Raw genomic sequence first — 136,621 nt, 5'->3', positions numbered from 1 at the left:
GAATGATCTTGGTGATGAAGATGACTAGCGAAATTAAGAGAGAAACACGTTTCTCTCTCTTCGTGCTCAAGCTAAGCCGTCCGTTCTTGTTTTTAAAAATAATATAGAACATGAATAATTGAATAATCCCTAAAAATTCAGCCATAAGGCTTTTAATAACATCCTTCTCTAATAAATTGCTACTGCATCCTTAACTATTTAAAAATATTCAGTTTGCCCGGGAAAAAGTTCTCATATAGCACATTCAGTCCAAAAGTTGCTTTCCTTTTTATGTGAAGCTTTCCTTTGCTGTCCACAGGTCCCCAAAGTGCTGAAATCTTCCGCATTAGTACCTGAAAAGCATGCTAATCACATAGGTCAGCTCACTTAACTAAAAATAGACTAAAAGTGAAAGACTTATGTATTTTATTCTCAAAACTTAGCTGAAACATGGGTAAGTTATGGTGCTTAGACGTATAAATACGCCTAACATCACCACCCCACACTTAAAGCTTTGTTTGTCCTCGAAAAAAATAGGACATCCATGCGAATACCTAACTAAACTTCACAAGAGCAACACAAAATTTTCAACAAGACATACACGACAATTATTAACAAAGAGTTGATTTCTTGATCATTACTAGAAACAACTCACCCTCCAACATAGACTTATTAAGTTGGTTAATTCGTATACACAAGTTAAGCCAAAGAAAATCATATAAAACTCCCCAACAATCATCAACCATGTGCGCTCACACAAAATGTTACCCATAATCACTCATAGCTTTGCATTTTTCAGAAATATGGGTATAAGAACTTGCTTGCTCTCACTCTCACAAAGAATTCTTAGATTACAACTGATGACCATATGCTTGCCCTTAGTGTAATGCTCCACTAATATCAGAATGCTAAGGTTAGGATCAAATAGGTCTTTACGGGTTGTAATGTAGGCTAAAAGGACAGGTAGGACTATTTTGGCCAGAAATGGTGACTATGTTCCCTAAGCGCTTTAATACACTACATTATACCATTTACAGTAACTTTTAACAACCACTCTACCTTCCTTTCATCTACCAACCCCCTTTCACCCATTTTGTTACCCAATCAGAAACATAATGATGGGAATATACAACTCTTTTTTTTCTCTCTTTTTTTTTATTATTTTTTTTTACTAAGCATCCCTATGATAGCCACCCTCGATCACAATATTTTTATGTACCAATAACTAGACTTTGGGGCATCACTTTCACCATTTTCCTCTTATTTTGTCACACTCTTTACTCAACTTGATTCTACAATTTAAAGCGCTTAGAAGCTTTTGGATTAAATTATGGTCTTTTCAAAAAAATGGATTAGGCTACATATGAGGTTGCCAAAGAAAATAGCTAAAGGCTCAAAGGGTGTTCACTAGGACAACGTACAAAGGTAGGTAAAAAGAAGATAAACAAAATCAAGGCTGCCAAAGAAATGCCTAAATCATCTCCTAAACTCACAATCTTTATTTCGCTTCACACACACACTAGGCAAGTTCTAGCATCAGTCGCAACAAAGAATATACAATAACCTTACACACACATGGCACATGGTCAACTTAATTAGGAGCATTATAGGTTCTTGACCCAACAAATAAATGAATTAAACCACAAGCAATTATCACAACATGAGTCACAACTTAGAGCCTAAATGTTTCAATAGTAGTGATTCAGCACAAACTCCTGTTATAATGCCATGCCGTCTATAAGAACAATTTCATGCAAAAATCTGACTAATTACAACTAACTAACTACGACTAAATTAAAACAACTATAGAATAAATGCAGGCAAACAATACGCAATACAGCAGACAAGGCAATCCGCAAATATATACCCGCACCCCACACTTATACGGAACACACTGCCCTCAGTGTAAATAAATAAGCAAAAACCTAGTTAGTCAGACTCCTCTACATCCGGGGTCATACCCCCTGTGTTAGAATCATCATCAGAGTCTTCATCATCAGAGTTGTCCTCCACATCAGATTCTAGCAGTCAGTGATCATCGTCTGTCGGCACATCATCATCTAGAGGTTCCTCAAAATTTCCCCCCACTCCACACATGGCCCGAGCATGCTCATTAAGCGGGTAGTCATAGTCCAACTGCCGAAGCTTTGCATCAGTCGGCATACGACCCCCATTCATCATAGTAAACCTAGTCATGCCATACAAATGGCAAAAAAAAACTCTCATCTCGAGCATGTCTCTCAGCAGTGGTGAGGTTGATGCCTTGACCAATTTCTGGATCTTTGATTTTCGTGAGATGTACCTTCTTCGGGTTATGTGGCAACTTATGGTCTGCTGGCTCCTCCTCAATGTGCTCTTTCCTTAAGATTGCAGTCAACAAATTACCAAAACTGAAATGGGACCTTTTGTGCACCCTTGCTTTTCACATCGACATTCGTATAACTGCACCAATATTGATGGAAACATTTGTCATTATAGCATACACCAAGTAGACACGATCACGCGTGACCTTAGTTTATTGTGTCCCAGGAATCAAGCAGGAGTTGACTATTCTTAACCATATGCGAGCTTCTCTGTTCAAACAAGCATATGGGTAAGTATTGTGACGACCATTATCTTTGTGACGAGTCCACCGGGTCATGGACCTTGATCCACACAACGTATGTCTGATGGCTCTGTAGGGAGGTCTATTGTAGAGCTCCTTGAGTGGTGATGGATCCACACTTGGAGTTCCCAGGAAAGAGTTGAAGAAATCAGCGTTCAATTGCAAGACTTGCCCCTAAATCTTTACTTCATTTCTCGTAGTCCTTGGGGACCAGTTGGCATAAAACTTTCGAGTCAAATCAAGATTACATTCGCCTATGTCTCGGAAGATAAAGTCAAGATTTAGTGCCATTATCTTTGCCAAAATGCGAGGGAAATTCTTTGCTAAACTTTTCTTCTGCATCAAATCCACATGTACATATTTCTTCACCTTTTTGTTTCTATACCATTCCTTCCCTTCCTCCTCCAGAACCCATTTGATCTCAAAAGTGTGTTGAGGCACTTGATGAGAGTAGGAATCAGCCTGGTCCTTTCTTGACCGTTTTTGACCTTTTTGTAAGGTGGATGCATTCTCCTTTCCCTGTCGTCCTTTTGGAGCCATGTTACTTAGTGATAAACTCGTGATGAATCGGGAAGGTGAGCCTGCAGGATTAGATGAGAAAAGAGAAAAGCTTGGAGAGGGCAAGGGTGCTTGGGTGGCGCTTAGGTTTAAGAAAAATTGAGTGGTGTTCAAGTGTAGAGGATATATTTAAAGGATGAGCCATGGGTCGGGTTTGGTCCATTCACAAACGGCTTAGAAGTCAACATTTACGGTGATAGGCGGCGCCTATAGCTTTGCCTAGGCATAAGTAGGCGGCGCCTAACCTATTGCCTATATTGGCATAGGCGGTGCCTAGACTATCGCCTATGTGAGGAAGTGAGCATAGGCGGCGCCGAACCTATTGCCTATGTTGGCATAGGCGGCACCTAGCCTATTGCCTATGTGAAACAGTGAGCATAGGCAATGGCATAGGCGGCGCCTAATCTATTTCCTATGTTGGCATAGGCGGCGCCTAACCTATTGCCTATGTTGGCATAGGTGGCGCCTAGCCTATTGCCTATGTTGGCATAGGTAGTTGGAAAAACGGAGCACTCTTGGTCGAAAAAGGTCCATACCTCGGGGTCACAAAAAAAAGTCGCACCGCGAAGCTTTTTCTTTGGGTCGAACCTATATAACTCAAGGCGCGACTCTAATGCAAATCATACCTGAACCTTACACATTTGACCACTTCCACTTACCTGTATTGTTCCATCATTCCTAGACTTACCACCATTGACATGACTCACTTCCAAATCAAAATTGGGTTTAATCTCCGCCTTTGTACTTCCTGCTCCTACACTTAATCAAAACCAACAAAAATGATTAAAAGGATGGGTTGCCTCCCACCAAGCGCCTTAGTTTTGGTCGTGGATCGACTCTTCTTTTTGAATTTTTATTTACCAAAAACAAAATACTAGTAAAATGATGGGTTGCCTCCCATGTAGCGCTTGATTTATTGTCGCGGCACGACATAGTTATCTCGATTACTCAGACTTCATCGAGATATATGGTGGCTATACATTTTATCAAGTCAGTTGGACCGATATATAGATTCACTCTTTGGCCATTTACCTTAAAGACACCACCATCATTGTTTTCTAACTCCACTACTCCAGATGAGTAAACTATGATGATTCTGAATGGACCAGACCATTTAGACTTCAACTTACCTAGAAATAGCTTCAGTCTGGATTTGAAAAGAAGTACCAAATCACCTTTCTGAAAGTTTCGTTGGATAATCCTCCGATCATGGTACTTTTTCATCCTTTCCTTGTAAAGATCTACTCTTTCATATGCATTTAGACGAAATTCATCCATCTCGTTCAGCTGTCCCAATCTCATATCTATAGCATCATCCCAGTTCAGGTTAAGCTGCTTCAGTGCCCACATTACTTTATGTTCTAGCTCAATTGGCAAGTGACAAGCCTTCCCATAAACTAGTTGGTATGGTGACATCCCAATAGGTGTCTTAAATGCGGTCCTATATGCCCATAAGGCATCGTCTAGCTTTCTGGACCAATCTTTCCTGCTGGCATTCACAGTCTTAGCAAGGATCAGCTTGATTTCCCGACTTGAAACCTCCACCTGCCCACTAGTTTATGGGTGGTACGGTGTAGTTACCTTATGTTGCTTAACCCCATACTTTGCCAATACGGCTCTGAACAACTTGTTGCAGAAATGTGATCCTCTATCGCTTATGATGGTACGAGGTACCCCAAAACGAGAGAAGATATTTCTCTTTAAGAACGCCACAACACTCTTACCTTCATTATCAGCTAGCGCAACTGCTTCGACCCATTTGGATACATAATCCACAACAACTAAGATATATTTCATCCCAAATGAGCTCACAAATGGACCCATGAAATCAACAACCCAGATATCGAATAACCCTACTTCAAGCATTTTGGACATGGGCATCTCATGGTGCTTTGAAATAGAACCTTGCCACTGACACTGATCACATCTTTTTACAAAATCGTAGGCATCCTTGAATAATGAAGGCCAATAATAGCCACTTTGCAGTACTTTCTTGGCCGTCCGATCACCTGCATGGTGACCTCTAACTTGGAAAGCATGGCTTGCTTCCAGTATGCTAGGCACCTCTACATCTGGGATGCACCGCCTAATAATACCATCAGCACATCGTCGAAAAAGATAAGGCTCATCCAAGAAGTAATGTTTCACATCATGCATTAACTTTTTCTTTTGATGAAAGGAGAGATGCTCAGGAATCACTTCGCTCACCACGTAGCTGGCATAATCTGCATACCACGGTAAGTTTTCCACCATAGTTGCTAGAATCTCTTTGTCGGGGAATGCATCATCAATATCAAGGTCGGTCTGCACTGTGTGCTCACTCTCAAGTCTAGATAGATAATTAGCTACTTGGTTTTCATAACCTTTTCTATCCTTTACCTCGAAATCAAATTCTTGAAGCAGTAACACCCACCTAATTAGCCTTGGCTTAGCATCCTTCTTTGCCATTAGATATCTTAGAGCTGCATGATTTGTATGAACCACTACCTTGGTTCCCAACAAGTAAGCACGAAACTTTTCAAAAGCATAAACAACTGCTAGAAGCTCTTGTTCAGTGACGATATAGTTCTTCTGTGCTCCATTTAAGGCCTTGCTCGCCTAGTAGATTGGATGAAATAGTTTTTCTCTTTTCTGACCAAGTACAGCACCCAAGGCTACACCACTTGCATCACACATAACTTGAAAAGGTAGAGACCAATCAGGTGCTACAATAATATGGGCTTCAACTAGCTTCCCCTTGAGGCATTCAAATGCCTTCAAGCAATCTACACCAAAGTGAAACTTTGCTTCCTTCTCCAAAAGTTTGCATAATGGGTTTGCAATTTTGGAGAAGTCTTTAATAAACCTCCGATAAAAACCAGCATGACCGAGAAAACTACAAACCCCCTTCACAGAAATTGGAGGTGGTAGTCTCTCGATAACTTCAATCTTGGCTCGATCAACTTCAATTCCCTTTTCAGAGACTTTATGCCCGAGAACAATACCTTCCTTAACCATAAAATTGCACTTCTCCCAATTTAGCACCAGATTAAATTCAACACATCTCTACAAAGCCATACTCAGATTTGCCAAGCATGATTCAAATGACTCACCTACAACCGAAAAGTCATCCATAAACACCTCTAAGGTGTCTTCAACCATATCAGAGAAAATGGACATCATACATCGCTGAAAAGTGGCAGGTGCATTACATAGCCCAAATGGCATTTGTTTGAATGCAAAAGTACCACATGGGCATGTAAAAATGGTCTTCTCCTGATTTCAGGAGCAATGCAGATCTGATTATATCCGGAATAACCATCCAAGAAACAGAACCATCCTTTTCCTGCCAATTAATCAAGTATTTGATCCATGAATGGCATTGGGAAGTGGTCCTTTAATGTCCATAAATTTAGCTTCCGATAATCCATGCACACCCTCCACCCTGTGACAAGCCTGAGTGGAATTAGCTCATTCTTCTCGTTTGCTACTATTGTTATGCCCCCTTTCTTGGGCACACATTGTACAGGACTCACCCATTTACTGTCTGAGATTGGATACACCAACCCTGCATCTAATCACTTTATGATTTCTTTCTTCACTACCTCTTGCATAGGTAGATTCAGATAACGCTGATGCTCAATAGTGGGTACGCAATCTTCTTCTAGCTGAATCTTGTGCATACATATGCCAGGAGGGACACCAATTATATCAGCAATAGTCCAACCAATAGCTCTCTTGTACCTCTTCAGAACAGAGATGAGAGCCTCTATTTGTTGTTCACTTAAATTAGCAGCAATAATAACCGCCAGTGTATTTCCACTACCCAAGAATGCATACCTTAGATGACTGGGTAGTTCTTTCAATTCTAGCACAGGTGGCTCTTCAATGGATGGCTTCGCCGGTGGTGAAGGTCGATTCTTAAGGTCAAGGTCCAGCTTCTTAGGGGCATATGAATACGACCCATTCCTTTCAAAGCACAGATATTTTTTTCGTGCTCTTCAACATCCTCATGCTCAAAGTTCAAAAGCACAGCAGCCAATGGTTCAACATTAAGTTGCTTCTCTAAAGATAATTCTTTCTCATCCTCATAATAAACATCAGCTATAGAGAACACATTCATATCTTTGGGCTGCTTCATTGATTTGTATACATCAAAATGCACCACTTCATCATTCATTCAAAATAGAAGCTCATTTGCTCGTAAATCAATAAGCACACTTCCTGTTGTGAGAAAAGGTCGACCCAAGATTATGGGCACCTCAAAATCTACCTCGCAATACAAAATAACAAAGTCTGCAGGAAAAATGAAGGTAGAAACCTTCACTAATACATCATACAAGATACCAACAGGTCATTTTACCGACCTATCTGCCATTACAAGCCGCATGTTGGTTGGGGTAGGATCGCCCAACCCCAACTATTTATAGATGTCTAGTGGCATCAAATTAATGCTAGCCCCTAGATCACATAAAGACTTAGCAAAGTCTAAAGATCCAACCGTGCAAGGAATAGTGAAAGCACCCGGATCTGCCTTCTTCTGTACCAAAGACCTCGTGGCAATGGCACTGCAATGATGAAAATTATCTGCCAGTTCATAGCTCGCTGCCCTTTTCTTTGTCAAAAGGTCCTTCATGAATTTGGCGTACCCTGGCATTTGCTCCAGTGCCTCCACCAAAGGCACATTTATAGTCAGCTACTTCAGCATGGTCATGAATTTACTGAACTTGGTGTCATCAGCCTTCTTTTTCAGTCTCTGAGGAAAAGGTGGTGGTGGATTTGGAAGAGTTTTCTCCATCACTTCCTTTTTATTGTGCTTCCCATTATCAATCTTTTCAGACTGCTGACATCTAGGTGTAGTATCGTGAACGATCTCATCCTGATTTTCAACTTCTACAGAATCATCACAATCTGCTTCAATAACATTCTCTTCTATATTATCAACCACAGGCTTGCCCTTGGATGGATTTTCCAACACTTTACCACTCCTGGTTGTAATAGCCAAACATGATCCATTATTCCTTGGATTTTGGACAGTGTCACTCAGTAAAGTGCCAGCTTTTCTTTGATTGAATGCCGCTGATAGTTGACTCATTTGTTGTTCCAGCTGCTTTATTGAAGTGGAATGCGAGTCAACCAATTGATTTATTAAGGAAAAATCATTTTTTACCTCAGTTACTCCCGTGTTAGTTGCCTCCACTCCTTTCAACAGCTTAGCCATCATGTCCTCCATGGATATTTTCCCAGAACTAGGTGCAGCAGCTTCACGATTTCCAGGAAGGACGTACAAACCGCTCCTGTCATTCTTATTCTTCCAATTCCCTTGGTCTCGGTCCTTGTATCCTGATTTTTCATAATAGTTCCGACCTTGGTTTCCTTGGGCATTGCCTCGGAAACCCCCCTGATTGTTCAAGTAATTTGCTTCCTCCTCAGAATTGGAGTCATCTCTTCCTTATGATACAACAGCCTTGACCTTTTCTGTCTTTCCTGATAATAAATGCGTGGTAAGAAGGTCCATCTGCATTTTTATGTGAGCCATATCCTGGTCACGTTCCTCTTTTCTTTGCCTCTGTTCTGTCGTCATGCCACTAGATACAGTAGAGCTTGCTACCTCAGAATCCCTGGTATGCCAAGCTCTACTCTGCTTTGTCATACGATCTAGCATATCACATGCCTCAATAAAATTAAGGTCCATGAATGACCCACCCGTAACATTATCTACCACTAGCTTAGTCACTGAGTTCAAAGCCCTATATAATATTTCCATCAAGTGGACATTGGTCATCTGATAATTTGGGCACCGCATAAGCTTCTTCTTGAACCTCTCCCATGTCTCGTGGAGAGCTTCAATTGGAAGCTGTCTGAAATTGCTTATCTCATCTCTTAATTGTGCTCTCTTGGATGGCGGAAAGAATCTTTCTAGGAAAGATTCTTTCAGTTGCCTCCAATTAGTAATAGAGTCAGGAGTTAGCCCGTTTAACCATAGAGTTGCCTCTCCAAATAGAGACAATGGAAATAAGCGCAGCCAGATCATATTCTGTCCAACCCCTGGATTGTCAAACAATTTGCATATTGAGATAAAATTAATCAGATGCACGTTCGGGTCGTCGCCTGCAAGTCCACCAAATAACCCTTTGAGTTGTAATAGCTGGATCATGGTGCTAGTGATATTGAACTTGGCTCCTGGTGCCAAGGGCGGAGGAATAATATCCCCTGTGGCACCATCCCCATCCAAGTCATCATCATCATCATCAAATGCAACCTGCACAGCTCGGCGTTCAGGTCTCATTCTAGCTTGACGATCTTTGTTGACATTCCTGTTCACTGGTCCAACCACATCATTTGCACGCCTTGGATTTAATAACTCATCATCACCCAGGTCTTCATCCTCAAGCTTTGGTACCCGACCTGGGTTATCAGCATTCTGTTGATTTACTTGCGCAGCTGCCAATGCAGCTAATCTAGCCTGCTCATATTGAGTGGCCATCCTTTCAATGTCTCGTTGTGCATCCATTCTGCCAATGAGTTGTGGTGCAGGATTTATAGGTAATAGTGGCTGACCAGATCTTCGTGTATTTGGCATGCACTCCACCAAACCTGAACAAAACAAAAACAACAAACAAAAAGTAAAATTTGAGAATCTTTGACCAAAGGGTCTATTAACTATCACAAACTTAGTTGACAACCGTATTCCCCGACAACGGCGCCAAAATTTGATACGCCCAAATTACAACTCTCGTTAGAAAGTGTAAGCGGTCGCTGTCAAATATAGAACCCAACTGGATTAGGTGTCAAATCCCACAGGGAATACTATGGTCACTAAGTATTGCGATTATTATTAGACTGTTGATCGAAGGTTCCAAGATAAGGGGGGTTTTGGTTTAAGTGCACAATAATATTATTAATGTAACGAATGAGAAGATATGTGTAATAATATTTGATCACAGAGAATGATAAGTTAGGGTTATGTCCACCTTGTAGCTTCTACTTCTCTATTAACTATGAGTAATACAGATTTTATGCATGCATGCACTTATAGAGAGACGTATTCTAATTCTAAATCCAAGTGTTTTTCAACCATCAAGGATTTATTCATCTTAGTTCTTTCGAATCTAAAGTGTACAACAAATTGTACGAACTCTCAAAGAAGTTAATCCTGCTAGGGCGTTAACGTGTAAATTAGAGGTTGGAAACCCTAATTTCTTGTCACACTCTCTTTTCCAAATAGTAACTTTTCTATCAAACAAGTTATTGCTATAATGGCGCATTCCCTATGTTTGTAACCACGAGAATTCAATCAAAATGAAGAGAGTAATGATATAAGTGGCGTGACATATCATAAATTCAAAAAAAAAACATAGCAATAGAGAGTATACTACAAGGTTTCCATAACCCTAACAAATGAGCTTAGCCACTCATGAATAAAACAAAAATCAACATAGAAATATTCATCATACCAAAACTTAGAATGATCTTGGTGATGAAGATGACTAGCGAAATTAAGAGAGAAACATGTTTCTCTCTCTTCGTGCTCAAGCTAAGCCGTCCATTCTTATTTTTAAAAATAATACAGAACATGAATAATTGAATAATCCCTAATAATTCAGCCATAAGTCTTTTAATAACATCCTTCTCTAATAAATTGCTACTGCATCCTTAACTATTTAAAAATATTCAGTTTACCCGAGAAAAAGTTCCCATACAGCACATTCAGTCCAAAAGATGCTTTCCTTTTTATGTGAAGTTTTCCTTTGCTATCCACAGGTCCCCAAAGTGCTGAAATCTTCCGCATTAGTACCTGAAAAGCATGCTAATCACATAGGTCAGCTCACTTAACTAAAAATAGACTAAAAGTGCAAGACTTATGTATTTTATTCTCAAAACTTAGCTGAAACATGGGTAAGTTATGGTGCTTAGACGTATAAATACGCTCAACATCAAGTATCACAAAGTCATTGTAAGAGAAAAAATATCAAAAGTAAGTAACATAATAAAAGAATAATCCAAGGGTATTTATAGTATCAAAAACTAACAAAGGAAATCTAATTAAAACAAAATAAGAAAGCTTTATCGATGGTGGTTACGCCTCTAGCAATGAGTCGTTAGGTCTGATTACGACTCATTGCTTAGGTCTAATTACAAATCATTGCCTGCTGTCATAACTCTCTTTAGGCTTTAGTGGCTATAACTTGTAGTGTCACCCTACGAGTCATATGCTGCTAATCATAATTATTCCAGTAGCTTTTCGTCTTTAGTGCTCTTGATTCTATTATCATTATGACTTTTTACGATGAGTCGTAGTCAGTACTTATGAATTGTGGTCTTCATTCGTCACCACTGGAGTGTCATCCTTCAGGAATTTATACACTTCTCTCATCTTCACACTTAGTCTGTTACGACTCATAGTCTTCTATTACTTAGATCCCACACTTAGCTTTTACCTCTGGTCATATTATGATTGCACACCATGAATCATAATCACCCCTATGAGTTGTGGTCAGTCTTTACTTATCTTCTCCAGTTTAGCATTTGCTACTGGTATCCTCACGAGTTTGGATATGAGTCATAGGGTGACTTAACGACTCATAGCTTGACCAGTACTTCAACTTTTTAGAACTTTCTTTTCTCCTTTTTTGTTCAGGTCCACTTTTGACCTAGTTTATCTACAAAATACATAAAACACACATCATATCCGATAAAATGACCTAAGTCAATACATAATTTCACCATTTTAAGAATTGAATGTGTCATGTTTCCTTGGAACATCATGGCAATCGCACCAGTATATGCAGGGTGAGTAGTGAGATTGCACTAGAGGGTGTGGCGATTGCCACATCTTTTTCTGAGACCAGGCTGTGTGATTGCACACTTGGGTGTGCGATTGTAGCACCTGATTACCTGGAAAGGGTATAAGAAGAACCCTTAGGTCATGAATTGGCCCATTTTCACCCATACCTTGCGAGCAAAAACCTTAAAGAGTGTAATAACTCAAAAATGAAACTTGTGGATACATGGGAACTTGATTAACATTTATTTTTGCAAGTATCTTCGAACCTTTTCTTGCTGGATTCTCACCTTTTCTTGGTGGATTTTAGTGATTTCTGGACTAAAACCACAATAACTTGAGGGATTGATTTTATTCCCAATTTAGCTTGGTTTTCACTCATTCTTGAGAGTTATGGTTCTTTGCCTATGTATGAATATTGGGTTGGCCTCGAAAATGTGATTTCCATTAGTAAGGTCTACTTGGGGGTTTTGATGTCATTTTTGGACCCAAAGTACAATGGTGAAATATGGGTATTGTTATTCTCATATTGACATGTAGAATATGATTTTGATAGCTTGGCATTTTGAGGAGGTTTCTCGATATGGAAAAACAAAGGTTTAGCAGTTCATAAGTATTCTTCGACAACGAGGTAAGCTAGGTTCATCCCTTGTTAGATTGAGCTATATCATAGTATAATTGTGATATCTTGTTAGATTGGGATGGATTTTAGGTGTTGGATTAATAAAACTCAAAACTTAGGATAAGTTGGATGAATTAAGTTATTTGAGACCATAGAGTTGGAATGCTTAGTTTGTTGCCTTAAACCCTAGTGAATTAGACATAATGTCTCTTGTTTAGCATGAGAATGCTTTAGGTTTCTCAAGTTAGATGGAATTACTTCGAAACATATTCTTATGGTTAGATTGGCCTTAGTTGCTTATACTAGTAAAGTTTGTCGTAGTTCCAATGGACTAAGTTGTAATGCTTCAGTAGAATTTCAACCTTAGGGATAAATGCGGCTTGCAATACATATAAGAGTTGATTTAGATACCTCATCCTAGTCTGGGGTAGAGTTTGACTTAGAATATACTTCGAGGATTTAGAAGTGGGTTCTTTGACCCACCTTAAGCCAAAATTTGATACAGTTTCCTTGAAACTATTATATGTTGCTAAATGCTTAGAGGATGACATTTTAGGCAAGGTTGAGGAATCCTTGGTACTTATTAGTTATGATGAATAAATTTAGAGGAGATGCCTAAGTGATTGTGCCATATATATGAGTAATTGGGTAAGCTCATGATGTGTCATTGATTATGATACTGTTTGATTATTGATTTAGTCTTTCAAATATACTATTGAATGAGGCCTTGACTAAGCCATAAATTATGTTATTAACTATGCTATGAATGAGCTATGGATTATGCTATGGATTAGCTATTGCTCAAGTTATTGATAAACTATCTTTTTGCTAATGATAGGCCATTGAGTACACTAATAATGGGTCATTGCTCATGATATTTATTACAATATTCATTATGCTAAGAAAGTATCCCAAAAACCATGCTTGAAAACATTTCTTTTGATGATATTTTAGAAATGGTTCTATGAATTATGTTAGAAGTCATCTTATTGATTTTATGGGAAGTAGTGTTACTAATTATGCTTAACATCATAATATTTTGTTTTATGATTGCATATGTGATTGATGTTGCCACCGATTATGATTATGATGATATAATTATACCAGATAAGGTCGGAGGATATTGTGATGATGTTAATACCCGGCAAGGTTGGCGGATAATTATGATGATACCCGACAAGGCCAGAAGATATTGTGATGATGTTTATACCCGACAAGACTGGAGGATATTGTGATGATGTCGATACCTGGAACAGCCGAAGGATGATTATGATGATTCCGACAAGGCCGGAGGATTATTATGTTGATACCCAGAAAGATCGAAGGATGATTATATTGATGTTCCTATCTGTATATCTACCAGTTCGAGTACGTCTAGCCCTATGTATTGAAATTACATGCTTATGTATATACTTATGTGTAATTTTGGTATGTTGTTGTTAATAGGTTCGAACACTCAGGTTCCTGACCACGCTTAGCCAGATTCAACCACTAGTAGCAGATTTAGCAGTGAGTCCTCATCTATCGAGGATATGCTTTTATTTTGATACTTCAGCTTAGCAATATTTTAGTAGATGAAGTTGTTGGGAGATTGTCCCATCAACTCCACTTTCAGGCAGATTCAGTTAGAGGCTTTTTGGACTAGATTTTCAGAAAGTATTTCAGATTCAGATGTTATTATTCATTATTAGTATTTTAGATGTTTTGAACCTTATGGCATTTCAGCCTATTATTCCACAATTATTTCAGTATTATTGTTTAGTGCTCACAGCAGATAGCATTCATGGGTTAGCTTGAGGTACTTCGGAGTCGCAAGCACCGTGTAATGACTAGGGGGTAGTCTCGGATCGTTACAAACTTGGTATCAGAGCCTAAGGTTCAATAGAGTCCTAGGGAGTCTGAAAGTTGCATTGTGTAGAGTATTATGCATGGGTGTGTAGCGCGCCACACTTATGGACAGGAGGCTATGAGATCTTTTAGGAAAAGTTTCCCTTCTTTCAGTATTCATGTCGTGCGAGTGAGCATGAGCTCAAGTTAATCTCTCATCTAATCTGCTTCTTTCTTTTATTTACAGAACATGCCTCCCAAAAGGAATAATGAAAGAAGAACCGAAAACCAGTCAGCCCCTCAGCCCGTTCAGGCAGATCCCCTGGATGAACATTTCTCTCACGCAGAATTCAGAGTTGTATTCACTACTCTAGCCAATTCAGTCGTAGCTCAAAATGAATGGTCAGTTATTTTTTCGGCCAACCCAGTGGCCAATACGGCTGCAACTAGAATTCACGACTTCACTCGAATAAATCCTCTTTCCTTTACGGGATCTAAGTCAGAAGAGGATCCACAATAATTCCTCGATTAGGTTCAAAAAGTCACAAACATCATGGGAGTAACTTCCAGTGAAAGTGCTGAGTTAGCCGCCTATCAGTTACAAGATGTAGCCCATACGTGGTTTAATTAGTAGAAGGTAGACAGGGGTATAGATACAGAGCCCATACAGTGGGAAGAGTTTGCTACTACCTTCCTAGACAGATTCTTCCCCTTAGAGATAAGAGAAGCCAAAGTGTTAGAGTCCATCAATCTCAAACAAGATAGTATGGCGTAAAAGAGTATTCTCTCAAGTTTACTCAGTTAGCCAGGTATGCTCCCATGTAGTAACAGACAATAGGTCCAGAATGAGCAAGTTTGTATCTGGGGTGTCAGATAGTGTGGTTAAGGAGTGCAGAACATCAAAGTTGATTAAAGAGATGGGCATATCTAGGCTTACGGCCCATGCTTAACAGATTGAGGAGTAGAAGCTTAAGAAGAAGGAGAGAGAGAATAAAAGGGCTAGAACAGGTAGCTTTAATTTCAGTCAGCCTAAGTCTGAGGGCGGTAATAGTTCCCAATTTCGTCCAAAGTCTTTAGTTCCAGCTCCATCCACAGCCCGTGCTACAGTCCCTAAGTTCAAGAAATGCAATCATGATGAGGCGCCAAGCTCCAAAACCCAGGGCAGTGTGAGCAGTGGTCGTACCCATCTGCTTTGTGAAAAGTGTGGTAAAAATCACCTCGGTGTGTGTAAAGCAGGCAACGAAGTGTGTCTTAGATGTGGTAAGCCAGGCCACAAGATGCGGGAAAGTAGAGTAATGGCTCAGAGGGGAAAATTTTGTGTCAGCAGGGCGCCACTTCTAGTACCACTAGTGGTCAACGCCAGAATAAATTTTATGCACTCCAGTTTCGCCATGATTAGGGAAGTCTTCCTGATACAGTTACGGGTACGTTATAAGTCTTTCGTCTTTATGCTTAGGCATTGTTAAATCTCAGGGCTTTACTTTCTCTGTAACCCTTATATAGACGTCAACTTTGGTGTCAAACCCGAAATATTAGCACAGCCCTCCTCCGTGTCTACCTCAGACTCTAGAAGTAAGGTGGTGACAATTTAGTTTGGGGTTTACTAGTGATCCGCATATTTAGAATAATGATCTTAAGCTAAGGGGAAGATGGTAGAACAAGTAACCAAGTCAGGCTTTCAGATTTTAGTAGTAATGTTAGTAATGTCAGTACTCATGCCTTACATGTCAGTTCTATAATCATATTCGTGCACATTATCGAAAATCATACATGCTTACAGTTCCTAGTATAAGGAGTCCCAATTCACTTAATACAGTACTCAGTTCCAGTACAGTCTCAGTCACAGTCTTAGCCCAGCAATCAGATCAGTACCTCCGTTTACAAACTATTTCAGAATCCCGTTATACGCTTAGTCTTGCATTCTTAAATAATATCGTTCTCATGAATTTATGCTCAGTTATCTCATGTTACTCAGTCCGTCTCTTCCTCATATTCATAATATTCTATAGTTTCAGTTTAGTCTTACACGCCCAGTATTCCGCTATTAGCTATTAAGTTAATCAGACAAGTTAGTATGTTTAAGCATTCGTGCTCAGCGCTCATAAATATTTTCAGTGGTCGCAAGCAAAGTGTCATGCCGAGATAAGGTGTATTGTTGAGAGAGTATTCGAGGAATATGTCTAAGTTTGAAAATTTGCCATTACAGTGCATATGGCTTAGTCACTATTTTAAGAGGGTGTTTCATAGGATTCATCTCATGTTACAGAATTTTAGCCAAGCTACGAGTTCAGCCCAGTTTATATGCGCCTTAGAATTTGTTCTAACAGCATGATAAAAGTATTGCACATCTGGCAGAAAAAGAAAACGTTAATCTCATTTCACATCGCCTCAGCTGCGACAGTTGGAAGGATCAGAAATCGTGAACTCATTTGAAGCATGTAAGAAGCCAATGTTCTAGCCTTTGCTTGTTCATATTTTACTCTCTATTTGGTGTCTATCGTGGTCCATGGAGGGTAAACAAAAAAAAAAAAGAAAAAAATGGGCATTCCATATCATGTGAATTTCAGAACAAAACAGCAGGATACCAAGAATTTAGAAGACAAAATAACCCCTTTTCCTGTCTGCGTCAATTTAACAGCACCATTAAAAGCTTGACACGGGAGGAGAGCATTGAGGTAAATGGTAAAGTTGTTGCCATGTGAAGGTCACGAGTTCAAGCCATAAAACAACTTCTAATAAAAATGCAAGGCTACGTACACTACACCCTTGTGGTGAGATCCTTCTCCGGACCCTGCATATAACGGAAGCTTTACTGCATCGGGCTGCCCTTTTTTATTAAAAGCTTGACACGGGCTTTTTTACTAGTAAAGGAACCTGTAAGCTGATCATAATTTTCGCAAAACAAGTTTTTATTTAATACAACAATTTGGAGGAACCTATCTTCTAACAAAATTATACAATGGACATAGGATGAAAAAGAGTTTTTCCAAGATTATTCTGGGTATACACAACGACTCGTGAAATATTCTTGGACAAACTATCAAACCAGATAAATCAGCACTACAAACAAGCAATTCTTTTTGGCACTTCAACAACAACAACAACAAACCCAGTGTATTCCCACATAGTGAGGACCGGGGAGGGTAAGATGTACGCAGTCCATACCACTCCCTCCGGAGAAGTAGCAAGGCTGTTTCCGATAGACCTCCAACTCAAGATAAGTTATCAAAAACGTACACAAAGCATGGAACAATATGGCATGACATAAATACGCCACCTATAAGGAGTAGTAAACAAAGAATAGTAAGCAATCGTAATGTAGCATAACAAGAATACTGCACCGGCCAAGTAAAGCCCTATCCTACCTACCGAAAAAGTCACTAGTCTTCTATCCTAATACGCATCCTCCAGATCTTTCTATCTAGAGTCATGTCCTCAGTAAGCTGTAACTGCTCCATGTCCCGCCGAATTTTTCATTTTCTGGGGAAAACCTCAAACAAGCAATTGCAGGGAGAAACCTCTCGGATCAGAAGTTCACCACTAACAGATGATAAAATCACACACAGGGAAAGGCTCCTCTGACTAGGATGATTATGTGGCTTTATCTCCCACGATTCAGATTCTTCTGCTGCTTCTGGAAGGATGAAAGGCAAAGAAATCTCTCGGATCATAAGTTCACCACAAAACGGGCAATCATTGGCTACAGCATCATCCAGCTGTGAACGGATCTGCAGCATCCAGTGTGGCAAACTATCAAATACGGAATGACAGAAACTAGGGCTACATTTTCTAGATGAATCAACATGGAGTGAACTCATATGATTCGTTTAGTCTCCGACAAGATCCTTACAAATTTGAAACTAACTAGTTGAATCAAAAACTAAGGCATGCAAAATGACTGGAAAAGACCTTTTATAATTACATAGCCACTTTAAGGGAGTGAGATTTTACAAGCATAAGACAAACCTTATGCATGGGTGTCACGCTAGCTAGCGGTTCTTCAGACAAGCCACCATTTGACACATTCTTAGGTTCAGCACCAAGTAAAGTAAGTTGCTTCTGCAGATCCAAAATGTATTCGACCTGCAGTATCATTTCAAGGAAAACGTTAAGAGACTGTCAACTAAAGCAATCACCAGAAGCAAAGACACTTCTTCCGAAGACATAACAGATGGTATCGGAGGACATATATGTTTCCCTATCAAGAATATGTAAAACTGCAAGTATCAACTGCAAGATTATGCATATGCATATTACTCCTGTCAGTAAAAGAAGAAGAATTAACAGGCCATTGCCGAAAAATAGAACTGCCATAGATCTCCTTTCCGTTAACATTTGTTAGAAGCATAGATAACTTTTTCAAACCAAAAAAGGTTGCAGATAATATCTGAGAACATTATATTTGGGATTGGCACCACCACGATCAACTTATCACAGCCAAGATTTTTTCATATACGATATTTTTCAATAATTGAAGAAGAGAAATTGGCTCATTGCTTGAAATGAGAACAGGAAACTAATAAATAAAACAATGAAGCCTGACAGTATCTTTACATGCAGTGCTTTTTAAGGAGAAGAGAGCGAAAATCCACGAGGTACGTTGGTCTTGAAGGAAAAAGTGAGAAGCGAAGTGCACACTTCTTTAAAATGAAGCACACAATTTGTGGAAAATTTAAAAATATCAAACATGTACGACTTCATGTAACCCAACAATATTTATATACTTATTAATTGTGAGATTGGAGAATTAATTTAGTTTGTGAATATTGGACCAAAAATATTACACAACCTTTTTTTTGAGGAAAAGGCAACTGATATTCACAAAATTTCATCACCCAAACAGTGATGAAAATGAGCACTTACATCCCATAGGGCAAAACCCAGAAAGCCACAGGAACTAATCATGGAGCTTTACAATTTCCCTATAAAATCAACAAAAAGTTCAATACCCCCCACCATATCCTGCTTACACCAAAAATATAGAAGACTCAGGCAGTTCATTTTGATCTTTTGAATATTGTTGTTTTTATCTTCAAAGCATCTTGCATTCTCTCTCCTTACACAATGTCCAGCAGATGCTTGCAAGAATCAATTCCCACCAGTCCTCTTCTGATTCTCTTCTTCCAATCTCTTTCCAGCAGTCCATCATACTCTTAGTAGTTTTAGGACAACTCACTCCAAGTATATACAAGAACATGTTCCACAGATTTGCAGCTATTTTACAGTGCAAAAACAGATGACTATTTATTTCAGCATCCCGGTTAACATAAAACATCTTGAGTAAATTTGTCTACCTCTTCGTTGTAGTACTTCATGAGTCAAACAAGCTTTCCTGCAAACTAACCACAAAAAAACTTTCAGGTGGACTTTGGCTTCCAGATCAGCTTCCGAGGCCATTTCCTAATCTGTAGTTGACCAGTATTCCTCATCCAACAGCATGACTTCACAGTGAAGGCACCCTTGTTGAGAAGTTTCCACACTAGTCTGTCAGGTGTATTGGTAAAACTCCACTGAAATCAATTATCACCATAAGCAAATTTGCAACTCTTTGAACTTCCCAATCATTTAGGGCCCTTCTAAAGTTGAAGTTCCAACCTAATGTGCTCCACATCTAAGCTATAGTGGTCCTAGCAGAGAAGGAATAGATGAGGGAAGAGAAGTTTCAAGTTCTTTTCACCTACACAATGTTCATTCCATAACTCAATCTTCAGGCCATTACCCACCTTGAGTTAAATATTTTCTTGAAACTGGGGCCACCGTCTCCGAATAGTCTTCCAAACACTTATCCAGTGACATCCTTGTGGGTAGCGCAGCTACCTGGCATCCAAGATTACTTGCTAATATCTCCATATTATCAACTTTGTTCACCGGGTAAAGACAACTCTTTCATCATCTCTACGTCCCTACAACTGAGCTTGGAAGCCCTTAAACAAACCATTTGCCTTTGCACTCCTAATCATGTGGTTGAGCCCCTCCAACGCTAAGATAAACAAAAAAGATGATGAAGGATCCCCCTGCCTCAACCCCCTCAGAAACGAAAAGAAGCCTTCATTATTGTCATTTATAATCAGAGAGAACTTTACATTCCAGATGCAGAAACATATCTAGTTGATCCATTTTCCACCAAAACCCACGTCTTTCAGCACCTTCAATAGAAACTTCCTGTTGACAGGGTCATATGCCTTCGCTAGGTCAAGTTCGCATAAGATTCTTGGAGCTTTGTGTTTCACTCTATAATCCACCAATTCATTGGCTAAGAGAGCAGCATCCTAGAAAAGCCATTTGGTGTTCTTTTACTAGTTTCCCCATAATTGACTTCAATCTTTCAGTAATAAGCTCTATATTAGCGGACTAATAGGAAATCCTTAAGATCCTCAGCTCCAGCTTTCTTCGGTATTAAGGCTATAAAGGTGGCATTGAAAAACTTCAAATAACTCTTTCTAATGGAAATTATGAACAGTTTCTAATAGATATACCTTCACAGTGTCCCAACAAAACTTGAAGAAACTCATTATCAAGTCAAAACCTAGCCTCCAATAATCTGGCTCAGTAAAGTCTTTTATAAAACTCAACCATAGTAGTACTAATTTCATCAGGTTCTACAATTTCTTCTCCTCTAGCCACTAATCTGTCAATAGTGTTAAATTTTCTGTGAGCAGTTGCCATTCTTCCACAACACTCGGGATTTTTGCCTCCATTTTGCCTCCTCATATTTAGCCATATCTTAGAATTCAACTACAATGGTAGCTCTTACCATCATTTCTTCCGCGGATAGATTTCTACTTTCCATTATTGATCAATTTCTGTCAGTTCCTCTGGTAAACTGTTCTTTCTGTTGGTCATTGCCCCAAAGGTGGTTCCACTCCAATGTATTAGCTTCTGTTTGTGCATTTTGAGTTTAACATTTATCTTGGTAGCTTGGACGATTAAAAGCATGACTCTTGCTTTCCAATTGACTGTTTTTGCATTAATTGCTACTTCATTAATCTTATTGAGGATGGTCAAGTAACAAAAATGTTGTATTTTCTGGTACTTCCTTATGGATTGGATTAGTCTTTCTGGTGGGTATCCTTAATTCTCTCATCTCTTGAACCTATTCGTCGCAGACCCAAAATGAGCTCCTAATTTTGCTCGGTTGTGAGACACATTAAATTTGAATCTAAGTCCCCAAATGATGTAGCACAATGTTTAGAGGAACTCTCTAATGTGTTAAATAAAGTAAACCACACAATTTGTTGAAGGAACAACTTCAACGTGTTGTAAGATAACGCTTTAAAGACAATCCGAATCCACGGATAACAAGAACTTAATCCAAAGCTCTTAAAATACAAAGATCTAATCCAAGATTTTAAAAGAAAACACAAAGTTTCATTAATAGAAGAGCTGAACTAAAACTACATAGCTAGAGGTCATTGCCTCTATTTATAGGCTTCAAAAGTCTTTGTACAACTCATACACAACTCATTGACAACTCATTTTCTTAATAGCTAAGTATTCTAGAATTATGTAAAAGATAAACTTGACAACTAGTAGCAAAATTCAAATTGACTTTCTCTTTCTATAAGTAGCAAAATTGATTTTTGATTCATGAAGGTTCTGGATTAGGTTTAGAATTTTAATGTTTCTCATCATTCTCCTCTACTTCTTTGAAACTCGACCTCGAGTTTTCTTCGTAAAGTGTTTGCTCTGGATGATAGAGTGATAGGTCAGCCACATTAGAAGTATTTGAAATATTCATCTCACTTGGCAAATCTACCACATAGGCATTGTCGTTGATCTTCTTTAGAATAGCGTATGGGCCATATTTCTTTTGCCTTAATTTTCCGTGAACACCAGTAGGCAATCTCTCCTTTCTAAGGTATACCATTACTTGATCACCAACTTGGAATGACATTAGCCTCCTATTCTTATCTACCAACTGTTTGTATTTCTTGTTTGATGCTTCTAATACATCTTCAACCTCTTTAAATAATTCCGAATAGTTGTCACCAAAGGTCATAGCTGATCTTGAATTCTCCTTTGTTGGTAGCTTCACTAAATCAACCATATGTCTTGGAACTCTAGTGTACACAATGGAGAAAGGGCTATGACCCGTAGACCTATGCTTAGAATTATTGTAGGCAAACTCCGCAAGGGATAAAGCTAAATCCCATTGTCCTTTCATACCTCCACAGATGCATCGAACTAAATTTCCTAGAAATTTATTCACCACTTCTGTTTGGCCATCTGTTTGTGGATGGGCAGTGCTTGAAAACTTCAATTATGTATTGAATTGTTTCCATAAAGTAAGCCAAAATGCAGCAAGAAATTTGATATCTCGATCTGAAATAATTGATCTTGGAACACCATGTAGTCTGACTACTACTCTCAAGAAAAGATTAGCTACATGATGGGCATCCGTTGTCTTACGACAAGGGATAAAATAAGTCATTTTAGAAAATCTGTCTACTATCACGTAAACAACATCATGTCCTCGCCTTGTCCTTGGTAAGCCAAGTACAAAATCCATTGATAGGTCTTCCTAAGGTGCACTTGGAACGGGTAATGGCATATAGAGTCCATTGTTTTGAACCTTACCTTTGTATGCTTGGCATCTCTCTTAAGTTGTGGCCAATAGTAACGTGCTTCCAAATTAGCAATAGTTTTATCACGCCTAACATGACCGCTAAGATTACATGAATGCATCTCTCGAATCAACTTGTCTCGTAGAGAACCTCTGGGAATACATAAGCGGTTTCCATTAAAGAGATCCATCTTGTACCACAAAATTCTCTTCTAATGGTAAACCTTTCGTTTGTTTCACCCGAAGTCTTTATCATCTTCATATAGTTCATTTATTTGGTCTACTCCTGGTAACTCAGCTTCAAAAGAAACCACGAGACTTGCACGTCGACTTAAAGCACCAGCCACTCAATTAGTTGCTCCGGACTTGTGGACAATAAGATAATTGAATCTCTCCAGGTATGCTGCCCATCTTACTAACATGCAATCCACATGCTTTTGACTTCTAAAATGTTTCAAGGATTGATGATCAGTGTAGACAATGAATTCTTTAGGCATTAAATAGACCTCTCACGTCTTCATTGCTCAATAAACAGAATATAGCTCTTGCTGGTAAGTACTCCACTTTTGTCTTGCTTTACTTAGCTTCTCACTGAAGAAAGCAAAAGGTTTCATTTGTTGTGATAAAACAGCCCCAATGCCTACTCCACTGGCATCACATTCCAACTCAAAGGTTTTGTTGAAATCTGGTAACACTAATACAGGAGCTTGTGACAGCTTTTCCTTAATCTCCATGAAACTAGCTTCAGCTTTTTCATCCCATTTGAACTTCCCTTTCTTTAAACATTTAGTGATTCGTGCCATGATAGTACTAAAGTTCTTCACAAATCTTCTATAGAATGTGGCTAAACCATGGAAGCTCCACACTTTAGAGATAGTTTTTGGAGTTGGCCTCCCTTTATTGCATCTATTTTAGAATCATCAACTTGAATCCCCGCACTTGAGATAATAAAGCCTAAGAAAACTAGTTTTGTTTCAAGGAATACACACTTCTTCAAGTTAACATAGAGCTCATTCTCCTTCAATACATCCATCACCTTTTTGACACCTTTTTGACATGTTCAAAATGTTCCTCCATATTTCTGCTATAGATCAATATGTCGTCAAAATAGACAACTACAAACTGTGACAAGAATGGATAAAGAACCTGATTCATAAGGCGCATGAAAGTACTAGGAGCATTAGAAAGTCCAAATGGCATAACTAGCCATTCATACAACCCCTTTTTTGTCTTGAATGCAGTCTTCCATTCATCACCAGGTCTAATTCGTATTTGGTGATATCCGCTTCTCAAATCAAGCTTCGAAAACACCTTTGCTCTACTAAGTTGGTGAAGCATGTCATCCATTCGTGGGATAGGAAATCTGTACCTTGTAGTGATTTTCCCCATGTTCCTGACCTCTTCTACCTCTTCATTCAGGCTCAATTTCAAAATTTTTAACTCATTCTTTCCATTTCCCTACTTTTTGGGATTGTAGTTGTCTTCTCTTGACACTTTTTATCTAAAGCAGCTTTCCTTTCATCAATTCTTATAAGACGACCTAGTGTTTCTTTCTCAAACCTACAAAAGCTACCCCATAGGTGTTACTCAACTCTAAGATGTGAGAGTATACCCCATTTGAAGCTTTTGTTTCCGCTACTTCTTGGATGTTGGGTGATTGAATACTCATAGGCTCCGCATCGATTATCGGTTGAATTTGAGATCCTTTTTTGCTTCTTGTGAATCAACAACGCCTACATCATCAGCTCTCTCTTCTGTGGATACTTTATTTCCGACCTCTGCAGTTAGGTCAACTACGGCCTCCATTTGCATGTTTGAATCTCCCCATCCGATAACCTTCTCTGGTGTGTCGGATCCTTAGGGTAAAGAACCGATACGTGTTGGACCAAAGGATTGGGTCCTTTGTCTTCTTCGATGTGAAGCCTTGGCGGTATTTCAGTCCACAACTGTAAGACAAAAGTCATTCCGGCACTATTGATGGACACTTCCTTAGGAATTTCGAACCATATCCTTGCACACAAATTCTTTCCCATTTGAGATGGTTCCAAAGCTTTGTCTCCTCTGTTTCAATTTAATCTCCACAAAGGTTTTCGATGGTCATAAAAACAGTATTTGACCAGCGGTGTAAAGGAAGACCCACAATCCGAGTCCAGGTTGTGGTGGGCCTATCTCCCTCTCCCACTGTGCCTAATGTCGGACTCCACCATTCTAGCTAGAGAAAAGTCTCGTTTCGAGTCCAATCTCTAACAATCAATTCTTCTGTTGTATTCCTTCTTGCAAATTCAAAGAGGAATCTTTCTTCCCCCATTTCATAAATGTTTAATCCATAATTGATTTTCCAGACCCTGCTAGTTCATCTCCTGATTTCTGACAAAGTAGGGTAGATTTTATCCCTCACTTCAAATAAACCCACCAAACTCCTTTTCAATGCCTCATTTATTGTGTTGGTGTTGTCATAAATGAGACTGAGACCCTCCACCATCAATGACAGTTGTACATTAACTTCACTATCACTAATATTTATCCATTTGCTACTTTTGAGGGCTTCTGTGTAAGGAATATTGTCGTCTACTAGTCTTTGTTTAAAATTTTTCTCCTCCACCTTCTAGGTAAATATAAATTTACCTATCTTCTCTGCTATGAACTCCCAACCGGAGTTAAAAGCCAGTTCTGGGATGATTATGATTGGCCTTCTTCCCCTCACTATCAAGCTAATATATCTCCCAAACTTGTTAAAATTTCTAACACAGAAGATCTCAAAAAGATTTTCCATTTTCTTCCACTTTTTGACCACATTCCCTTTCGTCTTAGATGCCTCCGTTAGTACTTGGATGATCCAGGTCATCGATCTCTTGCTGAAGGAATTTGTAGTGATAGCATTCTCCTACTTTCTGTCCATTCATACCACTCCCCTGTTGTCCCCGTGATTCGGTTGATATCAAAAGACTTAAAAGCCAACTGCAACATATATACAATCTTCTATTTCTAGAAGGTTTGAGAAAAAAAAAACAGTGATGATTTCAGATGACCGTAAAGATTGCCGGAGGGAAAAGGTGGTTCCAAATGTGGTTTATGACATATCTCCGTATTCGTGCCTATCGCACATAACCTTAATAATAAACTTTTTGGCTAAATCAAAGCTGACTGATAAGTTGGAGGGAACTGGGTTGAGAGACCCAATTGCTGCTTACATTATAGTTGGGTATTAGTGCATTAGAACATTTCTTGTTTAGGTCATGGTCCTCGTGGAAAGGATTAAAGAAACACAAGGAATTGGGAGAATTGGTGGTAGCAGTAAATGGGATTTTCCTTAACTCACTGGTGGCGTGAATTGAGAGCTAGGAGGGTCGAAAGTTCTTGCATTCAATTGTAGTATTCATATATGATATTTCCCTATAACTATATTTCTTGAATTTGACTAGGAAGAATATCATTATTAAATTGCTCTTGGAAAATGACGGGACAGAAGATAAAATTAATGATTATCCCATGACTGAAAGTAACGATAATACTATGATTTGGTATAGAATAATTATTGTGCAATCATTAGAGTAATTATTTCAGCCAATTAGAAATACAAGTTAATGTATTGGTTCTATTTGAATGCCACTGTTCTGGCTTCTTGTTCGATTATTGTACCAGATTTACTTCAATTTGTATGCTTGTTAGGATTATTATTTTGGGACAAGGGCCTTAATATATTGAATATTCACTAATTAAGTTTGGATGGTGATACTGGGATATATTTTCACCTTCCAAACATGGTATTTGAGGTGTAAAATATAGAAATTAACGTAAGCTTTGAAACTTGAGCATATATTCGAATTCATAAGTTATGAATAATTGGACTTTGTGATTTTCTTAGGGATCCGATTAATTTGACCAAAGATTGACTTCGAATTGTCCTAAAATTATGGAAATGGTTAATTAGCACATGTTATTCAATTATTTTAGAAGGATTGAGGTCATTGGAGGTTACCTTGGTGGACTGTCTTTTCAAGGTAAGTTAGACTTTAGGTTTTGAAGTTTTGCTTTTCAAAATCCATTCTGAAAATATGCTTTATCTACCTGTTCCATGTGTTGGGATAAGTGTGTGCTTGGGAAAATCGGTGGTCTCTTTTGATTAGCCGTATGTATCTGATTTTGTGAAGAAAATGTGGATATCAGGTTAATACATAGTAGTGTGGCATAGTTTATGCCATGACGTTGGACACAAGAAATTATTTCTTCACTATCATAATATACATGGAGCATTATGTATGCCGCCGAATATATTTGGAGCATAGTATGCTGCCGTAGACTCGTCAAAGTATTGGTTAATTTTCATTCAATGTCGTTTATGACAAGTTCCTTAAATGTAGATTGTGTTGAGATTGTACTCTTGATGGTTAAACATTATTAACTGTGTCCATACATATATATTGTTTGGTGATATAATTGTTGTGGTTATTATATCATGCATGTTGATGTAAGATTGTATTTCCCAACATTTACTACAGAATAGGTTATATTTACGCATAACTCACTCCTAACTTGCATCGTCCCTGTATATACTATCGTCGGGATGAGGCTCGTGGTTGACGAGTTTGTTCGAGTGGATTACGGAGGTCTCTGCGTTGTTTTTAAAGGTTGCCATTCCAGCTTCATCTGTCTTATGCTATTCATTTCTTTTCTTTGGGATTTGCTTGCCCAATAGTTAAACTCATGTAACTTTATCCATTTTTCTATGATCATCGTGTGAGATTTAGGCATACTTAATTATTATTAATGTGTTTGAACTTGTAGTTACCATCTCTCAATGCCTAACAATTAGTTAAGGGTGTGTTTGGTATGAAGAAAATGTTTTTCATGGAAGATGATTTCCTAGAAAATGTTTTCATCGAAAACAAATTGATTTCTTATTTTCCCATGACTAATTGGTGAGTGAAAAACATTTTCCGGAAAATATTTTCTAGTGGTTGGGCGATGAATGAAAAACAATTTCCAGAAAATTCTCCCTCCGCCCCATTTTGTGTCATAGTTTGACCGGGTACGGAATTTAAGAAATAAGAAAAGACTTGATGATTTTTACCAAATTGTCCTTAATCAAAAAATGTACTATTACTATCTTTAATTAAGTGGAACCTTATAAGTGGGATCAATAAGGGTAAAAGTGAAATTGTGCCTTTAAATAGTAACCAAATAAGGAAAGATGACATACTGTTAACGACAAACAAAAAAGAAAATGGTGACACATAAAATGGGACGAAGGGAGTATTTTTTAGTGTTTGGCTAGAGAGTGGAAAATAATTATTCGGAAAATAGCTTTTGACCGAGAACCAACCATGACCATCGATTCGGGACCCGACCCCGACCCTGACTCCCACACACGACTCCTTCATCCCGACTTAAGCATCGACCTCGATTCCCACCTCCCAATTCGGGACCGAACCCAACATTAAACTCAAGATTTGATCCCAATACTCAACCCAGGACCAAACCCCGACCCCAATTTTTGACCAAAACCCAAACCAAATCCAACCCGACACCCGACCGAGCTGATGACCCCAACTCCCCACCTGAGACCCCACTCCCGACTCCCGACTCCCGACCCAGGACCCATCCTCAACTCTCAACCTGGGACTTCACACCCGACACTAACCCCAACATCTGTACCGAAACCCAACCCAGACACTTGAACCGATTCGATCAACATCCAAACCCAACATCTGACCCCCGAACAAAAACCCAACCCCAATTCTCGACCTGAAACTCGACTCCCAACACCAACCCTAAAACCTGTACCGGGACCCGACACCCAAATCGAGTTCCGACACCAACCCCGACCCTTGACTCCTACCCAAGACCCAACTCTTGACTCCTAACTTGGGACTTGAACCCAACACCTAAGCCCAACACTGGACCCGAGACCTAACCACAACTTCTGAATCAATACTTGAATCGGGGTTGGGGCAGGGAGACGGTCCCGATTAGGGATCGAAGGTTGGGAGTTGGGTCGAGATCATACCCTAATTCTCATCTCGATGTTGAATCCCAAGTTGGTGTCGGGAGTTGCTCTCGTATAAAGTTTCAGGTAGGGTCAAATCTTGGATCCCGAGTTGAGATCAGGTATCCAAACCCAAGTGAGGTTTGGGAGTCGAGGTCGAATCCTAGGTCTTGTATCTTGGATCAGGGTTGAGAGTCAGGTCTCAGATCAGGAGTCGGGTGTCGTGGTTGGGTCTCGAATCGAGGTCTTGAGTTAGATCTCAAGTCGAGAATCGATAGTTAATCCCGAGTTAGTGTCGGGAATCAGTACATTTTCCAAGACATTTAGGGTGTGTTTGGTATGAAGGAAAATGTTTTCCATGAAAAATATTTTCCTAGAAAATGTTTTCATGGAAAATAAGTTGTTTTCTTACTTATTTTCTCATGTTTGGTTGGTGAGTGAAAAATATTTTCCAAAAATATTTTCTAGTGTTTGGTTGGTGAATGAAAAAATATTTTTTAGAAAATACATTTTAGTGTTTAGCTAAAGAGTAGAAAATATTTTTTAAAAAAATATTTTTTGCCCCCGGAAAATACTTTTTTTAGGGTGTGTTCGGTATGAGGAGGAAAACATTTTTTAGGAAAATAAGTTGTTTCTTTACTTATATCCTTGTGTTCGTTATGCAAGTAGGAAATATTTTCTAAAAATATTAGTATATATTCAACAAAAAATAATGAGATGAATTCGGTAAGGAGGGTGGGGCAAGAAAAAGGTTTTGAAATTTTTTTAAAAAATAAATTTAAAAAATTAAATCTTTTTTCTTGGGGAGGGGGTCAGTAGGTGTGTGTGTAGGGTGCGGGGGGTCAAAATAGATGGTAGGGGGTGGGGGGTAAGAATAAAAATTTGAATTTTTTTTTTGAAAAATAAATTAAATAAATTATTTTTTTGGGAGGTGGGGATCAAGGACTGAGGGTGGGGAAAGAAAAAAATTAAACTTTCATAAAAACAAATTAAAAAATTTGAATTTTTTTTATTTTTTTTTTTGGAGAGAGGGGGGTTGGTAACAAAAAAGTTTGAATTTATTTTTAAAAAAAATTATAGTTTTTTGGAGTGGGATGGTAGTGGGAGGTCGGGGTGGGAATGAGGTAAGAAAAAAGTTGAATATATATTTTTATTGGATGGGGGTGGGGTGGTAGGAGGACGAGGTAGGGGTAGGGGTTAGTGATTTTGAGAGTTGTACGAATATTTCAACTTGAGAGTGAGGTTGAAAGATAGTTTTGGAAAATATTTTCCTTACTTTTTGAAGGGAAGTCATTTTCCTTTGAGGAAAAGGAAAATAAGTTGAGCTGAAAAACATTTTCAAAACATTTAAGCCAACCAAACATAAGAAAATTGAAAAACATTTTTCGAAAAATGTTTTCCTCCATACCACACTCACTCTTAAAGCCAATCAAACAAAACTATAAAACACTTTCCAGAAAAGTTTCCTTCATAACAAACCACACTCTTCGCTTAATGGGTGATGTTAGTTGGGTATCGGTCACATCTAGAGGATAGTTTGGGATGTGACACTTTAGCACAACAAAAAAAAATTGCAACAGAAGTAATAATTTCGTTATCCAATATACAACAATGCCAATTACACAACTACTCAAAGTTGAAATTTATAGAGAAGAAATCGATTTTTGTCAAAATAACTGCCATTTTTTTGCTTCTTTTGTAAAAAGGTAAGAATTCACTTCCGGTGTCATTGTTTTAAGCTCATGCTTCTCTAAAGCGTATGACATCACCAAGTGATAACCCCTTGCTTTGAAAGGCTTCATAAGCTTTGTGAAACGAAATTGAATTTTAAAGACATTGCTTACAAGTCAGATAACGACAATCCTTGAACAACAGCCACCCATGCCTGCTTGAGCACACCTCCACTATATCCGAGGGATACCTATCACCTCCTGCCAGAAACAGGTTGATTTAACTTTGTCCACCAAGGCTATGGGAAGAAATCACCTAGTGTTTGTTGTTTTTGGGAATTTGAACCTAATACAGCATGGTTCTCAACCCACTTCATTAATCACTAGACCAAAAAAATAAAAATAGCAACAGCAATGCCAAGAAGATGTTTTCCATCTCAACATAAAATTGTCCGATACACACAATTAGTGTATATTGTGTACTGTATAACATAATTGCCTGATAGACGCAATAAAGTATATACTTTGACATAAAGATCTCGGACTTGAAGTCAACTCTTGCAATTCACTCTATTCAAGTCTATTAGGTTATTTATCAATTGTTCCATGAATGTTGAGCGTCTAAAAGTATATTCTTCCCCTTCTCTGTTGACAAAGTTACCTAAAGAAACACCAACCCGTTTTACCGCACACCAGAAAACCAAAGAAGAACAGAAATTTCCACATTGAAACTGTAACTTGTATTATCTTTTCCTACACCATCCTGAAAAAACAAAAATGAAGAAGAGAACTTCCACCATAGAACAATAATCCCACAGTCCACTGCACTCCACATAAAATTACCCATAATTCTCTCATCACCCTCCAATCCACTGCAATTTATAGATGAGAGCCAATGGGATCGGATAGATGTTTACCCACCCAGATTTTGAGAACATTTTCCAACTAAAGCCAATTACAAGAACTCATCGTCAATGTCTAAAAGACCCCACTTGTATCCATGAAAACTTGTTAAACCAAGGTTTCTTCAAAATGCCTAGACAGCTAAATATTGAGAAAACTAGCACTCCACCGGAAAGAAAAAGATGTTACCATCAGAAACACTGTTACTTTCTCCAAAAACCTGGCAACATGCAAGATAACTATCTCCATGCATTGGTTTAGCGGTCAAGGCTTAGGCCATATCCAGAGGAGGTCATAAAACCAAATATCAACTTCACCCCCATCCCTTGAGTCAAATCTAGCAATTCCTAAAGAGTGAAAACAAATATTCAAGCAAAGAATCTAATTCTTCAGGTTGTCATAATTGCATTGAGCAAAAGTGACAAGATCATTCTAAACATGCTTTGTCAATGTCAATAATGCAAAACACAGATAAGCCAATAAATAAACATGTGCCTCTCAACATATATGAAGATATGAGAAGACAAAGCAGTACAACCAGTATTCAAATGACAAGCAGAAGCTGCGCAGGAAAGGACACTCTCTTCTGTTACTTACTTGAGCTTGATTAGTGCACCTTGTCACATGAGCAATCAGGCATTGTGCATGAAACGCATGTCCACATGGGAAGACATAGAAAGGAGCCATTGGTCCAACAGCCATATAACCTGTAGTCATTCGATAGTCACCACCCACATTTAATATTTTCCGCCGACAAACCTAAAATGAAAATACCGAGTGAAGGTTAGTAAAATAAAAAAGAAAAGAACACAAACTAAAGCAATGCATGTGCAACAGTCTGGAAACAAAAGATATTGCAGATGCAATGAAAAATAAAATACTTGTCGGATACACATATAGTCCTCAAGTCTCAGAATCAGATCATATGCCTAAGGGTGGAAGAAATAAGCAATTACAAGCATATGATGGAGGCAATGCTGAAGAAATGCAAAAGAAAAAACATTAGGAGACCATTATCCCACATTCCTCATCCCGATCAATGACAATATATCGTTGAGCAAGAGCGCTGATGTCATTTCTAATGTTATCGGCACCACGGGTTGCATCATTCATCTCGTGCTTTAGTTTTTCGATTGCTCATTGTAATCCTCTAAGGATGAGCAAATTGCTTCCTATAAAAATTATTGAAAAAGATTAATCTAGAAGCAGTTGAACATAGAAATGACCATTTATAGAATGAAAAGACAACATAAGTGTAAGAAAGGAGAGAGTTTGTGAGATAACTCAGCTTGATTGTTTCATCAAGCCACCAGGGTTTAAATAGCTAAAGTATGTCGTTATATAGTTAATATATATAATAGTATTCTTAGTGTCCCACATGTTTTTTAAAATCTGTGGTGTTCGGACCAGCTTTTGCGCACCTCGACTAAATCCATGGGATACTTGCTACCTTCCACTAGCAACAAGCGTCAGATAACTTTGTCCAGCAAGGTTAGAACGGATGGAAAGAATCACCTAGTGTTTTTGGTATTTGCTGGGATTTAACTTGAGACCTTAGGTTTTCAACCCATTTCATCGGCCACTAGGCCAGTGGCCACACCCTTGGATGACTTAGTGTCCCACATTGGTTAATAGGTATGTTGATTTTGTTAATTAATTAACAATGATTTAGGATAAAGCATTTTTCCTCTTCCTAGCTTCTAAGTCGATCAAACTCTTCACTTTTGATGTCGCACCCGTGTCGATACCACATAGGTGTAGGTGAGGGTGCGAGAACTGTACTGGTTTTAGTCAACGATTTTGGATACTTGATCAAAATCAACGGAGAAATTTGGGGCAGATACTATTATTTAAGTAATCAAAACAAAAGCTATTGTGAAATTGAAGAAAATGGAGTACCTTGTATACAGAAATTACTATGTCAGTCCGAGTGCTTAAGTCACCTTCTTGGATTCTCCTCTTGATCAATATTTTTTCCTTATGATACCTCGTAAGTTTTCACATAATTTAGACATATAATTTTGTTTTTAGATATTTAAAAAAAAAATTATCTAATTCCCGCACCCGTATCTATACCTGGATTCGTACACCTTAATGTTAAGATTTAGATTAGGAAGGATCCAACCTCTAATCTGCACTTGTATCTGACACCACACCCGAGTCCGAGCAACTCGGCATACTACAACTAAAGGAAGAGAATATTTCTTTTTACTGTAATTGACTGTCTTTCCTTAATCAATTACGATTCACTTGTATAAATACCCTTTCTCATGAGATGTAAGGACATACTGAAACAGAAAGTAGCAATTTCTTCTTTCTCAAATTCTACATGGTATTAGAGCTAGGGCAGTAAAAGCTCACATCTGGTGTCTTATGTGATAAGAATATGACAGCAAACCTTAAAAAGTAAGTTCTATAGAGTTGTGGCTAGACCACTTTGTTGTATAGGATTGAATGTCGGCCAATTAAGAACTCTCACCTTCAGAGGATGGAGGTAACAAAAATGAGGATGCGTAAGTGGATGTATACTAGGGGAGATAAAATTAGGAAAGATAGAGGGGGCAAGGTTGGAAGTGGCTTCAGTGGTGGACAAGATGGGGAAGCAAGGCTAAGATGATTCGAGCATGTGAGAGGAGCATGAATGCCCGGTGAGGAGGTGTGAGAGGTTTTCAGTGATAAGTCTAAGGAGAGGTAGAGGTAGACCCAAAAAAAAATTAGGGAGGGATGACTAAACAGGACATCACACATCTTCGGTTCAACAAGGACTTGACCTTATATAGGAAAACATGGAGCTCAAAAATTAAGGTAGACAATTAGCAGGCAGTGTAGAGCACGATTCTAAGCTGGAGCACCTATTTGTTCCATAACCAGTATAATTATTATTATGAGAGCACTATCTATTTCGTCAATTACACTATTAATGTTGATTGTTTTTACTTTGGTTATCTTTACTAAGCTATTTTCTTTCGGCAGTATTTTTATCATATAGCTTATTTACTTTTGCATTTGTTCTTCAAAATTGTTATGAAAATCAATTTCTTTTTTCCTAAGCCGAAGGTCTATCAGAAACAACCTCTATACCCCGCAAAGGTAGGGTAAGGTTCCTTTTTTCCAAAAAGAGGTCAAGTTTTCTCTCGCCTTCAAGTTGTCGGCGATTAAAACTCTGTTTCTGTTAGTGTTTTAAAAATCCAATACCACCACAAGTTGCAGTTGATGATTCCAACCTGGTTTTCTGATGCGACAGATCTTCCGATGGATTTTTCCCGTGTTTTCTTCTATTCCAAGTGATCGAGTTGAAGATAATTTCCATCTAGAGTTCTACAAAATTATATGTTGTGGAACCATGTTGCTCGGACTCTTCAATAACGTCAAGGGGCGTGTGTCGAATTCGCCAAAACTAGTGTATTTTGGAGAATCCGACACGGATACAGCATCGAAAGAGAAAAGTTTGCGCAACTTAGGTGTGGATGCATGGAAGTTCTGATGCATGGAATAGGGTTATTATTTATTTATATTTTTAAGTAGCTTTATTTGTTATATATTTATACTTAAGCAGCTTCATTTATTATTCTACAATAAGGTTTTATGTTTCCTAGTTTCATAAGGATTAGGCTTTCTATTGATGTAAGTCCAAAGTTGCTCGAACTCTCCAAAATATTGTCGCACCCGTGTCAGATCCTCGAAATGTACTACTTTTGAAGGATCTGACCCACACATCCCATGACATTTTTCAAGAGTCCAAGCAACTTAACAAACCTCCTATTTAAAGGGAGATATGAGGAATAATACGTACGAATAGTTTCAGTCAAAAATAAGAGATAATAGTTCTCTCTTCCATTAAATTCTAAGGTTTCAATCTTCCTTTAACGAGCTGAATTTATCTATAGAATAGGTCGATCTAGGAATTCGAAAAAAGGCAAGGGAAAGTCGAAATCAATTGATTCAGACTTTTTTGTTCATCGTCCAATGACTCGATACTTCTCCAAAGATCCTAACAATTTGGTACCAGAGCCTAACACTATGGAAGATGAGATCAATTCCAGATTCCAAGAACCCATAGCTTTAGAAACCCTAGCGGATTCTAAACTTGCAACGATGGAACAATACTTCGATGAAAGAACTGTCCAAGTAGTTATCCAAGAACAACTTTCTGGCATGGGAATTGGCTGCACAAAATTAGCAACGCAAGGAACTAAATCGAGTAGTGCCCTGACAACTGGCCAATCAATAACTGCTGCTGCTAGAGGCAATACACTGCTGCCTATTCAACTAGCCAATCAAAATCATCCAACAAAAGGTAATTCACATTCATTAGTACCACGGTATGCAAGATGGATTTTCCTACTTATGACAGCACCAACAACCCATTAATTTGGGCACATCATTGTGAACCATTTTTTAAAAATCAACATACAACGGAAGCGGAAAAGGTTGGACTTGCCAAGTTTCACACGTTGGGAGAAGCACAATTATGGTACTATCAACTTAAAAAAGCAAAGGGGCCAATGAGTTGGGAAGGGTTTAAGAAATGTTTCCAACGATTTGGACCTCCTGAATGTAACAACTCAATGGGTGAATTAGTCACGCTTCGGCAAACTAATCCGCTGAAATTTATCAACGTCGGTTTCAAGAGAAGTTGGCTAGGGCTGATGAGCTTATTCCAAAACACTTGCACATGGGTATATTTATGGCGGGGTTAGATGATTCAAACCATCTGACCTATTGGCAATCATGTGTAGGTCTTTAGAACAAAAACACCAACTGCAAAAAGCAAGTAACTTTAGCAAAAGGGCATGGCAGCAATCTCGGACAAGTGTAGGCAGCACAACAAACTCAAATAAATCTGGTACTACTTTGGTCGACTCATTAACCTCGGCAAATACCCAAACCAGCAATCAAACCCCTTTTTTCAAGCAATTAACTCGTGTAGAAATGGCAGAGAGGAGCTAAGAGGTTATGCTATAATTGTGACGAACTATAATAAACAACTCACTAGTGCACACGACTTTCCTAACTGGAATTGGATAATAGGTGACACTATTCCAGAAATCTGGATGACTGCACTGAAATTTGAGCTTGAGGACAAGCTCTTTCAACGCGAGGGGAGTAATGTTATGGATGCGGGGAAGCATGGAAGTTGTGATGAGTGGAATAGGGTTATTATTTATTTATGTTTTAAGTAGCTCTATTTGTTATATATTTATATTTAAGTAGCTTTATTTATTATTCTAGAATAAGTTTTTATGTTTCCTAGTTTCACAAGTATTAGGCTTTCTATTCATGTAATAAGACTCTTATTTAAAGGGAGCTATTTAAAGGGAGATATTGAGGGATAATACGTACAAATAGTTTCAGTCAAAAACAAGAGATTGAAGTTCTCTCTCTCATTGAACTCTAAGGTTTCAGCCACCCTTTAACGAGCTGAATTTATCTACAAAATAGATCAATCTAGGAATTCAAAGAAAGGCAAGGAAGGTCGAAATCATTGATTCAGACTTTTCTGTTCATCGCCTGTGACTCGATCCTTCTCCAAAGATCCTAACATTAAATTTTCTGATTTGGAGTCCTCTTATATCTATGAGTGACCAAGGATAAGATTATAAAGTCCATCTGATTTATACCCGCCACCAATGATCCGTGATGTACTATGTTCCTGTATAAAAACAGTCACCACACAATAAAACAGAGTAGTTAACTCTCTTTTAGTTTTCCTACTCATTGATAGCTCTGATCTCACTTATTTGGCAAAAAGTTCACAAAGGTCTCTTTTATTTAAACAATTATTTATTTTAAGGATAATTTGAAATATTGTAAGTCTTTTTAAAAGGCAAAATACATATGTGTCCTTTAACTTAGCCTCAGTTGGCATGTATGCCCTCCAACTTTGGGTGTGCACAAGTAGACACATAAACTATCATAAAACTGAACAAGTCAACACATGTGTCCTCCGTGGCAAATCTCACGCGATTTGACATTTGGCTAAGCGATTAACGCATATGAGATTATAAGGACTACCAGGAACATAACGGACTAGATTGACCTATTCCAGTTTCCATGGGCCATTTGTGACTTTTGGAAGAGATTGAGAGTAAGAAATAGTGGTGAAAAAAGATTACTCCTAAACCAACAATCCAACTACTGGTAGAAAAAGAAGACTGAGAGGAGCAAGTAACGTTATTACTTGTCTAAGCGACAGAAGCTATCTTAGAGGATGTCCATTTACATGCTTTGTACGAAAGGAACTCACTATAATCCGATAAAAAAACCATCCGGAAATCCAAAGTATTAGATCCAATGAATTTTGAGCCAAAAGCATATGATCCGAGTGACTTTATAATCGAGTAAAGAGAGATCGACCAAACAAAACCGAATATCAAAAACTGGTTGCTCAACCTTCATGGTGCTGAAGAATCTGCGGAAAGTAGGCTGTCCGATGACTGGAGAGTTGCTAGTTGACAAAGATTTGCCTGCGGAAAGTAGGCTGTCCGATGACTGGAGAGTTGCTAGTTGACAAAGATTTGCTGGAATTGCCGAACAATTAAAACATGGCTGGTAAACAAGTCTGAGGTGGCCATGTTAGGGTTCCAGAAGAATAGCAGAGGTGACTCAGAAAGGCTGGAAAACTCCCATGGAAAGAGATCTTTCCAAATGTTGGACAAAAATGGTCTCACGGGACTGGCACGTGTATCAGACGCGCTGGAGTCGTAAGACCAGCCGGCGCATGATGGCAAGTCTACCAGAGTGTTTTTCTAGAGTTCTCTTGTCAGAGCTCCCTCAACCTCATGGCGGTATCAGTGTTGGCAGAACACCCACCAGAGAAAAAAGTGACGCAATCAGCCTGAACTAAATCACCTGAACACGGTGACTGTCTCGGACTCGCTAATTACTGGACAACAAGGGTATATTAAGGCCCTGATATCATGTGAGAAAGAAGAGAGTTTGAGAGATAACTCAGCTTGATTACTCCCTCAAGCCATTTAGGGTTTAAATAGCTAAGTGTACACATTCTAAGAAAGGAAAAAGAATCAAAACACATAATTACAGAAATGGAATTAGCCAAGGTGTGTGCAAGCTGGCCCGGACACTACGGTTATCACAAAATTACAGGAGTTTATCGAGCTATACTATATTTACAAGATCGTCGAATATTCTAGGATATCTACAAGATTCTAACAATAAGCATTAAGCACTAAAAGTAGCGCTATACCAAGGTTTAAGGTGATCCAATGTACACCAGCAGTTGACCAACTAATGCTAAAATCACTTGATTGATCTTAGTACCAAAAGAAAAAAAGCCTCGATTGATAACTTACTGCGACAGGTAACGTACGAGATCAGAAAAGCCTGAAGCTCAAACAACTCTTTGCTAGGAGTCAGAAATCAGAAAACTCACTGATCTTCATTTTTTCATGAAACTGAAATTGCTTGTCCAAACATAAGAATTTGTTTGATGAAAACGAAATGGAAGAGAAACGTATTCTCAAGATTCCTTCTGAACCAATCATAAATTTCGTAAGAGAGTCGTGATCGAATTGACAATAGAGAGATGAAAGAGTGGTAGGCAAGGTAGTATAAAAATCCCACACTCAGCCTGGTATTCTGCTTTTTAGAGTATGTGTTGTCAACTGGCAAAATGCAGGACCATAGCACTTCTCATTGAGACCTAGCAGTTGCTCTTAAATTTTCATCTCCTTTCTTCCTAATCATTTTCTTTGATTTTACCAGTGTTATCAATGGTGAGCGCCATGTCACCAATGGCGAATGGCGAGGCGAGGCGAGGCAGTGTCGCCATATGCCTTCGTGGCGATGCGACCTGCGAAAGGCGACGTCAAGGCGAGAATGGCAATGAGGCAAGGCAAGGAACTAAAGGCAATGCCTTTTTATTTAAAAAAAAAAAAATAGGGTTTTAAGGATAAAAGGTAATTTTAGGGATTTTATTTCCATTTTGCTTTGACTGCTACCATTGAGAGGCGACAACGACTACGAGTAATTCCGGCGACTCTGACAGGCAGCGACTGGTAAGTCATTTATCTATTCTTTTTTCTTTTTCTACTTTTTCTTATTTTCTCCATTGGTCAGTCATTACTAACCCCACTAAGTGAGAATACACTGGGTTTGTTGTTGTTGTTGTTGGTCAGTCATTACTCATAGTCTATTGATGTCTTCTTGATTTTGTTTCTTCTTCTACTTCTTCCTCTGTTTTTTTCCTTCTATTTCTACCTCTATTTTTTTTTTTTTCAGAAAGAGTAAAAAATAGTATCTACTATCTATTTTTAGTTTTTGACTTGAAATATTTGCTAATATATTATTGCTATTGAGATTTTGATTATTTATATATGTAATTAAATATTTTAATCTTTTGGTATTAATTGTCGCCGCACTTCCAAAATGCGACCGCCTCGCCGCTCGCCTCCCCACGTGGTGAGTCAGAGCCTTGTCGCCTTTCGCCATCCAAAACACTGGATTTTACCCTTATAAACTTGCGTTGATCAGAAACAGCTTTTGTGTTCTTCTCCGTTGACGTGAGAAAAGATAAATATATTTAAGGCAAGGAATTTATTCGGTAAGCTCTATATAAATTTAAAGGATTAAAACAAATACTCCCTCCGTCCCATTTTATGTGTCGTCATTTGACCGGGCACGGAGTTTAAGAAATAAGGGAAGACTTGGTAAAGTTTACCAAATTATCCTTTATCAAAAAATGTGCCAATATCTTTTTTTTTTTAATTAAGTGGGACCAATAAGGGTAAAAGGGTAATTGTGTCTTTAAAAAGTTGCCAAATAAGGAAAGGCGACACTTATTTGGGGACGAATTAAAAAGGAAATGATGACACATAATTTGGGACGGAGAGAGTTATTTTTTTGAGAAAGAAAATATAAATATTATTTAAAGCAGTGAAGTACTACGCTAGTGGAACTTGCCTTGAAGTCATCAATTAAAGCAAAGTCTGGGAAGAAAGGTAAGATGTCCTCAATCTTTAAAAGATCATCAGTTTCCTTGAGAAAAGCAATTGCCTTTCGTATATTTTCCCTTTTGGTTCCTTTTTCCTGCTCAATGGCATGCTTAGCAATCATAAGCCAAAGCTTCTTCCTCAAGTCCTCATCATCTTCTACCTTGTCTGTTTCAGCCATCGCAAGCTCTGGATCAACCTATTGAATCATGGGAAGTAGTGAATGGTATCTTCTCCTTACGAAACTTATATAAATATATTTGCAAGTGGAAAGTGCCAAAATCCGACAGGATCTATAGGTAAAGCACAAAATTTCAAGAACATGCCAAAAAACATTAAAATATCCAAATCAGTTCTATACCAAAACTCATTCCACAGGCATAACAAAATAATCACAAATAATCTTTTCCATCAAAAAAGAATAGAAAGCAACTAGCTTCAGTTGCATATTAACTCCAGTAGCATATAATGTTAGTTCATGATTAATTTTAGCAACAAAAATTGGTATGAAATTAAATTGAGCATATAATATCAGTTTCAAAAATCAAACTCCGCACATATTCCAGTCACAAAATTTATTACAACATGCAATCATAGTGCCAATATTAAAACCAAAATTAGAAGAGAAAGCAGGAGTGTGCAAGACAAAGTAAAACAGACCATCTCCAAGTCTACTAGTGTTCCATCAAATTCAGAAACACAAGGAATAAAAAAGCCCTCTGAGAGCAAGCCACTTAAAAAATTGACATATGCACAGATATATGTCCTTATACAGTGAACAGAGTTTAATCGACTTAGTCCTAGTCCTATTAAGCTAGAAGTCAGGAGAGAGCAGATATAGTGGTTCACTAAATGACCCATCTAACACAACTTAATGTTGTAAAGGTGCACAGAAACATTGAAGCTAGGTGCCATGCAGCTGGACGCTACTCCTCACTTAGTTGAGGCGTTTTGCATGCATCAAAAGCACACACCTTAGCTCAATCGACTAAATAAAAACATAAATTCAGAAGCACTATCAAGAAGGGAAAGGCAATAAACAATAAAATTGCATGCTAAAGAATGAATTAATTATTAAAAACAACATTATTACAGATATGTTAGTGACTAAGAGTAGAATATAGAACAAGGATATCATCACTAAATTCGGATTAGACAACTACAACAACAACATACCCAGTGTAATCCCACAAGTGGGGTTTGGGGAGGGGAGGGTGTACGCAGATCTAACCTCTACCTCAGAGTTAGAGCGGCTATTTTCAATAGAGCTTCAGCTTCAAGATAAACACAGTCTAGACAAGAAGTACTGAAAATAAAAGAAGCAACAGACGGTACAAGAAGCAACAACCGATAATAGCAAAAAATAACCACAACAAAATACTACTATAATCAAACAACACAAAACAACATATAGTAATTTGGATTATACAATTAAAATTTCATTTTTTGGTAAAAGGGTAGCCCGGTGCACTAAAGCTCCAGCTATGCACAAGGTCCAGGGAAGGGCCCCACCACAAGGGTGTATTGTATGCAGTCTTACCTTGCATTTCTGTCAGACTATTTCCAAGGCTTGAAGCTGTGACCTCTTGGCCACATGCCAACAACTTTACAAGTTACTCAAGGCTCTCGTTCAAAATTTCATTTTTTTGGTACAATTAAAATTACATTTTTAAACAATTACATGTTTATAAAGGGTTTGAACTTGATTGTCAAATCCTTACTTCCTATATCTTTTATAAAGTAATACCCCCAACGATCCAATTGATGTAATGCTTCTTTCCTTTTTAATCAGTCCCCCAAAAAAATACCTTTGCATATTTAGTAACAATTTAACTTTAAAATACTTATTTTACCCTTAATGAGATGATCTATAGCCACACAAATATTCTAAAGCTTATTTTAGACGACAAATTACAAAAGCCTTCATTTATTTATTAAAAACATTGTGCAGAGTCAAAACACCCCCACACTGAATAATTCTTATTAGTGTTAGGGCAAAAGGTGCCCATAAACAAGATTATCCCTTTGTTGGCAACCAAGTAATAAAACACACCTTCTGCGGTACTTTAGGTACCCAAATCGAGCTATATGGAAAGGTGACCTTCCCCTATTCAAAAGCTTTGCATAATCAAACTTACCAGAAAACACACCATTACACCCACCCACCCACCCCAATATATATATTGCTTAAGTCCTGTGAAGTGCTTTGTTTCTAGAGCACATGACCGCGCCTTGAAAATCTGTAACCTCCCAATCCTAAAAGTTCCTCCTAAACCTCAAGTCCCAAACGAGCTATGGTTAGATTGTCATTCAAGTAGTGCGTGAAATATCACTTTTTTTTAATTAAAATTTTTGGTCCATTTCTGGACCATTTTATTTAATATCTGCTAATCAAAACAAATCAGGCCCAAGTTTAAATAATTGATCCCGATCCAAAACTTGACCCGGCCCATACAAAGAAGATGAAAGGTTTCCAAAAAATGAATAAAAGGCTTCTCTATACTAGAGTACTCAGTACTCTTCTCTTGCCATTTTCACCGCCTCCATTTCATGTGTTTCTTAGGTGAGAATCGGAAGTTTGTGTTGTACCTGCTATGGGTAATCTTCCAGCTCCATCCTTGTCTTGCTGTACTCATGCTCTTTCTATCATCTTCACTCGGATCTGGTGAGTCTTTCATCTCCACTCTTGCTTTTCTGCTCCTTCTTGATCCTAGCTGATAACTTGGCATTTCAGATGGTTGGGGTTCATCCCCATGGTCTTGGAGGTATGCGGTCAGTATGCACCTCTTCTCACTGCATCATAAGTATTCATTTCTTCCTTTAAATTAATCTCTGAGCTGCCCGTAATGATCATGTTGTTCTTGCTTCGCAGGTATCGCTGTTCTTTAGACCCTGAGAAGTATGGCCTGCTGTGAAGGGAAGCTCCATCTGCCCTTACTTTTTGCGAAGGTTTTGGTAGATAGATCTAGCTAGTGTTAGCACAGTAGAGTAGTGATTATTAGTGCTCAAACAATCTCTGTGCCCCTGCTTATTTCCCGTGGGCTTGTAATATATGGGACCCCGGCTCTTTATGTGACTGCCTTTTAATCCTGTGCTTCTTGTAATTATGCATGACATATCACTTTGATGATTACTTCTCCAAACATTTATAGAACTTCTCCAAACACTACAGAGCTCATCCTTCTCCCAACCGTCTTGAATGACACATTGGCCATAAACTCTTCCCAACGCCTCAGAATGTTTCTCCACAGTCGGCACATGCAGGGCATGGTAACATCTTTAGTTCGCCAAACTCCTTCCTAAACCCCTTAATTCTCCAGTAACGCATTCCTCCAAAAAGCATTTCCGTTCAATCTCAAAACTCCATTATTAGTCTCCTAATAATGTCTAATTGAACACCATCAAATATTCCAAGACCTTATGAGACATGATGGTCTCCTACCGCCCCAAATGAAACTTCCAAGCCCCGTTTGTCAAATAACATTGAAAGTTATTACAATTTTTTGATTTATTAATCCATATAATTGTTGTCAGCATTTATAGTTACTTTTTTCTGCATAACACATACATTTTTTTATTCTCTCTTCTTCCACAGTTTATATCACTAAAGTGTGTGAGGTCCTGTGATATTCTCCTTTTACAGCATTGGCTTAGATACTCTTGAAAGCATGTTCTTACATTCAAAGATAAATACAACCTCTAGCAATTATTCCAAATTTTAATAAGCAAATTGGGCAAGATAAACCTAGTTATATTAGGACCAAATTAGAAAAAAAAAAATAAGTTTAGTCCACATCAATCCTTGGGATCATAAAGATGATAGAATCGAAAGCAATGGAAAGATATATTTAGATGTGATCTGATAAAGAAATTGACCTTGGGTCTAACTCAACCTCACAAGATAGCTCATTAGGGGAGGATTGCCCAAGCCCATATAAGGAGACCAAGGACTCTTTAACCCACCGAATTTGGGACTCCAATATCCCCCACACACACCCAGGACTGGACATCCGGAGTCCGGGGTGTGGACGATATAACATAGGGGGCCCAACATAGGAAACAATGAATTGGGTGGGTCTGGCTCTAATACCATGATAAAGAAATGGACCTTGGGTCTAACTCAACCTCATAAGCTAGCTCATTAGGGGAGCATTGCCCAAAATCATATAAGGAAACCAAGGATCCTTTAACCCACCGATGAGGGACTCCAACCAAGCAACTAAAGTATGAATGTTTGATGACTATATGTTTGCTTCCACATTGTTTGTTTAAAATGAAAATATGTCATTTTTCATCATCCATATACTTGAAAGCACAGTACTGAACTTTGTAACTCATTTTTCATCATCTATATACTTGAAAACACAATATTGAGATTCATAACTCTATGGTTTGGGGTCAAGTTTGATTTGGACCAAGAGCAGGGGAATTGCTGAAGTCAATTGGTATTTTTAATTCCTTAGTCTTTTACTCCCATTTTGTTTCTTTGTCTTTCAGTTCAGTCATGAAACGTCTATACAGTTATTAGGTGACACGTGTTGCTTCTATTATGGAGTTTGTTAGGGAATTCTCAGTGTAGGCCAGCTGTCCAGCTGAGTATAAATAGAATGCAGTGTACACGGAGAATCATCTTGAAATTTTCCTTTTTATCTTTTTAATTTCATTGTTATTTTAATTCCTTATTCATCAAATCATAAGCAGCTTCTACACGCCACCAATGACTTTGATTTTGGAGCAAAAACTTGAATATAAATAAGGAAGAAGTAATTCAGATAAGTCTTGTTGGACTTTACACTCTTTTCTCTCTTTATTTAGTGTAAGTAACAAGTATAGCTTGAGCTAGACAACTGGTTCTTAGTCTTGTTTACCTACACATGTGATAAGTAACAGTCAATAGACCAGCCTCATGGCTTCCACTTCCTCTTTCAGCTTAGTCTAAAGGACAATAAATGATGCATGAGAATCGGTAACATGACAAATCAGCTAACTTAATAGTTAATGTAGTCATAAATTGCAGAATATAAGCAGTAAAGTTAAAAGAACCATCAAGCGACCAGGAAACCCAAAGAGAGCAATCAGTATTAAAACAGAACCTGTAGTGCAAGGGCAACTGCTTCTTCGTGCATAGACATCATGCTGTATATATGAACACAAGCTCGCATTCTCTTTTCCTTGAGGCAAAGGCGTAGCGCATATTTGGGATCATAAAAGAATTCAGGGCCACCTGGTTGCCCTTTACCAAACTTGCATTCTAGGAAACTCAGAAGAGCACTCTCATCTTCCTACTTCGAAAAAAACATGAGGGACAAAATTAGGTTCAACTAGGCATATTTATAATTGACAAGCATGCAACTAACATCTAGCAAGTCATTGAGTGCACAAAGGTATTCCAAGATCTCTCCGCAGCAATGATTAAGGACTTATCATTCCATTTACATGACAAAAGTTCAAAATCTACCCCAAATAAAAATAGACCTTGTTCCCTTTCCGTGGAAAATGGAGGCAACCCCTGATTCTAACTAGAATTTGCCAAGCGTCAATTCACATTGGACAACTTCTTTTGGTTTGTAATTAATCTTCTTCGGGGACTAAGATAACCCAACACTCCTCCAATGAAGAAACAATTAAGTTACAAAATAATTACATAAGTAGTTTTTTTATGATAGTGGTGTCCGGGCCACCTTTGCACCTCGACTAGTACACCGGGTACCTTGCTACCTTTAACACGAACAGGTACCAAGTAACTCTGCCACCGACGCTTGGGCAGAAGAAATCACCACACACTTTTGCTAAGACCTCATGGTTCTCCTTTCACTTCATTGACCACTAAGCCACAGCCTTGGGTACATTAAAAAAAAGAAAAAGATAGACCACATAAAGCAGTATGGATTTCTCCTAATTCTTGCAAGTATAATTTGTAAAATGTATTGAGCAGAAAGTTAAGCAGTATCACAGTATAAAGCAGAGCATATACACAAAGAAGTCCTGATTTCTCCCACTTTGTGCAAGCACCATTGTATATCTTGTTATGGTTACATGTATGCTACCTTTTATGAATTTGAATAAACTACGCAGCAACAAAATGAAATCATAATTTATCAAGATGTATGGCTTTCGATAGGGAAACTAACATAATGTTTAAATTTTGCTGTGGCTTCTCTGCATTTGCAACAGAAAAAGTGCAAGAAACAGAAGAATGTGCAAGATTAGTCAGTGGAAACGAGTAAAATGAGTGCAAAATACTCAAAGATATCGCGGATGGGAAACTATTCGCATATTTAATAAACCTCAAAAAAAAAGATGGAGAAATTCTGCATGCACATATGAGACCAGATAAGCATTCCAAAAGCTAAATAACTTGAACCTTTTTGGTATATAAGGAAAGTAACAGATTGTGAATGCCAGGATCCTCATTCTGTAAACGATGAACACAATATTCCAGGTACTTGATTACTTCATGAGTTTCATTCCTGCAAGTGACGTATCGAAGAAATGATCTCATAAAAATCGGTAGAAATTATATGAATCAAATATTAGAAAGACTATCCAGATAAGTATATCCTGAATGCAGAAAACAATGGAGCAGAAGTGCCTTCAATGTGGAAGAAACTCATGCTGAACATTAGGACATACTACTATTCCACGCATATTGCTAGAGCACACAGAAGTCTTCACTTTCTGTAGAATCCTATGTGAGATTTGTGCATCTTATTATTCTCTAGTACAGAGGTATTATGTACTTACTGGAAAAGCTAAAAGATATGCGGAAATCCACATGAATTTATAATTTTGCAACAAGTCAAAGAGAATTTGCAGAAGAAACAAAGAGAATAACAATGAACCAACGCTTTTCAATTCACGAAAGATCAGTTCAGTCAAATGCAAACCAAACTGACAGTTCTTCTCCAAACTAAGTAAAGAATCCAATATCCAGATTACCTTAAAAGTTCTGGAAGTTTAATGCTCAAGCCACTTGATCTACAGAAACACTAACATGGTACACTTGGAGGTCATTTGGTAGCTGGTTAGAGTTATCCAGGTATTAGTAACGGATGAATTAGTTATGAGAGAATTTATGTATTAATTTATGCATGGATTAGTTAATCCACAATCACTATTGGAATGTTCAGCAGTATTTTAAGTTGGACACTGTCCCAAGTTGAACAAATACCATATGTGTATCTTGTTTGACACCAGCAAATAAGTGCTGCATAATTAAGTCATCAATATGTCTCTCCTCCTCTTTCATTCTGACATTATACCGAAGCATTTACACTTTTTGCTGAGGCTTACGTAGCTCCTCCTCCAGTCCTCCTCATCTCATTTGCTCAACAAAGTAGAGAAACCTCTGCAAACACTAACTCGCAATGGACCTGTCAGTTAAAGGGAAACTTCATTTCTACTTCTAAACCTACGCACTCCCATGGAGAAAGGAAGTGAAATACGAACATCAGCAGAAATCAGATGAGGCCTGCTAAAGGAGAAGATTACCGAAGGTGAAGCAGCAACTAAGGTCTAAGATACGCTTCAATGCACATCACTATGCACGTTGCTACATGGAAACTCTTTATAGAATAAACTATGTCACACACGGAAAAGGATCCAGTTTAACTACCCCCTCTCCACAAAACTAACAGACAACTAAATGAAGAAGAATTAGCACTTAAAAGTGAAAAGTCGTGAAGAATGTGTCAGTAAGATCACACAAGTCGACGTAAGGTAGAGATGCACATTACTTTGCATGTGGTTCACTTGAATAACGCATCATTGCAGGAATGAGCTTTCTCGGGTTCAAACTCTTGGTGGTCATCCATGACTCAACAGTTTCATATGCATCAAGCATGATGAGATCTAGCGCAAACTTGTACTGCAATAGAACAAAAGAAATCATCACTTCAAGCAATATAAACTTCACACGTTTAGGCTAAGAAGTTCCCACCCAAGTAGGGCAGATGCAATTACAGTGCATTCAAACAAAACCACTACTTAATAGTTTTTACCCATACACTTAATAGCTTTTACCCATACCTGAAGTTCTGTTGGAACATTAGGCTTCTGAAGAACTTGTAACACCTTCTTTGCTGCTCCTTGCTGTGTATTTGAATGGAAAAAGAAAGACAAATTACTGTTTGAAAGAGGATTACCATTCATGCCAACAATCAACTAATGCTATGAGCACAAAATGCAGAACAAATGCAAAAAGACCTAAAAATATTATTTCTTCCCATGGTCATTTACTTAAGTGTGCAAACAGAAGCAAGCAAGTTGACAGAAGTGCATGTTATTGCCAATTGCAATCTCAAAGAAAGAAATCAGTAAGAATGCATATGATGGTGCAGCGGGGTTGGACAGAGATCTCCAAAGATAATGCAAGGAAAGGATAGTGGAATCAGTAAACAAAATATGTGCAATATGCAACAAACCACTCTCCAGATGAGTCCATTGAAGACAAGTGTTGACTGGGATGTCCAAGCAAAATGCAAACTGAAGATGAGTGTAGACCGGGAAGTCCAAGCAAAATGCAAACATCATTCTATTTCATCTGCATATTTAAAGGTATAAGCGCAAACGCAAGAAGCGAACACCATAGAAAATTGCACCGCTAAGAGTACAACAAGATTCACTCTCCGGAAGTAAAAGACACTACTAGAAGAAGAATAGCTCTGAAGCTCCAGTACTACCTCCTAGTCAACTAATTGCACTTCGAAAAGATATATGATCCACTCATAATAATAACCTGATGTTGGGTGTATTTATGCACTTTTGAGGTTCTTCAGAGATGCTTGGAGGTGAGTGGGGTTCCAGTGGCGTACGGCATACATCAGATCGATCAAGGACATGTATAATGGAGTCAGACTCAGGTGAGGACGGGGGAGGAGATTCAGAGCATTTCCCTGTCTTGACAGGGTTGCATCAGGGATCAACTCTTAGCCCGTTTGTGTTTGCTTTGGTGTTTGAGGTGTTGACACGGCGTATTCAAGAAGAGGTGCCTTGGTGTATGCTTTTGGAAGATGACGTAGTTTTGATTGATGATACGCGAGGGGATGTGAATGATAAATTGGAGGTTTGGAGACAGACCCTACAGTCTAAAGGGTTCAGGTTGAGTAGGAGCAAACAGAGTATATGGAATGTAAGTTGAGTAACTTGAGGCAGGAGAACGAGGTGGTAGTAAGGTTGGACTCCCAGGTTGTTTGTAAGAGGGATAGTTTTAAGTATCTCAGGTCCATGATCCATGGGAATGGAGAGATTGATGAGGATGTCTCCCACCGTAGGATGGATAAAGTGGAAGCTCTCCTTGGGAGTGTTGTGTGATAAGAAGGTGCCGCCCAAGCTTAAAGGCAAATTCTACAGGGTGGCGGTCCGTCCGGCCATGCTGTATGGAGCGGAGTGCTGGCCAGTCTAGAACTCCCACATTCAAAATTTGAAGGTGACGGAAATACAGATGTTGCGTTGGATGGGTGGGCTTACTAAGGGTGATAGGGTTAGGAATGAGACTATCCGGAACAAGGTGGGAGTGGCTTCGGTGGAGGACAAAATGCGGGAAGTTCAGTTGAGATGGTTCGGACACGTGATGAGGAGGGGCACGGATGCCCCAGTTCGTAGGTGTGAGAAGCTAGCTTTGGATGGTTTCAGGAGGGGTAGGGGTATGCCGAAGAAATACTGGAGAGAGGTGATTAGACGTGACATGAAGCAGTTACAGCTTACTGAGGACATGACCCTAGATAGAAAGGTCTGAAGGACGTGAATCGGGTTAGAAGGCTAGTGCATATGGGTGGATCATAGTCAATAGTTAGGAGAGCTTTGGGGTAGCCGGGCTGGAAGCCTAAGGGCTATGTCCATAGGTTGGAACTGCTAGTAGGAGGGTATGGGGGTGAGGGGTGCCTTTGGGTTGTTGGTGTAGGGTATTACCTTGTGAGTGTCCTATTTTTGTTATTCCATCTTGTTTCATGCTTTGTTACGAATTTGTTTACTATTTTTTGTCTTGAGCCGGGGTCTATCAGAAACACCCTTTCTACTTCTCCGGAAGTAGTGGTATGGACTGCGTACATTTTACCCTCCCTAGACCCCACTATGTGGGAATACACTGGGTTTTTTGTTGTTGTAGTGTTACTATTCTAGCTTATTTACCCTTGTTTTGAGAATAATTCATGTTCTTTGTGTGTTAATATGATATAAACAAGCATATAAGTATTAAAGTGTGTGATTACAATGGTTCAAGGTGTTTTCAAACAAGTTTGTACTTAATTGAGTCATTTAGAGTGCAATCAAGAAAACTAGTTTTACTAGAGCTAGTTGTGTGTCTAGTTGGATTCGTTTGATTCTAATGTATTTAATGTGTTCCAAATGGTTTAAATGTGTAATTATCTATGGAATAACTTGTTCGTAATGGACAAAATTCAATTGGATTAAGTTAAGAGTCGGAGCGATAAGTTGAAGATCATGGAAACTAGCCTTATCTTAGGTCTTGTTTTGATCCATCGTTGAGGATATTATGTTGTTATGATCTCTAATTTGTGGTGTGCGGTGATGTAGGAAGCTTTGTGAGCTGAATATGGTGACAGATTGATGATAAAAAGGCTTGAAATTCATTGGAAATACACTACAAAAGGCATGGAAAAAAGGAGGGACGTTCAACACTTAACCAAAATTTTAGAGGCTAATTCCATTGAGCCAACGCGATAGCAACGTGACGAACCAGTCAAGCAACGCTATGACCAACGCGCCGCGTTGATGTGCCCATGCACAGCCAAATATGATTCTTTGCCGACACGGCTTGGGCATTATCCCATTATTAATATAATAAAGTGCACACGTTTTGAGGGGCTATGGGAATATCTTGGATCACATAATATCCTATTCCTAGAAGGTTTGGTAATTGTCCACTATAAATATATTGCATTACATACTTTGTAGAAGAGCTTGGACAATTTTGTGACGGTTCGGACACTTCTTATTAGGTTTTTAATAATTTCTTTAGCTTTTAAATATATCATAACATGTATTCAATTATTTGGATCGTGATTATGAATATTATCGACTAAAAACCCTCTTTCCGGGGTTAAAACCAAGAACATGAGTACTATTGTTTTGAATTAAATTTGTTTAGCTTTGTTTATCATATTTGGTTGTTTGTTTATTCTTGATTTAATTATTTTAAGGATTGATCACCCTTAGAATAAATCTATTGTCAACCTTGAGATCTCGGGAGAGGAAATAGGGAGATAGAACATGGGAATAAACAAAGTATGGTTCTTATTTTTTTATAAAATAAGGAATTCAAATTAGCGTCTCGGACATGGATGTACTTAGATGCCTTACTTGATTCACACGTAGGATGATAGCTTACAGAACTTAATTGAATTATTACATCCCCGCTCAACGAAGTGATTGTAATGTCCAAATTAGGTAAAAGGTTAGAGGTCGGAAGACCATGATCATGTAATTAACCCTACGAATCAACAACCAATATAAGCAAATTAACGAATAAAGTTCAATAACATTGTATGATTGTTCGAAGTGCTTTAACCCTGAGCTTTACTCCATTGATTGTTTCAAGTACTTTTAATTTACGCATTGTTTACTTTTCTATAGTTTACAAATTCCAAACTCTCTTTTTGGTTACTCTTGCACTAAATTAATCTAAACTGTGAGCTAGAATTGAATCGTTGTTGAAACAGGTCCCTGTAGGATAGATACTCGACTTTCTTGAAGGCCACTTTACTACTTGGTAGACTACGTACACTTGCGTGTGCGCTTGGGCGTTGTCATAACCCCAGTATACCTTCTTAAGTTATCATCACCGGACACCAATTATGTTAATATATCATCTCTGTCCTCTATTTCCATCTCAAAGTCTACAGGTGAAGCACTTTCTTATTCAGGATAGCGATGGGCTACGATTGATGAGTTGTCTTCTTTACATACAAGTAGCAATTTGAAGCTTGTTCCTCTTCCTTCAGGTAAATCTACAGTTGTTTGTCACTTGTCACTGGGTTTATGCGGTCAAAGTTGGAATGGACTGCCAAGTTGATCGCCTTAAGGATTGATTTTGTTGTCAAGGGATATACTCAGATATTTGCGCTTGATTACCATAATTCTTCCTCTCCCGGGTCAAAATATCATCTCTCAATCTTTTTCTATGCATGGATGTCCGCCACTGGCCTTTTTGTCAGTAGGGCATTAGAATGTTTTTCTCTGTGGCAACCTTAAGGAGGAAATTTTATATGGAGCAACTACCTAGTATTGAGTTTGCTCAGGGTAAGACTACTAGTAGTCTACTATGTCAATTGCGTTCGTCACTCTAAGGTTCAAAACTCTCCTTGACTTCAACACAGAATTCAGGAGTTTGGCAGGACTCGTAGTAAAGTTGACTACTTTGAGTTTTATCGGCATTTTGCTCCAACGAAGTATCTATTTGGTGGTTTATATTGACGATGTCGTTATCAGCAACAATGGGCAGAAAGATATCATTAATTAAAAGTAACATATCTTTCATAATTTTCTAGATATTGAGGTTGCTCGATCCAAAGCAAATATAACACCTCGTACCTACGAGCTAAAGTTTGACCCTTGAATATGATAACCCGACCTAAACCATGAGAATACGATCATACATATGAGCTAAGGTTTAATTTTGATGTGTGGTGCTACTACACAAGTGTGGAGTTGTTTAGAAATTGAAAGAACTGAAATTGAAAGTTTTGGGTTGATACACGACACAGGGTACGGCCTTATGATGGGCATACGGGCCGTACCTGGCAACGGGGTGTACGCATAGAGCACTGTGGTCTTGTGACTTATGGTGAGAAAGACGATTGTAAATCAAACATAAGGACCGCACATGAAGTGTGGACGGAAGGCCCCCGATATTGAGCTACTATTCTAGACTTCTGTCCATGTACGACCAATTTATGGTTGTACAAGGCACCATAAGTGGAGCCTACCGAATAAAGAACCAATTGTGGCTCACATATGGACATATGGACGGTAAGTGGCAAGTACGGCCACCCAATACCATATGTGAGGTTTCACAGAATATAATACGACCCAGCAGAGCCACGACCTACCAACATGAAAGCAACCAACTGGTCTTACTTGAACTTGTCCGAAAACTAAGCTAGTGTTTAAGATGTCCATGCACAGTACACCTACAGACCATAAGTGTAATCCATGAACCATACATGGAGCCCTAAGAGTTTGTAAATGGTCCAACACACTCTATTCAAACACACTTTTACGTATTTTTCACCATTATTCAATTCTCTAAGCCCTAAACGCCGTTTTTCTCTTCTCCTCATTCTTGTATACCAAGGTAAGGTTCTTCCATGAATTTCTAACCTATTTTATCTACTTTATGTATGTCTGAAGTGAATGTCATGTAGAGTTGATTTGCTCTTACAAGTTAAGACACCGAGTGTCGATTCCGCACAAGCCAAGGTTCGGGGCATGACATTATTTCACAATGAAAGTATATCTTAGACATTCTTGAGGAGACGAGAATGATGCCAAATAAACCCATTAACACTCCTACGCATCCGAATGGTAAACTACAACAGAAACTGGGGCATCCACTCAGTAATCCTAGAAAATGTAGGCAGTTGATTGGCAGGTTAAATTATCTCACAATCCCCTCTGATGATCAAGGCCATGAGAACATCGTTGGTTATAGAAATCTTGATTGGGCAGGATCACCTTCTGATAGATGTTCTTACATCTAGACATTATGTTTTAGTAGGAGGTAATTTGGTGTCCCAAAGGAGTAAGAAACAAAATATGGTTGCTCGATCTATAGCAGAAGTAGAACATTGAGCAATAGGCAACCTGTGAGCTAGTTTGGATCAACCAGTTACTTAGAGAAAAACACTAGGTGATTTCTTCTCATCTATTCTATTCTTAGTGGACAGAGTTACCTAGTATTTGTTGCTGGTGGGGGTGGCAGATGGATTTAGTCGAGGTGCGCGCAAGCTGGCCCGAACACCACGGTTATCCAAAAAAAAAATTGGACAAATCAATCAAATGAAAGTTGTGTGTGATAATCAAGAGTCTCGTTTATATTTCATAAATTCCAGTATTTCACGAGCGGACTAAGCATACTGAAATCAGAAAAGGGCCAAAACTACTCCTAAACAATCCAAAATGGAGAAAAAATACCCTCAATTTCTTTTTTGGCTCAAAAACCCCTCCATTTGTTTTTTGGCTCAAAAATACCCCCTTGTTTGTCTTTTGGCTCACAAATACCCCTTGCTATAACGGAATGCAGCTAGGCGGCCAACGTGGATAAGAAACGACATTTGACCTGTCCACATAAGCTGCCAGCGTGGATAATCAGAGCCCATGTCTTAATAAATCCGACACGTCTTACAAAAATCTGACTCGTCTTTAAATTAAAGGGTAAAATTAAATCTACCCCTCATTAGATCTGAACTCTTCCAAAACCCAAAATACAGTAGCAAACAACCAAACAATTGCTAAAAAAAATGCAGCAGCAAAATGGCCCAAATGCAGCACCTATATGCTCTTTTAAAATAAGGTTATTGGCCAAAAAGTGTTGCAAACAATTCATCAAAGTTACAGCTACGAGTTGCCTTAAAAAATGCAACCACATTATTTGTCAAATATAGCAACCAAGAAAGTGTGGAAAATAGGTTACCTATGCCCGAAATGCTCATGATAGCATCCCCTTCCCCATATTCTTATTGAGCCAAAGATAGCCAAGCCAAGCAATCATCAAAAAAAAAAACACGTAAGTAAACACTTTCATAACTGAAAGAAAAGCAAGAGCAACCAGTTCCTTTGAATCAAATCGAAACAACTAACAAGAAAGCTGAAACGGGAGAATTTTTGAGTATTAATGAGTGAAGGGTAAGCGCATAGCGATGAACACCATAAGATGTTCATCGTTTATCTTATAATGATCAATACAACGCCCCTGCTTCTCTTTACTCCATAGCTAAAATGAAACAATAAGATTAACTATCTTGCTGAGAATTTAAAAATCAATCAGAAAAGTAAAGCATAAAGAAAAATTTAATCATTATAAGAATATATGGAATCCACACTGGCAGCTTATGTGGCCATGCCAAGTGGCGTTTTTATCCACATGGGCAGCCTGATTGCATTCCTTCATATAGAGGGGTATTTGTGAGTCAAAAAACAAACGAAGGGGTATTTTTGAGCCAAAAGACAAACGGATGGGCACTTTTGAGCCAAAAAACAAACGGAGGATATTTTTTGCTCCATCTAGGATAGTTCAGAGGTAGTTTTGGCCCTTTTTCCGTATTGAAATTGACTGTCACTTTTTCAAAGAAAATACTCTCAGTAGATATTATTACAAAGTCTGTGAAGCCAAGTGATCAGCTTGAAGATATTTTTACCTTGTCCCTCATTGGTCCACCTATTAGTTACATGTAACAAGCTCGATATGTATGACTTATATGCACCGGCTTGAGGGGGAGAGTCAGAATAGAAATAGGAATAGGATTGTATATAGTCTCCTAAATGAAAAAAGATTGAAATATACAAATAGTGCTTAGTGTAATGATGTAGTTAATGCACCTTAATAATATTTTCCGAGAGTCAGAGAGTCAGTACTTTTCATATGTGCCATTCAAAGTGAGTTTTTGTGAAGAAAGGGAGATTATCCATGGTGGTGGAGGCTAGGGAACATTCTACAGGTTATGACTTACTCCAGAATTTGAGCCGAAGGTGTTTAATGCTAATGGGGAGGTGTAGGGGAAGAAAGAATGGAGGAGGAGAGGGATGGGATGGGGTGAGAAGTCGAAGTTGAGAAAATTTGAAGAACTGCCTGGCCGGAAAGCTCCATACTTGGAAGCCCCATTAATAAGATTGACGTTTGGCAATCTAATCACACCCAAAGGAATACAAGGAAGAATTGTATTATACACCAGATCTAAGAAGAAACTCTACCATGAAAGACAACAATCCACCTTTGATTGTGGAGGGGAATAGTTTTCTCCAAACAAAGGAAAAACAAGACAACTATCCAAAATTATAAACAATCCTCTGGGAACCCCAACATGAAAGTGGAATAAGACATTAGTTAACAAAAGAAAAGGACAACGCAATGAAAAACCAGCATGTCAAAAGATACATAAAAAGAACATACCTGAATGTAGTGGTGAAGCACAATTTCATATTGCTCCTTTAGACTAGCAAAGAACACTAACTCATCACTTCTACCGTAGCTGCAACAGAAAAAGAAACAACATAAAGGACAGTCAAGTCGGACAAGAACAATTAGCACATATAGGGAAGCAACAAATAATAAATAAATACATTAAGCGAAGATGACTGGACTTTACTAAGAAAGAGTTCATGTTTTCTGCAGTTAACATAGGTTTCTTTTTTTTTTTTTTTTTTGCATGAGATTTCAGCTTGAAAAAGGTTGCAGCTCACAGCACTTAAAATGTCACACATTTTGCCAAGTGAGTCTGTGAAATAGCATGACATGCAAAATATGTACTACGGTTTTTGGAGGCGGCGGAGATAGAAAAGGTTACTAACTGGACTGAAAGGAAAAAAGAGAAGAGAATCAAATTTAACACCAAGCTAGAGATCAGTTGCCAGCTAAGCTACCTTTCCAGTAGTTTCATGGTGGTTGCCTCATCCAATACATCCTTGCAGTCACTTAGGAAAGCACGAAACTCCTTAATGAGTGATTGGTACTCGGAATTATTACTGTCCAATGCAACATCATCTTCCAGAAGCAGCCGATTGATCTGCACGCAAGATGTATGGAATCAAAAACCTGAAAAGGCCAATTATCTATGTTCAAATAACAGCACCATGTTATCACTTATCATTCATGACTTGAAAGTAACTGCCCAGATGACTAGAGTTTTCAGGTGAGGAATGGTCATTTAAGTCTTCTCCCATACCCTTTTAGTGGAGAATCCACTCCTTAGTTGTCACACTGCTGCATCTGACGAAGCTCTTTAGGCACCTCTTGAAGGCAGGCAATGTAACACATACACCCTTCCCTTTATTATAAAGGACCTTCTCATCAATTACACAGTTTTCTGCCCAAAATTGACTTGGCTTTGTCAAAAGATCACATCACTAAAAACTTAAGCCGTTCCCTGTCCCAAAACAGTCATGAAATAGCATAGAATCAGGGACAGCAGCTAGAATGGACACTAAGCAAAATGATCCAAGAATGTTAATATCCATCTCCTTACTAGATCAAATAGGGAACTGGTGAACTATCAGAGAGAGCTCACCAGAGGTACCATTTATCCAGTCTATCAACTAAGTCTATCGAATAGAATAAAGTACACGCTTCGGAGACAATAGCAAGGAAACAATAAAATCTTTTAATAATCTATGTTTCATTGCATACATACAATTATTGTTCTTTTGAACATACAGTTTATTAGAAAGTCTTAATTAAATATGTAAAAAGGGAGTGATGTAAGGAGTAGTGCCCTACATCTGATTAGACGTACAATATACATGGTAAAGTGTGTGTATACAGATTTCAAATGTAAGACAGTTGTCTCATGCATTCTTCCATTCTTTCTCATACCCTCACAAACCATTTCTGCTTCCAGAGCGAATTCTAACACCAGTTCCTACTTTTCCTTTCATGATACTCCTTCAAAGAGTTCCCCATATGGTTGTACAATTTGATTGGTTCTCTATCCATTCCCCAATAAAATGGTACTTTTTCACCATCTCCTATCCTATAGAATATTACTTAGTACTTCCTTCCAACCTCTGTGACATACATCAGTACAGGTGAAAAAGACATGAAAGCCGAATGACCTATGATAGACCTAGATGTAGTAGGAACTGGAAACAGAGATATTCCCAATACTAGCGTTCAGAACAAATTTACTGTTAATAAAACCAGGGAAAAAAATATTAGCTAAAGGTTTAATAAAACAAGCTCCGTTTAAAAAGAGATGAACCTTATCAAGATATAATTCAGTTGCCCATGTTGAAATCATAGTTATTTGACACTTTTCATCCTTTGAAAGAATATCAAGCTTCCGCAGGAGAAATGTTCTCAATGCATCCTGAAAGCAAAGAGAGTTATATCGAGGAAGACATTTTCAACTTCTTCTTTTTAACTACTAATTTTATTATTCGCTGTTTTTTCTTTTCAAAGTTTCCAGATATCACAAATCAGAAAACTAACAAAATTGACTTTCGAACAGCAGATCAAGGAATACCTCTCATTATAACATGAGCATAATTACATCATGGCTCTATGCGACAGAACAAACATAACACTAGAGATCCGTTAAAAAAGAGGATGGGACATTCAATGTTACCTCTTTCAAAAAATAGAATGGGATATCTACGCAAATATAGGTACATTTTCTTCCTGAAGAATAATTGCTACATATTATGACAACGATAGAACCACTAAGCAAGAAGACAACTTTGAGAAATTAAACTTCCCGTGATTCTAAACTATAAGAATTTTTTAAAATCAGTAAGCAATAAAAAAACCTCATTATTAACCATCTCAGACAGAAGTGGAATATCTATACTATATATCAGCAGACAAAAACAACAGCATCCCTCAAGTCCTAGTGAAGATTGTACGGAAAATGGAAACAGATACTAAACAGTAGAGAAAATTGGAATCCAGGAACATTTGGTTTGCAGTCAGGATCTGTCAAATAAATATGTCTATCAAAGATGTTTAGTATTGTTAGAATACAAGTAGGATTATACAAGCTCCCAAGTATCACTAACTTGAAGCAACATCTCTTTCAGCATTTCCAGACTAAAGACCTTGGCAGACTGAAATACTTTCTCCGTATTAAGGTAGCTCGGTCCAAATCAAGTACTGTTATTTCTCAACGCAAGTATGCTTTAGACATTCTTGAGGAGACAGAAATGATGGGATGTTGACCCATTGGCACTCCTATGGATCCAAATGCTAAACTTCTGTCAGGACAGGGGGAGCCACTCAGTGATCCTGAAAGGTATAGGCGGTTGATTGGAAAGTTAAATTATCTCACAGTGACTAGACCTGACATTTCTTTTTCGGAGTGTTGTAAGTGAGTTTATGACTCCCACTGTAATAGTCATTGGGATGCAGTTGTTCGTATTTTGAGATATATAAAGTCATCACCAGGTTTGGTGAGGAAGAAAACTCAATAAATCAGTCCATGTGCTTCGATTTTCGGCGACTGTCAAAGTCTAGTTTGAGCCCTCGTCTATTTTACAAGTGTTGTGCGCGAAAACCAACGCTACCACAAGGTGCGAAACGCTCAGGCGATCAAACCCCAATGACCACAACTCATCTCCGGCGATTCACGCGCCGCCGGCAGGTTCAGAGCCATGTGTCACGCGCCGGTGCGTGCGGTTTATTCCGGACAGTTTCCAGCCATGTTTATTTTCCAGCTAGGTCGCCACTTCATTACAAAGTTGTACCAATAGTTTTTTCTTGATTCCGACAAGTCTTTCACGATTTCGATCGCCGGAACCTAAATTCCGGCGGCTTTTCCGGCAGTAACTTTTTTTAGTAGCCTCAATTATTCATTCTAAGGCTACTCATACGATTATTTTCTGATTCCGAGCAACTTCCGGACATCAGATATTATATCCGGCAACTTTTCTTTTTCCCGACCAAATTCCTACAGTATTTCTTTTTCATGATTAAATCTGAATCTTAATAAGGAGATCGGAAAATCAGATGTCAGTGTTTATGAAGAATCAACGAGGGGAAAGTCAATTTGGAAATCTCGACCTAGGTGTAGTTATTGTAAAAGGTTTGAACATACTCGTGGTGTATGCTATTCTCGACCTTAAGTGTAGTTATTGTAATAGGCTTGGACATACTCGTAGAATGTTATTCTTTGCATGGTCGACCACCTAAAAATGCTCATATTGCTCAGTCTAACACCACAGGTGATCAACGGGTATATTTATCTAACAAGGAATATAATGAATATCTTCAGTATCAAGCAAGTAAGCATATATTTCTACCAATAGCCTCAACTGCACAATCGCCTACTTTGGATCATAGGTTGTGAACTCAGGTGCTTCTGACCATATTTCTCGTGACAAATCACTTCTGTCTGAAATTGTTTATTCATAATCTCTTCCTGCTATTACTTTAGCTAATGGAATTCGAACAGAGCCAAAAGGAGCTGGACAAGACAAACCCGTATCTTCTGCCACTCTAGACTCTGTTCTTTATATCCCTGGTTGTCCTTTTAATCTTGCATCTATTAGTTTTGACACGTGCCCTTGATTGTAGTATAACTTTTTTTATGATTCTTTTCTAATGCAAGACCGCAAAAGGGGACAGACAATTGGCATAGGACATGAATCAGAGGGCCTTTACCATCTTACCTCTTTAAATTCCTTTACAGCATGCTCCGCTATAGATCCTCCCGACCTTATTCACAAACGTTTAGGACATCTGAGTCTATCCAAGCTACAAAAGATGGTGCGTAGTTTGTCTAGTCTATCCACATTAGATTGTGAGTGGTGTCAACATGGGAAACACACCCGTGCTACATTTTCACGTAGTATTGAGAGTCACTCAGAGTATTTTCTCATTAGTTCATTCTAATATTTGGGGTCCTAGTAGAGTCAGTTCACCCTTAGGATTTCGTTACTTTGTCACTTTTGTCGATGATTTTTCAAGATGTACTTGGGTTTACTTGATGAAAGATCATTCCAAGTTATTGTCTATATTCAAAGGTTTATGTGCTGAAATACAAAATCAATTTGGTGTTTCTATTAGTGCTTTTCGTAGTGATAATGCCTTAGAATACTTATCCTCCCAGTTTCAGGAGTTTATGACTCACCAAGGAATCATTCACCAGACATCATGTCCATACAACCCTCAGCAGAACGGTATAGGAGAAAGGAAAAATAGGCATTTCATTGAGACTGCCCGCACTCTTCTCATTGAATCCCATGTTCCGTTGCATTTTTAGGGCAATGCAATCCTCGTATCTTGCTATCTCATTAATAGAATGCCATCATCTTCGATCCAGAATCAGGTTCCCCATTCCATACTATTTTCTCAGTCACATATCTACTCTATCCTCCCTTGTGTTTTTGGGCGCACATGTTTTGTTCATAACTTAGACCCAGCAAATGTCTTCCTTGGTTACTCTCGAGTTCAAAAAGGGTATCGATGCTATTCACCTGATCTGGGTCGCTACCTTGAGTTCAAAAAAGGTATCGATGTTATTCACCTGATCTGGGTCGCTACCTTATGTCCGTTGATGTCACATTCTTTGAATCTCAACATTACTATACATCTTCTGATCATCTTAATATCTCGGAGGTTTTACCCATACCTCCAGTTTTACCCACACCAATCTCTGAGGAATTTACAGTTACTTCTCCATCTCCAGCTACAGTGCCACCACTTTTGACTTATCACCGCCACCCACGTTCAGCATCAGTCCTAGATGATTCATGTCATGCGCCTGACGCTTGCGGACCTGCCTCCTTCTAGCCAATCAATTGCACTTCAAAAAAGTATAAGATTCACTCGTAATGCTAACCCACATTATACTTTCTTGAGTTGTCATCGTTTGTCATCACCCCATTATGCTTTCGTATCATCTTTGTCCTCTATTTCCATCCCTAAGACTACAGGTAAAGCACTTTCCCATTCAGGATGAAAACAAGCTATGATTGATGAGATGTCTTCTTTACATACTAGTGATACTTGGGAGCTTGTTTCCCTTCCTGCAGGTAAATCTACTGTTGGTTGTCGTTGGGTTTATACAATCAAAGTTGATCCAGATGGTCAGGTTGATCGGCTGAAAGCTCGCCTTGTTGCCAAAGGATATACACAGATATTTGGGCTTGATTATAGTAACATTTTCTCTCCCGTGGATAAAATAGCATCGGTTCGTCTTTTTCTCTCTATGGTCGCCATTCGTCATAGGCCTCTTTATCAGTTGGAAATTAAGAATGCTTTTCTGCATGGTGATCTTGAGGAAGAAGTCTATATGGAGCAACCAACTAGTTTTGTTACTCAAGGGGAGTCTAGTAGCCCTGTATGTCGATTCCGCAAATTACTCTATGATTTGAAACAGTTCCCTCGAGCCTGTTTCGGAAAGTTTAGCACAGTGATTCAGGAGTTTGGCATGATTCGTAGTGGAGCTGATTACTACTGATCACTCAGTATTTTATCACCATTTTGAACCAAATCTGTGTATTTATTTGGTGGTTTATGTTGACGATATTATTATCACCGACAATTATCAAGATGGTATCAGAGCCTCTACGATCTTGGTAGAGAATCAAAGAGCTTCCGATGCCGACAAGCGGCTACGACCCATATATGCCGCCCGTTCGACCAATGAGCAAAAGTTAGGCTACCACACTTTTTTTCCCTACTTTCCCATATCTAATTTGCATAGTACCGTGCATCTTTTCGAACTACTTTCTCATATCTGAGTTACATAGCACCGTGCGTCTTTTCGGTGACTCCTTAGATATGATTTGCATAGTTCCATGCGTCTTTATGGTGAATCCTCGGATCTGATTTGTGTAGGGCAATGTTTTGGACGGCGAAAGACAACAAGAGGCGACAAGGCCCCGTCTCGCCACGCGGCGAAGCGAGCGGCAAGGCGAGCGCCTTTTGAATGTACGGCAACAATTGATATAAAAAATTAAAATAATATATAAATGATCAAAATTTTAAGAACACTAATATATTAGGAAATATTTCAAGTCAAGAAATAAAAATATATAGTATAAAGATACTAAAAGTCTAGAACTTAAATGACTCAACAATTCAATATCTTATCAAGTGTTGTTTGAATCGAGTAATGCCGCCATTCATGGTACGTCGACAAAAATTACAAATCACCGCATCTTTTGTCGGTCCTTGTGTACAATAATTCCATCCTATGTCCTTTTGTTTGCTACTAGTAGATTGGGCGCCATTGAAATTGAAAGTTGTTAATCATCAAATAATTTAATTAGTATATTAATATTACCATCATGCTATGTTAATTCCACAATCTACATAAGTTATTAAAAAAAAATTACATAATAAGTTATTAAAAAAAAGAAGTATATTAATATTATCACTGGTTAAGTATATTAATATAATAAGTACATTAAAAAAAAATAATAATAAGTATATTAATATTACCACTGGTTATAACAGGAACACTATAATAGTGCATGTGAGCATGTCACAAGTTCACTGTTACAGATGATGTCGGCCGCCGGAAAATAGAAGAAAGAGAAGATAAAAAGAGGAAGAAAAAAAATAACAATACCAATAGGCATATCCAGTCGCTCGCTGGATTAAGAAGAAAAAAATAGAAATCATTGCTTACCGGAGTTTCAAAAGTCACCGGAGTTCGTCGCCGGTCGTCGAAATCAAACATGTGAGATGAATGGTCGCAACCGCAGTCACCAATCTGTAAGTTGGTAGTGTTAAAATGTGTAAATAAACCCTAAAATTAGCTTATATACCTAAAACCCTAATTTTTAAAAAAACAATTAAAAGGCGTCACCTTTCTCGCAAAGGCGTCGCCTTTTGATTTTCGCCACGCCATGGACTGAAGAGGCGACATAGGCTCGCCATTCGCCATTAGTGAAGAGGCGCTCGCCTTTTACAACACTAGTGTAGGGTAGTGTCATCATTCCAACCCTACCCATATAAGTTCTCCTTTTCAATAGGATCATGTTGTCATTCCGGCCCTACTTATATAATCTCTTTTTCAGGGTCGTGTCGTCATTCCGACCCTACCCATAAAATTTCTATTTTTCAGTAGGGTTGTGTCATCATTCAGACTCCATTCTGTTCCTCAGTAGGATCGTGTCATCATTCCGACCCTACCATATAATTTTTTCTCAAATGGTGACTACTTTTCAGCCATCAAATCTAATAATCCGGCGCGTGAGTACGTTCCGGCCAGTTCTTCGGTGACTATCTTGTTCAAGATCTACTCATCTCTTGATTTCAAGATGACCCTTATATTTTATACCAGTTTCCGGTAATTTTCCAGTGACACATTAACTTTTCGGCGATGTTTACTACTTTTCGAATCACTTTTTCAATTTGTTCCATTTCAGTTGAGGTCTCCCAGACGTCACCGAAGACATGATCCTAGATAGGAAGGTCTGGAGGACGCGAATTAGGGCAGAAGAATAGGGTCGGTTTGGGTCGCTAGTGTAGGGATTTACTTGGTGGGGGTTTTATTCTTGTTATTCTTGTTATGATTCCGTGTTCCATGTTTTATTACGAATTTGTGTGCTTTCCTCTGTTTTCTAATACTTATGGGTGCCGTATTTATGTTATGTAATCTAGTCCTATGCTTTACTATGAGTTTGTGTGGTATCTCGTGACTTGAGCCGGGGGTCTATCGGAAACAGCCTTTCTACTTCTTTAGAGGTAGAGGTATGGACTGCGTACATTTTACCCTCCCCAGACCCCACTAGGTGGGAATACACTGGGTTTGTTGTTGTTGTTGGTTGTCTCCCAGACGTCCAACGCAGTCCTTATCAGTTTTCTTGGAGATATCTTCACCAAGTCCATCATCGATCCTCGTATTAGTTACATCCATAACAAGCTTGGTACATATGTCTTCTATGCACCAGCTTAAGGAGGAGTGTTAGAATATGAGTAGGAATAGCATATATAATCCTACTTGAAAAAGGATTGCAATGCAGTGTCCTATTAGGAAAAGGATTGAAATATAGTGTCTATAAATAGGGTCTCAATGTAATAATATAGATATAACAATTCAATAATATTCTTCTCATACTTTCACACGTATTATAAAACTTCAGTATGATATGTCAAGGTTTCATAAGCAATAATTTCATGTAACTCAAGACCAAATACAATATCCTATAATGAGTCACCTGCAACGGACTCCAAATATGAAATATTTAAGTTCTAACACAAGCTTCTTAGTTCTTACAGGCTAATAAATTCCTTTTTAGATAAGAACAAGATGAATTTTCTTAGTTCTTACAGACTACTACAGATCATTGCTTCGAATAAACAAGATGATTTTCTCTTTCAACAGCAAGACGATTGAACTAAGATGAATTTCACCTTTTCATATTTCCAGTAAGTGAAAAAAGAAAATCTTTTCTTGCATCACCATAAGGAAAGTCATACCTGTTCCCCTATGCTAATGAACTTCAACGAGATCTCTTCAAAAGATAATACATAGTTAATCTGCAACATTCATTTCCTTTCATTAGAGAGGTCTCCAGTTCCAGGAATAAATACAGATTACTTAGCAAGCCTGGTATGTCAAACAGAAGTAAAGAAAAGAAAAGGACATGAAAGGAAAGTTGCATTAACACCTTGTATGTCAATTTATCGTCAAGCAATATCTAGGCCCAAGGGACAGAATTTTAATGCACAGACGTAGTTTTACAGGAAATATTATGATAATCAAATTGATACTACTGAAAATGTTAAGGAAGATTTTAATGCAGATAACATTAGTTTTCAAGAAGATAATCAAATTGATACAACTGAAAGTGTTATGGACTATCTGAAGCTGACCTTCTACGGAGGGTTCTTCACGGGGTTTCCCTAGGAGCAAGATAGATGAAAGTATTTTCATTTATCAGGAAAAAAAATTCTAGTGGTATTTGTAGAATAGAGTAGACATCGACTTTGACTGCTACAGAAGATTGTGAAAAATACACTTTTTGCTGGTCGCTACAAAATTTGAAAATGGCAAACAAGGATCACTTTCTTCACGAGGCATGTGGCTGGTTGACAAGTATCAAGTTTAGGAAGGTACAAAGAAACAACTAATAAAGAAATGGAAACCACGAGATGGAAGTAACTAAATAAATAAGTAGACTAATTACTTTTGCATAGAATGATGCAGCTCTGAGGAACTCCTTGGCAACAAAAGCAGTTTCAGCCTGCATATCATGAGGTATATGATGAAAAAGCAAAAAAGAAAAAAAGCATAAAAGGCATCATATATCCCAGTGGAAAAGAATAAGTTCAAATCAGCCATGACCTGAACCAGATAAACTTGGTCTCTCTGCATAGCATCACGACAACTAGCCAAAGCTGCAGCATATTCTTTCAAGTTCAAGTACACTTTCCACATATCGTGGCCTTCATCATTTACGGATACCTAAATTCAGATGGTCGATTTCAGAACCTGAAGCAGAAATATAATCGTACAACCACATCACATAAGATTCAAGACAACGACTATTACCGCACCTGGAAGATAGAATTTTGGTCATATGCATAAAACAACCCAGCTGAGGCATCACTACATAAGCCAATAATACCTCTTGAAACTGCATCAGGTGTCTGATCAAAATAAAGTTCTCCTACTATTTGTTCACTTATCCTGTTCACCACCTACAAGACGTAAACTACAGCATAACTATACAAGGTATTCAACGATGAAACATCAATTCTTCAGAACCAAGTGTTCTGGTCAATTATTGGACATTCAGGTTTCCCTTGTCCTATATTGTTGTTTTGCTAACTGTCATCAGTCATGTTCATCCATGTATTTAACAATGCAGTACCAGATTAATATAGCAAAATATTGGATTAATGATGCAAAGCAATCACATTCCCCTCATTTTTATAGATTTCTAGTCAATAGAAAAACAACATACACAGTGGTCGTGCAGAACAAATTAACCATGAAATATGTTTTTCCTAAATAATAAAATTGAGTGGATAACGGCAGAAGAAAGAAGATAGTTTGAAGAGAAAAAAATAGGATTTTTACTGTTTTGATGGAATATCAACGCCAACACACTCTCACTAAAGGGTAGGTGTCCAGTTATTTCATTCAGTTGGAATTTTCTTATCCAAGTTAGCGGGAGCTTCAGTGCACTGGGCTGCCCTTTTTTAGTAAATAGTGTTGACAATTTTTTGGACCTTGTTAGCTCCCTGGTTCTAGCATAGGCACTCATGTATTGGGGCTAACATTGTAGTCTTCTGTTTTGGAGCTAACACACTTTTCATCTTCTGTAATTTTGGCATCTTGCTGATGACTTTTCAATGATATTATCTTACTTCATCCAAAAACATAAATGGAATCTTTGATGTCAACTTAGGATTAATGCACAGTAGATGAACCTAAAAGTTAAAGACAAACTTGGCTATGAATATCGGCAGTGACAAAATAGCAGCGTAACAACAACAACAAACCCAGTGTATTCCCACCTGGTGGGGTCTGGTGGGGGGTAGGATGTACGCAGTCCATACCTCTACCTCTGAAGAAGTAGAAAGGTTGTTTCCGATAGACCCCCGGATCAAGACACGCGGTACCACACAAACACATAGTAAAGCACAGCACAAGGTTACAAGATTACATAACATAAATACGGCACCCATAAGTAATATAAAACAGAGGAAAACACACAGATTCATAATAAAACATGGGACACGGACTCCTAACAGGAATAAACCCCCACCAAGTAGTTCCCTACACTAGTGACTCAGACTGGCCCTAGTCCTCTGCCCTGATTCGCGTCCTCCAGACCTTCCTATCTAGGGTCATGTCCTCGGTGAGCTGTAACTGCTCCATGTCTCGCCTAATCACCTCACCCCAGTACTTCTTCGGCCTACCCCTACCCCGCTTAAAACCATCCAACGCTAGCCTCTCACACCTACGAACCGGGGCATCCATGCCCCTCCTCTTCACGTGTCCGAACCATCTCAATCGGGCTTCCCGCATCTTGCACTCCACTGGTGTCACACCAACCTTCTCCCGGATGTTCTCATTCCGAACTCTATCCCCTCTAGTCAGCCCACACATCCAGCGCAACATCCGCATTTCTGTCACCCTCATCTTTTGGATGTGGGAGTTCTTAACTGGCCAACACTCCGCTCCATACAACATGGCCGGACGGACTACCGCCCTGTAGAATTTGCCTTTAAGCTTAGGCGGCACCTTCTTATCACACAGCACCCCCGACGCGAGCTTCCACTTCATCCATCCCGCCCCAATACGGTGCGAGACATCCTCGTCAATCTCACCGTTACTCTGGATCACGGACCCGAGATACTTGAAACTCTCTCTCTTACCTACCTCCTGTGATTCCAGCTTCACTACTACCTCATTCTCCCGCCTCACGTCATTAAACTTGCATTCCACATACTCTGTCTTGCTTCTGCTCACCCTGAACCCTTTAGACTCAAGGGTTTGCCTCCACACCTCTAATTTGTCACTCACACCCCTCGAGTCTCATCTATCAGAACTACATCGTCTGCAAAAAGCATACACCACGGCACCTCCCCTTGAATACGCTGCGTCAACACATCCATCACCACTGCAAACAAAAAGGGACTAAGAGTAGATCCCTAATGCAACCCTGTCCGGACCGTGAAATGTTCTGAGTCTCCTCCCGCCGTCCTCACCTTAGTTTTCGCTCCATCATACATATCCTTGATTGCTCTGATATACGCCAGCGGTACTCCCCTGCAGATGAGAAATTTAAGGATAGATTGCTAGCCTTATTAGGTCTAGGACTTCCAAAAAATCTTGTTTAAGGTTAAGAATTTGCATCAGTTGCCCTTTTCTGATGAACGAAAACATCATAGTTTCTTCATGTGCAATGAACCAATATTTGTTTCATATCATGAAATCATGAAACTTAGTGAAACAGCAGCTAAACTTTACGTTAGAACATTATGGGGCTAACACATATACAATTGGTATACACACTAAAGAATTTCCAAAGAGATAAAAACTCGAAAATGGAAGAGTATATGCATACATCATAATTACTGCTTTCATGCCATCTATCCCTACGTACATCATAATTGCTGCTTTCATGCCATCTATCCCTTTTTGGTAAGTAATGTACTATACGTACATCATAATTACTGCTTTCATGCCATCTATCCCTTTTTGGTACGTAATTATACTATATGCAATCAAAGAAAAATATTTCATACAATTCCAGTCTCTTATTTGAGCATAGCAAACCCCAAACCATATATTGCAGACAGACATAGGCATACATGTACAATAATTCAAACTTTAAGAACTGCTACAACGAATTGATACATAAAAAGGTTAAAAAGTAGACACAGGAAAGAAGTCATTGGAAATACCACTAACACACCTTAATCTTGTTACCAATGAGAAGTAGGAAATGAAACTCGGATATAGCCAGAGAGCTAGGTTTAACTCCTTCACCTCCTTCAGAGAATTTAGAGTAATCCAGAAGAGCTTTGTTTTCCACAAAGTTTTCATCAACGTTTGGCAAACTACACGTGAAGTATCCAACAATTGTAGAAAATATTTTTAAAGAATATGTATAGACCTCTAAAGTTTAAAATAAAATTTGAATGTCAAGGCCATGAAATGAAAAAACTCCGGATTGAAACAAACAATAGAAGTAAAGGAATAAGCAACAGGCAGTAAACATACCTATGTTGTGCTCCGAATTTTAGGTCACCATGGTAGATACCTGCTCCAGAAAGCCATGCGAAGTGTACAGCCCTCCTTTGCTGGATAAAGAAGTGCAGTTCACTGAAAGAAGAGACCTCAATAACTCAACATTATTTGCAAATGAACAAACATATTATGTTTCATTGTTTTGTAAGTACTTGGAGTTTATCATGTGTATAAAAGGATAGTTAGTCTATTATGGTGAAAGCCCAAAAGTGTCTTCACAGACGATGGAAGTTGTGACAGCTATATCCAATGATGAAGATGGAACATCACTTGCTGTGAACTGGAGTAAAGACAAGTGGAACACACGAGGGTGTTTTTGTCAGTGCATATGCCATGGCAAAGAATCAAGCTCATGACATTATGTCTGATCAACCAAATCCAAATTCCATAAATCATGCAAGGTTCAGTCTGTCATTCTCTTGAATTGGCAAAATTGAATGCAAAGCAAATGTATTTTTTATTGAAACATGATTGTTAACCAAAGTAGTTTTGATAAACATATGAAGTCAGTCCTAGTATGAACAGTAAATCAAGTTCTTTTATGATGGGCCTACTGAAAGGTGCCTGTTTTTCATTTTCCTCCTAAACTTCGTGACAATTTGCTCAATTGCTTGGAAAAATGTAGCACTTTGCACATGTTGAGAAGCCACAAACATCTCTTCCTAAGCTCTGCGTTTTGCCAAATAACTTCTAGATACTTCCAATGCTGGAAATCATTTCGAACAATTAGCTATTTCCAACAAAAATAGCAATAAAATTAGCACAAAAAATAAACCTCAAATTTTACGCACCAGAAATTACATTTGCTTTTAAGCTCGAGTTAATAAGCTATAAGTGTGAGGATGAAAATTTAGAAGGAAACCGGAGAAGTACAAGTGTGACAAGTTGTTTCCCTAGAGATCACGTGGAAAATATAGATACACAATAGGAGGGCTTTTCAAAGAATAGAAAATTCATTTGAGCAGATTGGAGAAATATTTCTGTATGATTCTTCTTTTTATAGACATTTTTAATACTGTTGTGAAAGGTGTGCTTAAGCCCTGAAGCGAGGCTCAAAACGTGTTGAGAGCTTCACCTCGCTTAATTTGTGTTTCAGTGTCATCATCGGGATTCTAAGGCATACTTTTCTTTGCCATTGAGCCTCTTCTGAAGAGGCGACACTAAACAATTCATATTTCAATTTATCGTAATTTTTTTCAACTTCTTTGTTCATATAATTGTCATGCATGCTTATATTTATTAGTCTCGGACTAAAAATATATATTTACATTGCTTCTCCCTTTGCATATTTTTTAAATTAAAACCTACGCTTTATTTGCGGTTTGCTCCTAAAGCCCCAATGTACTTTAGAGCTTTTTTCCGTTTTTTCTTTTTGATCAAACGATTTTAAAGCATCTTCGACCTTTAGATTAATACTGATGACTTAGTGTTGTTTGTGAAGTTCCCAGGATTGGGAGGTGACTCAATTTCAAATGTTGCTAGATTTACTTCAAAGAAATGCGAGCCAGTTGACAAGCCCGATGCTTCGAGTAGGGAGTTGAGGAATAACAATTAGTTCACAGCTAAGTTCTTATATGAGAAGCTTCTAGTTAAGGCAGAGGTTACATTTACGCATGCTTTGATCTGGATTCCTAAGTGCCAACGAAAGTGCACTTCTTCACATTGTTAGCTACTAGAGCAATGTTGACGGTGGAGAATCATAGGAAATGAAAGGTTGTCTGCATTAGTTAGTGTTTCATTTGTAAGGAGGCGGATGAGGACGTGAATCCGTGAAAAAGTTGATGTTCATCAGGAAGACTGGAGCTAGGACAAGAAGACACAATGCTTGGAATGTTACTCCTCTTGTTTTAGTGGGCGTCTAGGCCATGAAAACTAAAATTTTTGAAGTTGGAGTTAGAGTTTAAGTTGGAGTTATAGTTGTGATTGTCCATGAATATAATTGGAGTTGTTTTTGAATTTTTGTGAGAGAAGGAAGATGGAAAAAAGTGAAAACAACTTTTTCGTGTTTTTCACTTTTCCAAATACATTGGAATTCTCATGGCCAAACATCAACTTGGAGTTGTATTTAGCATATAAAGTGAAAAAAAAATCGGGAAAGCATAAAAATTCTCATAGCCAAACGGAAGGTTAATGTGGGTCATTTGGAAAGAGAGAATCAGAGAAATAGGAGAGCTTTTGAAACGGTGGAGACGAGTTTTGCTCAATTAAGTAGTAGCCTCTGAGCCCTTATTCTTTTGGTGCACCCATGTAGTGTCTGTTTGGATAGAGGATTGGTGTCTTTTGGAGGGAACCATATTTTGTAGGTTTCTCCTCTCTTGGTATATCACCTGTGTACGACCCAATTGGTTTTGTTATTATTGACGAAACTTTTCACTAGATCAAAAAAAAAATGTAGTTTGTGGAGAAGCCAAGTTATTTTGGAAGATTCTCTACAACGGTATATGTCTAATGCGGAGTTGAAGCTTGGTGATACGATTGCTCCTTTACGGACCTACTCTAGAAGAAAATCCAGACAAGCTAGTGGAGATAAATCCAGACAAGCAAGTGGAAATAATCTTAGTTAGTTTCAGATAGGATAAGATATATAAGTAGTTATCTATAAAAGTTATTAGCAGTCAACTACAGCTGTAACATCTGTCCAGGTGTTATCTTTATGTTTAGTATAAATATATGTATCTGCAGAATTCAATAACAGAGAAGCAATATTATTAATTTGTATCTGGAGATTTGTCCACTCCATACGGACATACTTGTTGGTTAATGCAGTGTTTAAGATCCTTGCACTTTATTTAACCAGTAAATTTTCAATTCATTCTCTTCTTCATCTTAGTTTCTATCATTTTGGTATCAGAGAAGAAAGATCCAGAATGGTATCTACACGATCTTTTAACGAACCACCGTCACAACTAGTCACAAACCAGCCAAATGAACCATCCAATAGTCAAATTGTCCAGCAGTTAATGTTAATAACATCACGTTTGGAAGCATTAGATGCAGCAGTGAAGGGACAAACCAGTGGTACTCAAACTGATGTTAATCCTGTTACATCCACCAAGGAAAAGGGTCCAGAATATAATAGAGGTCCTCGTGACACCAGAAGGTCTTCTTGGGACGAGGATGTTGATGTTGATGTGGATATGCCTTGGTGGTTAAAGAATCCATCTCATCGGCCACACACAAAAATGAAATTTCCTCGATTTGAAGGAGACCCCCGTGGCTGGATTTTGAAGGCTGAAAAATATTTTTGGTATTATCAAACACATGATGATCTAAAGGTGAATATTGCAGACATGTATTTGGAGGGTAATGCGCTTGATCACTTTGCGTGGATTAACAGTGAGTGTACACTATTGTATTGAGAGGACCTTGTAAAAGCTTTATAAGAGAACTATGGTCCTGCAGAATTTCAGAATCCAGATGAACATTTATGCAGCATTCGACAATTGGGCACAGTACAAGAATATCGCCAAGAATTTGCTAAACGATCTGCCAGAGTCAAGAATTGGCCAGAACATTGTCTTTTGGGGATGTTTCATACTGGACTTAAAGAAGAACTTAAAGCAGATGTGAGAATTCACAAGCCTAGAATAGTGTATAAAGCCATGAGCCTTGCAGGGGAATTTGAGCAAAAAATGGGTGCCAATCGTGGGTATAAAGGTTCTCAATGGCAAAATATGTCACGATCCAACACAACCCAAGTTGGTTCTACACGTGAAGCCATCCATCAATCAGTAGGCAACCAACTGACAGAATGGTGTTTGGGATATAGAATCGTGTTTGGGATATAGAAAACAGAATCGCATTGCCAAAGGACTTTGTTTTAGGTGTAATGAGAAATGTGCACCGGGTCACCATTGCAAGACAGCATCTCTCACTCTTATGGAGACAAACGACAACATTGAAGGGAATGAATTAGTGGAACAAATGCCAAATGACATTATTGATAGGGATTCAAGTACAAATGACCTTGCTGAAATTTCATTCCACGCCTTTTTAGGGAATACGACAGGCACAACAATGAAACTTCAAGAGACTTTAAATGGACGCAAGGTTCTGCTTTTGGTTGATAGTGGATCATCCCACAATTTTATATCTGAAAAAATTGTTAAAGAATTACAGTTGCTGGTTCAAGTTGTGCCGCATTTTAGAGTCCAAATCAGCAATGGAGAAATCATACGTTGCAACCGTCTATGCCAAAATCTGGTTGTGAAATTCCCTGGATTAACTATTGACCAAGATTTCTATCCTTTCTCTATTGGAGGGGCAAATTTGGTGCTTGGAATTAAGTGGCTTGCATCTTTAAATACAGTCCAAGCTAACTGGAATGAGATGTTTTTAATTTTTAATTTAAATGGCAAGCAATATAAGTTTCAGGGTTTCCACACATATCAAATGAACCAGTTGCTTTCCAGTATTTCTCCAAAGAGGATGACACCTCAGGTAAATCTTTACCCAATGATATTCAAAATTTGCTTCACAAGTTTGAATCAATTTTTGAAGAACCCATTGCTCTACCACCTTTTCGCCATCACACCCACTCTATCCCTTTGATTCCTAACTCAAAACCACCCAACATCCGTCCTTATCGCTATCCTTACTTTTAAAAATCAGAAATTGAAAAGCAAGTGTTTGAGAATTACTCCAGGGTTTTATAAGGCCGAGTACAAGTCCATTTGCTAGTCCTGTACTTCTCGTCAAGAAAAAGGACAACACATGGCGTATGTGTATTGATTATAGAGGTCTCAACCAAATCACAGTTCCAGATAAGTATCCAATCCCTAATATTGATGAGCTTCTTGATGAATTGCACGGAGCAACTGTTTTTTCAAAGATTGATTTGCGTTCTGGTTACCACCAGACGTGTCAATCCTGCAGATATTCATAAAATTGTGTTTCGTATGCACTCTGGCCATTATGAATTCATTGTTATGCCCTTTGGTCTCACTAATGCCCCTTCTACATTCTAGAGTGCTATGAATGATTTGCTCGGACCACATCTGCGCAAATTTATTCTCGTTTTCTTTGATGACATCTTGGTATACAGTCAGACTTTGAACAGCATATCAATCACTTGCAACTTGCTTTCCAACTTCTTAGAGACAATCATTTCTATACCAAAACTTCTAAATGCTTATTTGGACAAATTCACATTTCTTTTTTGGGTCATGTGATTTCCGAAACTGGGGTTGTGTAGATCAGGAAAAAATTCAAGTAGTCTTGGAGTGGCCAGTACCAACTAATGTGAAGAAGTTATGTGGCTTTCTTGGGTTAACAGGTTATTATCACGGATTTGTGAAGGGTTATGAACTGTTTGCTCGACCACTCACTAAACTTACCAAGAAAAATGCTTTTCAATGGTCACCCTCTGCTGAAAATGTTTTCAAACTTCTCATGCAAGCTTTAACAATTGTTCCGGTACTACGACTTCCAGATTTCACTCAACCATTTGTAGTGGAATGTGGTGCTTCTTCAGAAGAAATAGGGGTTATTCTTCTTCAGAATGACCATCCTATTGCGTATTTTAGTAAGGGACTTTCTTTTTCCAGTCATTTGAAGTCTACTTATGACCAGGAATTGCTTGCTCTTGTTTTAGCTTTGCAGAAATGGAAACACTACCTTTTGGGCCATCATTTTTATGTCCAAACAGATCATTACAGCCTCAAGTATTTCCTTTCTCAGCGTATCACCACTAATGAGCAGCAAAGATTATTGATGAAATTAATTCCGTTCGACTTCACAATTATCTACAAAGAATTTGGGAGCTAATTCACTTTCAAAGAGGCCATTGAATGCAGAATTTTTGGCTCTTGCTATTCCTGTACCATTGGATTTTTCCAATTGGCAAGATTCTCTCGAGGCAAATACATATACTCGTGAGATTATTCAAGCCATTAGCCAAGACCCTTCCTTACAACCAGATTTTCATTTGGTGGACCAGAAACTTTATTTCAAGGAAAGGTTGGTTATTCTAGATCATTCTTCTCTTCGACAAAAGCTTATCTTAGAGTCTCATGATACACCTTCTACCGAACATGGAGGATATTTGAAAACCTTGAAGCGCCTTTCCACCAACTTTTTCTGGCCAAGGATGAAGCAAGATGTTAAACTCTTTGTTCAGAACTGTATGGTTTGTCAACAGGCCAAATACCAAGCTTTAGCCCCTGCTGGACTTTTGCAACCGCTGCTTATACCTGATAAAATATGGGACAATATATCACTTGATTTCATTGTAGGACTTCCTAAATATGGTGGTTATGACACAATTTTAGTTGTCGTAGATTGTCTCAGCAAGTATACTCATTTCATCCCACTTTCTCACCCATATACCGCTAAGAATGTTGCTAATGTTTTCTACAAAGAAATTGTGCGTCTCCACGGCATTCCTCGATCAATCTTATCTGATCGGGATGCTATCTTTCTCAGTGCTTTCTGGCAGGAGCTTTTTCGACTTAGCCAAACAAGGATAAGAATGGGTACGTCTTACCATCCACAATCTGATGGACAGACTGAGGTGGTGAATAGATGCTTGGAATCATATTTGCGATGCTTAGTCATGGAGTAGCCTCGTACATGGAGTCAATACTTATCATGGGCAGAATTTTCTTTCAACATAGGTTACCACTCATCCACGGGGACTACCCCGTTCAAGATTGTTTATGGTAGAGATCCTCCTTCAATTTCCCTTTTTGTTCATGGAGAAACTCACATTGCTGAACTTGAAGAACAACTTTTGAATCGTGATGCCATGTTGAAAGTTCTCAAGGATAATTTTTTGAAGGCTCAAACTCGAATGAAACAACAAGCTAATTCTCATCGTCGAGATGTTGCCTATCAGGTCAGAGATTCTGTCTTTCTACGTGTTCATCCTTACCGACAACGTTCTTTGGCACATCGAAGCCACGAAAAATTGTCACCTCGATTTTTCGGACCATATAAAATTACACACAGTGTTGGACCTGTAGCGTATGAACTGGAGCTACCTGCTTCTTCCAAAGCCCAATCTTCTATGTATCTTTGCTCCGTCCAGCTCATGGTCAGCAAGTTGTTTCACCACCAACGCCTCTTCCTCTTACTGAAGATTGGGAACTCGCCATATCTCCTGCCAAGATACTTGCACATCGATGGGTTAAAGAAGCTGGTACATGTTCTTTGGAATTGCTAATTCAATGGGTTGACTGTCCCCTTGAAGAAGCTAGCTGGGAGAATTATGATCTCATTGCAGATCAGTTCCCTTCTTTTCACCTTGAGGACAAGGCGACTTTTCGGGTGTGTGTGTGTGTGTGTGTGTGTGTGTGTGCGCGCATTGATACGACTGCTCCTTTACAGACCTACTCTAGAAGAAAATCCAGACAAGCAAGTGGAGATAAATCCAGACAAGCAAGTGGAGATAATCTTAGTTAGTTTCAGATAGGATAAGATATATAAGTAGTTATCTATAGAAGTTATTAGCAGTTAACTACAGCAGTAACCATCTGTCCAGGTGTTATGTTTATGTTTAGTATAAATATATGTATCTGCACAATTCAATAACAGAGAAGCAATATTATTAATTTGTATCTGGAGATTTGTCCACTCCATACGGACATGCTTATTGGTTAATGCAGTGTCTAAGATCCTTGCACTTTATTTAACCAGTAAATTTTCAATTCATTCTCTTCTTCATCTTAGTTTCTATCACTTGGTGACACGTTGGAGTCTAAACTTGCTCTCCATTTCCCATGTAGTTAATGAAAATTATGCCAGATAAATTGTGCTCCCTAAATTTCTTATAAGTCTTTGGCAGGCCACTTTAGAGGTGACCAGATTCATCGCTTAGCCCAAGCGTGTGGAAGCATTTAATTTCTTTCTTCTAATATATTCTCTACTGTGATGTTGACCAATGTGTGTGAGGTTAACTAACAAGAAGAACAACAAACTCAGTGTAATCCCACAAATACGGTCTGGGGAGATAGAGAGTACGCAGACCTTACCCCTACCTTGAGAAGAAGGTAAAGAGGCTGTTTCTGATAGAGACCCTTGATACTTCTAGGTCATCTAAGAATATAAGTAAAAGACTTCCTTCCTTCCCCTTTCTTTGACAATCTCATAAATAAGGAACTTGCCTGTTAGGTATTTCACCAGGAAGCTCCATAAAATGAACAGTGCGGTCCACATAGCTTGCAAAAATCGTCTACACAAACCAAAATGCATCGATTTAGTTGAAGTGTATTGATCATTTTAAGATCACGATAAGCCGAAGAACTAGTAAAATTTTCTTACAATAGTAACAGGAATTAGTATCCAACAAACAGTATCTCAATGGAGGGTTAAGGCACAAAGAGATTGCAGAATATTAACAATTTCTTATTAATATTCTGCCAAAGTAATAGATCAACAGCTTTGTAGAAATTGATCCAGCACACTGTAAGAAGCAAATACAAATAAAGTTTACACAATGTTCAACACCTCTCCAACAATACAAAGGATTCTGTGTACTTAGTAAGAAAGAAAAAAAAACACAAGAAAAAAAAACACAAGAAAGTGTACCAAGTTGAAATGTTCAAAGAAGTCGATGAAGGCAGCAAGAGTAAAAAAGTGTACCAAGACATGCCCAACAATTTCAAATTTCCAAACTACAGAAGCACAGTTCGTCAATATGAAAAGCTAAAATTCTTTATATAGATTTCAAAGATGATTCCATAAAAGCCAAAACTCCAATCACACACAAAATATTCAACACAATACCAATGAAAACTGCACAAGGAAAACATTGACAACCCTGGCACTTAATTAAGAAAGAAGCTAATTGTTGGTATTTGGCAGCACCATGTGCTAGTAATTGAAGATGAAAGTGAAAGCAGAAAACCTTATCAATCCATAAGAAAAAGAACGAAGATGCTGAGAGGAAGGAGTCAGTCAAGCTGCAGAAATGATTACTACTAAACACAAACTTACTTCAAGCAATCCAATCCTTGTGAAAGAATAAAGTCGAGTAGGTGTAACAGCCATCACATAAAATCTGATACCATTGTGCACACTTGTTGTTTCCATCTACAAGAAGATGAAACGAAGGAAGGCTTTCATTGACATCATCTCAGTATGAAATGGCATGAACTACTCGATCAATAAGGAACAAAGAAACTAGAAAACACTAAACCTGCAAACCCGTAAATGCCTCAGGTAGTTCTTTAAGTTCAAATAGCAACTTTATGTACTTCTCCATTTTATCTTTTACATCTACAGCCATCTCGTAAAGTTGACCATTGTGCATACCCAAAATGATTTCTCTAGTAGAAGCTGAAACCATCATCCCCATTAAAAAGAACAAAAAGAAAGCTAACTACTCTGAATGTCAGTAAATTGTCAAAATCTTGTACTAGAACACAAGAAACTCGAAAGCACTGACCTACCTTCTGTAATATGTTGTCTGTTCTAGGCGACAGCATTGACAACAAGACCTTTTAGTTTGCCCAATATACGAGGCTTTTTCCATTTAGCATGAGTATAATATGTATCGGCACCACTACTACCAATAACATTGGCAATACAGTGGCTCCCTCCAGGGTCAACGAAAACCTTATGAATTGATTGTTCCCCAGGCCTGCCAATAGATAGATCTATATCTGCAAAAATAATCAAAATTAATTTAACCTCTTTCCCCTTATAGATCTGATAGAAGTAGTGTAAAATAAGTGCCACCAAGATATGCTTCGATATGTAGAGGCCCAAAACTTAATCACAGTCAGCACTGAATTCAAGAAAACATTCCCCAGAAGTCACATAGCAGAGGATTTATAAATGTCAATTACTTCATAAGCAAATAACCTCGAGTAATGGAAGGTTTCATTTCTCTCCGCACAAAAGAGAAGAAGAACCAAGTTCACAGTATGCAATGCATACCAATGATCGTTCATAGTTCAAGGAAAAGTTCAAAAAAGAAAGATCATATTTTCCATGGAAGAAAAGATTAAGACAAAATAACACACAAAGATGATTACATTACAAAGAAGCATGATAAGAAAACTTTAAAACATATTGTCCAGGAACTTGATTATACATAGCTAATCCCACGCGTGTAACCAAAAAGAGCTATTGCCCATTTTCTCTTCATCTTTTTTATTCTTAGGCACAAAAGTAGTGTAGTCGGCCAGATATTTACCGGCTACCATCTACCAGCACACGTACCAGGTAACTATGTCCATCAACACTCAGATGGGAAAAAATCACCTAGCATTTGCCCGGCCAGCACTGGGATTAAACCCTTGTTTCTCATGACTTTCATCCCGCTTTCTTGACCATTAGGCCACATCAGTAGGTTTCAAATGTTCTTACTGCTGCAATTATATTCAAATCATTCTCCAGTCCATACAAAACTGCATCAAAGCTACTGGTTGAATTTTCTTGCGTCAACTTTTGCCAAATGCAAGAAGCTAAAATAGTGAATTCTTCCTCCTCCATTTTTTCTGATAGTTTAAAATAGTTAATTCTCTCTTAAACCCAACAACCTAACACAAGGTACATGTTCCACAAAAGAAAAAAAAAGGGACGACCCGGTTCATACCTACTCCGTAGGTGTCGGGGAGGGGGGGACCACTCCGGGCCTGACCTACGCGCCCTCACCCCAGCTTCGCTGGAGGGGCGTTTCGAACCCCCGACCCTGGCACACCACGGTAAGCAAGCTTACCGCTGAGCCAAGGCCATCCCTCATGTTCCACAAAAGAAAGAAGGATAAAGTTATATCAGAAATACCAAAAGGTCTGTGTTGCCAAAAGCAACGTAAAAACAAATAAGCATGACATCTACAAGAAAATATTTTGTATACTCCTTATTTGATGCAAGTCATTATTGTCAAGAGTTCTAAGAACCATATAAACTGAAGGCTTTCACATTTACAAGACCTTCATATACACAGTCAATCTTTTTGGTCACAAAATGTAACCAAAGGGCAGCGCGGTGCACTTAAGCTCCCGCTGTGTGCAAGGTCCGAGGAAGGGCCCTACCACAAGGATCTATTGTACGCAGCCTTACCTTGCATTTCTGCCGGAGGTTGTTTCCAAGGCTTGAACCCATGACCTCCCAGTCACACGGCAGCAACTTTACTAGTTATTCCAAGGCTCCCCTTCTGTCACAAAATCTAACTAGCAATTATTTTTTAAAAAAAGAAAAAGAGCATAGGAGTTAAAAGGGCAAGTCAGAAGGTCTCTCTTCTATATAAAATTATAGGAAAAGAAGAACACCATCTCCTTATCTCTCTCCCCCTGCCTATGTAAAATTATAGTTTGTAATGCACACCATCTCCCTATATGTCTGATAAAGCTCGACTCGAAAGCTTCAACACTTTTTTATGTTCCCGCGAAAGGATTCAATACTTTCATAAAGTAAAAGAGAAGAAAAAAGAAAGTAGTAGAACTAAAAGAAATAAAACGAGGGGCATAAAAGTGAGCGAGAAAACATAAAAAGACCATCATATCAAATTCTAAAAGTGGTAGAAAAATGAGCTTTGAGCCACCAGCATCCAAATGCAAGCACCAACATTTGAATGTGATCTACTGAAGAGGCATTATTTGCATGAGATACATTCCGCTATAGAAACATCCTCACAAAACCAATTCCATGCATGTTCTTTATCAGGCAAAGAATTAATGAATGCCCCCCACCCGCATACACACACACAACTCCATGCATGATCATCACATTTGACTATTATTTCATTGGATTTTATACTACGACTGCTATTTAAACTCCTTAATAAGCCTCAATGCTGGATGTTATAAGTCTACCCTGTTTCCATACAGTAAGTCTAGCATAAAAAACATTATGCTAAACCTTTATCCTGAAAAAGGAAGAACGAAAGAAAGAAAAACTATTCTAAAGACATACACGCATCAAGAATATGAGACTAATAAGATCAAAAGACTACACTGGGTATGTTGATGTTATAAGCTCAGAAAGGAATTAAAAGACCAATTATAGATATGCACGTCAAAAGTCCTTAAGATACAAGGAAAGAGCATGGTGTATGTGTAACAAATTTCTATTAGAATTAGAGTTTTTAAGAAGACGTACCATAAGAATCACCCACTCCAAAGTCATGTCTGATCACCCAGCCTTTGCTGGTTCCAAGAACGATGACATCATTGCCAGTCGCCATGCATGTAATGGCTCCACAGCCTTTTGTGGCATATCTTTCAAGAAGATCAACAGAGAAAACGTGATGTCCTCTTTCCATTCTAAAAATGAGATGACATAAGCAAAGCAAATAAAAGTTAAGTCAGGCCAAAGTATTACAATTTTTCGTAATGAAAACTTATCAATATGCTAAACTATAGCCATCAAAAAAGGAATAATACAACAACAACAACAGACCCAGTGTATTCCCACAAAGTGAGGTCTGGGGAGGGTAAAATGTAAGCAGTCCATACCACTACCTCCGAAGAAGTAGAGAAGCTATTTCCGATAGACCCCCGGCTCAAGAATGAGAATAGTATACCATGGCCGTAATGAAACATGAGACATAATGGATAACATAAACAAAAATAAGAGATAAGGAATAATAACAATAAATATCAGAGAATTCCGAAATAAGAGAAAATACGAGCAATACGCAATAAATATAAGAAAACAGATACTCGCCTAGTAGTGACATACTCTCACAATACCTAAGACACCCACCACACTCAAACTCTCCTAACCCCTAGCCACAACCCACACACTCACACTAGCCTTCTACCCTAATCTGCGACCTCCAAACCTTCCTATCTAGGGTCATGTCCTCAGTAGCTGAAGTTGCTCCATGTCATGCCTAATCACCTCTCTCCAGTATTTCTTAGGCCTACCTCTACTCCTCCTGAATCCATCCAAAGCTAGCCTCTCACACATCCGAATAGGGGCCTCCGTGCTCCTCCTCATGACATGCCCAAACCATCTCAACCTGCCTTCTCGCATCTTGTCCTCCACCGAAGCCACTCCCACTTTCTCGCGGATAATCTCATTCCTAACTTTATCCCCTCTAGTAAGACCACACATCCAACGCAACATTCTCATTTCCGCCACCTTCAATCTTTGGATATAGGATTTCTTGACTGACCAACACTCCGCTCCATCAATAAAGGAATATCAAGATGATAAATCAACAACTTCACTGAACAAGCAGAAGACCTTGTTTTACAATTTGAAATTAATGGGAGGCACTAGAGTATCGCAAAAAATAGATGGTACATATTGGAGTATGGTTTATTAAGTATAACTGCAGTCTCTTGTTCAATCATACTTTAATAGTCTGCATTCACTGCTTTATATCAAAAGGTTCCTCAAGCTTCTTGAGTACCACAACTTAAACCCGTGTATATCCCTAGCCTTGGTTCCGACCCATCTGGTTTGATAAGACACAAGCTACATTAATCTTCCTTTTCTTAAGAATCTTCACTAACTCTATTGACTTCCCCGTCAATGTACTCGTGTTCCAAAAGCCAACTCTCAATCTAGAAGCTCCCTTGGTATCCTTACTGCCTCTACCCCTGGCCCTCCCCCAACCGAGGACATGACCTTAAACTACTATTAAACGCCGATGCCACTAACGCAGGTTATAACAATACTCAAGTGTAAAATAGTCAGGGATTCCCCTAAATTGACACTAGAACAATCAAAGAGACTATAATTAAAGCAAAAACAATACAACTACCTGGCAAGAAACATGAATTAACAATAACCAGAAGTTCACCAAAGTTGACATCAAAACAAGTATTCCTCACAGAAGTAAGGAAATGGGAAAGAATATCAACAAGAAGTCAGATCCAATATCTAAAGCAAGAAATGAACATAAAACTCAATGCACCTCCATCCTTTATCCAGACACTGAAATATAAACAAACAGGGGATTTTCTTCAAAACGAAAAGTTACTTTATCTTCGAAGTTACTTTTTCGTATAGCAGAGAGGCATTCCTGCTTACCCATAGACAAAAATTGCAACCTGTTAGAGGTGAAAAATTTTGGAAGGTGGATCCATCTCAAGCAATAGAACCACCTGAGCTAGTGAAGATGGTTGGCAAACCTAAAGTTAAAAGGATCAGACAAAAAGATGAGGCAATTAAGAGGCAAGGTGAGTGGATAAGTTTAAGGATTGGAAGAGTTATGACATGTAACAACTGTGGAGAGCCAAACCACAATGGCAAAGGATGTACAACAACAACAAAAACATACCCAGTATACTCCCACCAAGTGCGGTCTAGGAAGGGTAAGTGTATGCAATTCAAACCACTACCTCTGAGGTGAGATAGAGAGGTTGTTTCCGATAGACCCACGGCTCAAGATGAAACAATCTAGAACAGGAATAGTAAAGGACAAGATAAAATAGGAATTACCACACCCAATAATACCATAAACAAACTCACAAAGTAATACAACAAATGATACAACATTCTGAAATAATACTAGCACTATAGCTACTAACACGGATAACAAATCCTACCTACTAGCACTAATGCACTCGTCCCTACTATCCTTCTACCCTAATTTGCCTCCTCCACACATTCCTATCTAGGGTTATGTCCTCGGTAAGCTGAAGCTGCTCCCTGTCATATCTAATCTTCAATACTAACAACTTATTTTTTTCCTGGAGTTTGATTTCTAACTTGTATTTCTTACTTACAATAGCCAGGCAAGGCAAGGCCTATGAAGAGGAACAGAAAATTAATTGATAAACTTGAAGAGATAAACCTAACATCACCCCAAGCAAGTCAGGACATGAACTTCATGCCTAGGAAGTTGAGGCATTCAGGTCAGAGACCAAACATTCCAAAACATGAATCAAATTTTGAATTCCCAGAATCTCCAAGGCAAAGACCAAGCATGCCAGATGCTACTATGACGCAATAGAAATTTCATCCAGATTTGACAATCATAATTTGTCAGATTGAGGTTTATTGGGGTTTTCTCATCTTCTAACTCAAGTTGTTGATTGGGTAAAAGATGGTCTGATTCTTCAGTATTAACCATGGCTACTTACTATAACAGCAAAAAATCAGAAAGGGGTTTAATGGAATCAAGAAAATTTGAGGAATCTAAAAAATTGGTGAAGAAATTTTGGGTATGTATAATCCACAGCACACAGTACAAAAGAAAAAAAAAAGTTCAATATGCTGTAATCTGGAATTAAGAATAGGTCATTGTTAGAACTTGTCTATGGAGCCTAACAAGAAGCCAAGAAATCACAACCCCAGGTCAAGAAATTGAAAACCCAGATCAGAACGGATGTAATTTTGTTTCAAAAATATTCGACAAGTAAGAAACCGAGAAGAAATAGCACCAACTGAAAAAGACTTGCAAATATGGTCGAATACTTACAAGAGCATTGTCAAGGGTGGCAACAAGAATGAACTTGCCATTAGGTGAAAACTTGGCAAAAGAAACCGCAGGAACCTTAATCTTTACAAGAACCATCATGACTACTCAAAACAATCAAAGACCCATTTTTATTAAAATGAACCGAAGTCACCAGCATAGAATGAGCCCGAATCACATGATTCGTCTTACCCGTTTTCACATCCCAGAAATATCATCTTCTTTGATTCAATAAAAGAATGTAAAACAATTAAAAATATTTTATTTACCTGAAATGGGGATGGTCCTCGGCGGAGAAAGTGGTGAGCGACGGTGAGGTGCTTATTCCAATCGGCAGTGGCAGTCACCGATCAGTTAGGAAGCGAGAAATTACGGTGGAATGGAAGCTTGTTATCAAAGCATGAAATAATTGATGATGAAGGACTATTCTAAATAATTGCAATTGCAAAATAGCATCGTTTTGCATAAAGAGCACGCACGACTCTCACTTATTATTTTACTAAAAGGGAAAATTATGTGTCATTTTTACCTTAGAACATATAAATATTATAAATAGGAAGTACTTTGATGAATTTGATGGCAATAACGCGTCTGAGGGAAAAGAGTGGTATTAGGGCAATAGAAGGGTAGTGGGGGAGATGGACATGGGATACGGTGGTGGTCGGAGGCTGTGACAAATAGAGGTGACCAACAAGAAAGAAAGAAAACTACACCTTTGACCTCCTCAACCGTAATACGCCTACGATAACCATAATCGCAACACTACTCTGAGTGCTCTAAGTCCCTCAGCACTAAACCTTTGTCCCCCTCGTCGTTCAAAAGTCTATGAAAATAAGACTACCACTTCCTCCTAATAAGAGCATCATCCAGTAACAATTTGTTATCCTCTTCCTTGATACACTCGACTTGGTCAAGGACATGAGCCCTCTGCTCCCTAATCTTGACAAGACTATACAATTTCTTATACCCACCTTTCTCCTCTAAAGCCGCATAAAAACTCTCAAAATTTATTATCTTGGCCTCTGTAACCGCGAACTTAGCCTTTTTCCTAGCTAACTTATACTCTTTTCATTCGTACGTTTGTCCTCGTCATCCTTGCTTTCCACCAACTTCACATAAGCCACCTTCCTCTTAACTTCTTGGTTCCACCACCAGTCCCCAGGTGCTTGCCATATCAGCCTCTCCAGACAACCAACACCTCTCTAGTTGTCTCCCTAATACAACTGGTGGTTGTCTCCTACATACTATCCACATATCCTATACTCTTCCAAGCCCCCATAGTCAACTTCTGCCCTATCTCTAAAGCACTGGACAAAGTCAAGCTTACCTACTTAATTCTATGTCGAACCTCCACACCCCCTCTATGTTTTCTACCCTTCTTAATTTTCAAGTTCATCACCTGAAGCTTATGTTGGGTCATAAGATTCTCGCTAGGTATGACCTTACATTCTTTACATAGTGCTCTATCACCCTTCCCAAGGAGAAAAAAGTCTATCAGAGTCTTGGCCACTGAACTGCAAATGATAATAAAGCGTTCCTCCTTCTTCAGGAAGCTCGAATTCGCTACTAGAAATCCAAAGGCCCTAGCAAAATCCAAAAGTAAGGCTCCTCATTCATTCCTTTGCCCGAAATAGAACTTTTCATGCACATCATCATAGCCTCGTCTTGATAATGACCCGATATGCCCATCGAAATCACCTCCTACAAAAAGTTTCTTAGTGATCGTAATGCCTCTCACTACCTCATCCAAAATCTCCCGAAAGATCTTCTTCTCCTCCTCATCCAAACCCGCTTATGGAGCATAGGCACTAATAATGTTCCACGAAGACTCTCCAATGACCAACTTAATTGACATCAACCTATTGTTTGACCCGCTTAACCTCCACCACATGCCCCCTGAGCTCCTCATCTACTAAGATACCTACCCCATTCCTATGTCACATGCTACCAGAGTACCACAACTTACACACGTTCATATCCTTTTCCTTAGAACCTACCCATTTGATCTCCTAGACATAAGCTATACTAATCCTCCTCTTCCTAAGAATCTTTACAAGCTCTATGAACTTACCTTGAAGAGTTCCTATGCTCCAAGACCCAATTCTCAACCTATAGGCTCCCCTATCCCACTTAACCCTACTACTATTCACTCCTAACCCCAAGCTCGACCCTGACCCGGACCCCAACCTCACCTTGGACCCCGATCCCAACCCCAACCCTGACGTATAATATGAGCTTAGTCTATCATTGACCACCAAAGCCACTACTTAATAAGGGAAGAATAAGAAGGGCCACAAATAAGTACGACTAAAAAACAAATAGGCCAGGCTTATAAAGAAAATAACGGTTAATAACGAATGAAATCGATAATGAAGTGTGAAGTTGTGTCAACTATATGCTAAGGAAAACATACAAATCTACAGGAAAGAATCAAGAATCAAGAATCAACAGCCTATGCCGAAAGAAATAAAACCAATACACTATAATGCCAGTTTTGAAAAATGCACTAGGAACAACAACATAAATTAAACCAAAACACGACAAATGAGCCAAAAACTAGAAACCAATACGACTAGAAACAACAACAGAAGTCACCACAAACTAGAATGAAAACAGTAATGAAACTTAAAACAGGCAACACCAAAAGAGATGTGACTCCACTGACCACTTCGACACTATAGAGAAACAGAAACAATAATCAAAAATAATCACAGACAAAGAATCAATGGACAGAGATACCACTATGGATGACATAGGAGGTATCAGTCACCAACAAAAAACAAACATAAAAGAGCTAGTTGAGAGGAGCGAATGCACCAGATACGATGTGAATGTAGCATTCACCTGATCTTGGTCGAGTTGTTGGGTTCCGTCAATTTGATGATGAAATTGATCGCCAGAACTTGTTGTCGGAGCTGACGCGCGTCAATCTAGTTGTTGGCCAGAGACACACCGAATCTGATAGTGCCCGTAAAAAGAAGAAAGCACAACAACAAAGACGAAAGTGTTGTTTTCGGTGAGATTTTTAGTCGACTTCGTCAGAAAAATCCGACTGGAGAAAGAGAGATGGTCGCCGAAAAAAGCAAGACCGAAAAAGAAAGAGGGTCGCCGGACGAATCAAGATCTGAAAAAGAAAGGAGGTAGCCGGACTAAGCAAGATCTAGAGAGCAGAAAGATCATCGGAGAAGAGATCAGTGGAGACGAAGGTCGCCGGGGATGGTCGGGGATTGTCACCGGAGATAATTATAAACCTTTAGTTGTTCCAAAATTTGTAAATTGATAGTCGGAATGCATAATTTTTGTAAGGTTTTTTTATTGGCTAAATCTAATTCGCCCCTGTTAGTTTTTTTTAAACCTAGTTCTGTATTATTGTGCATTTTAATGCCGGAATACATTATTATTTTGAGGGGGAACATATTTCAAGCATGAAATCAGGAGGAGCATCTTCTTTCCTTATTATTGAGCGACACACTGAATGTAAACGAAGAAATCGAGTTAATGCCAAGGTTAAGAAATCTAAACTTCGATTGTTTGGTTGGAATAAGTTATCCATATAATTAATTTCGAGATTAGCCATCTCACTATATATACGGAATAATTTATCCAATCTCACTATATATACGGAATAATTTATCCAATCACTAAAGCATAAATAATGAAATAAATAATTCCTCGACTAATTAATACCTCTAACCAAACATGAAATAGAATAAACCTACATTTTATTTTGAAACTATTATAACTAATACCTCGAACCAATAGATCTATTATAGTCTAAATTAAACAATACTCCATTGGATTTGCACATTATTTCAAACCAATTTTAAATATTCTTGGGAATCCTTTTTAACAAATAAAAATCTAAATAATTAATTAAATTCGAATATCAAACTCGAAAATCTTAATAAGATAGATTGAATTCCTTAATATCAAGCAATACATGTAAGCACATATATGTAATTGTTCAAATTGACTTGTGACACGGTTATACAAGAAGAGTTTTATAAAAAGTTACTACTATGTATAATTAAATTATGAATATATAATAAAGATATCATAAAATAATAAATGAAGATAAATATAACAATATTTATGAAAAATAATAAACATGTGTGACTATCTAATTGCACTAAAACATTTGTGAGGATTATCAAAATGGATGATTCTCCCTTATACTAGTACTATAGCTACTAACATGGATAACAAAGATATAAGGGACTATTTTGGAACAAACAATCTGTAATGTACAAGTCATGCACTAATAATTGGTAGAAATTTGAAAATTAACTAAGGTAATCACAGATACCTACTAATATATAAGTGAAGGTTTTGGTGGTACAAGGGTATTTCCATAAATATATGACGAAGAATCCAGCTGTTTTGCTTCTTACAGACACGTGTACATACGTACGACACATGTACTGACCCTTTTGCCTTCTTCTCTTCACCTTAAATCAAGGTCTTCATTTTTCCATCTCTTTACTTCGACTTCAATGTCACTCTGGTAAGTTTTTCTTTTTCATCTACTTTTTTGCTTTTCTATTTTTCTTGAATTTGCGGTTGCACATTGAGTTATATCTTTAGGTATTTTGGACTTTTTAATTCGATATTTTATGGTGATTTTGGAAACTTGATGTTACTCTTCTACATCAATGAAGCATTGCATATGGATGACTAATTCTCATTTTATTTTGTAATGAAGGGTCTTGAGGTTTTCACTTAAAACATTTGAAATTTAGGTTTTCGTCAACAAACCATCTGAGATTTTGAGGTTTTCTAAATTAGTAGAAATATTGAAGAATTTTATTTCATTTGTTTTGGATTTCAAAGTTTTGTCATTGCAGTAACTCTTGTGCTCAATTGTTTCAGCTATTTGTGTCGCAACAATTGCTATTCACAAGGATTTGCAAGCACCTATGAGCTGTGAATCTTCAAAGAAGCAACCTTCTATGATAAGAAAAAATATCCAGTTGCTAACTTTTTACTAACTTTCTTCTGTTTTTCCTTTGTCTTTTGTCCATCATGGGACTTAAATCATTGCACATATTTTTCTTTCTTTGTTGGATTTTATATATGCATGTGTATTTTGGTTGTGTAGGTGTGTATCATTAGATGCTATTGGTTGATGTTTCAGTTCGTTTCATTCTTTATTGGAAAAAATAGGTATAGTAACTTCTTAGGCAAAACTATTTGTAGTGTTGGTGTTCGATTAATTTCTCATAGAAATACTTTTCATTAAATTTCTATATTTTGCTTCTTTGTTTGATTTTGTTTGGTAGATTTTTGATGAGTGTCTTCAAAGAAGTGAATTTCCCGTTGAATTTCTAGATGCTACGATTTGAGTTTTTGAATTTGATTTCATGACGGAATATAGTGATTTTCATATTTAGTTTCAAATTTTCTTTGGACTTTGCATGTATGTATTCTTTGTTTGGTCGTGGTTGATTACACTGTTCAAGAGTAAATTATTTAAGTTAAAGCTATTAATTAATTACTGTAAAATTATCTTACCGCAATCAACTGAATATTAAATATACTTTTTCCAGCGATGACTATGTTTTTTGTCTAATAAGATCAATTTTGGTGATTCTTTTAATAGGAACGGTTCCAAAGGGACAACCTTCACACTTTAACCATATTGTTGATGGCTTAATACTTGGTGTCACACCCCTTTTATCAATTTTTCAATTCCCGCCCCAAAATTCAACTCAAGGTTCCAACGTAACAATTCACAATTACTATGTTTTAACAATCTGCAACCATTATCAATGAAATCAAACAACAAATCAAAATCACCGAACATTCATATCATACTTCACACAAATCAATCACATATAATAAAATTAAAATGAGAAGAGATAGAATTAGACCTCCAATCAAGCTTTTACTGCGTAAGTTATGCGATTAAAAGACGGAGTCGGACCCGAAAACCTCAAATCAAGCCTCAATACGAACTCACGAATTGAACAAACCCAAAACTCAACGAACTTCCAATCGACCCGACTGACCCATTTTCTATTTTGGTCATTTTTCGATGGGACTTCGTCGGAATCGACTGAAATGGTCGGGTTTTGCTGATCTGGACGATGACTTTGCTATTTTCGGTGAAGTTTGAACTGAAAACGAGGACGAGAGTGACTATTTGATACAAACATGAGGAGCACAAGGATTACAAGTTTTTGTTGAAGGTCCACGTTTCGGATTTGCAAAGGAATTAAAGACCTTTTGAGCCTTTTTTAAAGCCTTGTCCAAGCTCGGGAACTACAAAGACTACAAGGTGCGTTTATGAAAATGGACGCGGTTGAGCATGTCTTAAGTTCATCCAAGGGAGTGTATATATTAAAGTGTGAAGACATGCCTTGAGTGTCTTAAAAACACTATAAGTCAGCCCTATTTATACACTTCAAAACCACCCCCTTCATTAAGGGTAAATGTGTCATTTTCCATCTCTTTTGTAATAAACTATAAGTAGGAACCCCTTAGTCTTATTTTCTTAGTTAGCTCATTTTAAAATCACTTTGTAACATTGAACACCATATTTCCTCTCAAGAAGAGAGTAGACTACCAAACATTTTAAGTTTCACAAGTGAAAAGTTCTACTTATGTTGTCAGATGGCTAGAAATGGGAGTGCTTGAGTGAACCGGGTTCCTCTTGTGTTCCCGTAAGAACTTGGTGCTTTTTAATGTGATTTGTAGAGGTTTTAGAGTTTGATACACTCTTTAGTTGCTACATTTTATATTCTCTTTGTGTCAAATTATCTATCTCCTTATCTTTCAAGTTTGTGTGTTTGTTGTTTCTGTTTGATGCCTTGTACGTGTGGACTATTTTTGTGAGTTTTTGGACTGTTTTGTGCTCTTGTAGATACCGTTTGGTATCACTGTTAGGCGTGATTTTGGTTGGAGCGGAGTTGGTTTTACCGTTCTCGCTTCACCGAAGCTCCGGCGAGCTCGACAACAACAAAAATCGGAAAGAAAACTGGTGGCAGTAGCATTTTCCGGTGAGAACTCACCGAAAAAGACTGTTTCTCGCCAATTTTCTCCTCTTTTTCTCTCTTGCATTTAACTCTCTCTCTAAATCCGATCTTGCCTCATCCTCTATGATTTTCACTCTCTATTTTTTATTTTTCATTCCCAATCTCTTTACTATTTTCTTACTCTTTTTCTCTTAATTTTCTGCTCTGTTTTTGCTCGCTGTATGTGTATTTTGTATTGTTTGTTGTCTATCGATGAGAAAAATGAGCCATACCCTCAAAATCTTTAATTAAAAAAAAGGACAAGTGGGTCCCACAATATTATTAAAGACTGGGATAAAGTCTTTAAACAACTAAGACAGTTGTTCGATAATTGCATTAGTTGTCTCAATAACTTCACATGATTATCGAACAATTTTTCACAATTGTTGAACAACTTTGCAAAGTTGTTGGAGCAAAAATGTTTAGAAAAAACTGGAAAAAAAAATATGTCCCTTTTACCTAATTTTTAAAACTTGAAGGACTCTCACTTAATTGGGAAACTTGTTTGTCCTTTTTAATTTAAGGTCCCTTTGTCGATGGGTATGTGTGTGTTTTTTATCCATTAGTAGGTGTAGAAAATGTTAGTGGGGTGGGTAGGGGCACGTGGGTAGGGTAGTGGTGGTTATTTTTTGTTAGGGTGAGGTGTTCAAAGTTGTTATGAATTTGTTGTAAATTGTTATTTGGATTTTTGTAGTGGAAGTATTAAATAGGTAAGTGTGTGTGGTACCGATACGGTAAATGACGTGAATTTTGACAGTTTGATGTTCGGGAGGAACAAAATTACATGTCTATACTATGCTCTTCTTTGTTTGTGAACACAAAGTGTTTGCAAACAAAGAAGTAGACAACGAGACAAAATTTCAACCCGATCATTATTCAAAACGGAGACAAAGAAGGACAGAGTGCCACCGAGTCTTGATATAGGACATCCTACCTACCTGAGTTGTGAGGAAATCAAGTCACAGGTATCTCAAAGGGTTGGAAGGAGAGAGACTATATCGAGTTGGAGAGTCGAGTGAGGTTCTATCAAGGTTCTGGTCTACGGCTCTGTCATTACATCAAAATGAAAATTATAAGTTAAAAAAGATAAATGAAATTATAAAAGTCCTATCTATTTAGCATCTCTTAATTCTTGTCTTGAGTCTCCGATGTTTTCAAAAGTGATAAAATATCTTATCTTCTTTGGGTTGAACTTGAGAATAGATTATTTCTCCATATAAAATTTGGTGTTGAGATGAACTCGAACATTGATCATGTTTTTTCATGTGGGACTTTTGAACTTTGAACTTGAATTTGAAAATCCTCACTTTCTTCTCCAGGCGGGCTCCTGACTTACAATTTCTTCACCTTGTTGCTTGGTTTTACATTTCTTCACCCTGTTCTCCAGGAGGACTCCTGAATTGCTATGTCTTTACTATGTTGATTTTCAATTTGATCACCCTGCTCTCCAGGCGGGCTCCTGATATCACATCAAAACTAGAAAGAAAATCATCCCAAACAAAGGTTATGATAAAAAGAGATCTCACTTTTAAAAAATAAAGTCTCATTTTTCAAGAGGGTCCTAAAATGATTTTCCTATAGCATAAATTAAGTTTTTGCCCCAGTTTATCATCAGAAAACTTTTGTGGGTGTCTAACCCAATCACAACTAATTGCAAAATGCTTAATGCAAAGGTGAATGAAGACTTTGTTTAATAAATACATCTCTAGAGAATAAGGATGCGTGTCTCCTAGAGGTTACATGGAAGGACTTGACTAGAAAGTGCGGCTTTTAGGAGTGAAGGTTCAAGTTAGGGAGTGTGTCTCCCGACAAATGTGAAACTTGAAACACACAAACAAGGAAGTGCATCTTCTAGGGGTTAAGTGGGATGACTCATCTAGAAAGTGCATCAACTAGGAATCAAGGCTTGAGTTAGGAAGTCCGCCACTTAACAAGCGAAACTTGAATACCCAAACAAGAAAATGTGTCTCCAAAGAGTTAAGTAGAATGACTCGACAAAAAGTGCATCTTCTAGGAAGCAAGGCTTAAGTTAGGAAGTGAACCACTTAACAAGCGAAACTTGAATTACCCTGACAAGGAAGTGTGTCTCCTAAGGTTTAAGTGGAATGAATCGAAAATAAAGTGCATCTTCTAGGAATCAAGTCTTAAGTTAGGAAGTAAACTCCCTAACAAGAGAAACTTGAATTACACTGACAAGGAAGTGCATCTCCTAAGGGTTAACTACTCAACTAGAAAGTACATTTCCTAGGAGTAAAGGCTTAAGTTAGGAAGTGTACCACCTAACAAGAGAAACTTGAGTTACCCTGACAAAAAAATGTGTCTCCTAAGGGTTAACTACTCAACTAAAAAGTACATTTTCTAGGAGTAAGGGCTTAATTTAGGAAGTGTATCTCCTAAGTTAAACTTGAATACCCAACAAGGAAGTGTGTTTCCTAAGGATCAAGTGGAATGACTCGACTAGAAAAATGCATTTTCTAGGAGTCAAGACTCACCTAACAAGTGAAACTTGAATTACCCAATCAAGGAAGCGTGTCTCCTTACCAATGCCACTTGATTTACTCAAATAAGGAAATGTGTCTTCTTACAAATGCCAATTAGATTACCCAGATAAGGAAATGTGTCTCCTTACAAATATCACTTGAATTACCCAAACAAGGAAATGTGTCTCCTTATAAATGTCTTAAATTACCCAGATAAGGAAATGTGTCTCCTTACAAATTCCACTTAGATTACCTAAACAAGAAAATATTTCTCCTAAAGATTAAATGGAAGGACTCAATTAGAAAGTGTGTCTTCTAGGAGTGAAGGTTCAATTTAGAAAGTGCATCACCTAACAATTGAAAACTGAAATTCCTGGATAAGGAAGTATGTCTCCGAAGGATATGAGATAATGAGTTTTACCACGGTTTTGATTATCAAACTAATGCAGCAACCTTGCTTCTTGTACTTGTAGAAGTGAGGCGTTGCATCCTTTGATCTTTAGGCTTTAAAGTCCTTAATTTGAAGATAACATGTGTTCCTGTTTCATACAAAAACAACTTGTGAGTCTAAAAATATAGTGGTTGGCTTGCGGCTTTAGCTTTTGAGGCGATTGCTCTTGCACTTGGTACCTCTAATCTTGCTTCCAGCTATTGACATATCATGGTCTTGCTGCACCATTGATCCAAATTTAGAATATTAAGAGTGACTCTAAAACAAACACAGTATCTCTGCGTTGCTATGTTTCTTAAATAACCCTCTTTAAATCTTGGTATTTCGATGAATTCCCTAAATTTTTTTGTTGACAATACTTTTTACATGCCTTGTTCTAATTTACAATCATGCTTGTTTCATGTGCTGGTCTTTTGTCCTGCTTTGCAATTAAAGAAGTTGGTAGCCAATTTTGAAATCTTTTCTCACTTGCTTTGACATTGATTTGACTCAAAGACACAAGAAAAATGACATTCCATTTGAATAACTGACTCAAGAAAATAAAAATAAAAATATAGAGAAAAAAAGACAATGAATGTCAACTTTGAAATAGAGAAAAAAGAAAAATTTGTCTAAAAATGACAGTCAACTCTAATGATTATGACATGCATTTTGGATTAAGCTTTCTGATCTTTCCATCCAATCTTTCATCAATTGTTGAGTTAATGACCCTAAAATTGTGTTACTTCCGTAGGCCAATTGCACTCACAACCTTATTCGGCTAGTGACGTCTTGAGGGTTTTCGCCAACAAGTCTCTCCCGTTCATATTTTCCTTAGATCACCATCATTTACGGGATCCGTAAGGGTTTTCACCAATAAGATTCTCTGATTTTCATATTTTTAACTCACTATCATTTTACGGTGCCCGTGAGGGTTTTCACAAATAAGATTCTATCATTTCATTCTCTCAACTCACAATCGTGTTACGGTGACTGTGAGGATTTTCACCAATAAGACTCTCTCATTTTATTTCTCTCCTGGTTCTTTATGCTAAGAAAGACAAGTAGTTCTCAAAATGCATCATCATATCCAGTGCATGCTTAGCCTTAACATCCTCAAAGATTGATCTGAATGTCTTTCTTTGGTTGTAACTTGGCTTTTGAACAAGGTTAGAAGAAAGGATGGCATGGGGCCCAAACGATACTTGAAATGGGGTGGGACTTACAACTTTTCGAATCAACTAAAACAATAGAAATTAACTCATGCCCCGGTTTCTTTTGACTAGGTAATTCCCAATTGTTTATTTGGTTGGACAGAACCTAGAGTAGGGTTGTCTACGTATCTCACACTCGAAAGAGAAGAATGAGGTCAAACATAGTTCTAGCAACTCATTTATTTGTTTGACTCTGATTTTTTTTCTTTTTTATCGACTCCTTTTCTCTTCGAAACTTTTTATGACTCTATTTTTCTTGGCACTCATCACTTTTTTTTCTTTTCTACACATTTTTTTCCTTTTTTTGAAACTTTTCTGACTCTATTATTTTACTCGCCACTTTTTCTTGAACTTTGCTGACTCTATCTTGATTCCAAAAAAGGGATATGAAAGAAAATATAACTAAAGCTCAAACGGGGTAAACAAAGGATGACACAATGTTTAGATGGCAAAATGAAATGCTTTCGTCGTATCAATCCTTGAAAATATAAGTACATATCATGTAATATGAAAGTGAAAGATAAAGATCATTCGTGATATTTTTACAACACTAACTTTAACTGAGTCTGTGCATCACTACTTCTTCTGCGCTTGTCCAACATACACCTCCACCTTTATGTGAATTCCTCACGTTGAATGAACTATCCCTTCGTCGAGCAAATTTCTTTTGTTTCTCTTCATAGGAAATTGTGCACTCATTATTTGACCTAATTGAGATATGTCTTTCAATTGATGATCAGATATTCTTGTGATTCTCAAAATAATTGCCTAGATTTTTATAGAAGGCTTCAACTTGGTCACCAAATATCTCATACTCTACCTATTTTATCTGATGCTCTTTTCTAAATATAACATTCTAGTTCAAAATTCATGTTGTAACTGGATTTTAAGATCTAGCTGAAAATTCCGCCAACATGTCATATCACTAGAACCAACGTAAATGTACTATGTAAAGAAAATAATCAAACAATACATATTTAAAACACAAAGGGAAAAGGGACAACCCATTTAGTTAAAATGAAGGATAGAAGGTTTTGAACATAAATGACAAAGGGACAAAACAAGACAGATCCCGAACTATAACCCTGTAATAATTCGGATAACGAAAAAGAAAACAAAATAAACTATCAGACCTCTTCCTAGTAAGGAGAGAAGTGACTTCTCAATTATTGAGCCTGACAACTTAGCCACTGGTTTGAACATCAACATGACTAGAGTTTTCACCACCATCAATATTCTGCACCATAATCGATTTATCTTGAATCATTTTTTCTATTTCTCTTTTAAAAGCACGACAATCTTTAATACCATGACCCTAAACATCAGAATGATATTCACATCGTATATTAGGATCAAAATTTCTTGAATGCGTATCAAGAGTATACCCCAAGAGAGGAGAGATCATACCCCATTATACTAATCTCTGGAACAAACTAGCATATGATTCCCCAATTGTTGTGAAACAATCCCTAGGTTTCTGCCTCTTTTCATTGTTTGACTTAGATCGAACATCGATCCTAGAAGGGCTTTGATATATTTATGGAGTTAGAGGATGGCTCTGAGTAGTTGGTGCATGCCATTGTAGGTAAGAAGAAGGTTGAACATATAGTTGTGCACTATATACTGGATATGGAGCTGGGGGAATAGAGTATAATGGATTTTGTGAATGATTATGTAGAGCCAGGGTATGAATTTGGGCTTGAGTCTGAGGGTAATGACGACGTTGTATTATTAACCGTGCCCGTTTTCTAACTACAATAACAGCTACCTCTTCATTATTCTTCTTCCCTCCAGTATTTCATGATCCCTTTTGAATTACTTAAGTAGCGGTTTTCCATGCTGCAAAATTTACAATGTGACTGGTCTTAATTTCATCCTCTATCATCTCCCCTATTTTGAGGACCTCAATAAATGGCTTGCCTAATGTAGGTAACAAGTGCTAATAATATGTTTCATATTGTGCTTGAATAAACACCTCCATTATCTTAGTTTCTTTTATTGGCAGTTTCACCCTAGCAGCTTGTTCACACTATCTAATCGCATATTCCCTGAAACTTTCAGTACTCTTATTCTTCATATTAGTTAAGGATTTCTCATCAGAAGTCAACTCCACATTGTATTGGAATTGTTGCATAAATTCATTAGCTAGGTCATCCCAACTATTTCACTTGTCGATGTCTTGGTCAAAAAAATATTTCGAAGCTAGACCTGAAAGACTCTCACCAAAATAAGCCATGAGTAATTTTTCCTTCCCTCCAGCGCCCCTTAGTTGGTTACAATAACACCTCAAATATTCCACTGGGTCACCGTGCCCGTTATATTTCTCAAACTTTGGCATTTTAAAACCAAATGGGAGATTAACACCTGGAAACATGCATAGATCTTTATACGAGACACTTTTGTAACCCCCGAGCCCCTGTAAGTTTCTCATAGCTTGTTCTGAAATCTTCAATTTTTGTGTCATGCCCTTCCGTTCTTCTATCACAACAGGCTTCTCAGTGTCATGAGAAAATTTAATAGGTTAAGTGTAGCCATAAAAACCAGTCGACTTAAATATGAGCTCGGGAGCATAATGCAGATCACCAAAAATATTCAATACGGGCTCTCTCATCGAGTAGGGAGGCATAACCGGTGGCTGGACATCAAAAGTAGGAGCTTCAGGTGGGAGTGATACTGCAAAAATATGAACAGTAGGTGGATCCAAGCATATGGTAGTTTTGTGTTGAAGAGTGAGGAAATGAATACTAGAAATGTTTAGATAGTGTTGCCCCAGAGTAGACCCTGATGCATGTTGTTGCATGTCAACAAAAACAGAAAATTGTGCATGTGACACGGGGGGCAAGCTAGACATATATTCTAGATTATCGGTGGGAACTAGATGAGGAGATAATCCGTTAGCCCAAGCATTATGCATTTCTATCATTTATTGCCTTAATTTCCGAAGCTCTTCATTAGCTCCTAAATTCTCATTCCTCAAACTCTCTATCTGATTAGCGATAACAACCTCGATTCCTTATTGGCCATAACTTTCTCTGCAACTCGGTGAAATACGGTGGACCAGCCAAAATTCCACAAACCAACCACCTTAAACTAACTGAACAAGAGATAACAAATGCGTTATAGTTCAACATTTCCCAAAAATATTTCTCTTTTTTTAAAAAGATCACCGAACCCAAGAAGGGTGCCTACGTATCTCACTCTTGGAAGAGGAGAATCAAGTGTGCGTAGTTCGTGAAGTTTTGGCGCAACATGACCTATCAAACTCTCTTTTTTTTTCTTAAAACTTTAAGAAGAAAAGAAAATAACAAATTGTCAAAAGAATTGACAAAAATCTTATTGAATTTTTCATCTTTCTATACAAAATAAAATGTATGATTACCAAAGAAAAATCTTTTTGGATTTTCAATTTTGAATTTCATAAAAAATGAAACTTGAAACTATAAAAGGAAAAGCTTTTTGTAGTTTTCTTTTAAAAATGTATATGAAACACCTACTCTAAAGGAAGAGTGGAGAAAATCTTTTTAGATTTTTTAAATAAGATCATTGAACCCTAGAAGGGCCCATATCTTACTCCCAAGAGAGTAGAATCAGGTGTGCGTAGTTCATCCAGATTGTACAATTAAAAATTAAACAAATGGCTGAACCCTAACTTAAGAGACACGACCACAAACAGACGATAAAATATTAATAAAATCTTTTTTGAGCTTTCAATTTTGACACTTTACATAAAAATGACACCAACAACTATGAAACAAAAATCTTTTTGGTATTTTCGTTATACGAAATGTGCAAAACTTCTACCATCTTTTCTTTGGAATTTTTCTTTTATAAAAAAATCCTATTGGGAAAAAAAATCTTTTTTTGAAAATTTTGAATTATGAATGGTTGCTAAAGAGAGAAAGAGAAAAATCTTTTTGATGTTTTCTTTTGTTTTTGAGAAATGAGTGCAAAAGGTAAAAATCCTTTTGAATTTTTGGATTGTGAAAAACAAAAGTTAAAAAAAACTCTAAAAAACTCCGTAACTTTTTTTTTGACTCACTTTTTACTTTTTCCTTTTTTTTCTCGCCTACAAACTTTCCTTTAATTCTAGCACATGTTTTTCTCAAATCAGTCCGTCAAATAACCCTGTTACCCTTAAGGATGCAACAATTAGCACCTAGGAATGCTTCAAAGGTGCGAGTCTCCTACAAAGGACCAAGTAGGTCCCGCTAAGTCTTAATATGATGCAGATAAGCATGACTTAAAGACTGACATAGGTTGGGATCCACTAACAAGGCTGTTCGAAGGATAGTGGTTGTGATTGCTTTTCACCTACTCCATACATTCGACGGCTCTCCCTCCTAAAATAAGGGTGACTCAACTAGAGTTCGTGTACACGGCGTTTACTCCGGGACTTATTGCAAAAGAATTGACTCAGGATAATGCTCATGATGCCAAATATAAAGCGGTAACACATAAGAGAAAAATTATAAACACGTAGCACGTAGGCACTCAACAATGATAAAAAAAAATACAAAAGATAACACAAACAAGGCGTGTATACACCTATATGTCACACTTAGTCGATACACCTCAAGAATGAAGCTCGAATTCTGAAAAATCCCCAGCAGAGTCGTCAGAGCTATCACACCCCTTTTATCAATTTTTCAATTCCTGCCCCAAAATTCAACTCAAGGTTCCAACGTAACAATTCACAATTACTATGTTTTAACAATCCGCAACCATTATCAATGAAATCAAACGAAAAATCAAAATCACCGAATATTCATATCATACTTCACACAAATCAATCACATATAATAAAATTAAAATGAGAAGAGATAGAATTGGACCTCCAATTAATCTTTTACTGCGTAAGTTATGCGATTAAAAGACGGAGTCGGACCCGAAAACCTCAAATCAAGCCTCAATACAAACTCATGAATTGAACAAACCCAAAACTCAATGAACTTCCAATCGACCCGACTGACCCATTTTCTATTTTGGTAATTTTTCGATGGGATTTCATCGATGTAGACTGAAATGGGTCGGGTTTTGCTAATTTGGATGCCGACTTTGGTATTTTTGGGGAAGTTTGAACTGAAAATAAGGATGAGAGTGACTGTTAGGCATGAGTTTTATTGGAGTGGAGTTGGTTTTACTGTTCTCGCCTTGTCGGAGATCCAGAAAGAAAAGAAAAATTATGGCAGTAGCATTTTCTAGTAAGAACTCACTAGAAAAAACTATTATTCACTGATTTTCTCCTTTTTTTTCTCTTATGTTTAACTCTCTCTACAGCTCCGATCTCGTCTCTTTCTCTCTAATTTTTTACTCTATATTTCTGATTTTTCATTCTCGATCTCTCTACTATTTTCTTACTCTTTTTCTCTCAATTTTCTTCTCTATTTTGGCTCACTGTACGTGGAGTGTATTATGTATTATCTTGGTCTATCAATGGTTGTGTGAGTTTTTTGTATCTATTAATGAGTGTTCAAAATACGAGTGGGTTTGGTAGGGGTACGTATGTTTTGGGGTTTGGTAGGATAGTGGTGGTTATTTTTTGTTAGGGTGAGGTATCCAAGGTTATTATGAATTTATTGTAAATTGTTATTTGGATTATGGTGGTGGAAGTATTAAATAGGTGAGTGTGTATGGTAACGATACAGTAAATCGAGTAAAATTTTGATATTGTGATGTTCGGGAGAGACAAAATTACATGTCTACACTTGGTGAGGTATCTAAATTTTGCTTTGTCTTAGAAATAGAATCTGATATCCTCTCATTTCTTTTATATTCGATTTCTTCTAGGTTTCAACTTCTCATCCAAAATTTAGAATCACAATCACTAGACAATATGCTTTTCTATCATACCTTTTCGTTCATGGTTCGATATTCTGGTGTCCTAGGCCTAGAGGAACCACAACAATTCATCCCAAACTTGGTGGTTAAACTCTACTGCAGTGACGATACTATAGTTTTACGAAAAAATAGCTCTTCACTAGGAGAGTCTTTTTGTTGAGTTTTAAGTTGAAGTCCCATATAGAATACCCAATGCCAGGTTGCTTCAATATCTCTGCTTTTTTTTGTGTGTGTATTTTGTCTATGTTTTCCAATTCTTGTTTTGGGTCGACCTTGATTTCTCAGAAAAATAGGTTTCTTTTCTTTTCTTGTTTGATGTTAGATCTGATTACCAATGCTTATGACTCAGATAAAGCTCAGACTTTTAAGACTAAAAATAGATTTATCAACTTTTCATGTTTAAAAATGTGCCTTTCTTGTTCCTACTTGACCAAGTTTGTGCTCCTTCAAGGTGAGAGTTTGATTTATCCAACTGTGAGTTTCAAGTAATAAATATGATTTGTATGAGTTTTATGTTTTGTGAGCTCAAAATGTATATGTTTTTAACACTATATAACAGAACAAGTGTCTTCTTCATAAGTTTGATATGCCAACCTGAAAAATAGAGCAATAATCATCTATAGTCGTTAATTTAGTTGTCAAGATTCTTTAACTTATCAGCGTATATACGTTTGTATACAGTGTTCAGTATTTGGAGTTTTTAGGTGGTTCATGTAAGTATTTAATTTGCGTAGTAATTGTAATTTTTACTGTGTATTAAAATAGATGTCGAAGCTAATTGAGGAAGAAGTAGCATTAGCATTTTCTCAGTCCCTCTCCCAAGTCAATACTTCCATAAATACATGCATCTAGTTTCAAGATCTTTCAAATTTTCAAGAGGACTGGAACTAGGTCTTTTTCTGCTTATGCTCCTTAAAGTTGATCCTATTTTATGTCCCCCTTCCTATTGGCCAACACAAATGAAGGCCTACTGATTCTTGATTTTCTATTATGATCGCACCAGCATCCTTAATTACATTGCATTTAAGTGAGCTTATGACCTACCGTTAGTTGGTAGGGACCTTGAGTGACTATTAAATGATCTACAATTTTACAACCAACTCTTTATTATTGTGAATTACAAGTGTTATTTACAGATTTAGAAGAATTTAGGATGTTAACAAGAAAGTTTTCATCCACAATTTTAAAACTCAAGTAGTACCATTGGGATAAAGTGTGATATTTTTTGTTACCGAAGACTTGTAGTGTGTTACACATTTGGTCTCCAGCATTACAATGGCAATACATAAATCTAATGATGACTTGATTACTTTAATTTGTTTGCATCTTTATTATCATACTAAAAAAAAACTTGTCAGGTTGAAAGCTTAATTGAAAAGAAGGATAGTAAAAACTCCAAAATTTAATGTATTCTTCTTTACTCATACTATCATTACAATTCAACATAATTGTTTGAAAATGATATCCGTGTTACACATCAATCAAAGTACAGAAAGGTTCGTATAGTATTTTCTGCATCTGAAATTTGTACTTTACAAAAATCCTGATAAATAAAGTAAGTTGTTGAAACTTGAAGCTGATACCTCTCAGGTAATGTCTCTTTGGAATCAGGTAAGTGAGTGTCCACATAAAACTTGTGCACAAGTTATTACTGCTAACAAAAATATGCAGACAAATGCCAAAAGAAATTGTCATGAAGAGGAAGACAAGCATAGTAATGAGTATTATTTTAATAACAAAATCTTTTGTCCTTATTCTAGGAGAATAGTTTGACCCTTGTCCATGTAAGATATGCGTTAGAAATTTACACTTTCTCTGTTTCAATTTAAGTGTCTTAGTTTGATTAGACATTTGAGTTTGTTATTTGTTGATAGTTTCCTTCTCACTTCTCATCTCATTACTTTTTACTCTCGTTTCTTTCTGTCCTCTCTATCATTCCCTTATTCACTTGTAGACTATACAAAATAGTTGTTTATATTATCACCGAAGAAAGAATTATGTATAACTCCATATCTATTTCTTGCCTAACATTTTCTTATAAATTTTCTGTATCAATATTTTTTTGAATTTGACAGGAAGCTAATGAAACATCATATGATGCTAAATTATTTATAAGGACAAGAAAATTATGCTCCGAGTACTTATTTTTCGGTTTCCATTTTTTCAAAATATTTTGATTGTTTAATTTTTTACCTTTGCTTTTGGTTTTCTTATTAGAATTTTTAAACTAATTTTGAATTTAAAATAATATTGCATAAGTGCAATGTCTGACTAATGGACAAAATTTTCTGTTTCTTTTGGTCCATCTATTACCTTAGTCAAGCTGCATGGTCTAACTAAGGCACAAATCTTTGTAAGCTCCTGATACCATTCGTGTGCTACTAACGCATTTGGTGGTCACATTTTTCTAACTCAGAGGTTAACTTCACAAGCTTCTTATGCAGTTTTAATTATCATCAAGTTAATATGATACGAGATTACTGATTAAACTCCTATATTGAGCAATATTAATTTAATGCGTTATGCAAGACTGAATTGATGACTAAAATGAATTCCAAGGATTCCTGAATTGAACATTTTTAACTTCTTTTCCCAGGCCAGTCTCTGAAGCAGATCGGCCTAGAGCAACTTACTTTGATCATATAATATAAATTTCTGTCCCTAGGATTTGCTAGAGCTACTTAGATTCAAATCTAACTTTATATTTCAAGTTGGATACCCAGTTGAAATACTGGTTTGTCAGCTGTAGTTGCTAAAATCCAGATTCATGCAATTGTAGCTGTATATTATACATGAGTTGGACCATCTGTAATTTCGCTATTTTTGCCTTTCTAGCTAGCTAAAAAATTGCACTTGTATATAAGGTTGTTTCATAACTGAATATATATATATATATATATATATATATATATGAATCATATTATATTAATGTTCAAATGCTCGTGCTATGCACGGGCACGAGCCAGCTAGTACTAAACATTAAGTGAAAGATGAAAACTTACAAGTCTGATTTCGTCGGAGACGGACAAGTATTGAGGATTCTGATACTTTAATCAGTATTGCAGCGTCTCTCAAGTTTGATGAAATTCTATTGCTCTATCTTCCTACTTTACTTAATAGTTCATTATATTAAAAAATATATTTTCATTATTTTCTTGTTCCCTTTTTATATCAAAAGAAAATTAGTATTTTTTTTTCTTATTTTCTTATTGATATTAATAATTTATTCTTCAAATTATTTTTCAACACTTAATATTATACATCAATTAATATATGAGTATTGGAGAAAACCATCTTATTAATCATTATTTTTAAAATAATATGGAAAATTTAAAGTGAACGGAGACAATAATTAGTGAAATTAAAGCTTCATTTAGGATTCATTTGGACCCAATTCGAAATTAGGTTTATCCCAAGTCAAAATTTTATTTAGACATATAATTTAGATCTTAAAAGTTGTATTTTTTATTCTCATTAACATAAATTTTTTCATAATTTGTCAAAACCTTTTAAATTCTTACAATGTTACCAAGTAAGCAAACTATAATTCATAAATAAAATATAATATCGTAAGACAAAATATTACAAGTCACACAGTCCCATGTTAATTTTATAGATAAATTATGAATTTGTAAATATAAATTTATAGGTCAAATTTTAATTTAAAAGAATCAAAATCACACTTTGAAATTGGATGAAGTTGAAATTTGAAGTCAAAATTTTAGATTGAAGTTAAAATTTTATTCAAATATCATAAAAAATATTAATTTTAAATCAAAATTTTAAATTAAACTTCTAGTTGCATGGCCAAATGTTTGCAAACATATTCAAATGCAATGTCTACTGCCAAATAGATGTTTGGATATAATTTGACAGGTTAATGATATAAAATTATAAATCATATTGTAATGAAGCAACTCTAATTATATTTTATATTAAACTATTAAATAATTATATATATATAGCAATACTTTTTAGATGTAGCAATTTAAAAAGAATATATTTCCCTTGATTTTAATCTCCAAATTTTCTTAGACGTTTTCCTCCTCGTTCTCTTCATTTCTCAGTGATTGATTAACTATGAGAATATGTTTGTAGTTTTTTTAAAAAATATTTTTATATATATAAGAAATATAATTGAGATATTTTTTGAAAAGTCGTAGTTATAATTCTCTATTATATGAACATATATATGTTGTTGTCGTCCAAACTATGGTTATCAATTTACTAGAGAAAATTGAAGGATAGGTGTCTTTTAAGGCTTTCAACCCCCGAAGGATGCTGTAAGTATAATTATAATTAATTTTTCTTTTAATTAGTATTTTCTTTGAATTATCTAATTATCATTCTAATATATGTAATGATTTATGTTAGAATGTGCATCCGTCGCTAGTTCTGACCAATCGAGAGTTAAAGATGCCATTTTTTCTTACTTTACGATATGTGCAAACTTTATCGGACCCAAAGGAAATGAAATTGTTTGGAGCAAAAACCATTATAAGAAAAATAATTTTAGAGGGTGGGCTTGTTGTTGTTGATGGAGCTGTTGGTGGTGGTAGTGGTGCTACTGTTGGTGCTAATGATGCTCCTCTTATAGTATTTAAAGCAAACCATTATGAGTATGATCATACTGGTTATACAGATTTTGCCTCTCTCAGCGAATGTTCTGCATGCAAATGTCAAGACTGCAGGGCGAAACATGATGTAGTGTATTAACTACTTCTGTAAAGGAATTGACATCTAAGAGGGATTTCATTCCATCAAAGAGGATTTTATTTTCATCTGCTCCATTAAAGATTAGGGCTAAGAGGAGAAGGAGAGTGATTTTCAGGGCATTATCAGGCATCCAAAAAAGTGAAATTACAACTTCTCTGTCTGCGTGTTGCACTGAGCAACGTACAATGTCCAAAGAAGAGCAGCATGAGCTGAAGAAGGTGATATATTATATATCTTCCAACTGCAAAACAAACAGACACATATCTATTTCAACAGATGACACATCTGCTAAAAATTATCAAACAGATATATACATCTGTTGCAACAGTTGACTAACCTGTTGCACCAGATACTTTATCTGGTGTAACATATGTCTTGTTTGTTTTAGAAAATCAAACAGCTCTTCGTACAACTTTTATTTGTACCAACAATCGATCTATCTGCTGCAATAGATGATTCATATGTTGCAACGAATGGTTCATCCATTGGAAATTATCACGCAGGGTCTTCCTCATGTAGAAATTTATCCCAACAGTTGATTCATTACTGCAACAGAAGTATAATATGTTTGGGATAATTTAAAATGGAAGGAAAACCTGTTTGATTTGCTAGAAGAGATGAGTTATCCTTTTCCATTTTATTGTATCTCCATGATTAGCATTGACCAATTCTGGCTTTCCAGGTGGATGTAGAAGAAGCTACTGCTGAATAACATTGATAATATACTACTCTTTTTATGGAAATACGAAGAGCAGAAAGCGCAGAAACCGTACGCAAGCGACAATGAAGATCCACGACGAGCAAAGCCAAATTCCATAGCACCGGATGAAGAACAACTTGTCCATACTGAGTAGATCTTTATAGCTTGAGCCTGTCCAAGCAATTCTTGGCAGTATACTTAAATTGTTGTTGATGTATTTATTGAGATCTGTACCCATAACAATTTTTTTACATTTGATTTATTTGTTGACTTATTTCAACTAATTTATGAAGGCTTCAATTTATTTTATTTTGTCTACGAATTTTATTTATTCCTTAGATTTGAACTTATTAATTGAAAAGGAATACTAGATTCAAATATTGCAACAAATAATGTATCTGTTGCAACAGACGACATATCTATTAGAAAATTCGAACAAATTTAGACATATGTTGCAACAGGTAGGTGATCTATTAGAATTTATCAAATAGGTCTTCCCACTATTGCAACAGATGGACTTTAGATAAAAACATCAAGATAATCCAATAGATGACACATCTATTGGGAAAAAAAGAATAGATTTAGACATATGTTGCAACAGATGGACTTTATCTATTGCAACAGAGGACACATCTATTAGAATAATCGAACAGATTTATACATATGTTGCAACAGGTAGGTTAACTGTTGGAATTTATCAAATATGTCTTCCCATTGTTGCAACAGATGGACTTTAGATAAAAACATCGAGATAATACAACAGATGACCAACCTATTACAACAGATAAACTATATGTCAGAACAGGTAGGATAGCTGTTACAACGGATGGAGAATCAGTTGCATTATAAAAATTCAATTTTGTTGGACATAAAAAATTGCCACTATATTTAAAAAGGTTAAAGTGAATTGAAATTTAAAGGTGCGACCCATCGACGGTGTTCAGTTCAAACACCTAAAATAAAATAGGCATCAAGTAGACATGTTCATTTTAAATACGTAAAATAAAATAGGCATCAAATGTGTTAGTGTCAGTCCTGGTATATTTCGCTGACTTATCGTCAATTGGCCCCCAGCGGTCATTTTTTTCCCCCCATTGTCTTATATATTCATCTTCCTCCTAAAATTTAACCTTAAATTCCCAAATTTTCTTCTTCATCGTCATCTTCTTTTATCTATCCCAATTCTTCAAATTATTACTTTCATTTTTTCCAACTAACCTTGATAATGTCGAGTGCATCTTTCACTATTTTTTGTGATAAAGATTTTCGATATTATAAGTGCGGTCATGGAGCTCTGTTAAAGACTTCTTGGACTCAACAAAATTCGGGTCGTAGTTTTTACTTGTAAGATTTCAAAGGTAATATTTTTTTATTTAATTAATTGATTAATTATTGACTTGTAATTGTTTTGTAATTGTGTTCTCTTTTTTTGTAGAAATTGGGTGGATGCAATTACTTTAATTGGTATGAAGAACGACACCCTTCACAAGAAAATTGTGTAATTTGGGGTTTGTTGAACAAAGTCAAGGCTTCTAAAGAGAAACAAAATTGAGCAAGAAGATACTACATTGTTGTCGTTATTGCTACTGGTTTGGTGTTGTTGGGCACATGAATATTGAAGCTTAATTGCTGTAATTTTCATGGTGGTGTGTGTATTTGCTACTGGTTTGTTGTCGACGAGCACATGGATACTCAAGTGTAACTGTTGGAATATATCAAAAAAATTTAGGCATATGTTGTAAAATTTAGGTCATCTGTGGAAATTATCAAATAGGTCTTCCCACTGTTGCAACAGATTAGGCTTAGATTATTAGATTATTCATAGAAATTATCAAACAGGTCTTTCCACTGTTGCAACAGATTAGACTTAGATTATTAAATTATTAGATTATTCAAACAGGTTTTCCCACTGTTGTAACATATTGACAATCTAATCTATTGCATTATAAGAAACTCAACTTTCATCAGAAAAAATTATTACCACTACATGTACATGTAATAAAGTGAAGGGTGACTTGAAATTAAAAATTTCTATTTCACAGGCTCTTCTATATACACACACAGGCTTCAAGCGTCCAGTTAGTACCCCATAAGCCCAGACCTCTTGCAGGTTTGCCACAACGTTATCGCACAAAAAAGTCGTTGGCTCGACCGTTTCTGTGTCGGTCAGCAAATATTCGATGTGTACAAGAGCGTGCGAGCCGCTCGCTTTAGCGACATCATCTTTTAGAAGGATCATTCCTCTGTTTTGACCTTCAAAATCCCATGATTTCTTCATCGACACTTTCTTTGACAAATTTTTCATCTGTTTACTCTCCCTCAACAAGATGGGAAACAACACCATCAGTGGCTCCACAAAGAGAAAAAGATCAAAATCATTGATGAGAGGTACGTTGGATTTATAAACATTGATCTTTCCCTCCTCTAGTAGTATCTCAACAGCCCGATAATGTATGTCGTTTACGCTAATGACTGTAAGAATTCTTTTTGCCTCGGTCCAGCTCTTGCCATGTGGATTTGGCCTATCGCAGATCCCTCTTCTCTTCAGCGCCAAGTTCCGCCTATATGTCCACCTTTTTGACTGGCCCCTGAACTTCAACAACTTTTGGAGAGGGAGGAATTACAATTTCATTTGATTTTCGAGCGGAGAGTACGTCTCTAATTGCTCTTTTCTTTCCCTAACCAGCACTGTAAAAGTCTATGGCTCCCTCACCTTCTTGGATAGTATGACACACCTCCTAGATTTGAATTCCTCGATAGCTTTAGAGATAGCCTTTATTTTTTAAAGAGTTTATCCCGTCTGTCTTTGCACTCATCGCATTCGCAACGAGAATACGAGGGTGAAGAGGGGTGAGAGGGACCTGTGTAAGGGCGAAAAGGGGTGTTTTCAAATGTATTTATTCTTTGGTAGCAGCATCAGCATGTCTGCCACCAACATCAACAACTCCACTAGAAGAAGCACCCGATCTGCCTTAGTAAAAGGTTGGTTATGAAGAGCCTCAACATTAGGCTGACCTTGCCTAACTGCTCTTCTTATGGCTGTTGCTCCAGCCAATTCCTTCTTTATTAACTCAACCGTTGGGTCTGCAATAGTATCAACATGACCAAGAGTAATATAAGAAGTCATCACCGACTCCTCCTCAGTAGGCACGATCCATGGATGCACAACCTATAAAAATGAAAAAAAAGACAGATGCATTTAAATCATATAATATAATAATTTCCATAGTTGGGCTACATTTTTTTTAAAAAAAGACCCATCTGTTGCATATTTTGCAGTATATGGTTAAAATCCATTTGAGTCTGGTTCAGAGAAACAGAGCAATACATGGATAATCTGATGTAAAATATCAATCATCTATTGCAACAGCTGCACAAGACGGGTAATCTGTTGTGCAACAGATGATCTGTACGTCGCAATAGATGAATGATATGTTATCAAATTAAACATCTGTTACATAATTTACAGTAGATGGTTAATCTTTTAGTAGTTGAGTTCAGAGAACCAAAGCAACAGATGGGTAATCTGATGTAAGATATACCCCGTCGCAACAGATGTCCCATCTGGTACATCAGATATAACATCTCATGTACCAGATATAACATCTGTTCAATATCTTTCTTATCTTTAAGTAGAATTATTTTACTTAAAGAAGACGTACTGTATCATCCGGAGGGTTAAAGAGATCAACCTCTTTAATATTGGTGTTACTCTTTGTAGCCAACCACCTAAATATTCTTGGATGAGAAACCTCATCCGGGTAATCCATTAACTGCTTTCGGAGGAGAGGAATGGCTTCAAATGCCCAAGCCTAAAAGTGTAAACAGGAAGCAAGCAAAAAAACAATAATAACTATATTCAATATAAATTAATGGATGAGTAAAATTAGTGATTAATTTTACCATGAAAGTCCAAGGAAAGTCGTATAATGTGGTCCTCTTTCTCTTTCTGACTCTCCAATTCCTTCTCTTTCTCACTTTCATTTTTTCATCACCATCTACGGACCTTTGTCCACCTCTCTCAACATTGTTTTCACATCTATCCTCAGCTTCACTTTTCCCTGACTGAGATTGTTCAGGAAGCTCCTCCAAATCCCTCTGTACTGTAGCATTTTCTTGAGTGGTCAGACGTTGATCCACTTTTACTTTCTTTTCATTTGGGAGACATGTTTTCCAACAGACAAAGAAAAACAAAAATTACATTACAGTTGATGTATGCATAGATTATAAAAAATACATTACAAACACCACGAATACCGATACACCAACAGCCACCACCACAAACACCACCAACCAATGCCAACAAATAAACAAACTCTATGAATACTGAAACCACCACAAACACCACCAACCAATGCCACTACCGATGCCATCACGATGACCAAAAACACCACCACCACCACCATCTCCAACACCATCCAACTATACCACGATAGTCAACGGAACACTGCAATGGAAACTAGGGATTTCTCAAGTTCTTCCTATGATTTTACCATCAAAACTCAAAATTGTAAACCCATTCTCGAAGATAATACAACTAAAAGTTTTATTTTTCATCATTAACTTAAAAGCCCTTATTTTTAGAAAAAAAACAAATATAGAGCTCTTCTTGAACTTTGTTGCCTACGAAGATAAAGAAAACGATTGATACAAGCAAGGATAATGTCGAAAATAACACGTATGTGGTCGAAAATGAGAAGAAAAACGATCTGTTGTGGAGGGTTGAGCAAATTTATTAAGTAGTTGTTGTCTGTACTATATTGTTGAGTAAGAATGAGAGAGAAAGAGCCAAACCTCGAGATTTGAAATGATGAAACGTTTTGTATGGGTTGATTTGTATTTTGAAAAAGAATGACAAGTAGTTTTTAAAATGTTAATTTGGTCCGAAATGATCTTAATTATTTTTAAAATCATAAAATATATGCGTAATTTTTAAAATCATATAAAAATAATTGAAGTTGTAGTTGACCGAGTACTCTAGGAGGTGACCTTGTGAAAACTCGCCCCTGATCCTAGATTAATCAATTTAGGAGTCTAACATATGAACTCAATTGAAATTGTAAAAAAATAAATGTTTAACATGTTGCGTCAGATTTCTCATCTGTTGTAAATTATCAATCAGATTAGGTAATAACAGATTACGAATCTGATGTAAATTATCAAACAGATTAAGTCATCTATTGCGACAGATTACCCATCTGTTGTGGATTGTCATATGTCACGACAGATTACCTATATGTTGCAAATTATCAAATAGGCACTGCCATCTGTTGTGGCTGACCCTATGAGAACTCACCCCTAGTCCTAGATTAATCGATAGTTTACCCTATGAGAACTCAACACTAGTCCCATATTATTCAATCAATGTATCAGTACCCTAATCCTAGATTAATCAATTAGGGTATTAGTCTAACATATGAGGTAGTAAGAATCGGTTTGGCTCAGAGTGATCGATCGTCGACTCTGGTCGGGAGGAACGCAGTACCGTTTCATCATGCAATTGACAAAAGTCTCAATTGAAGTTGTAGTTGACCCTATGAGAACTCACATTCAATTAAGGTATTAGTCTAACCTATGGACTCTATTGAATTATATATAAAACAAATGCTCAACCTGTTGCAACAAATGTCTTTTCTGTTGGATCAAATCAACAGATTATGTAATCTGTTGCAATATATTACACATCTGTTGTAAACTATCAAACAATTAAGTCATCTGTTGCAACAGATTACCCATCTGTTGTAAATTATCAAATGGATTGAGTCATATATTGCAATAGATTACCCATCTATTGTAAATTATCAAATAGGCACTGTCATCTATTATAGTTGACATTATGAGAACTCACCCCTAACCCTAGATTAATCAATTAAGGTATTAGTTAGACATATGAGTTAGTAAGAATCAGTTCGGCTTAGAGTGATCGATCGACGACTCTTGTCGGGAGAAACGCAATCCTGTCTCATCATGTATTTGCCAAAAGACTCAATCGAAGTTATAGTTGACCCTATAAGAACTCACCCCTAGTCCCAGATTATTCAATTAAGGTATTAGTTGAACATACGAGGTAGTAAGAATCGATTCGTCTCAGAATGATCTATCGATGACTCTTGTCGGGAGAAATACAGTACCGTCTCATCATGCAATTGCCAAAAAACTTAATTGAAGGTCTAGTTGACCCTTTATGCTCATTCATCTATCCCTAATTCCACCTAGATCAATGTAGGTACTATTATTAATCTTAACATTAAGATAATGAGAACACATTTCAACTCAGAGTGATCAATCGACGACTTGGGTCGGGATGAACGCAATACTAATACCATGTAAATGCAATGACTCAATTGGATTTATAATTGACCCTGTGAGCTAATTCATTCATCCCTCGTTCCACCTAGATCGATGTAGGTACCATTATTAATCTTAACATTAAGTTAATGAGGATCTCACTCTTTCATCCCTACTTCATCCTAAATCAAAAGCAATGAAATCTGTTACAACAAACAACTGAGCTGTTGAAGAATTTCAAATAGATAACAATATCTGTTACAACAGATGACATTTCTTATTTAATTATCAAATAGACATTTATATCTGTTATGACGGATGACTGAGGTGTTGGAAATTTTCAAACAGATATTGATATCTGTTGTAACAGGTGACTTTTCTGATTTAGTTATCAAATGACATTTCCATCTGTTGTCACAGATGACTGAGCTGTCGGGATTTCTCAAACAGATATCTGAATCTGTTGCAATATATGACATATCTGTTTGAAAATCTTTATATTTTCTTTTAATTTTAAAGCAAGCTACTGTCCGAGTAGATAAAGTGGTAGTACTACTAAAGGTGGTAAAAAATATTTCTTGGATAACTCAAAAATCTGATTGAGTAGTCTTGTCCTGTCTTTTCAATGTCACCCGTTTTCTTCCTCGTACCCCTTAAATTATTAGTGAATATTAATTAATGAATATTGAAACCCCTAATACTTCTTCCTTTTTATATTGACTTGGCACTCCCATCAAGAAAATATTAATTAGGGATTTATTTTACTACCAAATTAGCCTTATTAATTATGCTTTGTAAATATAAATTTGAATAAATACACTTTGTTTAGTCATTTAATATTGAGGGTAGTACATCTAGAAATTAGACTTATCTCATCTCTCTCATCCTCTCCTTCAGCCCTAAATCTCTCATGTTTTTTCTTTTTATCCTCGTTAGGATTATCACAACCTTTTTTTTCTATCCTCTTTCTCAAAAATTTTCGTTCGAATCTAAACCGATCGATATCCATATCTTATATTCCTCAACTGAAATTGCTATTTTGACCCCCTTTTGACATTGTATGATATGATTCACTATTGCTCTTTCATTCTGGTCTTCTTTTTGCAACTTTATTTACATCTTTTTGTTTATTTAATTACCATTTTCCCATATCATATTTATTTGAAAAATTTGAAGGAACTTTTAATTGTTGAATAACCATACCAAGAATTTTTATTATAAGATGCGAAAAAAAGTCATCTGTTGGGAGAAGTTTAAAAACCTTGTTGGCAATATCATTTTTTTAATGTATTTTGTTTGTTTCTTTGTTGTTGATGCTGTTATTGATGTTGTTGGTGGGGCTAAAATTGTTGGAACTTGTGGTGTGGTATTGTTGGTGGGTTTGGCATTGTTGGAATTTGCGGTATGGTGTGGTTTAGATAGTGCGTACTTCTTAGCTTAAAAATAGTGGAGTCCGAACAATCAACACAATGAGTAGGGGGGGATAAAAAGTTTAAAGTAAATAAGAAGAGAAGAGTTGGTTACCAAAATTTTAAAAATATGTGCTGAGTGGGAATTGAAATCAAGACCAACAGAAATAAATAGCCTTAAGCACCCATAAACAACAAATAGGCTAACAAACAACTCTTACTATGAGTGCTCACTGATTAGATTATATACGTTTTTTTCTTTATTTTTACATACATATATAAAGTTCGATACGAGTTCAGTCTGTGTTCGCGCACCCGGAGGACTCCATGTGGGTCCGTCCCTTGTTGTTGATGGTGTTAGAACATAGGATGTATGCTTTTTTGTAGTTGATGAAGTTATTGGAACAAATATTGTTGTTTTATTTATTGTTGATATTTTTTATTTGTTGCTTGTAGTTTATGCTATTGTTGATGTTGCAATAGACGGAGCAATTGATGGAACAAATCAAACCACCAGCAAGGCTGCTATGTATTCCAACAGACTCCATATTTGTTGCATCAGACTCCATATCTGACGCAACAGACTCCACATCTGACGCAAACTATTCGGGATTTATGTGTTGTGTGTGTTACTTAAATAAAAATGGTGACTTTATTAATATGTAAATTAAAAAAAAATAGATCTAAATACAATATTTTATCTTTTTGTTGTATTTTCGAAAGAAACAGATTGGTAATCTATTGCAAAATATATTCCACCTGTCAAATAACTTACAACATATGGACAATCTGTTACAACAAATGTATATATCAGTTTGCTTTTCCATCAGCTGTTGCGTCTGTTGCAACTTGCTAATCATCTGTTTATTCAATTTCATCGAGAGCAATAGATTTTTCTAAACACTTCTTGGCCAAACTCAATTTTTGCTCTTGGACTGCTTTTTTTTTTCTTTACATCCTTCAAGCTGGCCTCCAAATTTAATTTTTGCCCTCAATCCAATAGCTAAAATTTAGTTTGGTTGAAGGATGCAAAGAAAAAAAGAGAAGCAATCCAAGAGCAAAAATTGAATTTGGCCAAGAAGTGTTTAGAAAAATTGATTGCTCTTGATGAAATTGAATAAACAGATGACTAGCAAGTTACAACAGATGCCACAGCTAAAGGAAAAACAAACTGATATATCCATCTGTTGCAACAGATTGTCCATATGTTGTAAGTTATCTGACATGTGGAATATATTTTGCAACAGATTACCAAACTTTATCTTTCGGAAATACAACAAAAAGATAAAATGTTGTATTTAGATCCATTTTTTTCTAATTTACTTATTTATAAAGTCACCAGTATTACTTAAGTAACACACAAAACACATAAATCCTGGATAGTTTCAGCAATATTGCATTAAATTCTGGATAGTTTGCTAATTACATTTTATCCCGAAATTTCGAATTGTGATACATATGTTAAGCAGTGATACATATAGCATATGTATCACTAGTAAATATGAATCCAGGATTTTATGTAATTTTTTAAAACATTAAGGGATATTGTGTAATATGATGTCTTAAATATGGGATTTGTGTAATTTTTCCTTTTAAGGGATATGAACAGTCGTGGCTTTTTGTTTGACTAAGTTCAGTCCATTCCAATTCTCAATCATTTTATAAATAGGTTCCTCCGGCCTCCTCACTCACTCTCGCTCATTCTACTATACTTACTACTAATATGTCAGATCTAGATTCGTACAAGAAGGTTCATATCGAGTCCTTGCAGAAATTTCAAAGGCAGTTTGATGAACTCCAGAGGGATTTGGCCGACTTTCGAGCAAGGCTGAGGAGGGCCCTGCTGCTGCCGGATGAAAATTGTCAAGTTGACAATAATAATAGTAATAATAATAATAATAATAATAATTAGGTTATGTTTTTTCTTTCTTTTAGCGTATGTATTTCCCTTTTTTATATCCGATCTACCTATAAGGGATTCAAAAAAATCCATGTATATGTTTGGTTTGGTTTGGTCGATTTTAAATTTTTAATTCTTATTCAATATTTAATTATCATTCTATTTATTCCCTATTCAAAACATATCGGCGGTTGGAGTTAGGGATGCGGTCATGATGAGAAATTCTCCTAAAAATGGTTCGTTAATAAATAATAAGGAACTAAATGATATTATAATCGTAAAAGAAAGATTATTTAATTTTAAAAAAGTCACAACATTGGATTAATTTAATTAAGATATATATATATATATATGATGATATGATTTTTAAGAAAAAAGTTAATGAATAGTCATGGCTGTGACTTTTGTCTAAACACATTCAACAAACAAACAAAAATAAAAAACACTTCTGATGCATCAAATTCCTCATCTGTTGCGACTTATGAATCAATTAGAAGAAATCAAAAAAGCTCCTTAAACAGATCGTCGATTTATAGCAACAGATGGTATATCTGTTGAAACAGATGGGTTATCTGATACAACAGATATACAATCTGTTGTCATAACTCAATTAATAAAAATGGTTATTAAAGAAACAGAAAGATTAAGTCACCACCAGCTTGATTTAATTAAGTCATTTTTTTTCACAGAAAAGAATAAGGAAATACATAATAAACACAATTTAAACCGTAAAAAACTCACCAGAAATATTCTTGTTTTTAAATCTTCTTTATTAATTTATATAATTAAAAAGTCAGAAAATTTGGATGTCATGAAGATAATTTTTTTTTAAAAGATATATTATTATATGTTGCAACAGATATATTATCTGATGCAACAGTTGAACTATTTATTGCAACGGATGATATATCTATTGTAATAAATGATTTATCTGATGCAACAGATATATAATCTGTTGTGCAACTCAGTGTAAAAAATAAACGGTTGCTGGAAAGAACTAATTATTTTAATAATTATAAAGCTAAGCTTCAAGCTGAAAAGTCATGACTTATCACAATATTGCTTAATTTAATTAAGTCATAACTTTTTACAGTAATCAAGAACGTCATTAATAAATGGAGGTGCACAGTTGTGCCTTTAAATATGCTTTATTAATTTATATAATTAAAAAGTCAGAAAATTTGGATGTCTTGAAGATAATATATTCTTAATATATATATATATTATCTAATGCAACAGGTTATCTATTTGTTGTAAATCATGATATATATGTTGTAACAGATGATTTATCTGATGCAATAGATATATTATCTGTTGTCCAACTCGGTGTAAAAAAATGATTCCTGGAAAGAACTAATTATTAATAATAATAAAGCTGAAAAGTCATGACCTATCATAATATTGATTAATTTAATTAAGTCATAACTTTTTATAGTAATCAAGAATGTCATTTATAAATGGAGGTGAACAGTTGTACCTTTAAATCTGCTTTATTAATTTATATAATTAAAAAGTTAGAAAATTTGGATGTCATGAAGATAATATATTTTTTTTAAAAAAATATATATATTATATGTTGCAACAGATATATTATCTGATGCAACAGGTTATCTATTTATTAAAAATCATGATATATCTGTTGGAACAGATGATTTATCTAATGCAACAGATATATTATCTGTTGTCCAACTCGGTGTACAAAAAATGATTCCTGGAAAGAACTAATTATTAATAATAATAAAGATGAAAAGTCAAGACCTATCATAATATTGATTAATTTAATTAAGTCATAACTTTTTACAGTAATCAAGAATGTCATTAATAAATGGAGGTGAACAGTTGTACCTTTAAATCTGCTTTATTAATTGATATAATTAAAAAGTTAGAAAACTTGGATGTCATGAAGATAATATACTTTTTAAAAAATATATATATATTATATGTTGCAACAGATATATTATCTGATGCAACAGGTTATCTATTTGTTGCAAATCATGATATATCTGTTGTAACAGATCATTTATCTGATGCAACAGATATATTATCTGTTGTCCAAAATAGTGTGAAAAAAACGGTTCCTGGAAAGAACTAATTATTATTAATTATAAAGCTGAAAAGTCATGACTTATCATAATATTGATTAATTTAATTAAGTCGTAACTTTTTACAGTAATCAAGAATGTCTTTAATAAATGGAGGTGAACAATTGTGATTTTTTGCCTAACTCTTTCAAGTTCAATCCTCTATAAATAGGTCCCTCCTTACTCAATCGTTCGTTCTACTATACACTATTTATTCCTCGCTCTTGTTACACCTTCAACTACTTTCTCTTCAAGGACTTGATAGCTTTTTCCTATCTCTGATAAGTTTTTTTCTTGATTTTTGTGTAAATATACGTTGTATTACATTACATTTGAATTCTTTCTTTTCTTTACTTTTGTGTTTACGTGTATGTTTTGTCAACTTATGCATTTTTTAGATATGGCTGATCCTGTGTGGGATGTCGCTATTTTATGAGACACCATGAGGAAACTGCAGAAGGAGGTTCATGACCTGCATTGGGAGTTGGCCGCCATCAGAGTAAGGATATTGCGGGAGATCCGCAAGCTGCGGAGGGCGCTGCTGCTGCCCTTTGAAGATTGGCTGGCAGGCCATACAAATAATAATGATGTTAATAATGATGATAATAATAATTAAGCTTTTTTTTCTGTTACCTATGTATTTTTTTTGTTTGTTTTATAAAAAATTATGTTTGATGCACTTGACTTTTTATTTCTTATTTAATTTTTGTGCTGTCTATTTCTATTTCTTAACGAATGACATGTCTACAATTAAGGAATAATTTGATTCCAGTATCAATAGCAATAACATATGAGTTATCTGTTAGGTTTTGTGTGTGACAGGAGCTGTATTTTGTTGTTCGAAACATATTAGTAATCTGATGAAACAGATTATTTATCTGTTGAAACAAATTACTAATCTGGTGCAACAAAATACCCAGCTATTCGATTCATAATCATATTACGGACACCTTGATCCCTTAAACATAAATCCAATATGAGTCTACTGTTACAACAGAACATTTATCTGGTGCCGCATATAATGGATCTGTTTAAACAGATTGCTCTTGTATTGCATCCATTTTCGCGTGCAAACTATTATTGATAAAATAACACATTAACAGTTACCCAGATTCAACTAAAAAGCATAATCTGACTTACCAAAGTCTCCTCTCAAGTAACTTCCAAAGTTGAAAGTGATTTACGAAATAAAATTTGACATAAGAATTTGGTCAAATAGCAACAGTTGGGGTAACAACAACAACAACAACAATGGTCAACAAGAAGAATATGAAGTTGATAATGAAGTATAAGATGATGATAATGAATCAGAAGATGATGAATAAAGCAGCAGCAATAATGAACAACAAATATCGCGAAAAAAGAAAAAATAACAACGGATGAGGAGAGAGAAAAAGACATTTTTCCCTTCGTTCTCCGTTATATATCAACAAACATTTGAATCAAAGTCTAAATTTAAAAACTTGTGGGTTATTTTGAAATTTTTTAAACTTTCTTAAACAATAATGAAGTAATTGTCACCTCTACTCAATTATTAAGACTTGTGTCACTTACACCTTATTTTAAAACTCTTTTGTCACCTATGGCCTAAACCCCCAATTTACTAGAGGCAAAATGATCTTTTGAACCTTTGTACAATGTCGGTTTTGTAAGTTGGATACTTCTACTTACATGTTTGCCATCTGGACCCCTGAACCCACTAAAAAATAATATTTTAAATCCTTTTTTGGGGAGTGTAACACACTCTCCCCATGTCAGTTGCCACGTCAGCTGCCACATCATTTAAAAAAAATAAAAAAAGTATTACATTAAATTTCAAGTCATTTTTAAAATGCTAAATAACAAATTAAATATTAAAATTAATTTAATTAAATAAGAAAAAATTATAATTATAGAAAAATTTGAATAATCATGTTTTTATTTTTGCTCACAAATTAAACATTAAATTCATTCCAAATAATTAAAATTCTTCTCCAACTAATTTAAAATTTTAACTATAAATTCATATATACAAACATAATAACTTTTTGATTTTTAAATTTGAATATCTTTAAAAAATTCACAAAAAGTTTAAGTTTTTTCAAGCGAAATTCAATAATTTTTATCAATATTCACTATCACTCACTTTCAATTCAAATTTAAATTTTAATCCCCCCCAAAAAAATATTTCAATTTAAATTTAAATTTTTATTCAAATAAAATGAAAAAAATTGAATTGAGGAAAAATTAAAATAAAAAATAAAAAGTGAATGTGGGGGGAGGGCTGGAAGAGTGTTGGGGTGGGGTGTAGGGGCTAAGGGTAGGGATGGGGCTGAGAGGGGTATGGGGGCTGGGTGGGGAGGGGCTGGTGAGGTGTGCATGGGTGGGGTGGGATGGGGTTGGTAGGGTATGGGGGGTGGGGACGGACTGGGGTGGGGGGGGGGGGGGGGAAGGGCTGGAAGGGTGGTGGGGGGGGGGGGGAGGGCTGGGGGGGGGGTGGGATGGGGATGGGTGGGGTGTGGGAGTGGGGGTGGGGAAGGAAAAAATATTTTTAAATATTTTTAAATTATTTTTAAATTTTTATAAATATTTTTAAATTATTTTAAAATTTTTAAAAATATTTTTAAATTTAAAAAGATGGAGGAAAAAAAGGACCCTTTTTTAATTTTAATATTATTTAAATTTTTTTAAAAATTATTTTAATGTAAAATTGGTCAAAAATTGATCCCCACTCGCACCCCAGGAGAGTGGCTACATTCTCTTTGTCCTAGTCACTATTTCAATGCCACATAGGCAAGGTCAACAGTCAAAGGGTGCAAAATGTTGTTTTTTAATGGGTTCAAGGATCCAGATGATAAACATGTAAGTAGAAGTGTCCAATTTACAAAACCGACAAAGAATAAGGGTCCAGAAGGTCATTTTGCCTTTACTAGACCACAAAATACTGAAATTGAACTTTAAATACTGAACCATATTGAAATAGTTTGGTATAGTGATAGTATAGTATTTTTGAAAATAAAAAATTAAAATTTCTAAGTTTGAAGTTTTCAATATAGTACCTTGTCCACCCCTAATTATAGATACTATTTTAAAGTCCATTTACGGTTGAAAATATTGATTCCATTGTTCGGCTTTTTATATTCAGGGAATAAAAGTACAAACGATAGTTATATACTAGATAATTAAGGGCCCTTTTACGGGCCCAATATGACAACTTTAAATATATTTAGTTAATTTTTTGAAAAAAATCATTTCTAATTATTTTAATTAAACACAATAGAAATTAATAATATTGATCACACTTTATACTTTATATATTAAATTTATAAATTACAACTTATTTACCTATTTAACTTTAAAATATAATATGCTCTAATGCTTATAGAATTTCACGCGTGACAATATTTATTGTGCTAAAAACTAATAATATTTTTAAAGTTGGAGCGTTGAAAGTAGTGGTGGAGTCATTATTTTCATTTAAAATTTTTGAGATGTAAAAAAGTGAACATACGAAGCAGTAAAAAAATTCAACATCTACAATATAAAAATAAAAAATACGTTTAGTTCTATATAAACAATCTATTATTTTGTGAAAGAGAATTTGAATGAAGCCAATAGCCTTATTTAACTCCACCCTTAATTGAAAATACATATGATTGCAAAAGATAATATCTTTGTATAAATTTAAATTTATTTGAAATAGTACTTTGTACATAATAAAGTTGAATGAGTTGACATTTAAAATAAGAAAAATTGTTATTAGCCACATAACGACCCACAAATGAAGAACACATAAGCTAGAAAGGAAGAAATGAACAATAAAATTCTTTATTTGAGATGACTATAATTGTACCACCTAACTATGAAATTACATTAATGTCCTTGATCTTTCCCTAACTCACATTTCTATATAGTAGAAAAATAGAATTATAGTACTAGTCGCACGAGCTCCGTGTTAAGCCCGGACCCAAAGTCAAGATATAAAATAATAATTTAAATTTATATATTATATATTTCACTTTATAATTAGTATAATCTAATGACATATTAAAAATATCTTGTTGATAAGTTTTCATAATTATTAAAAATTTTAATCACATAATTGAATAATTTTTAGTAAAAAATAATTTATGAGAAAGAAACTATTACCTGAGTATTAGAATATATGAAAATGCTATAAGTAATTTGATATTTTATTAAATAATATGATTTAAAATATGTAATAATTAAGATGCAAAGAAGATCATAAACAAAAAATATTGATATATTTTATAAATTTGTGAGTATGTAAATCTTTAGTCATAGATAGAAATGATTCTCTTGATATTTATTGATTTTTAATTTCTCTCATGATTTCAGTGGTAAGAGTTTTGCAAAATATTTCTTCATCTTATAGAATTACCTAAAATAAAATATTTCAATGACTTCAAGTTTATATTATAACTGGTTAAGTGTACGTGCGTTGCACGTGTGTATATTCTCTCCGCCTTAAAAGTGTTAATGCTACAACTTCTTAAAAATGAATTTCTCGTTACAATGTTAAATTAGACTAATGCACTATGACTCATTCCTAAATATATTTAACTCTAACTTAGAGTTTTAAGGTAGTTCTTCGAGTTAAGTTACTCAACTAATTAAAGATTAAAAAACAATAAACTACTCCAACTTATTAGTTGATCTTATAATTCAAACTCAACTAATAAGTTTAATTAAGGATTCAACTATAAAACTAATGAATCATATATCAAAATATAGTTCAATAACATAATTAAAACTAAGTCACAATTAAACAAAAAAATGAAAGAAATAGACCTTTGATTTTTTTAGCTACTTCATTCGGTGGGAAATCCGTTCAATTTTTCGATAAAAAATTCTCATCTGAAAGAGACAACAACAACAACAACAACAAACCCAGTATATTCCCACATAGTGGGGTCTGGGGAAGGTAAAATGTACACAGTCCATACCACTACCCCCGAAGGAGTAGAGAGGCTGTTTCCGATAGACCCCCGGCTCAAGACAAAAGATCGTAGACCAACAGTCGTGCAACATGATAAAGAACAAAGAACCAACATCCACAAAAATAAAGTATAATTAACCAAAAGGCAAGCAATATGCTAAAGTAACAAAAGAACCAACATTCACAAAAAAACAGTATAATTAACAACCCAAGGACCCCCTCCCCCATAACTGGAACTCCCAACCAAGCTATCCTAAAACCTACTAACTACGGACTACGACTCGACCACCCACCTTAGCCTTCTAGTTTAATACTCTTCCTCCAAGAAACACAAGAAATTAAAAGAAGTGAATTTATTATCAATTGTTGATTATGTATAACTCATATATAATTCTTAAAGCTATAAATTAAAAGAAATAAACGAAAGCATAAAGTGTAATAATAATAAATGCAAGAATACACATGAATTAGAATCAAAATCAAAATAATAAGAAAAAGTAGAAATAGGAGTATGTTTCTTGTAACTTTTGATTCATAATATTACTTAAATATAATTTTAAAAAGCACTTTTTTATATAAGGTAAAATTTTAATTAATTTTAAAATATTAAATATTATGATTTCTTACCTATATCAAATAACTAAACCTAAAACAACTACAAACCAAATTATTTGCTTTGAGAACTTGACCCCAAAAAGGACACACGTGAGAGGAAAAAAGGGACGACCATAAATCTAGCGACTTTTAGGATTTATAAATAAGGAAAACATTTTATACAAGTTAAATTTTACTCAATATTTGTAGTAAATTAAATTTTGGGGGGGAGGGGGAGGGGGTCTTCTTTGTACTCGGCAGAATACTTTTGGTTAAAAAATAGGACTAATTTTTCATTAAAAAAAAATACATACCCAACAAATTAAAACTTTTCATAAATTTAGGAGTCTTTCCATATATTTAGAACTCTTCTCATATCATATATTAATTATAGTCAATATTCAATATTATAAACACAATAATATAATAATTGAAGAAAAAAAGTGAAAAAATGATTTTATCTAAAACAAAATATTTTAACGAAGGGTAAGAAGTTCGAATTACTTTTCTAAAGGTCTTCACACTTTCAATATATTATAGATATAAATAATAATAATAATTTATTTAGAATAATTATATAAATTAACTTAATAATAATCTATAAGAATATTAAATGATAATTAAACTAATATTAATAGATTACTCCAATTAGTCTATTTACTTGTCATGTTTATTTCTTATAAGCCTTTTAAAAGAATACTCTATTCGCTCTATTTTGATTTTTCTTTTGTCCTTTTTCATATCCACTAAGAAAAATAATAAATACAAGATAATTTATTAAGTTATCCTATATTATAGGTGATTGAATAATATTAGAAAAACCTATAAGGTAGTTTGAAATCATTAGAAATTCAATTTTGTGTTAAAATTATTATTATCATTATTATTGAGTTAAAGTGATTGTTGATTTAAAATGAAGAGAATTTTTTAATTAAAACATGCTTATATTATGATGACCTATAAGTCATGTGTTCAAGCAGTAAAATTAGTCATACTTACATTAGGATGGCCTATAAGTCATGTGTTCGAGCAGTAAAACTAGTCATACTTATGTCAGGATGATCTATAAGCCATGTGTTCGAGCAGTAAAATTAGTTATGCTTACACTAGGATGATCTATAAGCCATGCGTTCGAGTAGGAAAATTAGTCCTAGCTTACAATAGGATGAGTTCGAGCAGTGAAATTAGTCATGCTTACAATTGGATGACCTATAACCCATGTGTTCGAGCAGTAAAATTAGTCATGCTTACATTAAGATTGTCACACCCCTTTTTTACCAAAAGATTATTGATTTTAAAGTTCAAATAGGGTTTCATTTATTAAAGTGACTAAAAATGAAAATTCATTTCGAAAAGGATTTATTTTAAAATTAAACTAAGAGTCGTCACTTGACATAAATCTGGTGAGTCAAGTCACCTTTCAAAATTCTTTTTCTAAATGATTTTTGATTCTTTAAAATTGGTCCACGAACAGAGATTCCCATTAAGGAATTCTATTGACTGAGGGAAAGGTACTAAACATTCCTCGGTCCTGTGATTCAATCACGGTCGCTTTGTAGAGTATATCGGCTAGTATGACATTATGAAATGTATAAACTAACAAAACACATAAACAAGAAAACAAACAACAAAACAATCAAAATTTTAAAAATAGTGTCCAGTCCAATTAATAGAAATCAAATAAAAAGAAGTGATGAAATGAAAGCCTAAACTAATCTAACTACCTTAAACTATGCTTTTACCCGATGTCATCGGACTTTGATCACGAATCTTTTTTTCGTACATGATAATTTGGGACATTCCTCGGTAAATAAGTACAATGTGCCTTGGGGCACTTCTCGGCAAATAAATACAATTTTAATTTCGTGCGATAAAATAGAAAACTATTCACACACATTCAAACATTCAACAATCCACAATTCCTAACTTTTCCTATCGAACCTTCCATTTTTTTTTATCAATTTTGACCAATCACGATACTATCACGTTTAAAAAATATCAAAATTAATCAAGATAACAATTTAAATAAACCAAATAAAATTACAAATCAGACAACTTTCAATACCGCCCCAAATTAAGATTTACCCCCAGTTTGAACCCAAATCATTCGATCATCCAATTCACACAATTAATCAATCAATATCAACAATCATTTATGATGATTTAAATATATCAAAATCAATGGAAATAAAATTCACACACCATGAATTTACCATACAAAGTATCAAGCAATTAAGATTAATCAAGAATGAGATGAAGAAAGGACCTTAATACCGCCACTTTCAATCAAGTATATACTCAATTAAATAAGATGGAGACCGCCCCGAGAACCTCGAGTTGAACCTCAAAACCAAAACCCGCAAATCGAACAACTCGAGCTATTCAAACTGGTCCTATTTTCGTTAATTCAAATCAAGATTGCCAAATAAAGAAAGACCCGCACTGTATTTTATACGAACGGGTCTGTTTCAATCATGTTATAATAAATTTGGCTAGCAACGCGTAAAAGGGTGATTGGTCGGGTTGGAGGGGGTGTATTTCGATGAAATTTTATCGGAGAGGGTCGATTGGATGGAGCAGTAGCAATTTTTGATGTATTGTTGCCAAAGTCGACCATAGGGGTCGGGTTTGGTGTTTTTTTTTATTTTTAGCGTTGGTTTTGGTCGAACTTTGGGTGATGGTGGTCGGATTTTATGATGAAGCTACGATTCTAGCAAAAACTTTGCCGAAAAGGTTTGTATTTTGCCTAGTTCGATCTCCCTCCCCATTTCTTCACAATTTTTATTCTACTATTTCTTCGTATTTTGCCTAATTCGATCACCCTCCCCGTTTCTTCACTATTTTTGCTACTGTTTCCCTTTCTTTCGCTAGTTTTTTCATTCTCTCAATTATCCCTCTTGTTTGGTTTTCCTATCTCAAGTGTCAATTCTCTTCTCGATGTAGTGTATATGTGTGAATATATATGTGTATTGTTGTTAGTGTGTGTATATGTTAGTGAATGAAAATGGAGAATTCCCTGGGGTTTTATTCTATTATGGGTGTACATGTAGTGAATGTGAGGATATATAAAGTTTATTGCTCCTTCTGTTTTCTGTTGGGTCGTTCCCCAGTATGTGGGAGAGAAAAATAAATGTGAAGGGGATGGGGTAGGGGTACATTGGGTATAGCGGTGGGTAGGGTAGTGATGAGTTGTTATTTTATGGGTATTTTTGTTATGAATTGGTTATTTTTTATTTTTTTGTGAAAAAGTTAGTAAATAGGGTAGAGTGTATGATAAGGTAAGGTAAAAATAGATAAAATTAATTTTTGGAGGGGCAAGATTACGTGTCTGTAAGGATGACCTATAAACCATGTGTTCAAGTAGTAAAATTAGTCATGCTTACGTTAGGATGACCTATAAGTCATGAGTTCGAGCTGTAAAAATTAGTCATGCTTACATTAGGATGACCTATAAGCCTTGTGCTCAGGCAGTAAAATTACCCATACTTACATTAGGATAACCTATAAGTCATGTGCTCAGATAGTAAAATTTGTCATACTTACATTAGTATGACCTATACGTCATGGGTTCGAACAGGAAAATTAGTCATAGCTTACATTAGGATGATCTCGAGCAGTAAAATTAATCCTACTTACATTAAGATGACCTATAAGTCATGGGTTCGAACAGTAAAATTAGTCATGCTTACATAGGATGACCTATAAGTCATGGATTCGAGCAATTAAATTAGTCATGCTTACATTAGGATGATCTATAAGCCATGTGTTCGAGCAGTAAAATTAGTCATAGCTTACAATAGGATGATCTATAAGCCATGAGTTCGAGCAGTAAAATTAGTCATTCTTACGTTAGGATGACCTATAAGTCATGTGTTCGAATAGTAAAATCAGTCATAACTTATATTAGGATAGGCTACTTGCATCAGTTGGAGCTAGATCTAGAATTTAGAGTTTATGAATTTTGAATTTGTTACTGATCACATAGTCGTAATAGTTAATGGATTCACAGCTAAATATTCCTATAGATTCTAGATCAAAGTTGTTCAGTTCGTCTGTACCTATAATTAATACCCTCTATCCACCCCTGCCGATGTCAGACCCTTGTTGTACGGACCTTCTTTGAATACTATATGAATGTGAGATTTCTCATGCATCACGTTGTGAACCTTTTATAAATCATGTATACGAGATGTTTCGTTCATCGAGCAGCCCTATGTGAGTGTTAATTTGAGTTATGTTTTCGATGCAGGCATCTGAAGAAAGAGAATGAACTTCTCTTGAATGTCCATAAAACAATTTCAGATAAATTGCACAGATTTCAGGTTTTCCCTTTAACCTTGTACTCTTCTTGTCGCAATTCCTTTTGTGTTTTTTTTTTTAATTTTTTTTTCATTTTAGTATAGTAAAATGATAATCTTTAATATGATTTGGCTTACATATTGAAAATATAATATTAAGAAAACATAAAGAACCTTCGCTTTCAAGTTGAACAGTAGAGTATTTCATAAAGATATTTGCATAACTTATTCCCTGTGCTTTTGCTGATTGTTATGTGAACACAGGGAATACATAGACAATTCCCTGAATTTGCAAAGTTGACAGATATTATGGTGGGAATTAAGATGAACAATAATATTTGAGGTGTTGTAATAGTTGAGATAATATAAGTTGGCCCCGACACTACTGTTATAAAAGAATATCTAAGGTTTAGCAGGGAATCTTGATCATTCGAAGGCGGAACTCAAGATATTTGATATTTTATAATAAATAATTTAAAATATGTAAAATAATTACAATTTGATAAAAAGACACAAATTTATGCTAAATAAATGTGATGACTTAAATTTAGTTTATACAAAATGAAGAAAAAAAATTAAATTTGTTAAATGAACCCGAAGAATCAATTAGCTCTTCTTACAAAAATTATGCTTACAAATGTTAATTTTCAATTAACAAAAAAGATATTTTAAAATAATTTGATAATAATTGTTATCACTACCTTCATTTTTAACATTATTAATAATTTTAAATTTCATTATTTGAAATATGTCATTAATATTTCATAAGCAATGAATAAAATTATCCACAATAAGTTATATGCAATTCATAAAAAGTAATTAGAAAAAAAAAATTACATCAAAACCATAATTGGTTCACAATTAATTTAGTAGATAAAATAAATTATTAGATATTTATTTTTTATACTTCTCATTTGAATTAATTAAAAATTATGTAAAATTTATCTAAATTAGAATATTATAATGAGAATTTACCAGTTAGTTAAACAATTAAAAATAGATACAAACTCAATAAGTAGAGTATCATATTATGACATATCAAGTGCAAATACCCCAGTAATAAAAAATGAAAAGTGTGGGAAAAGGTAATTTTATAGTACATGTCACAATTTTAGAGGAGAAAAAATAATTTTATCAACATATCACAATTTTAGAGGGTGGAAAGTAATTTTATCAATTATATGTCACAATTTTAGAGGCAAAAAATAACTTACCAACCACATGTTACAATTTTATAAGATTTTAAATAAATAAAAATTATCATAAGTTTATCAACTGCACGTCAAAATTTTAGAGGAAAAAAGTTATTTACCATCTATCTCATTTAAGAAAATTCTAAAAAAATTAAAATTATCACGATACCATTATGAGAACTATCAAATTTTGGTATCATCTCTTATATATAAGTAAAAGAGAAATGTAGGGAAAAGGCAATAACTCCACGTGTCGCAATTTTACCACATCACTCATGATATTCTTGTAGCTGTAAGGACGACGAAAATTAAGATTCTTACTTATAATAAGTCGTAATTGATAGCAAATTCGGAGCAAAATAATAATAAATTATGTACCTTAATATGATGCAGCGAAGTTCGTTGATTTTGCTACCGTAAAGAATCACCCCAAGTCTACTTCGTCTCTCTTGGAAATAGAGTATTCTTCACAGACTAAATGCCTTTACTTTTGAGTGTTTTGTTAATGTCAAGAAATATTCACAGCTTTTTGATCTTTTGCGGTTTTTCGTCACCCATCCTATGAAGAAGAAGAACTTGATATAAGGGAAAAGTAGAACAGTTCTTTTTATAATTGTCCCCCCCCCCCCCCCCCCCCCCCCCAAAAAAAAATAAAAATTCAATTACGTAGGATAACCTCTTCCTTATCTTTTCTTAGATAAACAAAAAATGGGTTGGGTCGGTACACATGGGAGACCTATGAATCGAAAAAACCAACATCTCCCACTTCGCACATGGTGGACAAGACCTAAGCCAATATAACATCAACAAGACACCAATTCACATGACAAATAGTTCGTACGACTTGTGAGAATTACAAGCTTTACCTTTAAGGTTTTACAAGCTACATATAGGAATCCAATCACATGTGGAAAGAATACTCTACTAATATGAGATACTTATACTCGTAATACCCAGACATTATTCACTACTTCAGTAATTACTTATTTGATCCCTCATCCTCTTAAATAGATGAACTCAAGTTCATGATTAACTTTATATACATAATTACACTCGAAAACTTCATGGTTAGTATAATAGCCAGCTTGTGTGGACAAGTTAAATTATTTATTTTAATCGTCTTCCCTTTCTACTCGAACCTATCTGTTCCAAATCAACTGCTTTCTTAGACATACACTGCATTGTCGAATTACTCATGGCTAATAGTAACATGCTAAAGTAGCAACACTGATCGAAACTTCAAGAAATAATCAAAGGTCCAAGGATATTTCAAAGAAAAGTTAAAATAACTTTGAAGGTCTCACACAATGAAGAAACAATGACTTATTCTCTCATTAACCCATTAGTTGCTAAACATACGTGGTATGAAACACATGTTATGATATTCTCACCTTATATTAGTCCGTGTGTCTCAGTCTTTTTAATCATTCAACATCGTACAAATCTAGAACTAGACATCTCTAAATGTCTAACCTGAGTTTCTTTCTTCAACAATCCTCAAATACATATTCTTAGATAAACTCATATCTGGTTTTACAAAATAAGTCACAATCTGATGGTGCAACTTATCTCTTCATGTTCCTCGATGTAAGAGGCGATTGCTCGTGTGAGAGAGCCAATCTCGCAACTTGTTCGACACACTATATCAATAAAATACATTTTCACATGGATATGAGATTGAATATAAATTTAAGACTCTTATATTGATAATAATTACAATCAAGTCATATTACAATATAGAAACATAATCATATCCTACGTAATCCTAGAGCCATAACATATTTCTTAAACAAGTCTCTAGATATCTTCTTTGTAAAGGGATCAACTATCATTTCTCCTATAGGAATGTATTGTAAATTTATTTCTCCATTTGCTACTATGTCTCTTACAAAGTTATACTTAATGTCATTGTGCTTGGTCTTCCTGTGATATTTAGGATCATTCGTATATGTGATATCCGCTTGACTGTCACAATATAAAATCATGGCAACCTTAGAATTCTTTGTGATGTTTGAAGGCTCAAAGAATCTCTTCAACCAAAATTGTACTGCAGAAGCACAAGACACATATTCAGATTCCATAGTTAACGAGGCTGTGCAAGTTTGTTTCTTACTTTTGCATGAAATTACACCACCATTTAGTAAGAAAGTATAACCGTAGGTTGATTTTCTATCATACCGGTCGCCAGCCCAATTAACATCTGTATAAGCTCTTATGGATAAATTGGATCCACTATAGCATAGTGAATAATCAACAGTTCCCTTTAGGTATCGAAAAATTCTCTTTACTGCTTTTCAATGATCTCTTCCAGGATCGGATTGATACCTGCTAACCAAACCTACGACAATAACAAATGTCTAGGCGAGTACACATCATAACATACATCAAACTCCCAACTGCACTAGAATATGGTACTCGAGACATGTCTTATTTTCTTTTTTCAATCTTTGGACACACTTCAAGGCTTAAAGTTTCACCTCCTACTATAGGAGTATCCATGGACTTGCAACTATTTATTCAAAAACATTCCAAAATTTTCATTATGTATATTTCTTGAGATAGACTCAATTTTTTTTTGGAATGATCTCTTTGAATTTTAACACCTAATATATAGTCTGTTTCACCCATATCTTTCATGTCAAATGACTTTGAAATCCATGACTTAACAATTGTTACATACTCCAAATTATTTTCATCTAATAAAATATCATCCACGTAAAACGAAAGAATCACAAACATTTCATTGTACTTTTTCACATAGATGCATGGTCTTCATCGATAATGGTGAAATAAAATGAAATTACTTCAATAAAATCTCTGGTACCACTGCATTGAAAACTGCTTTAGGCCATATATTGATCTGTTTAATTTACAGACCTTCTTTTCTTGGCCTTAACAGCAAAACCTACAGGTTGTTCCATGTAGATTTCCTTATTTACTTCTCCATTGTGAAAAGCGGCCTTACGCCCATTTGGTGTAATTCTAAATCTAAATTTGCAACTATAGCCAAAAGTAAGCGAATTGAGGTAAATTTCACAAATGGTGAAAAAGTTTCCTCATAGTCTATTCCAGCTTCTTGAGTAAAATATTTTGCCACCAATCATGCTTTGTGCCCTTCTATTGACCCATCTAATTTGCGTTTAACTTTGAGAATTCATTTATTCCCAATAGCTCCATTCCGAGAAGGAAGGTCAACTAGCCCCCAGACTTTATTGGTTTTCATGGACTCTAATTTTTTTTCATCGCTTTTATCTATTCAGGGCTCGACAAAGCCTCAGTCACAAAATTAGGTTCATTCAATTCTATGGGAGATACCAAAAAAACATAATCCTCAATCTCATAAAATCATTTAGGTACACCTTTTCTGGTACTCTTACGTAATTGAAGTTCAAATTCCTTAATAGGATTTTTGGATTCACAACTCCCATTTGGACTAAGAACCATTTATTGATCTATTTTATAATCAAGCATGTCCGACGATATTATTTGATTATCTGAATTTAATATTTTATCAAAAGGCTCATCTCGTGATTCAATCTCATTAGTACTTCCATCTTCTAATTCACCAATGAATACATACCCTTTGGAGTGTTTCGAGTATCTTGAAAAGATACATTTCTTTTCTTTTGGACTTAGTTTACCAAACTCACCAAAACTATCTTTAATATATACAACACAACAACAAGGTCGTAGATCATTAAAGTGTGGTTTATTACCAGTCCATAGTTCGTAAGGAGTAGAAGATACTGATTTTGAAGGCACTTTATTCAATATGTAGGCCACAGTTAATAATGCATCTCCTAAAAAAGAGATTGGTAAATTTGCTTATGCTATCATGGATCTAGTCATATCCAATAATGTTCCATTCCTTCTTCACGCTACACCATTTTGTTGAGGTGTATAAGGAGTAGTTAATTGTATGATAATGCATTTTTCAATACACAGTTCTTCAAACTGTTTTGACAAATATTCGCAACTTTTATCGGTTTTTAATGCCTTTATGTTTTCATCTAATTGATTCTCAAATTTATTCATATATCTTGTGAAACATTCAAGTGGTTCAGATTTATAAGATATCAAATAGACATAACCAAAGCGCGTGAAATCGTCAATAAATGTAATGAAATCTAAAGTACCAGACCTTGTCCCCACATTTATTGGACCACAAATATCAGAATGGACTAATTGCAATGGGAATTCATATCTTTTAACCTTCCCAAATGGTTTACGTGTAATCTTTTTGGCAAGACAATTTTTACAAATTGATATTTCAATTTTGGAGAAAGAACCTAGATGTCCTTTCTTTGCCAATATATTCATTTGATCTTGCCCTATGTGACCCAATCTAGCATGCCATGTATGTATATCAACATTATTATTACTAGAATAACATGACATTACACAACGATCAACATAATTGTCATAATTGAAGGATTGCAATCTAAAATAATAAAACGATCATAATAATGTCCAAAACCATAAAATACATTATCTAGAGTTATTCTTACACAAATGTGACTAAAGAACAAATGAAAACCAACATCTAAAAGAATAGACACAGACACTAAGTTTAGTTAAATCTCTGGAGCATATAGGACGTCATGCAACATCAAAGATCGGCCTCCACGCAGGTCTACTTTGCAAGTGTCAATCCCTTTGACTTCAAGTCTTGCATTATTTCCTACATAAATCTACCTTGATCCAGTAAACTCGACAGAACTCCACAAACGTTTCTTGATCTCGACTTATATGGTCGGTGGCTCCCGAGTCTACAATACACATAGGATAAGATTCAGTTAATAAAAAAGTGCTAGAAACATATGTAGCACTTAGAGATGCATTTAGAAATTCTACCTTTTTCTACTCAGGAAATTCACAAGCACAATGCCCCAGAACTTAGCAATTGTAGCACTTCATCTTGCTCTTGTCTTTCTTCTTGAAAAACCTTTTCCCCTTATTGGAATTTGGCTTGTTCTTTTTCTCAGACGGTCCTTCGTTAGTCTCTTTAACCTTGCCATTATTTTTCTAATTTTTCTTGCGTTTGAAGCCTGAAGACTTCTTTCCACTTAATTCTACCATAAAGGCATTAGAAGGAGCTTTAGCAGTACCAAGTCTCTCATCTTCAAGTTCAACATGACGGGCAACATCAGAAAAAGTTTTGATGCTATCATTGTAGGTTAAGTTGACCTTTAAGTGTTCCCAACTTTTGGGAAGAGATCGAATCACTGCCTGAACTTGTTGCTCATCTGAGAGAACAGGACCATTACTTTTGAGGTGAGCTATTATATTGTACATCACCCTAAGTTGTTGTTTGATGTTCTTATCGTGATACTTCTTTTAAGTGTCAGACTTGATAGTCAGTTGTCTGAGGCGGGTGATAGAAGTACCCCCATATGTCCCTCACAAGTGTGCCAGCTAGTATGAGCAGTAGAGAATTCCTCACACTCATGAATGAGGTCATCTACCACAGAACTTATTATGATTCCATGCAGAACGGAATCAACCTTTTTCCAAGATTTATAAGCTTCAAGGTCTCTTCTATGTTGTGCAATGTTACCCTTTTCTGGTAGACATAAGACATGGTTAATAACTTCAAGAGTATTTTGTTCTTTCATTACATACCATATTTTATGACTCCAAATATCGTAGTTGTCTCCATTTAGTTTTTCTCCTTTGTTCAAGCCGATAATTATGCTTTTTGATGTCATGTCTGTTATTAAAAGACAACCACACAAGTATTTTATAAATTATGCAAATTACACATTCAAGTAAACCATTTCACATAAAGGTTTCATGTTTTGTGTAAAATCCAAAAAACACTTAAGAATCCGATCATTATCTACAAATTAAGAATTTGACCAAAATTACAAATTAATTTTTGTTATGACCCAAACCATGGCCTGGCCGTGTTAGGCATCTCAAGTCCCACATGGATCGGAGACCATCCCCTGCACCTAAACAAGTGAACACAAATCTCTAACGTCAGATAAATTCCAAACATATAACAAGATAGCATAAGAATAAGCTTAATGATATTTAAATCATGTCTATAATGACAATAGGTAACCGTCCAAACAATCTACCAATATCACCCAAGTCGATAGTAATCCAACAAAAACTTCTACAAAAAAATCAAAACCAGTTTTGGTCGGGATATGTCCTAGACTCTGACAATGACAATCATAATTTTAATGATAATAAAAACTCTCAATTCTAATCTAAGATAAGAACTGATGAAATATCTAAGCCTTCCGAAAAATGAAGGCTCACCACTTCACCACAACGAACCAACGAACCAAGCCGATCCATCTAACTCTACGTAGAAAAAATAGAAGTATCTGCGATGTCTGCATTGCATGTGGATACAACGTTCGGTGATGGTTAGTGAGGTAAA

General features: G+C 36.4%; 1 protein-coding gene across 1 annotated transcript; it reads right to left on the bottom strand.

The window, feature by feature from the left end:
* Positions 1 to 17,600: 17,600 nt before the first annotated feature.
* Positions 17,601 to 88,624, bottom strand: LOC107873438 (vacuolar sorting protein 18). The gene is given in 25 exon segments (XM_047402575.1): positions 17,601 to 18,083; positions 18,322 to 18,438; positions 32,075 to 32,236; positions 32,489 to 32,610; positions 32,613 to 32,649; positions 40,400 to 40,627; positions 45,522 to 45,710; positions 46,793 to 46,898; positions 48,165 to 48,295; positions 48,457 to 48,519; positions 56,555 to 56,633; positions 57,025 to 57,167; positions 58,359 to 58,466; positions 65,528 to 65,587; positions 66,238 to 66,294; positions 66,396 to 66,515; positions 66,608 to 66,751; positions 69,481 to 69,625; positions 69,789 to 69,890; positions 77,918 to 77,985; positions 78,750 to 78,845; positions 78,952 to 79,091; positions 79,205 to 79,417; positions 81,861 to 82,024; positions 85,404 to 88,624. Coding segments are annotated over 24 exon segments (3,048 nt in total). The 5' UTR covers position 82,024; positions 85,404 to 88,624; the 3' UTR covers positions 17,601 to 17,828.
* Between the last annotated feature and the right edge of the window lie 47,997 nt (positions 88,625 to 136,621).

Source organism: Capsicum annuum, unplaced genomic scaffold (genome assembly GCF_002878395.1).
Source record: "Capsicum annuum cultivar UCD-10X-F1 unplaced genomic scaffold, UCD10Xv1.1 ctg2447, whole genome shotgun sequence".
Lineage (NCBI taxonomy): Eukaryota > Viridiplantae > Streptophyta > Magnoliopsida > Solanales > Solanaceae > Capsicum > Capsicum annuum.
The sequence above is the reverse complement of the archived record's forward strand: the minus strand, read 5'-3'. Positions and strand labels throughout refer to the sequence as shown.